Consider the following 144,179-nt stretch of genomic DNA (forward strand, 5'->3'; position numbering starts at 1 on the left):
CTACAGGGAATCATCTCTACTGTAGTCATGGGACACGGAGTGAGGAATTGTCAGGGGACTACAGGGAATCATCTCTACTGTAGCCATGGGACACGGAGTGAGGAATTGTCAGGGGACTACAGGAATCATCTCTACTGTAGTCATGGGACACGGAGTGAGGAATTGTCAGGGGACTACAGGGAATCATCTCTACTGTAGTCATGGGACACGGAGTGAGGAATTGTCAGGGGACTACAGGGAATCATCTCTACTGTAGTCATGGGACACGGAGTGAGGAATTGTCAGGGGACTACAGGGAATCATCTCTACTGTAGTCATGGGACACGGAGTGAGGAATTGTCAGGGGACTACAGGGAATCATCTCTACTGTAGTCATGGGACACGGAGTGAGGAATTGTCAGGGGACTACAGGGAATCATCTCTACTGTAGTCATGGGACACGGAGTGAGGACTATCATCTCAGGGGACTACAGGGAATCATCTCTACTGTAGTCATGGGACACAGAGTGAGGAATTGTCAGGGGACTACAGGGAATCATCTCTACTGTAGTCATGGGACACGGAGTGAGGAATTGTCAGGGGACTACAGGGAATCATCTCTACTGTAGTCATGGGACACGGAGTGAGGAATTGTCAGGGGACTACAGGGAATCATCTCTACTGTAGTCATGGGACACGGAGTGGAATTGTCAGGGAGGAATTGTCAGGGGACTACAGGGAATCATCTCTACTGTAGTCATGGGACACGGAGTGAGGAATTGTCCAGGGACTACAGGGAATCATCTCTACTGTAGTCATGGGACACGGAGTGAGGAATTGTCCAGGGACTACAGGAATCATCTCTACTGTAGTCATGGGACACGGAGTGAGGAATTGTCAGGGGACTACAGGGAATCATCTCTACTGTAGTCATGGGACACGGAGTGAGGAATTGTCCAGGGACTACAGGGAATCATCTCTACTGTAGCCATGGGACACGGAGTGAGGAATTGTCAGGGGACTACAGGGAATCATCTCTATTGTAGTCATGGGACACAGAGTGAGGAATTGTCAGGGGACTACAGGAATCATCTCTACTGTAGCCATGGGACACGGAGTGAGGAATTGTCAGGGGACTACAGGGAATCATCTCTACTGTAGTCATGGGACACGGAGTGAGGAATTGTCCAGGGACTACAGGGAATCATCTCTACTGTAGTCATGGGACACGGAGTGAGGAATTGTCAGGGGACTACAGGGAATCATCTCTACTGTAGTCATGGGACACGGAGTGAGGAATTGTCAGGGGACTACAGGGAATCATCTCTACTGTAGTCATGGGACACGGAGTGAGGAATTGTCAGGGGACTACAGGGAATCATCTCTACTGTAGTCATGGGACACGGAGTGAGGAATTGTCAGGGGACTACAGGGAATCATCTCTACTGTAGTCATGGGACACGGAGTGAGGAATTGTCAGGGGACTACAGGGAATCATCTCTACTGTAGTCATGGGACACGGAGTGAGGAATTGTCAGGGGACTACAGGGAATCATCTCTACTGTAGTCATGGGACACGGAGTGAGGAATTGTCCAGGGACTACAGGGAATCATCTCTACTGTAGCCATGGGACACGGAGTGAGGAATTGTCAGGGGACTACAGGGAATCATCTCTATTGTAGTCATGGGACACAGAGTGAGGAATTGTCAGGGGACTACAGGGAATCATCTCTACTGTAGCCATGGGACACGGAGTGAGGAATTGTCAGGGGACTACAGGGAATCATCTCTACTGTAGTCATGGGACACGGAGTGAGGAATTGTCCAGGGACTACAGGGAATCATCTCTACTGTAGTCATGGGACACGGAGTGAGGAATTGTCAGGGGACTACAGGGAATCATCTCTACTGTAGTCATGGGACACGGAGTGAGGAATTGTCAGGGGACTACAGGGAATCATCTCTACTGTAGTCATGGGACACGGAGTGAGGAATTGTCAGGGACTACAGGGAATCATCTCTACTGTAGTCATGGGACACGGAGTGAGGAATTGTCAGGGGACTACAGGGAATCATCTCTACTGTAGTCATGGGACACGGAGTGAGGAATTGTCAGGGGACTACAGGGAATCATCTCTACTGTAGTCATGGGACACGGAGTGAGGAATTGTCAGGGGACTACAGGGAATCATCTCTACTGTAGTCATGGGACACGGAGTGAGGAATTGTCCAGGGACTACAGGGAATCATCTCTACTGTAGTCATGGGACACGGAGTGAGGAATTGTCAGGGGACTACAGGGAATCATCTCTACTGTAGTCATGGGACACGGAGTGAGGAATTGTCAGGGGACTACAGGGAATCATCTCTACTGTAGCCATGGGACACGGAGTGAGGAATTCTTGGTAATGTACTATAGTCTCTGGGTCCAGTTCTGATGGAGCTCATCTCAGAGATAGCACAATGTTTCTGGGACTGGGCCCAGTTCTGATGGAGCTCAGCTCAGAGATAGCATGAAGTCTCTGGGACTGGGTGCAGTTTTGATGGAGCTCAGCTCAGAGATAACACATTGTCTCTGGGACTGGGCCCAGGTCCAGAACTCACAGAGAGGGAACCACCCTAGCCATCTGTGGGTCTTCACATCCACCTGGCACCTACCTCACCCCCCTACCCCATCCCCATTCACAGAGAGAGAGCGAGAGAGACACAGAGATGGAGAGAGAGTATACCTTACAAGGACTGGAGGTGAGGAATGTATGTGTATGTTTTCAGAGATTACATTTTTTGGTCAATATTTATGAATGTTTATGTGAATGAGAGTCTTTCTGTTAGAGTGAAGATCTCTCTCTCCCTCTCTCTCTCTTCTTCCCCTCCCCCCTCTCTTCTTCCCTCTCCCTCTCCTCTCTCTCTTCTTCCCTCTCCCCCTCCTCTCTCTCGGTTGTGGTCTGGCAGCCGGTGGTTCTGGGTGGTGTGGTCGGTGGGGAGGACAGGGGGAGGGCAGGAGGAGACCCTGCACCCCAACCCAGCATAGAGACCATCTGGACGGGGGAAACACATGCAGAGCACCTGTCCAGACCTGGAGCACTGACTCACACACAGGGCTTACACACACACACACACACACACACACACACACACACACACACACACACACACACACACACACACACACACACACACACACACACACACACACACACACACACACACACACACACACACACACACACACACACACACACACACACACACACACACACACACACACACACACACACACGCACGCACGCACACACACACACACACGGGGAGGGAGGGAGGGAGGGAGGGAGGGAGGGAGGGAGGGAGATGGAGGAGAGAAAGAAACAGAGGGGATGAGGTAGGAGGTAAGAGGAGAAATGGAAAGGGAGGGGAGGAGGTGGAAGGAGAGGGAGGGTGAAAACAGATGAATCATAGGGAATAGTTTTCAGATCAATAATACTAAAAAAAGACAGGAAGAGAGAGATGAACAGACATGGAGACAGATACTGAACGAATGAAGGGAGAGAGGAAAGAGAGAGATGAACAGACATGGAGACAGATACTGAACGAATGAAGGGAGAGAGGAAAGAGAGAGCGGGAGATTGACAGATAAATAATACCATGCACATTGAATATCCCCTAATAACATTGTGTTGTGTTCTGTGTCTATTCAAGTCAGCTCTGATTTGGTTGAGCAGAGATTTCTCTTTTCTACTGTTGTCATGTGTTCTACCTCTGACTGGAACTGGCATCAGCCTGCATGACACAAACCCCATCTGATAAATAAAAAAATGATTGATTCTGAGTCAAAGATGGAAACTGCAACGCAGGGAGTGTGAGTACAAGTGTGTGTGGGGGGTGATTTATCACACACTAAAGAAATGTGTTGAGATGAAAGAGAGCCAATGGGCAAGTGGAGTAACGGTAGCTAAGGGAGATAAATAGGCTACAAAGGTGCAATGCCTGTGCAAAGTACACACACACTACAGTCCATCAACACCAACCAACAGCATGACTGACTGTTTAACTGATTAACTGATTGTTTAGCTGATTTCTTCTTAACTCTGACCTCGTTGTCTGAACCATACCTTTTGAGTTTCTCTTTGAGAAGAGGAATCAATGAAGCAAGTATTTCCGACAGCATGGCAGTTATCCTGACATGACCCTGTTTCATCAGGTGTATGAGGGCGGGACTTCAGAACAGGTACGGTGAGACGTCCTCTCCAGAAGAACCGTGGTGGGTCTATTCCCATCGACTTCCTGTACAAGGCCCAGGGTCGTATTTATCAACAACTCCTACTCTGAGATGCTTTATAAACACAGGCCCTGGTCTGAGACTACATGACTTTGATCTGGTTGTGTGTATCTAGTAGACAGCTACTGTAGCCTGTTCAAAGGTTTTCTGCTCACGGCAAAAACACAATCACAAGCAGCCATTTACTGATACAGTGTGTACACATATACAAATATACTCTCCCTACAACACACACACACCAAAACAACCAGATCACACAGACATCATACACTCACACACACACTGTACATACACACTATGTAAACACATGCACACACACTTACACTCTCACGGTCTGTAAAATTGAAGCGTTACAGAATCCACATTGAAATGTAAAGGTAATTTCATGTGCAGTGTTTACCGTGAACGCAGTCTCTGCTAAAGCGGGATCATTGCCTTTAAATTTCAATCATGCTGTAAAACTGAATTTCCATGATGCGGATTGAATAGAAGCCTTACTTTCTTTCTTGCAAGCCCACACATACAAACAAGTACGCACGCACACACACGTGTTGTGGGCTCCCTCTCCCCCAATTAGGTGGAGTGTTGTGAAGCGTGGATGTCGTGGGATTCCGCTTTCTTCAACACTGTCAGGTTCCATCACTACTAGTGCTCATTAGTGTCAACCTCAGCTGTGCCACCACTCTTTACCCCGCCCTCTCTCTCTACCTCCTTTTACCAATCTCTATCCCCCTCTCTCAACCTCGATCTCTCTCTCTGTACCTCCCTTTACCAATATCTATCCCCCTCTCTCAACCTCGATCTCTCTCTCTACCTCCCTTTACCAATCTCTATCCCCCTCTCTCAACCTCGATCTCTCTCTCTGTACCTCCCTTTACCAATATCTATCCCCCTCTCTCAACCTCGACCTCTCTCTCTACCTCCCTTTACCAATCTCTATCCCCCTCTCTCAACCTCGATCTCTCTCTCTACCTCCCTTTACCAATCTCTATCCCCCTCTCTCAACCTCGATCTCTCTCTGTACCTCCCTTTACCAATCTCTATCCCCCTCTCTCAACCTCGATCTCTCTCTCTACCTCCCTTTACCAATCTCTATCCCCCTCTCTCAACCTCAATCTCTCTCTCTGTACCTCCCTTTACCAATCTCTATCCCCCTCTCTCAACCTCGATCTCTCTCTCTGTACCTCCCTTTACCAATATCTATCCCCCTCTCTCAACCTCGATCTCTCTCTCTACCTCCCTTTACCAATCTCTATCCCCCTCTCTCAACCTCGATCTCTCTCTCTACCTCCCTTTACCAATCTCTATCCCCCTCTCTCAACCTCAATCTCTCTCTCTGTACCTCCTCCCCTTACCAATCTCTATCCCCCTCTCTCAATCTCAATCTCTCTCTCTGTACCTCCCTTTACCAATCTCTATCCCCCTCTCTCAACCTCGATCTCTCTCTCTGTACCTCTCTTTACCAATCTCTATCCCCCTCTCTCAACCTCGATCTCTCTCTCTGTACCTCCCTCTTTCTATATCTCTTCACCTCCTTCTCTCCATCTCCTTCTATCCCTCTGTATCTCTCTCTATCCATTTTATCTCTCTATATGTATAAATATATACATTTCTTCCTCTCTCTCTATCCCTCTATCTCTCTCTATCCTTCTCTTTCCCTCTCATTTCTCCTCACTCTTGATCTGGCTCTATCTCAATTCAATTCAATTCAAGGGGCTTCAATTCAAGACATACAGAAGTTTCAAAACAATAAAGACATTACAAATGTCATATTATAACTTAACACAATGTAACTCCAAGTCAATCACACTTCTGTGAAATCAAACTGTCCACTTAGGAAGCAACACTGATTGACAATACATTTCAAATGCTGTTGTGCAAATGGAATAGACAACAGGTAGAAATTATAGGCATTTAGCAAGACACCCCCAATAAAGGAGTGATTCTGCAGGTGGGGACCACAGACCACTTCTCAGTTCCTATGCTTCCTGGCTGATGTTTTGGTCACTTTTGAATGCTGGCGGTGCTTTCACTCTAGTGGTAGCATGAGACGGAGTCTACAACCCACACAAGTGGCTCAGGTAGTGCAGCTCATCCAGGATGGCACATCAATGCGAGATGTGGCAAGAAGGTTTGCTGTGTCTGTCAGCGTAGTGTCCAGAGCATGGAGGCGCTACCAGGAGACAGGCCAGTACATCAGGAGACGTGGAGGAGGCCGTAGGAGGGCAATAACCCAGCAGCAGGACCGCTACCTCCGCCTTTGTGCAAGGAGGAGCACTGTCAGAGCCCTGCAAAATGACCTCCAGCAGATGTGCATGTGTCTGCTCAAACGGTCAGTTGTGCTTACAACCCAACACCGTGCAGGACGTTTGGCATTTGCCAGAGAACACCAAGTTTGGCAAATTCGCCACTGGCGCCCTGTGCTCTTCACAGATGAAAGTAGGGTCACACTGAGCACATGTGACAGACGTGACAGTCTGGAGACGCAGTGGTGAACGTTCTGCTGCCTGCAACATCCTCCAACATGACCGGTTTGGCGGTGGGTCAGTCATGGTGTGGGGTGGCATTTCATTGGGGGGCCGCACAGCCCTCCATGTGCTCGCCAGAGGTAGCCTGACTGCCATTAGGTACCGAGATGAGATCCTCAGACCCCTTGTGAGACCATATGCTGGTGCGGTTGGCCCTGGGTTCCTCCTAATGCAAGACAATGCTAGACCTCATGTGGCTGGAGTGTGTCAGCAGTTCCTGCAAGAGGAAGGCATTGATGCTATGGACTGGCCCGCCCGTTCCCCAGACCTTAATCCAATTGAGCACATCTGGGACATCATGTCTCACTCCATCCACCAACGCCACGTTGCACCACAGACTATCCAGGAGTTGGCGGATGCTTTAGTCCAGGTCTGGGAGGAGATCCCCCAGGATACCATCTGCCACCTCATCAGGAGCATGCCCAGGCATTGTAGGGAGGTCATACAGGCACGTGGAGGCCACACACACTACTGAGCCTCAGGACCAGCTTGCTTAGGGGACTCTTCTCCAGGTTCATCTCTCTGTAGGTGATGGCTTTGTTATGGAAGGTTTAGGAAAGAGCATATGTGGGGTGGCCAGTCCTCTTCTGGCTGTGCCGGGTGGAGATTATAACATGTTCATAAATGACCAGCATGGTCGAATAATAATAAGGCAGAACAGTTGAAACTGGAGCAGCAGCACAGCCAGGTGGACTGGGGACAGCAAGGAGTCATCATGTCAGGTAGTCCTGGGGCATGGTCCTAGGGCTCAGGTCCTCCGAGAGAGAGAAAGAAAGAGAGAAGGAGAGAATTAGAGAACGCACACTTAGATTCACACAGGACACCAAATAGGACAGGAGAAGTACTCCAGATATAACAAGCTAACCCTAGCCCCCCGACACATAAACTACTACAGCATAAATACTGGAGGCTGAGACAGGAGGGGTCAGGAGACACTGTGGCCCCATCCGAGGACACCCCCGGACAGGGCCAAACAGGAAGGATATAACCCCACCCACTTTGCCAAAGCACAACCCCCACACCACTAGAGGGATATCTTCAACCACCAACATACCATCCTGAGACAAGGCTGAGTATAGCCCACAAAGATCTCCGCCATGGCACAACCCAAGGGGGGGCGCCAACCCAGACAGGATGACCACATCAGTGAACCAACCCACTCAGGTGACGCACCCCTTCCAGGGACGGCATGAGAGAGCCCCAGCAAGCCAGTCACTCAGCCCTGTAATCGGGTTAGAGGCAGAGAATCCCAGTGGAAAGAGGGGAACCGGCCAGGCAGAGACAGCAAGGGCGGTTCGTTGCTCCAGAGCCTTTCCGTTCACCTTCCCACTCCTGGGCCAGGCTACACTCAATCATATGACCCACTGAAGAGATGAGTCTTCAGTAAAGACTTAAAGGTTGAGACCGAGTTTGTGTCTCTGACATGGGTAGGCAGACCGTTCCATAAAAATGGAGCTCTATAGGAGAAAGCCCTGCCTCCAGCTGTTTGCTTAGAAATTCTGGGGACAATCAGGAGGCCTGCGTCTTGTGACCGTAGCGTACATGTAGGTATGTACGGCAGGACCAAATCAGAGAGATAGGTAGTAGCAAGCCCATGTAATGCTTTGTAGGTTAGCAGTGAAACCTTGAAATAAGCTCTTGCCTTTGTTTTGGCTTGAGCTGCATCCCTGTCTCACCCCACGACCCTGTGTGAAGAAATGTGTGTGTTTCTTGCCAATTTTAACCGCACACTTGTTGTTTGTGTACATAGATTTTATAATGTCGTATGTTTTTCCCCCAACACCACTTACCATCAATTTGTATAGCAGACCCTCATGCCAAATTGAGTCTAAGGCTTTTTTGAAATCAACAAAGCATGAGAAGACTTTGCCTTTGTTTTGGTTTGTTTGGTCTGTTGTACGGAAATTTGGTAAAAAGCCAATTTGACATTTGCTCAGTACATTGTTTTCATTGAGGAAATGTACGAGTCTGCTGTTAATGATAATGCAGAGGATTTTCCCAAGGTTACTGTTGACGCATATTCCACGGTAGTTATTGGGGTCAAATTTGTCTCCACTTTTGTGGATTGGGGTGATCAGTCCTTGGTTCCAAATATTGGGGAAGATGCCAGACCTAAGGATGATGTTAAAGAGTTTTAGTATAGCCAATTGGAATTTGTTGTCTGTATATTTGATAATTTCATTAAGGATACCATCAACACCACAGGCCTTTTTGGGTTGGAGGGTTTTTATTTTGTCCTGTAACACGTTCAAGGTAATTGGAGAATCCAGTGGGTTCTGGTAGTCTTTAATAGTTGATTCTAAGATTTGTATTTGATCATGTATATGTTTTTGCTCTTTATTCTTTGTTATAGAGCCAAAAAGATTGGAGAAGTGGTTTATCCATACATCTCCATTTTGGATAGATACTTCTTCGTGTTGTTGTTTGTTAAGTGTTTTCCAATTTTCCCAGAAGTGGTTAGAGTCTATGGATTCTTCAATTACATTGAGCTGATTTCTGACGTGCTGTTCCTTCTTTTTCCGTAGTGTATTTCTGTATTGTTTTAGTGATCCACCATAGTGAAGGCGTAGACTCAGGTTTTCCGGGTCTCTGTGTTTTTGGTTGGACAGGTTTCTCAATTTCTTTCTTAGATTTTTGCATTCTTCATCAAACCATTTGTCATTGTTGTTCATTTTCTTCGATTTCTATTTGTTCTCTATCTCTCTCTCCCTCTCTATCCCTTTCAATTTCTCTCTATCCCGCTATCCCTCTCTCTATATCACTCTTTTATCTCTCTCTATCTATTCCCCTCTCGTTATCTCTCTCTATTCCTGTTTTTATCTCTCTCTATCTATCGCTCTTCTCTCTCTCTCTCCCTATCCCTCTTTTTATCTCTCTATACCCCTCTTTATTTCTCACTTTATCCCTCTTTCTATTTCTCTCTATATCACTCTTATTCCTCCTCTCTCTACCCTGGTATCCTTCTTTTTATCCCTCTTTTTATCTCTCGATCTCTCTTTTAATCTCTCGGATGTAGGGTTGAACTGAGGACCTCTCAACTCTGGATGTAGTGTTGAACTGAGGACCTCTCATCTCTAGATGTAGTGTTGAACTGAGGACCTCTCAACTCTGGATGTAGTGTTGAACTGAGGAGTGTTGAACTGAGGACCTCTCAACTCTGGGTGTAGTGTTGAACTGAGGACCTCTCAACTCTGAATGTAGTGTTGAACTGAGGACCTCTCAACTCTGGATGTAGCGGTGAACTGAGAAGTGTTGAACTGAGGACCTGTCAACTCTGGATGTAGTGTTGAACTGAGGACCTCTCATCTCTAGATGTAGTGTTGAACTGAGGACCTCTCAACTCTGGATGTAGTGTTGAACTGAGGACCTCTCAACTCTGGATGTAGTGTTAAACTGAGGACCTCTCATCTCTGGATGTAGTGTTGAACTGAGGACCTCTCAACTCTGAATGTAGTGTTGAACTGAGGACCTCTCATCTCTGGATGTAGCGTTGAACTGAGGAGTGTTGAACTGAGGACCTCTCATCTCTGGATGTAGCGTTGAACTGAGGAGTGTTGAACTGAGGACCTGTCAACTCTGGATGTAGTGTTGAACTGAGGACCTCACATCTCTCGATGTAGTGTTGAACTGAGGACCTCTCAACTCCGGATGTAGTGTTGAACTGAGGAGCTGTCGTCTCCGGATGCAGTGTTGAACTGAGGAGCTGTCGTCTCCAGATGCAGTGTTGAACTGAGGAGCTGTCGTCTCCGGATGTAGTGTTGAACTGAGGAGCTGTCGTCTCCGGATGTAGTGTTGAACTGAGGAGCTGTCGTCTCCAGATGTAGTGTTGAACTGAGGAGCTGTCGTCTCCGGATGCAGTGTTGAACTGAGGAGCTGTCGTCTCAAGATGCAGTGTTGAACTGAGGAGCTGTCGTCTCCAGATGCAGTGTTGAACTGAGGAGCTGTCGTCTCCGGATGCAGTGTTGAACTGAAGAGCTGTCGTCTCCGGATGTAGTGTTGAACTGAGGAGCTGTCGTCTCCGGATGTAGTGTTGAACTGAGGAGCTGTCGTCTCCAGATGTAGTGTTGAACTGAGGAGCTGTCGTCTCCGGATGCAGTGTTGAACTGAGGAGCTGTCGTCTCCAGATGCAGTGTTGAACTGAGGAGCTGTCGTCTCCAGATGCAGTGTTGAACTGAGGAGCTGTCGTCTCCAGATGTAGTGTTGAACTGAGGAGCTGTCGTCTCCAGATGCAGTGTTGAACTGAGGAGCTGTCGTCTCCAGATGCAGTGTTGAACTGAAGAGCTGTCGTCTCCGGATGTAGTGTTGAACTGAGGAGCTGTCGTCTCCGGATGTAGTGTTGAACTGAGGAGCTGTCGTCTCCGGATGCAGTGTTGAACTGAGGAGCTGTCGTCTCCGGATGCAGTGTTGAACTGAGGAGCTGTCGTCTCCGGATGCAGTGTTGAACTGAGGAGCTGTCGTCTCCGGATGTAGTGTTGAACTGAGGAGCTGTCGTCTCCAGATGCAGTGTTGAACTGAGGAGCTGTCGTCTCCAGATGCAGTGTTGAACTGAGGAGCTGTCGTCTCCAGATGCAGTGTTGAACTGAAGAGCTGTCGTCTCCGGATGTAGTGTTGAACTGAGGAGCTGTCGTCTCCAGATGCAGTGTTGAACTGAAGAGCTGTCGTCTCCGGATGTAGTGTTGAACTGAGGAGCTGTCGTCTCCAGATGCAGTGTTGAACTGAGGAGCTGTCGTCTCCAGATGCAGTGTTGAACTGAGGAGCTGTCGTCTCCGGATGTAGTGTTGAACTGAGGAGCTGTCGTCTCCAGATGTAGTGTTGAACTGAAGAGCTGTCGTCTCCGGATGTAGTGTTGAACTGAGGAGCTGTCGTCTCCAGATGCAGTGTTGAACTGAGGAGCTGTCGTCTCCGGATGCAGTGTTGAACTGAGGAGCTGTCGTCTCCAGATGCAGTGTTGAACTGAGGAGCTGTCGTCTCCAGATGCAGTGTTGAACTGAGGAGCTGTCGTCTCCGGATGCAGTGTTGAACTGAGGAGCTGTCGTCTCCAGATGCAGTGTTGAACTGAGGAGCTGTCGTCTCCAGATGCAGTGTTGAACTGAGGAGCTGTCGTCTCCAGATGCAGTGTTGAACTGAGGAGCTGTCGTCTCCGGATGCAGTGTTGAACTGAGGAGCTGTCGTCTCCAGATGTAGTGTTGAACTGAGGAGCTGTCGTCTCCGGGTGCAGTGTTGAACTGAGGAGCTGTCATCTCCAGATGTAGTGTTGAACTGAGGAGCTGTCGTCTCCAGATGCAGTGTTGAACTGAGGAGCTGTCGTCTCCAGATGTAGTGTTGAACTGAGGAGCTGTCATCTCCAGATGCAGTGTTGAACTGAGGAGCTGTCGTCTCCAGATGCAGTGTTGAACTGAGGAGCTGTCGTCTCCAGATGCAGTGTTGAACTGAGGAGCTGTCGTCTCCAGATGCAGTGTTGAACTGAGGAGCTGTCGTCTCCGGATGCAGTGTTGAACTGAGGAGCTGTCGTCTCCAGATGCAGTGTTGAACTGAGGAGCTGTCGTCTCCGGATGCAGTGTTGAACTGAGGAGCTGTCGTCTCCGGATGCAGTGTTGAACTGAGGAGCTGTAGTCTCCAGATGCAGTGTTGAACTGAGGAGCTGTCGTCTCCAGATGCAGTGTTGAACTGAGGAGCTGTCGTCTCCAGATGCAGTGTTGAACTGAGGAGCTGTCGTCTCCAGATGCAGTGTTGAACTGAGGAGCTGTCGTCTCCGGGTGCAGTGTTGAACTGAGGAGCTGTCGTCTCCAGATGCAGTGTTGAACTGAGGAGCTGTCGTCTCCGGATGTAGTGTTGAACTGAGGAGCTGTCGTCTCCAGATGTAGTGTTGAACTGAGGAGCTGTCGTCTCCAGATGTAGTGTTGAACTGAAGAGCTGTCGTCTCCGGATGTAGTGTTGAACTGAGGAGCTGTCGTCTCCGGATGTAGTGTTGAACTGAGGAGCTGTCGTCTCCGGATGCAGTGTTGAACTGAGGAGCTGTCGTCTCCAGATGCAGTGTTGAACTGAGGAGCTGTCGTCTCCGGATGTAGTGTTGAACTGAGGAGCTGTCGTCTCCAGATGTAGTGTTGAACTGAGGAGCTGTCGTCTCCAGATGTAGTGTTGAACTGAGGAGCTGTCGTCTCCGGATGTAGTGTTGAACTGAAGAGCTGTCGTCTCCGGATGTAGTGTTGAACTGAAGAGCTGTCGTCTCCGGATGTAGTGTTGAACTGAGGAGCTGTCGTCTCCGGATGTAGTGTTGAACTGAAGAGCTGTCGTCTCCGGATGTAGTGTTGAACTGAGGAGCTGTCGTCTCCGGATGTAGTGTTGAACTGAGGAGCTGTCGAGAATGTCCCCTCTTTCACCATGGTGATGATGTTCCGCTCCCCAATTCCCTTATTCCGCTGACTGAGAATGTATGGAGCCTCTCTCTCTCTCTCGTTCTCTCTTCCATTATCTCTCTCTTTCATTCTCTCTCATTTCCTCTCTCTCTTGTTCTCTCTTCCATTACCCCTCTCTTTCCTTCGCTCTCTCATTCATTCTTTCTCGCTTTCATTTCCTCTCTCATTCCCTCTCTCCCCTCACTTTAGTATCAAAGACATGATAATTAGCCTCAACAGAGGATTTAACTCATTCTATTATACTTCTCATTAATTAATAGATTGTATAATAATGACAGAGAAAAATTGCAATGCACCTTGTGACCGCGTGTGTATGTGATGCGTGCACGTGTGTGTGTACTAGTGCTACACAGTAGACTGACATTTCTGTACTTTTTCTCATACTGCCACATGAAAACCAGTATGGTACTAGTATTGTGTTACATTCATTTATTCTATCAAATCTGTGTCATGCTTGGAAATCAACTAAATGTATAGAACTTATTAGAAAACCTATTATTTTCACCAATTTCATCATGAGACGTGAACAGAATGCATCAGTGATTCATATTTGCTGCAACTTTCTGAAGAGGCAACGCCCCTGTCTGTGTGTGTGGTGCACATTGTTCTGGTCTCCCACTTTGTGTAGCCGTTAGCGATGCTAATGATAACAGTCTTCGGGTAGATGAAAATGCTTCCCCTATAACCTTCTCAATAAAATCAGAATCATGATTGTTTGCATCAATCTAGTGGCCATTTCTTTAGCATACTCCTTCACATGTGCGCTACAAAAACACAGCTAACCAAACAACAGTGCTAAGTGCCTGCACACTGGAATTAAAAGTGTAGCAACACAAACAAATCAACATTTTCAGAACTCAAATGTGGTCACCTGATGTGGTTTAAGCATTATTGTGGAACAGACAATTTTTGTTGTTTTTCTATGAAGAATTTTGAGAGCAAATACCTGGAAAATGTTGGTATTGTCTATCGTGATACTAAACCTAGTATCGGTATCGGAATCAAAATGTGGATATCGTGACAACACTAGTGTGTGTACATTCTTGCATTCAACCACACGTGTGTGAATGCTTCTTAGTGCACTCAGAACTTTAAACCAAATTCTGAAACATTTCCACTTATCCCCTCTACCCCTTCCTTTCCCTCTCAATTTATTTGTCTCTTCTTCCCTCCACTTCCTTTCCTCTTCTCCCCTCTCCCTCTTTTTCCCCTTCCTTTCCTCTTCTCCCCTCTCCCTCTTTTTCCCCTTCCTTTCCTCTTCTCCCCTCTCCCTCTTTTTCCCCTGCCTTTCCTCCCCTCTCCCTCTTTTTCCCCTTCCTTTCCTCCCCTCTCCCTCTTTTCCCCCTTCCTTTCCTCCCCTCTCCCTCTCTTTCCCCTTCCTTTCCTCTTCTCCCCTCTCCCTCTTTTTCCCCTTCCTTTCCTCTTCTCCCCTCTCCCTCTTTTTCCCCTTCCTTTCCTCTTCTCCCCTCTCCCTCTTTTTCCCCTTCCTTTCCTCCCCTCTCCCTCTCCCTCTTTTTCCCCTTCCTTTCCTCTTCTCCCCTCTCCCTCTTTTTCCCCTTCTCCACTCTCCCTCTTTTCCCCCTTCCTTTCCTCTTCTCCCCTCTCCCTCTTTTTCCCCTTCCTTTCCTCCCCTCTCCCTCTTTTCCCCCTTCCTTTCCTCTTCTCCCCTCTCCCTCTCACTCTTTTCCCCCTTCCTTTCCTCTTCTCCCCTCTCCCTCACTCTTTTCCCCCTTCCTTTCCTCTTCTCCCCTCTCCCTCTTTTTCCCCTTCTTTTCCTCTTCTCCCCTCTCCCTCTCCCTCTTTTTCCCCTTCCTTACCTCTTCTCCCCTCTCCCTCTCCCTCTTTTTCCCCTTCCTTACCTCTTCTCCCCTCTCCCTCTTTTTCCCCTTCCTTACCTCTTCTCCCCTCTCCCTCTCCCTCTTTTTCCCCTTCTCCCCTCTCCCTCTCCCTCTTTTTCCCCTTCCTTACCTCTTCTCCCCTCTCCCTCTCCCTCTTTCCCCTTCTCCCCTCTCCCTCCCTCTTTTTCCCCTTCCTTACCTCTTCTCCCTACCCTCCCCTCTTTTCTCTTTGCAGCATGCCCTTTTCATATCATTTGTAGACAACTAATGAGAACATTTCTGTCATGCGACTCAATCATAGGCACAGCTTCCGTCCCACGGTACCAGTTCCAGGTATCTAAGAGTTCCCACACACGTTACCCCAGATGAAGAACAACAAATAAAGAGAGAAACAAATAAAATCACATTTAATTCAGTCAGATGGTGGTGGAGAAGAGGGGGGGGGGGGCATATATAAGATGGGAAGACTTAAAAGGCGACACGGCAGGAACAGACCTGGGCTGGATTCACTAAAGTGAACATGCCAACCCAACCACCTTCGGCTCACAGAGGAGACTTGAATTCCATTGGTTTGGGAGTAATAAATAGGATTTAATGACGTGCTTCAGAACTTTGGCGACCACTAAGAATTGTTTTAACCTCCAACTTCGGGCTGGATCAAATAAAAATAAAATAAAAGTTTATTTGTCACGTGCACCAAATGCAACAGGTGTAGTAGATCTTACAGTGATATGCTTACTTACAGGCTCTAACCAATAGTGTGAAAAAAGGTGCGTGTGTGTGTGTGTGTGAGTGTAGGTAAAGAAATAAAACAACAGTAAAAATACATTTGAAATTAAGAGTTGCAAGGCTATATACAGACACCGGTTAGTCAGGCTGATTGAGGTAGTATGTACATGTAGGTATGGTTAAAGTGACTATGCATATATGATGAACAGAGAGTAGCAGTAGCATAAAGGAGGGGTTGGTGGGTGGTGGGACACAATGCAGATAGCCCAGTTAGCCAATGTTTAGGAGTCTTATGGCTCGGGGGAAAAAACTGTTGAGAAGCCTTTTTGTCCTAGACTTGCCACTCTGGTACCGCTTGCCATGCGGAAGTAGAGAGAACAGTCTATGACTGGGGTCTTTGACAATTTTTAGGGCCTACCTCTGACACCGCCTGGTGTACAGGTCCTGGATGGCTTTGCCCCAGTGATGTACTGGGCCGTACGCATTACCCTCTGAGGTACCTTGTGGTCGGAGGTCGAGCAGTTGCCGTATCAGGCAGTGATGTAACCGGTCAGGATGCTCTCAATGTTGCAGCTGTAGAACCTTTTGAGGATCTCAGGACCCATGCCAATTCTTTTTAGTTACCTGAGGGGGAATAGGCTTTGTCGTGCCCTCTTCAAGACTGCCTCTTCTCTCTACTACCGCATGGCAAGCGGTACCGGAGTGCCAAGTCTAGGACAAAAAGGCTTCTCAACAGTTTTTACCCCCGAGCCATAAGACTCCTGAACAGGTAACCAAATGGCTACCAGGACTATTTGCATTGTGTGCCCCCCCAACCCTTCTTTTACACTGCTGCTACTCTCTGTTTATCTTATATACACAGTCACTTCAACTATACATTCATGTACATACTACCTCAATTGGGCCAACCAACCAGTGCTCCCGCACATTGGCTAACCGGGCTGTCTGCATTGTGTCCCACCACCCACCAACCCCTCTTTTACACTACCTACATGTACATACTACCTCAATAAGCCTGATTAACGGGTGTCTGTTTGTATATAGCCTTGCTACTCTTATTTTCAAATGTCTTTTTACTGTTGTTTAATTTCTTTACTTACCTAGACACACACACACACACACACACACACACACCCTTTTTCTTCGCATTATTGGTTAGAGCCTGTAAGTAACCATTTCACTGTAAGGTCTACTACACCTGTTGCATTTGGTGCACGTGACAAATAAACGTTGATTTGAAGTCTAAATAGGTTAAAGAGATCTATGGAAATGGGAATCCTCCAGCTACCCCACCATCATTTGCTGTGCACTCCTGGTGACTTATCTCCCAGAAACAAAGATGGATGTATCAGAAGGTTTTTTTAAACCTGTTCTTTGTCCCAGCTGCTACTTCTCAGAAGGAAATTATTTTCTGGGCTGAGGGAGATTGACAGACAACAGAAGAGAAATAACATCCTTATTTAGCTTCAACATATCGGACATGATTTCTTGTTTTAAAGCCGGCGCTTTTCCATCATTAAGCTGCTTCCTGTGAAAGCATAAAGCTCCATCTTCACTGACCCAGGCAGTGAATGCTGCCACTTCAATCCATAATTACTCCCCACGCTTGTCCCCTCGTTTCAAACAATCGCACAATTACATGCATCTACATAACGCCTGTTCACCAAAGCCCACAATGTCGCTTTCTCAAACACCTCTAAAGCCTTGTTAACATTGGCAGTTTCAAAATTGCATCTGCGATTCATATCTGTTATTTTTCCTGAAGTACGAACAGACAAAAATCATATGGAATCAGATCTTTCTAGCCACATTTCAAATCACCTTCATAGGTGGTTTGAAGTAAGCTACAAATCTGATTCCTGGCCATGCGACTTGTGTCTGAACGGTCAAATCTGATTTATTTGCCGTGAAATGGTTTTTAGACTGTTATTTGGCATATCTTGTGGCTTGCTAGCTACTCTGATGACATGACCAGAACATGTGGTAGCTAACTAGCTTGTTAATTGTTTACAAACAAATTAGTGAAAGCTAAACCGTTACCGAGCCAGCTAGTTCAGGGTTTCCCAAACTCGGTCCTGGTCCCCCCCTGGGTGCACGTTTTGGGTTTTGCCCCTAGCACTACACAGATGATTCAAATAATCAAAGCTTGAGGATGAGTCGGTTATTTGAATCAGCTGTGTAGTGCTAGGGGCAAAAAACTAGATGTGTACCCAGGGGGGGGCCCAGGACCGAGTTTGGAAAACCCTGAGCTAGTTGACTGCTGTGGCTAACCAAAAATGACTTTGGAAGTTGGATCACCTATCCTTTGAGGGTTTAAAATTGTCCTTACACTATGATTTTGAACATTCAAAGCAACTGGGACACGTCCATGGCAGTCATTGTTGTCCCCTTGGCTTGCTACAGAACTTCTGAGTGATAAGAACCACGAGCATCACCACCAATCATCCTACACCACTGAACACACAACTGTCATTACTATGACAACTAGAGTATCCATGTCAGCAAATGACTGTTGTCTGAAAACACACAAATTCGATTTGGGGTGCTTTCATAAATTCTACTCCGATTTCAGTGCACTCTCGTCTGTGTGCCAGAGCACAGAAAAACTGATGAATTCACAAAAGCTCAACACCCGTCAAATGTGGCCGGTGTCAGTAAACATAGGCAAAAAAGAGTAATTCAATTGTTGCCAGCAGCAGAGTTGCAGGATAATATGAAAATAGCCTAACCATATCTGCTAGGGCGAGTTAAACGGGCAGAGTGAGGTGTTCTCTCATTTGTTTCTGGAAGTAGCTAGCAAGCTAGCCAACGTTAGCCAGTTAGCTTGGGTGCGTGACTGCCGTTGTGAGGCTAGAACATTCTGATCAACCCTACTCACCGGCCAGAGCGTCCAGGGTGCGCTCTGAATGCTCCGAGAGTGAAACGCTCTGAATTTATGAACTGGACAATCTGACAAGGCTCTGAATTTATGAACGCCCAGAGCACACTGAGTGCACTCTGGCACTACAGATTAAATTTAAGAACACACCCATGGTCACTTGTAACTTCATGTTTGGACAGTCAGTATTGCAAAACTGATTTGTATTAACGCTACACAAACCATCATTTCAATAGATAGTTCCTCACAAATCAACACACTCACAGTGAGTAAGCGGATATTGAACAGTACTATATACCTTTTAGTTCCACCAACAACTGGATTCAACTCTAGCATCGTTAAGACATTCAGCAACCAGTGTTTCTATGTCTATCTGGGATGAAGACAATGTGAGAGAGAGAGAGAGAGAGAGAGAGAGAGAGAGAGAGAGAGAGAGAGAGAGAGAGAGAGAGAGAGAGAGAGAGAGAGAGAGAGAGAGAGAGAGAGAGAGAGAGAGAGAGAGAGAGAGAGAGAGAGAGAGAGAGAGAGAGAGAGAGAGAGAGAGAGAGAGAGAGAGCGAGGCTTGGCAGATCATCATGTTCCTCCTCCCTGGGCATTAGCCTTGTTTTATGAGCCAGTCACAGCACATGATTCGCTCCAGCGTCGACAGCTGGAGCACAGGAGGGCGAAGAGGGGGGTTTTGTTCACTGATTTATGATGAATGTGTTTAATAAGGAACCAGCTAGCTATCTTGAACAGGACAGATCTATAGAAAGGTGTGTTACCACTGTATAATCATTTTGCTTTGGATCTTTCTAACTGCTTTGAGTGCATCATTAGTAGCAGCCTGCTGGTGTGATCTCATGATCTTTCCTGGATTTCTCCTTGATGAAGGAAATGTGTAATGTTCTCAAGCTCTGCATGTCTTCTGGAACCTGTACTGAGTAGCAGTGTGCACATAGACCGCAGTCACATAGAGGTAGCAGTCTTGAGTAAAGCTGCACATGACATTACGCAACAGAATATTCCCTATATCTCTCTCTTTCAAAGTTACTCTCACATCACACTTTCAAATGGTGGCCAGCAACGATAAGTAGGCTTTGAGGGCCTGGCTACAGTAAAACTAGTCTCTCTCTCTTTCTTGTGGAGTTGTGATAGAGGTAATCTCTAAGAGAGGAAGAGAGGAATGGAAGAGTGTGGTGGAGGCAGATCAATCTATCACAGAGCGTCTGGTTGATGGAGGTTCCATCCCGCCAGCAGGCTCTAATGAAGCTGTCTGGAAGGGGATCCTACCCTGACACCTTTACCCAGCATGTAACATAATTCTGCCAAGTTAGGCCTGTGGCTGTATTGTGACCATGTTGACAGGGTTCTGCAGTAAGATCCTTTTATTGGTGAAGGATTCATGCCTCACACACACTCAAACCCATCACACATATCCACAGTCATGCCATTAATCAGTGTTGTCAGTATTTAACATGGCGCAATCTTCAGTCTAAATGAATAGCATGTTTAACCCGGACAGCTTGTCTTGTTTCTCTGATGATAGGAAGTTCCTGGTCTGTTTCCTGCCACTGCTGCCAGCCAGAGGGGACAACAGCTCTATACAGCTGCCCTGCCCTGTGCTCTCCTGATGCCCACCCTGGCCGCTACTCTGCCCGCTCGCGTCTGACCAGTGTCAACATGCCTTGCGTCCCTCCGTCTAACGTTAGCTGACACAGTCTCCCCAGGCTCGTTGCGAGCCGCGCTCCGATCAGCGGCGGCATCTCGTTTGTAGTGGAATTACAAACCGGCAGACACATTGACCTATTCTTTTAGCTTTAGCATCAATGTCAGGCCTCGTTGAGGCGCCACGAGCCGCCTTCGAACACCGCCAGATAACCCGGCATGGCCGTCACTGCCAAACATCAAAGAGATAAATATAAACAGCTCTGCTAGCTAACACTGCCCTGTAAGGAGGAGAACGTTAACCCTTTGAGCAGAGCACCAGTGGGACAACATCAAACATGGCCAGGGGGGAAGGCTTTAGTTTAGCGTGTTGCTAGGAAAACATTAGTGAGCCCAGCACTAGCTACTCTCTATCACTGCCTGCCTACAGTGGTTGCTATAGAGACAGTTGAAGAGCTGAGGAACGTAGAAAAGAGAGAGATGGTCACTGGTGACGGCTGGTTGGTTAATAAGGATAATTGTTTCACTTTAATACTTGGTGTTATTGATAAAAATTGGACGTAATGGAGTGCGTGTTGTCTTCTCTCCGTCTGTCATTTTACCCTGGCCTTTTTAAGGAATGCATTTGCAGCACTTATTGTCAAACAGTGACCAGGGTTGCAAAGTTTGGTTAACTTTCCCAAAATACCCCAGTTTTCCAGAAATTACGGTTGGAATATTCCCAGAATTAAGAGGGAATAAGCAGAAAATCTGCAATCCTCCAACCAGGATTTCTCCCAAAAAATGACACTTTGGAACCCTGGTCTGGCAAGAGCCGAAGGATTACAGTACACAGAAGAGTTCATGGTGGTTTCACTGAGTAGGTTACAGAATCACAGCAGTCGCCTTGTATCAATATATCCCAGTGTTCAGGATCCCCATTGTTCCTGGTGTTTTCTCTCGTTCTACGCCTGCTTTATTGTCAAGAGTATGTTGTAGGCGTTAGCCTGAGGGCAACACACACACTCCTCACTCCGTCTCTCTGACTCTCCTCACTGACAGGGCTCCAAATCTCTCCTCTGTATATTCTCTTTCTTTCTCTGGAATTGAATCCCGGCCTAGGGCTATCATGGAAGTAGCGTTGTCGGTATATGAGAGTTTATAGTCATCCATGTCAACAGGAAGTGGTGTGTGACACACTTTGACCTGTCCAAATCTCAGGTACGCAATATTACTGTATTAGTCCCAGGTCCAGCAAGCAATGTCTGTCTATGGAGACTGATGGTGTTCTCATCTTCTTAATAAACGGTGTGCATGGTGGGACTCAGACTCTCTCCTGCCATTTAGATGTAATATGATCTCCCCCTCAGAGAGAGAGAGGAGGAATGGGGGAGGTGAAAGTCTGAGTGTTAAAGGAGATTACTGCCTTATTGCTCTGAGACTCTCCTCTCTGGCATGCCTGACCCCACACACACACACACACACACACACACACACACACACACACACACACACACACACACACACACACACACACACATTCACTGAGAAGGTAACAATAAATCAGTCCAGATTGAGCGCAAGTGGCAGAGACAGAATAACAGGCCAAGGTTGAGCAAGAAAGGAAGAGAGAGGAAAATATATTGGGAGACAAAGAAATATAGGATGATGACAAACAAGATAACAAAACAAGATCTCATAGTTTCCCTTGGAAATCCGACAGTATTATGGATGAACGTCTTATTAATGCATTAATTCTGCATGGTTACAGGGTATAAACAGAAACAACTAAAACGTTAACAGTTTAAGCATTAAAGGGGCAATCAGCAGATGTTACATCCATTTTACTTAGAAATGTATCCTGTTTTAGGGAAGACCCAGATGTAGAAAGTGTGGAAGTAACACAAGTTTATTACTAGAACAGGGGGCAGGTCAAGGGCAGGCAGAGGTCAGTAATCCTGTTCAGAGTCCAAAAGGTACAGAGCAGCAGGCAGGCTCAGGGTCAGGGCAGGCAGAGGTCAATGATCCAGTGTGGTGGGACAAGGTACAGGATGGCAGGCAGGCTCAGGGTCAGGGCAGGCGGAGGTCAATGATCCAGTGTGGTGGGACAAGGTACAGGATGGCAGGCAGGCTCAGGGTCAGGGCATGCAGAGGTCAATGATCCAGTGTGGTGGGACAAGGTACAGGATGGCAGGCAGGCTCAGGGTCAGGGCATGCAGAGGTCAATGATCCAGTGTGGTGGGACAAGGTACAGGATGGCAGGCAGGCTCAGGGTCAGGGCATGCAGAGGTCAATGATCCAGTATGGTGGGACAAGGTACAGGATGGCAGGCAGGCTCAGGGCCAGGGCAGGCGGAGGTCAATGATCCAGTGTGGTGGGACAAGTTACAGGATGGCAGGCAGGCTCAGGGTCAGGGCATGCAGAGGTCAATGATCCAGTATGGTGGGACAAGGTACAGGATGGCAGGCAGGCTCAGGGTCAGGGCATGCAGAGGTCAATGATCCAGTGTGGTGGGACAAGGTACAGGATGGCAGGCAGGCTCAGGGTCAGGGCATGCAGAGGTCAATGATCCAGTGTGGTGGGACAAGGTACAGGATGGCAGGCAGGCTCAGGGTCAGGGCAGGCGGAGGTCAATGATCCAGTGTGGTGGGACAAGTTACAGGATGGCAGGCAGGCTCAGGGTCAGGGCATGCAGAGGTCAATGATCCAGTGTGGTGGGACAAGTTACAGGATGGCAGGCAGGCTCAGGGTCAGGGCATGCAGAGGTCAATGATCCAGTGTGGTGGGACAAGGTACAGGATGGCAGGCAGGCTCAGGGTCAGGGCAGGCGGAGGTCAATGATCCAGTGTGGTGGGACAAGTTACAGGATGGCAGGCAGGCTCAGGGTCAGGGCATGCAGAGGTCAATGATCCAGTGTGGTGGGACAAGGTACAGGATGGCAGGCAGGCTCAGGGTCAGGGCAGGCAGAATGGTCAAAATCGGGAAAGCTAGAAAACAGGAACTATAGAAAAAAGATAAGACCAAGGGGAAAAACACTTGTAGGCTTGACGGACAAAACAAACTGGCAACAGACAAACAGAGAACACAGGTATAAATACACTTGGGGATAATGGGAAAGATGGGCAACACCTGGAGGGCGGTGGAGACAATCACAAAGACAGGTGAAACAGATCAGAGGGTGAAAAAATTATATGTAGCCATTGATTCTTGAAAAATATAACTTATAAATGCCTTATAAATCAGAACCCAAAATATATGCTTGTTTTTGCTCCTATGATTGTAACAAAGAAAATGTAAACAAAGACCATACAGGCTCAAAACAGGGTAAAATTATCATTTTGATATCATAGATGGTCAGTCCTTGTATCCATAGCTGTCTATGAATTTGAGAGGTTACATTTCTCCAATCCCATCCCTCAGCTTTCTAACAAACCTGGGGCGTTATTGTTATTGTTTCTACTGCTGATTGTCGCTTTAAAGGGATACTTCAGGATTTTGGCAATGAAGACCTTTATCTACTACCCCAGAGTCATATGAACATTTATGTCTCTGTGTGCTGGAAAAGTAGCTGAAGCGCTTCATTGCCAAAATCCCGAAGTAAATCCCAAAGTATCCCTTTAAGGTTAGGTTTATGGTTTTGGGAAGGCTTAAAACAAAATAATAAAATAACAACTCATTATTACCACCAAGTATCATCAAGTATTCTCGGCTCTCTAGAGCATTGTGAACTGTGGTGGGGCAGTGGTCTGAGCAACATGCTTCGGCTCTGAGCATCACGAGTCCCTGCCCAGTGCTGTGCAATTGTATTTTATTGTTTTTGTGAGTGCCGAGAAAGGCATATATCGATGTTCTCAGGACCTTTTCAAACGCCCAAAATCGAAGTCTATTTCTAGTGATCAGGCTGAGAAAACAAACAACAGGAAGAAAAGCTGAGAAAACCAGAGCTGACAGACAGTGGATTGATAAAGCCAGAGCGGTTTGTGTTCCTGCTCCATTGTGCTATGCGTGGGATCAGTGCGAGGTGGAGTTAGGAGAGGTGAGGAGGCGAGTGGGCACGGGGGTTTGTAGGAGGGGGAGCTCTGAGCAGTCTGGTGGTAGGAGGGGTGGGGGGGGGGCTCTGAGCAGTCTGGCGGTAGGAGGGGTGGGGGCAAAAGTGAAAGACCTTTTCCTGGACCACTGAGGACATTCACCAGAAACCTCAATCAGAGAAAGAGAGAGAGAGCAAGAGAGAGGAACAGAGAAAGAAAGAGAAATAGACAGGAACAGAGAGAAGAGGGAGAGCGGGAGAAAGAGAAAGTTGCAATCAGTTGTGCAACTGACTAGGTATCCCCTTTCCATCGCCCCTGTGAGAGAGAGCAAGCGCGAGAGAGAGGGCGTGGAGAGCGAGAGAGAGCGCTGCTATCCTCCCACACAATTGCTGTACCAACACTTGTATGCCATCCAGACAGTTACTGTAAGATAGTATATTCTGAATACTGTAGTTTCCAGTCCAATACATGTTCATTCTAACTCTTAGATAGATATAGTTCAGTGTTCATCGTCATTGTGTACTGGTGAAGTGGGCTTTCTGCCATAACAGCTGACATGCAGAAGACAGACTGTAAAGAGTTATCTTGTGCCATAACAGAGGACCCTGCAGTAACCAGAAGACAGACAGTGAAGCGTTATCTTTGCCCTTGGTGTCACGTCTACTCCCGCTCCTCCCCTCCGGCATTCTATGTGGCCGGTATGCTAACTACCTGTCCTGGCATCCATCATTACGCACACCTGGCATCCATCATTACGCACACCTGGCATCCATCAATACACACACCTGGCATCCATCATTACGCACACCTGGCATCCATCATTACGCACACCTGGCATCCATCATTACGCACACCTGGCATCCATCATTACGCACACCTGGCATCCATCATTACGCACACCTGGCATCCATCATTACGCACACCTGGCATCCATCATTACGCACACCTGGCATCCATCATTACGCACACCTGGCATCCATCATTACGCACACCTGGCATCCATCATTACGCACACCTGGCATCCATCATTACGCACACCTGGCATCCATCATTACGCACACCTGGCATCCATCATTACGCACACCTGGCATCCATCATTATGCATACTTGCAGATCATCATGATACTCACCTGGACTCCATTACCTTCCTGATTACCTCCCCTATATCTGTCACTCCCTTGGCTTCCTTCCTCAGTCAGTATTGTTACTGTGTTCATGTGTAAACGCCACTGTTATGTTGTCTCATTTCATGTTTGTTGTTTTATTAAACGTTTCACCTGCACTTGCCTCGCGACTCACAGCGTCTCCGTTACAGAATACTGACTCAAGCAATGGAAGTAGCATGAAAACCGAATATAAGACTCTTTCTCTGTCTCTTGATAACTCTTTATCAATTAAATCAATTTAGCCTCAAATAAATAATGAAACATGTTCAATTTGGTTTAAATAATGCAAAAACAAAGTGTTGGAGAAGAAAGTAATATGTGCCATGTAAAAATGTGCCATGTAAAAAAGCTAACGTTTAAGTTCCTTGCTCAGAACATGAGAACATAAGAAAGTTGGTGGTTCCTTTTAACATGAGACTTCAATATTCCAAGGTAAGAGGTTTTAGGTTGTAGTTAATATAGTATTTATAGGACTATTTCTCTCTATACCATTTGTATTTCATATACCTTTGACTATTGGATGTTCTTATAGGCACTTTAGTATTGCCAGTGTAACAGTATAGCTTTCGTCCCCCTCCTCGAGTGACGTTTGAAACAGTATTAGCGCACACCCAGCTAACTAGCTAGCCATTTCACATTGGTTACACCAGCCATTAGGCTGATAGGCTTGAAGTCAAAAACAAAGCTGTGCTTGCGAAGAGCTGCTGGCAAAACGCACTAAAGTGCTGTTTGAATGAATGATTACGGGCCTGCTGCTGCTCAGTCAGACTGCTCTATCAAATCAGACGTAATTATAACAGAAATACAAGCCTTTGGTCATTAATATGATCGAATCCGGAAACTATCATTTCGAAAACAAAACGTTTATTATTTCAGTGAAATACGGAACCGTTCGGTATTTCATCTCACGGGTGGCATCCCAAGTCTAAATATTCCTGTTACATTGTACAACCTTCAATGTATGTCATAATTATGTAAAATTAAGGGAAATTAGTTCGCAATGAGCCAGGCAACCAAAACTGTTGCACATACCCTGACTCTGCGTGCAATGAACGCAAGAGATGTGACACAATTTCACCTGGTTAATATTGCCTGCTAAACTGGATTAGTAGTTATAACTAGTGATTATGATTGATTGTTTTTTATAAGAAATTTAGCTAGCTAGCAATTTACCTTGGCTTCTACTGCATTCGTGTAACAGGCAGGCTACTCATGGAGTGTAATGGTTAGAGCGTTGGACTAGTTAACTGTGCGGTTGCAAGATTGAAACCCCTGAGCTGACAAGGTGAAAATCTGTTGTCCTGCCCCTGAACAAGGCAGTTAACCCACAGTTCCTAGGCAGTCATTGAAAATAAGAATGTGTTCTTAACTGACTTGCCTAGTTAAATAAAAAGGTATAAAATGTTTTTTAATTTAAAAAATAATAATAATCGGAAAACGGCGCCCAAAAATACAGATTTCTGATGGTTATGAAAACTTGAAATCGGCCCCAATTAATCGTCCATTCGATTAATCGGTCGATTTCTACTCTAGAGAGTTGAAAACAGCAGGTCTGGGACAGGTAGGATGTCCGGTGAACAGGTCAGGTTTCCATAGCCGCAGGCAGAAGATTTGAAACTGGAGCAGCAGCAAGGCCAGGTGGACTGGGGACAGCAAGGAGTCATCAGGCTAGGTAGTCCTGAGGCATGGTCCTAGGGCTCAGGTCCTCCAAGAGAAAGAAAGAATTCGAGAGAGCATACTTAAATTCACACAGGACTCCAGATAAGACAGGAGAAATACACCAGATATAACAGACTGACCCTAGCCCCCGACACAAACTACTGCAGCATAAATACTGGAGGCTGAGACAGGAGGGGTCGAGAGACACTGTGGTCCGATGATACCCCCGGACAGGGCCAAACAGGCAGAATATAACCCCACCCACTTTGCCAAAGCACAGTCTCCACTACAGAGGACTCAATGAGATTACCACGACGTACCGTTACCCTCTCCCGTTGGTGCCGGCAGCCATCGAACAGTTCGGCGGGGCCCAGTACTTTACCAGACTGGACCTGCGGAGTGCTTGCAATCTCATCCGCATCCGGGAGAGGGATGAGTCAAAGACTGCGTTTAGCACAATGGCTGGTCACTACGAGTACTTGGCAATGGCATTTGGCTTAGCCAATGCTCCATCAGTGTTCCAGTTGATGAGTTGTTCAGGGACATGCTTGGTCGTGACATCTTGATCTACTCGGCTACCCTGGAGGATCACATCACTCACGTTCAAGCAGTCCTGGAATGACATCCTGGCTAACCACCTGTTCATCAAGGCTGAGAAGTGCCAATTGCATCAGAGGGCTGTTTCCTTCTTAGGCTACCAAATCAGCCCGCAGGGAGTGAGGGTTGACGACAAGAAGGTAGATGCGGTCAGTTCATGACCAGTCCCAACCACCATAGAAGGGTTACAAAGGTTTTTGGGGTTTGCCAACTTCTACCACCGTTTCATCAGGAACTCAGTCACTGCTCCTCTCACTTTTCTCCTTAAGGGATGCACCCGTAGGTTGGTGTGGAGCCCGGCAGCCGATGAGGCCTTCTGTCTACTCAAGGGACGTTTCACCTCTGCCCCGTTGCGCAAACATCCAGACCCCACGATATTGTGTGTGTGTGTGTGTGTGTGTGTGTGTGTGTGTGTGTGTGTTTCTGGACCTCCCCCTGCCAAACAACACACAAGTTGTGCGGAAGTACCATGGAGAGTGGAGAGGTGTGTGTTGTGGTCGAGGAGACGGGAAGACAAGGAGGAGGAGAGGAGCACTAGGGTGGATTACAAGAAGGAAACATTAACGGCACATTATTAACTAAATATTGATGAAGTCATATCAAGAGATTCTTGTTCCATTATTCAGAGTTATAGGGGGGATGAGTGGAGGTGGGGAAGGGGGATGATTGGAAGGGGGAAAGGGGGATGATTGGAAGGGGGAAAGGGGGATGAGTGGAAGGGGAAAGGGGGATGAGTGGAGGGGGAAAGGGGGATGAGTGGAAGGGGGAAAGGGGATGAGTGGAGGGGGAAAGGGGGATGAGTGGAGGGGAAAGGGGGATGAGTGGAAGGGGGGGATGAGTGGAAGGGGGAAAGGGGGATGAGTGGAAGGGGGAAAGGGGGATGAGTGGAAGGGGGAAAGGGGATGAGTGGAAGGGGGAAAGGGGATGAGTGGAAGGGGATGAGTGGAGGGGGAAAGGGGGATGAGTGGAAGGGGATGAGTGGAGGGGGAAAGGGGGATGAGTGGAGGGGGAAAGGGGGATAAGTGGAAGGGGGAAAGGGGATGAGTGGAAAAGGGGGATAAGTGGAAGGGGGAAAGGGGGATGAGTGGAAAAGGGGATAAGTGGAAGGGGGTGAGTGGAAGGGGGTGAGTGGAAGAGGGGAAGAGTGGAGGGGAAAGGGGGATAAGTGGAAGGGGGAAAGGGGGATGAGTGGAAGAGGGGGAGGAGGAAGGGGGGGAAAGGGGGATAAGTGGAAGGGGGAAAGGGGGATAAGTGGAAGGGGGAAAGGGGGATAAGTGGAAGGGGGGAAGGGGATAAGTGGAAGGGGGAAAGGGGGATGAGTGGAAGAGGGGGAGGAGTGAAGGGGGGAAAGGGGGATAAGTGGCAGGGGATGAGTGGAAGGGGGAAAGGGTGGTGAGGGAAGAGGGGAAGAGTGGAGGGGGAAAGGGGGATGAGTGGAAGGGGGAAAGAGGGATGAGGGAAGGGGAAAGAGGGATGAGTGGAAGGGGGAAAGGGGGATGAGTGGAAGGGGAAAGAGGGATGAGTGGAAGGGGGAAAGGGGGATGAGTGGAAGAGGGGAGGAGGAAGGGGGAAAGGGGGATAAGTGGAAGGGGGAAAGGGGGATAAGTGGAAGGGGGAAAGGGGGATGAGTGGAAGAGGGGAGGAGAAGGGGGAAAGGGGGATAAGTGGAAGGGGAAAGGGGGATGAGGGAAGAGGGGAGGATGAAGGGGGAAAGGGGATAAGTGGAAGGGGGATGAGTGGAAGGGGGTGAGTGGAAGGGGGAGTGGAAGAGGGAAGAGTGGAGGGGGAAAGGGGGATAAGTGGAAGGGGGAAAGGGGATGAGTGGAAGAGGGGAGGAGTGAAGGGGGGAAAGGGGGATAAGTGGAAGGGGGAAAGGGGATGAGTGGAAGAGGGGGAGGAGTGAAGGGGGGGGAAAGGGGGATAAGTGGCAGGGGGATGAGTGGAAGGGGGAAAGGGTGGTGAGTGGAAGAGGGAAGAGTGGAGGGGGAAAGGGGGATGAGTGGAAGGGGAAAGGGGATGAGTGGAAGGGGGAAAGGGGGATGAGTGGAAGGGGAAAGGGGGATGAGTGGAAGGGGGAAAGGGGGATGAGTGGAAGGGGGAAAGAGGGATGAGTGGAAGGGGGAAAGGGGATGAGTGGAAGGGGAAAGGGGATGAGGGAAGAGGGGGAGGAGTGAAGGGGGGAAAGGGGATAAGTGGAAGGGGAAAGGGGGATATGGAAGGGGGAAAGGGGGATGAGTGGAAGAGGGGAGGAGTGAAGGGGGAAAGGGGGATAAGTGGAAGGGGGAAAGGGGATGAGTGGAAGAGGGGAGGAGTGAAGGGGGGAAAGGGGGATAAGTGGAAGGGGGAAAGGGGATAAGTGGAAGGGGGAAAGGGGGATGAGGGAAGAGGGGAGGAGTGAAGGGGGGAAAGGGGGATAAGTGGAAGGGGGGAAAGGGGATGAGTGGAAGGGGGAAAGGGGGATGAGTGGAAGGGGGAAAGAGGGATGAGTGGAAGGGGGAAAGAGGGATGAGTGGAAGGGGGAAAGGGGGATGAGTGGAAGGGGGAAAGGGGGATGAGTGGAAGGGGGAAAGAGGGATGAGTGGAAGGGGAAAGGGGGATGAGTGGAAGGGGGAAAGGGGGATGAGTGGAAGGGGGAAAGGGGGATGAGTGGAAGGGGGAAAGGGGATGAGTGGAAGGGGGAAAGAGGGATGAGTAGAAGGGGGAAAGAGGGATGAGTGGAAGGGGGAAAGAGGGATGAGTGGAAGGGGGAAAGAGGGATGAGTGGAAGGGGGAAAGAGGGATGAGTGGAAGGCGGAAAGGGGATGAGTGGAAGGGGAAAGGGGGATGAGTGGAGGGGGAAAGGGGGATGAGTGGAAGAGGGGGAGGAGTGAAGGGGGGAAAGGGGGATAAGTGGAAGGGGGAAAGGGGATAAGTGGAAGGGGGATGAGTGGAAGGGGGAAAGGGGGTGAGGGAAGAGGGGAAAGAGGGATGAGTGGAAGGGGGAAAGGGGATGAGTGGAAGGGGGAAAGGGGGATGAGTGGAAGGGGGAAAGGGGGATGAGTGGAAGGGGAAAGGGGGATGAGGGAAGGGGGAAAGAGGGATGAGTGGAAGGGGGAAAGGGGGATGAGTGGAAGGGGGGATGAGTGGAAGGCGAAAGGGGGATGAGTGGAAGGAAAGGGGGATGAGTGGAAGGCGGAAAGGGGGGATGAGTGGAAGGAAAGGGGGATAAAGAGGGGAGGAGTAAGGGGGAAAGGGGGGAAAGGGGGATAAGTGGAAGGGGGAAAGGGGGATGAGTGGAAGAGGGGAGGAGAAGGGGGGGGAAAGGGGGATAAGTGGAAGGGGGGAAAGGGGGATGAGTGGAAGGGGGAAAGGGGGAAGAGTGGAAGAGGGGGAGGAGTGAAGGGGGAAAGGGGGATGAGTGGAAGGGGGAAAGAGGGATGAGTGGAAGGGGAAAGAGGGATGAGTGGAAGGGGGAAAGGGGGATGAGTGGAAGGGGGAAAGGGGGATGAGTGAAAGGGGGAAAGAGGGATGAGTGGAAGGGGGAAAGGGGATGAGTGGAAGGGGAAAGGGGGATGAGTGGAAGGGGGAAAGGGGGATGAGTGGAAGGGGGAAAGGGGATGAGTGGAAGGGGGAAAGAGGGATGAGTAGAAGGGGGAAAGAGGGATGAGTGGAAGGGGGAAAGAGGGATGAGTGGAAGGGGGAAAGGGGGATGAGGGAAGAGGGGAGGAGTGAAGGGGGGAAAGGGGGATAAGTGGAAGGGGAAAGGGGGATAAGTGGAAGGGGGAAAGGGGATGAGTGGAAGAGGGGGGAGGAGGGGGAAAGGGGGATAAGGGAAGGGGGAAAGGGGGATGAGAAGAGGGGGGAGGAGTGAAGGGGGGAAAGGGGGATAAGTGGAAGGGGGAAAGGGGGATAAGTGGAAGGGGGAAAGGGGATGAGTGGAAGAGGGGAGGAGGAAGGGGGGAAAGGGGGATAAGTGGAAGGGGGAAAGGGGGATGATGGAAGGGGGAAAGGGGGATGAGTGGAAGGGGAAAGAGGATGAGTGGAAGGGGAAAAGGGGGATGAGTGGAAGGGGGAAAGGGGGATGAGTGGAAGGGGGAAAGGGGGATGAGTGGAAGGGGGAAAGAGGGATGAGTGGAAGGGGGAAAGGGGATGAGTGGAAGGGGGAAAGGGGGATGAGTGGAAGGGGAAAGGGGATGAGTGGAAGGGGGAAAGGGATGAGTGGAAGGGGGAAAGAGGGATGAGTAGAAGGGGGAAAGAGGGATGAGTGGAAGGGGGAAAGAGGGATGAGGGAAGGAAAGAGGGATGAGTGGAAGGGGGAAAGAGGGATGAGTGGAAGGGGGAAAGGGGGATGAGTGGAAGGGGGAAAGGGGGATGAGTGGAGGGGGAAAGGGGGATGAGTGGAAGAGGGGGAGTGAAGGGGGGAAAGGGGGATAAGTGGAAGGGGGAAAGGGGGATAAGTGGAAGGGGGATGAGTGGAAGGGGGAAAGGGGGGTGAGGGAAGAGGGGAAAGAGGGATGAGGAAGGGGAAAGAGGGATGAGGGAAGGGGAAAGGGGGATGAGTGGAAGGGGGAAAGGGGGATGAGTGGAAGGGGGAAAGGGGGATGAGTGGAAGGGGGAAAGAGGGATGAGTGGAAGGGGGAAAGGGGGATGAGTGGAAGGCAGAAAGGGGATGAGTGGAAGGAGGAAAGGGGGATGAGTGGAAGGGGAAAGGGGGATGAGTGGAAGGGGGAAAGGGGGATAAGTGGAAGAGGGGAGGAGTGAAGGGGGGAAAGGGGGATAAGGGAAGGGGGAAAGGGGATAAGTGGAAGGGGGAAAGGGGATGAGTGGAAGAGGGGGAGGAAAGGGGGGAAAGGGGGATAAGTGGAAGGGGGAAAGGGGATGAGTGGAAGGGGGAAAGGGGGAAGAGTGGAAGAGGGGAGGATGAAGGGGGGAAAGGGGGATGAATGGAAGGGGGAAAGAGGGATGAGTGGAAGGGGGAAAGAGGGATGAGTGGAAGGGGGAAGGGGGATGAGTGGAAGGGGGAAAGGGGGATGAGTGAAAGGGGGAAAGAGGGATGAGTGGAAGGGGGAAAGAGGGATGAGTGGAAGGGGGAAAGGGGGATGAGTGGAAGGGGGGGGGATGAGGGAAGGGGGAAAGGGGATGAGTGGAAGGGGGAAAGAGGGATGAGTAGAAGGGGGAAAGAGGGATGAGTGGAAGGGGGAAAGGGGATGAGTGGAAGGAAAGGGGGATGAGTGGAAGGGGGAAAGGGGGATGAGTGGAGGGGGAAAGGGGGATGAGTGGAAGAGGGGAGGAGTGAAGGGGGGAAAGGGGGATAAGTGGAAGGGGGAAAGGGGGATAAGTGGAAGGGGGAAAGGGGGATATGGAAGGGGGGAAGGGGGATAAGTGGAAGGGGGAAAGGGGGATGAGTGGAAGAGGGGGAGGAGGATGAAGGGGGGGAAAGGGGGATAAGTGGCAGGGGGATGAGTGGAAGGGGGAAAGGGTGGTGAGTGGAAGAGGGGAAGAGTGGAGGGGGGAAAGGGGGATGAGTGGAAGGGGGAAAGGGGATGAGTGGAAGGGGGAAAGGGGGATGAGTGGAAGGGGGAAAGGGGGATGAGGGAAGGGGGAAAGTGGGATGAGTGGAAGGGGGAAAGGGGGATGAGTGGAAGGGGGAAAGGGGGATGAGTGGAAGGGGGAAAGGGGGATGAGTGGAAGAGGGGAGGAGTGAAGGGGGGGAAAGGGGGATAAGTGGAAGGGGGAAAGGGGGATAAGTGGAAGGGGGAAAGGGGGATGAGTGGAAGAGGGGAGGAGTGAAGGGGGGAAAGGGGGATAAGTGGAAGGGGGAAAGGGGGATAAGTGGAAGGGGGAAAGGGGGATGAGGGAAGAGGGGGAGGAGTGAAGGGGGGAAAGGGGGATAAGTGGAAGGGGGGAGAGGGGGGATGAGTGGAAGGGGGAAAGGGGGATGAGTGGAAGGGGGGAAAGGGGGATGAGGGAAGGGGGAAAGGGGATGAGGGAAGGGGGAAAGGGGATGAGTGGAAGGGGAAAGAGGGATGAGTGGAAGGGGAAAGAGGGATGAGTGGAAGGGGGAAAGGGGGATGAGGGAAGGGGGAAAGAGGGATGAGTGGAAGGGGGAAAGGGGGATGAGTGGAAGGGGGAAAGGGGGATGAGTGGAAGGGGGAAAGGGGATGAGTGGAAGGGGGAAAGGGGATGAGTGGAAGGGGGAAAGAGGGATGAGTAGAAGGGGGAAAGAGGGATGAGTGGAAGGGGGAAAGAGGGATGAGTGGAAGGCGGAAAGGGGGATGAGTGGAAGGGGGAAAGGGGGATGAGTGGAGGGGGAAAGGGGGATGAGTGGAAGAGGGGGAGGAGTGAAGGGGGGGAAAGGGGGATAAGTGGAAGGGGGAAAGGGGGATAAGTGGAAGGGGGATGAGTGGAAGGGGGAAAGGGGGGTGAGGGAAGAGGGGAAAGAGGGATGAGTGGAAGGGGGAAAGGGGGATGAGTGGAAGGGGGAAAGGGGGATGAGTGGAAGGGGGAAAGGGGGATGAGGGAAGGGGGAAAGGGGGATGAGTGGAAGGGGGAAAGGGGGATGAGTGGAAGGCGGAAAGGGGGATGAGTGGAAGGGGGAAAGGGGGATGAGTGGAAGGGGGAAAGGGGGATAAGTGGAAGGGGGAAAGGGGGATGAGTGGAAGAGGGGGAGGAGTGAAGGGGGGGAAAGGGGGATAAGTGGAAGGGGGAAAGGGGGATGAGTGGAAAAGGGGATAAGTGGAAGGGGGTGAGTGGAAGGGGGGTGAGGGAAGAGGGGAAGAGTGGAGGGGGAAAGGGGGATAAGTGGAAGGGGGAAAGGGGATGAGTGGAAGAGGGGAGGAGTGAAGGGGGGGAAAGGGGGATAAGTGGAAGGGGGAAAGGGGGATGAGGGAAGAGGGGGAGGGGTGAAGGGGGGAAAGGGGGATATGGGAAGGGGGGAAAGGGGGATGAGTGGAAGGGGGAAAGGGGGAAGAGGGAAGAGGGGAGGAGTGAAGGGGGGAAAGGGGGATGAATGGAAGGGGGAAAGAGGGATGAGTGGAAGGGGGAAAGAGGGATGAGTGGAAGGGGGAAAGAGGGATGAGGGAAGGGGGAAAGGGGGATGAGTGGAAGGGGGAAAGGGGGATGAGGAAAGGGGGAAAGAGGGATGAGGGAAGGGGGAAAGGGGATGAGTGGAAGGGGGAAAGGGGGATGAGTGGAAGGGGGAAAGGGGATGAGTGGAAGGGGGAAAGGGGATGAGTGGAAGGGGGAAAGAGGGATGAGTAGAAGGGGAAAGAGGGATGAGTAGAAGGGGGAAAGAGGGATGAGTGGAAGGGGGAAAGAGGGATGAGTGGAAGGCGGAAAGGGGGATGAGTGGAAGGGGGAAAGGGGGATGAGTGGAGGGGGAAAGGGGGATGCGTGGAAGAGGGGGAGGAGGGAAGGGGGGGAAAGGGGGATAAGGGGAAGGGGGAAAGGGGGATAAGTGGAAGGGGGAAAGGGGGGTGAGGGAAGAGGGGAAAGAGGGATGAGTGGAAGGGGGAAAGGGGGATGAGTGGAAGGGGGAAAGAGGGATGAGTGGAAGGGGGAAAGAGGGATGAGTGGAAGGCGGAAAGGGGGATGAGGGAAGGGGGAAAGAGGGATGAGTGGAAGGCGGAAAGGGGGATGAGTGGAAGGGGGAAAGGGGGATAAGTGGAGGGGGAAAGGGGGATGAGTGGAAGAGGGGGAGGAGTGAAGGGGGGGAAAGGGGGATAAGTGGAAGGGGGGATAAGTGGAAGGGGGATGAGTGGAAGGGGGAAAGGGGGGTGAGTGGAAGAGGGGAAGAGTGGAGGGGGAAAAGGGGGATGAGTGGAAGGGGGAAAGGGGATAAGTGGAAGAGGGGGAGGAGTGGAAGGGGGATGATTGGAGGGGGTAAAGGGGGATGAGTGGAAGGGGGAAAGGGAAAGCTGGAGGTGAGTGGAGAAAGGCTTGACTGACAGTGTGCTAACATTACATACATCTGGGCTACACAAACCTACACACTGACACACACACACACACACCTAAATAATACAATGTGAATCTAAAGCACACCCACACACATATAGCAACCATTATATAAACACAAAACAGGCATACAGTAACTTACAGTATGTATCATCATACAAGCTCACGCACACATATACATACACATACACACACATACACACACACACTAAAACGCATTGAGGTGGAGCTTTTTCCAAACCAGTGATGAGGATATGATAACATTTCTACATCATTTTTACCATAACAGAAAGATGTGTACAGCTCTCTGCACCTCTAAATATAATTGTTATATCTTTGCCACTCTCTCTCTCTCTTGTTTCACCACCTATCTTTCTCCTCCTTCCCTCCTTCTTGTCTTGCCTAGTTCCTGTCCTTCTGGCTGGGTAAAGCTCAGCGGTGGCCCTGTGCTCTAGTGACTCACTCTGTGTGTGTTCATTGCTCTGGAATGGGGAAACAAATTGGTTTGTTTTCACTTCTCTGCTCCGTACCCTGTGCGATTTTCTAGGCAACTGTCAGAACGCGGCTATGTAACCTTAAGCAGGCTTCCCTGCGTGAGTGAGTGTGTTTGTGTGTGAGGACAATTTCCATCAGAACAGCAGGTTAGAGTCCACAGTAGCCTTCAGATCTAAGACAGCCAGATGCATACTGCAGCACCTTATATCTGGCCTGTTGATGGGCTGTTCTTGATCATCTGAAAGATCATAAGAGCACCTGTATTAGAATGCTTCTGCTCCACTTCTCACAGCCACGGAGGAAACCTGGGTCTGCCCTCATTCGCAACCTCCCCTAGTGCACACACAATCACACATGCACACTGCCAGGAAAAGAGAGGAACTATACCACCACCTACAAACACAACCCTCCCCCCACACACATTTCTCTCCCACCCCTCCCTGTTCATCTGTGTCAGCTATGTAAAAAGCAGCGGTGATATGAGAACGTTCCCTGGAGACTGAGTTTGTCATCATACATGAAACAGCACCCCAGGTCTGACTAAACACTTCTCAGTGGTAAAAAATGAAGAGCTGTTAAATATAGATCCTGTCCCCCTCCATCACATATGGAAAGCAGAGACCGCTTCAGCACTGTGGAGAGCGCCAGTGTGAGGGGTGAGAGCGGGTACAGCACAGCCCAACTGCCGCTGGGGTGTGTGTGTGTGTGTGTGTGTGTGTGGACAGCCCGCCAGGTGTCCTCTCAGTATGTGTTCAACAGTAAACACAGAGGCTGATGACGATGATGTCAAACCCACACCTGACCTTATCTCCTCTAACAATCTCTCTCTCCATCTCTCATTCTCTCCATCTTATCTGATTCTCCATCTCTCTCCCTCACCCATCTCTACAACATTCCCTCCATCCCCTTTTAGCATCACTCACTGTCTCTACCTATTCTCTCTTTACAAACTGTTCCTCCATCCATATTCTCCACTTTACCACTCCATCCCTCCACCTCTGTCCTTTCCCCCCTCACCCTCTCATGCCTTCTTTGTCTCTCATCCTCCATCTTGCTCTTTCCATCCCACTTCTCCATTCTCTCCTCTCCCCTCCTCTCCCCAAACCCTCCTCTCCTCTCCCCATACCCTCCCCTCTTCTCCTCTCCCCAAACCCTCCTCTCCTTTACCCAGTGGTGTAAAGGGTACCCAATTGTCATACTTGAGTAAAAGTATAGATACCTCAATAGAAAGTTACTCAAGTAAAAGTGAAAGTCACCCAGTAAAATACTACTTGAGTAAAAGTTTTAAAGTATTTGGATTTAAATATACTTAAGTATCAAAAGTAAATGTAATTGCTAAAAAATGCTTAGGTATATAAAGTAAAAGTAAAAATAACTTAAATGGGCAGATAAATCTCTTTTCTCCTTCCTAAAATAGTCAGATAAATCTCTTTTCTCCTTCCTAAAGGGCAGATGTATCTCTTTTCATGAGACCAGAGAGAGGGCAAGAGACAGAGGGGTGGAGCCCAGAGAGATAGAATTTGAGACAGACAAATATAGAAATATGGATAGATACTATTCTGTACAGTTATGTGAAGATAAGGACAGTACATAAGGACACAGTGCATAAGGACATTACATATGGACAGTACACAAGGGCACAGTACATAAGGAAATGGTGTATAAGGACATTACAAAATTACACCATGCATAAGGACACCGTGCATAAGGATAGTAGATAAGAACGCAATGCATAAGGACAGTACATAAGGGCATAAGTACATAACGACAGTGCATAAGGACAGTACATAACAACACAGTGCATAAGGACAGTACATAAGGACAAAGCGCATAATGACAGTACATAATGACACAGTACATAAGAACAGTACATAATGGCAGTACATAAGGACACAGTGCATAAGAACAGTATATAAGGACACTGTGTATAAATCAAATCAAATTTTATTTGTCACATACACATGGTTAGCAGATGTTAATGCGAGTGTAGCGAAATGCTTGTGCTTCGAGTTCCGACAATGCAGTGATAACCAACAAGTAATCTAACTAACAATTCCAAAACTACTGTCTTATACACAGTGTAAGGGGATAAAGAATATGTACATAAGTATATATGAATGAGTGATGGTACAGGGCAGCATACAGTAGATGGTATAGAGTACAGTATATACATATGAGATGAGTATGTAGACAAAGTAAACAAAGTGGCATAGTTAAAGTGGCTAGTGATACATGTATTACATAAGGATGCAGTCGATGTTATAGAGTACAGTATATACGTATGCATATGAGATGAATAATGTAGGGTAAGTAACATTATATAAGGTAGCATTGTTTAAAGTGGCTAGTGATATATTTACATCATTTCCCACCAATGATTAAAATGGTGGAGTTGGGTCAGTGTCAATGACAGTGTGTTGGCAGCAGCCACTCAATGTTAGTGGTGGCTGTTTAACAGTCTGATGGCCTTGAGATAGAAGCTGTTTTTCAGTCTCTCGGTCCCAGCTTTGATGCACCTGTACTGACCTCGCCTTCTGGATGATAGCGGGGTGAACAGGCAGTGGCTCGGGTGGTTGATGTCCTTGATGATCTTTATGGCCTTCCTGTAACATTGGGTGGTGTAGGTGTCCTGGAGGGCAGGTAGTTTGCCCCCGGAGATGCGTTGTGCAGACCTCACTACCCTCTGGAGAGCCTTACGGTTGAGGGCGGAGCAGTTGCCGTACCAGGCGGTGATACAGCCCGCCAGGATGCTCTCGATTGTGCATCTGTAGAAGTTTGTGAGTGCTTTTGGTGACAAGCAGAATTTCTTCAGCCTCCTGAGGTTGAAGAGGCGCTGCTGCGCCTTCTTCACGACGCTGTCAGTGTGAGTGGACCAATTCAGTTTGTCTGTGATGTGTATGCCGAGGAACTTAAAACTTGCTACCCTCTCCACTACTGTTCCATCGATGTGGATAGGGAGGTGTTCCCTCTGCTGTTTCCTGAAGTCCACAATCATCTCCTTAGTTTTGTTGACGTTGAGTGTGAGGTTATTTTCCTGACACCACACTCCGAGGGCCCTCACCTCCTCCCTGTAGGCAGTCTCGTCGTTGTTGGTAATCAAGCCTACCACTGTTGTGTCGTCCGCAATCTTGATGATTGAGTTGGAGGCGTGCGTGGCCACGCAGTCGTGGGTGAACAGGGAGTACAGGAGAGGGCTCAGAACGCACCCTTGTGGGGCCCCCGTGTTGAGGATCAGCGGGGAGGAGATGTTGTTGCCTACCCTCACCACCTGGGGGCGGCCCGTCAGGAAGTCCAGTACCCAGTTGCTGGGAGCAAGACATCCTGGTCCGTGACTGGGCTGGGTTTCTTCTTGTAGTCCGTGATTGACTGTAGACCCTGCCACATGCCTCTTGTGTCTGAGCCGTTGAATTGAGATTCTACTTTGTCTCTGTACTGACGCTTAGCTTGTTTAATAGCCTTGCGGAGGGAATAGCTGCACTGTTTGTATTCGGTCATGTTACCAGACACCTTGCCCTGATTAAAAGCAGTGGTTCGCGCTTTCAGTTTCACGCGAATGCTGCCATCAATCCACGGTTTCTGGTTAGGGAATGTTTTTATCGTTGCTATGGGAACACCGAATCAGCGTATTCGTCAATATTTTTATCTGACGCAATACGAAACATGTCCCAGTCCACGTGATGGAAGCTTGTCTTGGAGTGTGGAGTCAGCTTGGTCGGACCAGCGTTGGACAGACCTCAGCATGGGAGCCTCTTGTTTAAGTTTCTGTCTGTAGGCAGGGATCAACAAAATGGAGTCGTGTTCAGCTTTTCCGAAAGGGGGGCGGGGCAGGGCCTTATATGCGTCGCGGAAGTTAGAGTAACAATGATCCAAGGTTTTACCACCCCTGGTTGCGCAATCGATATGCTGATAAAATTTAGGGAGTCTTGTTTTCAGATTAGCTTTGTTAAAATCCCCAGCTACAATGAATGCAGCCTCCGGATAAATGGTTTCCAGTTTGCAAAGAGTTAAATAAAGTTTGTTCAGAGCCATCGATGTGTCTGCTTGGGGGGGATATATACGGCTGTGATTATAATCGAAGAGAATTCTCTTGGTAGATAATGCGGTCTACATTTGATTGTGAGGAATTCTAAATCAGGTGAACAGAAGGATTTGAGTTCCTGTATGTTTATTTCATCACACCATGTCTCGTTAGTCATGAGGCATACGCCGCCGCCACTCTTCTTACCAGAAAGATGTTTGTTTCTGTCGGCGCGATGCGTGGAGAACCCCGTTGGCTGCACCGCCCCGGATAGCGTCTTCCCAGTGAGCCATGTTTCCGTGAAGCAGAGGACGTTACAGTCTCTGACGTCCCTCTGGAATGCTACCCTTGCTCGGATTTCATCAACCTTGTTGTCAAGAGACTGGACATTGGCAAGAAGAATGCTAGGGAGTGGTGCGCGATGTGCCCGTGAATGGAGTCTGACCAGAAGACCGCTACGTTTCCCTCTTTTACGAAGTCGTTTTTTTTGGGGGTCGCTGCATGGAATCAATTCAGTTGACCTGTTTGTAAGGCAGAACACAGGATCCGCGTCGCGGAAAACATATTCTTGGTCGTACTGATGGTGAGTTGACGCTGATCTTATATTCAGTAGTTCTTCTCGACTGTATGTAATGAAACCTAAGATGACCTGGGGTACTAATGTAAGAAATAACACGTAAAAAAAACAAAAAACTGCATAGTTTCCTAGGAACGCGAAGCGAGGCGGCCATCTCTGTCGGCGCCGGAAGTGAGTCAGTGGACAGTACATAAGAACACAATGCATAAGGACAGTACATAAGGGCACAGTACATAATGACACAGCAGTACATAATGACACAGCAGCACATAATGACAGTGTATAAGGACAGTACATAACAACACAGTACATAAGGACACAGCACATAAGAACAGTACATAATGACAGTGCATAAGGACAGTACACAAGGACACAGTGCATAAGGACAGTACACAAGGACACAGTGCATAAGGACACAGTGCATAAGGACAGTACATAGGACACAGTGCATAAGGACAGTACATATGACACAGTACATAATGATACAGTACATAAGGACAATATATAAGGACACAGTGCATAAGGACAGTACATAAGGACACAGTGCATAAGGACACAGTACACAAGGACACAGTACACAAGGACACAGTACACAAGGACACAGTACGTTCTGAGACCGTGCCTCTATGCTTGGATCATAACACTCTCCGTCTTCAAGGTCAAAGCTCCACACTAGGGTGGCAGCCAGCTGTCTGGCCAATCAACTGGGCGGGCGGGTAGGGTAAGATGGGTTCTCTCCCATCTTCAGGGCTTATAGGAGAGAGGGTAAGGTGGGTTCAAAGTCCACAGAAAGCATAAGGCTGAGGGGGTGGGGTAAGGGATTAGAGGGATAGGGTTGAAGGGGTGGAGTAAGGAGTAGAGGGATAGGTTTGGGGGGGGGAGTAGAGGATAGTGGTGAGAGATGGATAGTGGTGAGGGAGATGGGGTAAGGGGTAGAGGGATAGGTGTGAGGGGGTGGGGTAAGGGGAAGAGGGATAGGGTGGGGTAAGGGGAAGACGGATAGGGTTGAAGGGGGTGGGGTAAGGCAAAGAGAGATAGGGGTGAGTGGGTGGAGGAAGAGAGGATATTATTGGGAGAAGGAGAGGGTGATGGCGGAGGCAAAGAGGAGGTGAGCCAATCATCTTGCTCACTTGACCCCTTCAATTACCAGGGTGACGGTTAATTATCATGGAGGTAAACTCCAGTAATTACTGCGTTGAGTCTCGGACAAAAGGCCACACATACACACATACACACTTGCAGCTCAAACACACGTTGCTATGGATACATACAAACTGGAAGACACAGAGAGAAAGAGAAATAGGAGAAGATAAAGAGAAGGGAGGAAGAAAGAATATGGAAAAGAGCGAGAAAGCAAACCAGAGGATACAAAGGTGAAATGTCATGGTAACAACCTACATCAGCCTACAGTAGCAGTGTGGTAACAACCTACATCAGCCTACAGTAGCAGTGTGGTGGTAACAACCTACATCAGCCTACAGTAGCAGTGTGGTGGTAACAACCTACATCAGCCTACAGTAGTAGTGTGGTAACAACATACATCAGCCTACAGTAGCAGTGTGGTGGTAACAACCTACATCAGCCTACAGTAGTAGTGTGGTAACAACCTACATCAGCCTACAGTAGCAGTGTGGTGTAACAACCTACATCAGCCTACAGTAGCAGTGTGGTAACAACCTACATCAGCCTACAGTAGCAGTGTGGTAACAACCTACATCAGCCTACAGTAGCAGTGTGGTAACAACCTACATCAGCCTACAATAGCAGTGAGGTGTAACAACCTACATCAGCAGTGTGGTGGTAACAACCTACATCAGTCTACAGTAGTAGTGTGGTAACAACCTACATCAGTCTACAGTAGCATTGTGGTGTAACAACCTACATCAGTCTACAGTAGCAGTGTGGTGTAACAACCTACATCAGCCTACAGTAGCAGTGTGGTAACAATCTACATCAGCCTACAGTAGCAGTGTGATGGTAACAACCTACATCAGCCTACAGTAGCAGTGTGAAGGTTACAACCTACATCAGCCTACAGCAGCAGTGTGAAGGTAACAATCTACATCAGCCTACAGTAGCAGTGTGGTAACAACCTACATCAGCCTACAGTAGCGGTGTGAAAGTAACAACCTACATCAGCCTACAGTAGCAGTGTGAAGGTAACAATCTACATCAGCCTACAGTAGCAGTGTGATGGTAACAACCTACATCAGCCTACAGTAGCAGTGTGAAGGTTACAACCTACATCAGCCTACAGTAGCAGTGTGGTAACAACCTACATCAGCCTACAGTAGCAGTGTGGTAACAACCTACATCAGCCTACAGTAGCAGTGTGGTAACAACCTACATCAGCCTACAGTAGCAGTGTGAAGGTAACAACCTACATCTGCCTACAGTAGCAGTGTGAAGGTAACAACCTACATCTGCCTACAGTAGCAGTGTGAAGGTAACAACCTACATCAGCCTACAGTAGCAGTGTGGTAACAACCTACATCAGCCTACAGTAGCAGTGTGGTAACAACCTACATCAGCCTACAGTAGCAGTGTGGTAACAACCTACATCAGCCTACAGTAGCAGTGTGGTAACAACCTACATCAGCCTACAGTAGCAATGTGAAGGTAACAACCTACATAAGCCTACAGTAGCAGTGTGAAGGTAACAACCTACATCAGCCTGCAGTAGCAGTGTGATGGTAACAACCTACATCAGCCTACAGTAGCAGTGTGGTGCTAACAGCCTACATCAGCCTACAGTAGCAGTGTGGTAACAACCTACATCAGCCTACAGTAGCAGTGTGGTAACAACCTACATCAGCCTACGGTAGCAGTGTGAAGGTTACAACCTACATCAGCATACAGTAGCAGTGTGGTGCTAACAGCCTACATCAGTCTACAGTAGCAGTGTGATGGTAACAATCTACATCAGCCTACAGTAGCAGTGTGGTGCTAACAGCCTACATCAGTCTACAGTAGCAATGTGAAGGTTACAACCTCCATCAGCCTACAGTAGCAGTGTGAAGGTAACAATCTACATCAGCCTACAGTAGCAGTGTGAAGGTAACAACCTACATCAGCCTACAGTAGCAGTGTGATGGTAACAACCTACATCAGCCTACAGTAGCAGTGTGGTGCTAACAGCCTACATCAGCCTACAGTAGCAGTGTGGTAACAACCTACATCAGCCTACAGTAGCAGTGTGGTGGTAACAACCTACATCAGCCTACAGTAGCAGTGTGGTGGTAACAACCTACATCAGCCTACAGTAGCAGTGTGGTGGTAACAACCTACATCAGCCTACAGTAGCAGTGTGGTGGTAACAACCTACATCAGCCTACAGTAGCAGTGTGGTGGTAACAACCTACATCAGCCTACAGTAGTAGTGTGATGGTAACAATCTACATCAGCCTACAGTAGCATTGTGATGGTAACAACCTACATCAGCCTACAGTAGCAGTGTGAAGGTAACAATCTACATCAGCCTACGGTAGCAGTGTGATGGTAACAATCTACATCAGCCTACAGTAGCAGTGTGAAGGTAACAACCTACATCAGCCTACAGTAGCAGTGTGGTAACAACCTACATCAGCCTACAGTAGCAGTGTGGTAACAACCTACATCAGCCTACAGTAGCAGTGTGAAGGTTACAACCTACATCAGCCTACCGTAGCAGTGTGGTGCTAACAGCCTACATCAGTCTACAGTAGCAGTGTGATGGTAACAATCTACATCAGCCTACAGTAGCAGTGTGGTGATAACAGCCTACATCAGTCTACAGTAGCAGTGTGAAGGTTACAACCTACATCAGCCTACAGCAGCAGTGTGAAGGTAACAATCTACATCAGCCTACAGTAGCAGTGTGGTAACAACCTACATCAGCCTACAGTAGCGGTGTGAAAGTAACAACCTACATCAGCCTACAGTAGCAGTGTGAAGGTAACAATCTACATCAGCCTACAGTAGCAGTGTGATGGTAACAACCTACATCAGCCTACAGTAGCAGTGTGAAGGTTACAACCTACATCAGCCTACAGTAGCAGTGTGGTAACAACCTACATCAGCCTACAGTAGCAGTGTGGTAACAACCTACATCAGCCTACAGTAGCAGTGTGGTAACAACCTACATCAGCCTACAGTAGCAGTGTGGTAACAACCTACATCAGCCTACAGTAGCAGTGTGAAGGTAACAACCTACATCTGCCTACAGTAGCAGTGTGAAGGTAACAACCTACATCAGCCTACAGTAGCAGTGTGGTAACAACCTACATCAGCCTACAGTAGCAGTGTGGTAATAACCTACATCAGCCTACAGTAGCAGTGTGGTAACAACCTACATCAGCCTACAGTAGCAGTGTGGTAACAACCTACATCAGCCTACAGTAGCAGTGTGGTAACAACCTACATCAGCCTACAGTAGCAGTGTGGTAACAACCTACATCAGCCTACAGTAGCAATGTGAAGGTAACAACCTACATAAGCCTACAGTAGCAGTGTGAAGGTAACAACCTACATCAGCCTGCAGTAGCAGTGTGATGGTAACAACCTACATCAGCCTACAGTAGCAGTGTGGTGCTAACAGCCTACATCAGCCTACAGTAGCAGTGTGGTAACAACCTACATCAGCCTACAGTAGCAGTGTGGTAACAACCTACATCAGCCTACAGTAGCAATGTGGTAACAACCTACATCAGCCTACAGTAGCAATGTGAAGGTAACAACCTACATAAGCCTACAGTAGCAGTGTGAAGGTAACAACCTACATCAGCCTGCAGTAGCAGTGTGATGGTAACAACCTACATCAGCCTACAGTAGCAGTGTGGTGCTAACAGCCTACATCAGCCTACAGTAGCAGTGTGGTAACAACCTACATCAGCCTACAGTAGCAGTGTGGTAACAACCTACATCAGCCTACAGTAGCAGTGTGGTAACAACCTACATCAGCCTACAGTAGCAGTGTGGTAACAACCTACATCAGCCTACAGTAGCAATGTGAAGGTAACAACCTACATAAGCCTACAGTAGCAGTGTGAAGGTAACAACCTACATCAGCCTGCAGTAGCAGTGTGATGGTAACAACCTACATCAGCCTACAGTAGCAGTGTGGTGCTAACAGCCTACATCAGCCTACAGTAGCAGTGTGGTAACAGCCTACATCAGTCTACATTTACATTTAAGTCATTTAGCAGACGCTCTTATCCAGAGCGACTTACAAATTGGTGCATACACCTTATGACAACCAGTGGAACAGCCACTTGCATCTAAATCTTGTTGGGGGTGAGAAGGGGGGTGAGAAGGATTACTTACCCTTACTTACCCTATCCTAGGTATTCCTTGAAGAGGTGGGGTTTCAGGTGTCTCCGGAAGGTGGTGATTGACTCCGCTGTCCTGGCGTCGTGAGGGAGTTTGTTCCACCATTGGGGGCCAGAGCAGCGAACAGTTTTGACTGGGCTGAGCGGGAACTGTACTTCCTCAGTGGTAGGGAGGCGAGCAGGCCAGAGGTGGATGAACGCAGTGCCCTTGTTTGGGTGTAGGGCCTGATCAGAGCCTGGAGGTACTGAGGTGCCGTTCCCCTCACAGCTCCGTGGCGAGCACCATGGTCTTGTAGCGGATGCGAGCTTCAACTGGAAGCCAGTGGAGAGAGCGGAGGAGCGGGGTGACGTGAGAGAACTTGGGAAGGTTGAACACCAGACGGGCTGCGGCGTTCTGGATGAGTTGTAGGGGTTTAATGGCACAGGCAGGGAGCCCAGCCAACAGCGAGTTGCAGTAATCAAGACGGGAGATGACAAGTGCCTGGATTAGGACCTGCGCCGCTTCCTGTGTGAGGCAGGGTCGTACTCTGCGGATGTTGTAGAGCATGAACCTACAGGAACGGGACACCGCCTTGATGTTAGTTGAGAACGTCAGGGTGTTGTCCAGGATCACGCCAAGGTTCTTAGCGCTCTGGGAGGAGGACACAATGGAGTTGTCAACCGTGATGGCGAGATCATGGAATGGGCAGTCCTTCCCCAGGAGGAAGAGGAGCTCAGTCTTGCTGAGGTTCAGCTTGAGGTGGTGATCCGTCATCCACACTGATATGTCTGCCAGACATGCAGAGATGCGATTCGCCACCTGGTCATCAGAAGGGGGAAAGGAGAAGATTAATTGTGTGTCGTCTGCATAGCAATGATAGGAGAGACCATGTGAGGTTATGACAGAGCCAAGTGACTTGGTGTATAGCGAGAATAAGAGAGGGCCTAGAACAGAGCCCTGGGGACACCAGTGGTGAGAGCGCGTGGTGAGGAGACAGATTCTCGCCACGCCACCTGGTAGGAGCGACCTGTCAGGTAGGACGCAATCCAAGCGTGGGCCGCGCCGGAGATGCCCAACTCGGAGAGGGTGGAGAGGAGGATCTGATGGTTCACAGTATCGAAGGCAGCCGATAGGTCTAGAAGGATGAGAGCAGAGGAGAGAGAGTTAGCTTTAGCAGTGCGGAGCGCCTCCGTGATACAGAGAAGAGCAGTCTCAGTTGAATGACTAGTCTTGAAACCTGACTGATTTGGATCAAGAAGGTCATTCTGAGAGAGATAGCGGTAGAGCTGGCCAAGGACGGCACGCTCAAGAGTTTTGGAGAGAAAAGAGAGAAGGGATACTGGTCTGTAGTTGTTGACATCGGAGGGATCGAGTGTAGGTTTTTTCAGAAGGGATGCAACTCTCGCTCTCTTGAAGACGGGAGGGACGTAGCCAGCGGTCAGGGATGAGTTGATGAGCGAGGTGAGGTAAGGGAGAAGGTCTCCGGAAATGGTCTGGAGAAGAGAGGAGGGGATAGGGTCAAGCGGGCAGGTTGTTGGGCGGCCGGCCGTCACAAGACGCGAGATTTCATCTGGAGAGAGAGGGAGAGAGAGGTCAGAGCATAGGGTAGGGCAGTGTGAGCAGAACCAGCGGTGTCGTTTGACTTAGCAAACGAGGATCGGATGTCATCGACCTTCTTTTCAAAATGGTTGACGAAGTCATCTGCAGAGAGGGGAGGAGGGAGGGGGGATTCAGGAGGGAGGAGAAGGTGGCAAAGAGCTTCCTAGGGTTAGAGGCAGATGCTTGGAATTTAGAATGGTAGAAAGTGGCTTTAGCAGCAGAGACAGAGGAGGAAAATGTAGAGAGGAGGGAGTGAAAGGATGCCAGGTCCGCAGGGAGGCGAGTTTTCCTCCATTTCCGCTCGGCTGCCCGGAGCCCTGTTCTGTGAGCTCGCAATGAGTCGTCGAGCCACGGAGCGGGAGGGGAGGACCGAGCCGGCCTGGAGGATAGGGGACATAGAGAGTCAAAGGATGCAGTAAGGGAGGAGAGGAGGGTTGAGGAGGCAGAATCAGGAGATAGGTTGGAGAAAGTTGGAGCAGAGGGAAGAGATGATAGGATGGAAGAGGAGAGAGTAGCGGGGGAGAGAGAGCGAAGGTTGGGACGGCGCGATACCATCCGAGTAGGGGCAGTGTGGGAAGTGTTGGATGAGAGCGAGAGGGAAAAGGATACAAGGTAGTGGTCGGAGACTTGGAGGGGAGTTGCAATGAGGTTAGTGGAAGAACAGCATCTAGTAAAGATGAGGTCAAGCGTATTGCCTGCCTTGTGAGTAGGGGGGGAAGGTGAGAGGGTGAGGTCAAAAGAGGAGAGGAGTGGAAAGAAGGAGGCAGAGAGGAATGAGTCAAAGGTAGACGTGGGGAGGTTAAAGTCGCCCAGAACTGTGAGTGAGTTTATTAGCAAGTGCATCGGTAATGTGTAAGAATGGTGCTCATCAGCATTTAACACCATAGTACCGTCCAAACTCGTCAGACCCTGGGTCTCGACCTCGCTCTGTGCAACTGGGTCCTGGACTTTCTGACGGGCTTGCCCCCAGGTGGTGAGGGTAGGCAACAACATCTCCACCCCGCTGATCCTCAACACTGGGGCCCCACAAGGGTGCGTTTTCAGCCCTCTCCTGTACTCCCTGTTCACCCATGACTGCGTGGCCATGCACACCAACTCAATCATCAAGTTTGCAGACGACACAACAGTGGTAGGCTTGATTACCAAAAATGACGAGACGGCCTACAGAGAGGAGTTGAGGGATCTCGGAGTGTGGTGTCAGGAAAATAACCTCACTCTCAACGTCACCAAAACAAAGGAGATGATTGTGGACTTCAGCAGAGGGAGTACCCCCCTATCCACATCGACAGGACAGTAGTGGAGAAGGTGGAAAGATTTAAGTTCCTCGGCATACACATCACGGACAAACTGAAATGGTCGACCTACAAAGACAGCGTGGTGAAGAAGGCAACAGCACCTCTTTAAATTCAGGAGGCTGAAGAAATGTGGCTTGTCATCAAAAACATTCAAACTTCTACAGATGCACAATCGAGAGCATCCTGTCGGGCTGTATCACCGCCTGGTATGGCAACTGCTCTGCCCACAACCGCAAGACTATCCAGAGGGTAGTGAGGTCTGCACAACACATCACCGAGGGCAAACTACCTGCCCTCCAGGACACCTATAGCACCCGATGTCACAGGATGGCCAAAAAGATCATCAAGGACAACAACCAACCGAGCCACTGCCTGTTCACCCCGCTATCATCCAGAAGGCGAGGTCAGTACAGGTGCATCAAAGCTGGGACTGAGAGACTGAAAAACAGCTTCTATCTCAAGGCCATCAGACTGATAAACAGCCATCACTAAAATTGAGTAGCTGCTGCCAACATACTGACTCAATCTCTAGTCACTTGAATAATTAAAAATTGGATGTAATAAATGTATCACCAGACACTTTAAACAATGCCACTTTATATAATGTTTACATACCCTACATTACTCATCTCATATGTATATACTGTACTCTATGCCATCTACTGCATCTTGCCTATGCCGCACAGCCATCACTTATCATTATATTTGTATGTACATATTCCTTATTCATTCCTTTACACTTGTGTGTGTATAAAGTCGTAGGTGGGAAATTGTTTGATTACTTGTTAGATATTACTGCACGGTCGGAACTAGAAGCACAAGCGTTTTGCTACACTCGCATTAGCATCTGCTAACCATGTGTATGTGACCAATAAAATTAGATTTGATTTGTAACAGCTTGACTGTATAATCAATAGCTATGATTTGCATGTATATATTATGATGAGAATGTGTAGACAAGGTAACTATGAAATGTAAAGAACACACACGCATACAATTTAACACTTCTCATTACCTCGCTCTCTCTCTCGTTAGTTGGCAGTAGGTGTTGCGTGGCCCTCCACAGCACAGAGCCCAGTAGCTGATGGGATAGGACAGAACAGACTACAGTAACTCCACTACATGTTGCCATGAGCAATCAGGAAGACATGTCACAATGGTGAAATGAGCAACCAGGTGGACTTGTCTGGAAGATTACAAAAGCAACTAGAAAGACTTGTCTGGAAGTTTCAAGAAGCAAAATTATTCAACAAGATACACCCTGGCATATTGACCCTACCCTGCATAGATCCTTACAGAGTAGACACCTAACACACACACACACACACACACACACACACACACACACACACACTTGAACTTTAGACAGATGGGTCTTGACACTAACCCATCTCCTTACCCCCATGCCAACACCCTTAAATACACACAATATGCTTGACACGTTGCATAAGCCATCACTGAGTGTATTAAGGTATGAGAAACAAAGCTTAGCTTCGTTCTTAGCTGTTAGGTTGTGGATGTTTTGCTAGTTGAAAGTGTTTAGGAGAAGGTTAGTTAGACTAAGCAACAAAAGATGCTGCAAAATAAGAAGTACCCATATACCATACTCTTGATCCAAACTTCCAGGTAAAACTAAGAATAGGCTGTGAAGAGCCTCATTTCATAATTCCTGACAAGACACTTTTCTAATACACTGGATATAGGGATGGCGCATGCCAGGGTATATTCTGCCACCTAGAGACTACATCACTTCTCTTCCAACTTGCCTCCATTCTCTCTCTCCTTAGCAAAGAGCGCCACCCAATGTTCACTCTTCAAACTGAGTGATGTGCGGTGGAACTGAGGACGATTCAGTCAGTACAGAACTGAGGCTGGGACGAGTCAGTCAGTACAGAACTGTCATTTCGGTAACTTACTCTTATATTATGAGTATATTTACTAAGAGTTTGCGCCAGTACCAATGCACATACCGTTTCCACGCCTCTGTAAGGTGTTATTGTGGTGTTCTGGATTATATGATCATTTTGAGCAGAACCACTGTACTGCACTAAAGCACTGATAGGTAGTGCTCTTTCACACACAGGGCCTGTAATCAATATGCTATTTCTACCAAGACTCATAGATCCATGGATATAATCACATTCACAACTGGAGTAGAGCTATTGCTACTGTGGATGGTTACGCAAAAAAATGCAGACCATTACAAGTGTGCTCGGACTAAAATAACAGCACGATTAGTCTGGGTTGACTGTACAGCTGGGTTCACTAAAAAGGAATCTCCAGTCTTTCACTGTTGATCATGATTATTTTATAGTCTTTAAATAGAAGCCTCATAACCTGTGTCTACAAGGAGGGACTCTCCCTCTGGCCTCTCCTCTCCCAGACAGTCAGTAGTGGGCTGGAGCAGGATGCTCCTCAGCAGCTGTTGTGCAACTGGGGTTTTCTCCCTGACGTCAGCATAGGATCCCCGATACTCACTGCAGCGCTGCAGTGTCAACAGGGAGGACAGGTGGAGGAATGGGGGGATAAACCAAGGAGAGTTGGAGAGGAGGTGGGAGGAGGAATGGAGGAGGGATATTCCAAAGAGGGGAGAGAGACACATGAGGGAGCGGTTGAGATGGGGGAGGAGGCATACACCATGGAGAGCTGCTGAGCAAGGAGAATTATGAAGAAGAGTAGAGAAAGAGGTCCAGTTGCCAGGACCACAAATAGAAATTCCATCTAGACTCCATTGCCTTAGAGCACACAAAAAACTATACATACCGTGGCCTAATATCCAGCGCCACAGGTAACGTCCACAAAGCTGTGAATGATCTGAGACACGGCAAGAAGGGCCTTCTATGCCATCAAAAGGAACATATGTTTCAACATACCAATTAGGATCTGGCTAAAAATACTGGGGCTCTGTTCATAAAACAAACAGACCCCCAGGACAGCAACACAATTAGACCCAACCAAATCATGAGAAAACAAAAAGATAATTACTTGACACATTGGAAAGAATTAACAAAAAAACAGAGCAATCTAGAATGCTATTTGGCCCTAAACAGAGACTACACAGTGGCAGAATACCTGACCACTGTGACTGACCCAAAATTAAGGAAAGCTTTGACTATGTACAGAATCAGTGAGCATAGCCTTGCTATTGAGAAAGGTTGCCATAGCCTGTCTTCTCTTGAGAGCCATGTCAGCCTATGTGCTACTGCACACAAAATGAAGTGGAAACTGAGCAGCACTTCCTAACTTCGTGCCAAGTGTATGACCATATTAGAGACATATATTTCCCTCAGATTACACCAGACCCACAAAGAATTTGAAAACAAACCCAATTTTGATAAACTCCCATATCTATTGGGTGAAATACCATAGAGTGCCATCAGAGCATCAAGATGTGATGGCACGACCTGTTTCCACAAGAAAAGGGCAACCAGTGAAGAACAAACATCATTATAAATACAACCCATATTTAAGTTTATTTAATTTCCCTTTCGTACTTTACTATTTGCACTTCATTACAACACTGTATATAGACATAATGACAATTGAAATGTCTTTATACTTCTGGAACCTTTGTGAGTGTAATGTTTACTGTTCACTTTTGTTTGTTTTCAATTTCCCTTGCTTTGGCAGTGTTAACATATGTTTCCCATGCCAATAAAGTCCTTTGAATTGAATTGAGAGAGAGAGAATGGCACGAGGGAGGACTGTGTGAGAGAGAGGAGTGAGTGACTTTTTCCCCAAAAACCTTTCATCAACCCCCCTTAGAGGTGAGAGAACAGCAGGGGAGAAGCAGTGATGGTGCCTCGTCATCCTCCCCCTCATCACCGCCTCCTCGCTGAAGAGAAAATAGTAGAATCCCCCCCCATCTACAGACTCATACAACACTCCTTCCATGGTCTCCAACTGCTCTTAAACGCTAGTAAAACCAAATGTATGCTTTCAACCGTTCGCTGCCCGCACCCGCCCGCCCGACTAGCATCACTGCCCTGGACGGTTCTGACCTAGAAAACAACAAATACCTAGGTGTCTGGCTAGACTGTGAACTCTCCTTCCAGACTCATATTAAACATCTCCAATCCAAAATCAAATCTAGAAATCGGCTTTATATTTCACAACAAAGCCTCCTTCACTCACACCGCCAAACTTGCCCGAGTTAAACTGACTATCCTACCGATCCTCGACTTTGGCGATGTCATCTACAAAATAGCTTCCAGTACTCTACTCAGCAAAGTGGATGCAGTCATTCACAGTGCCATCCATTTTGTTACCAAAGCCCCTTCTACCACGCACCACTGTGACCTGTATGCTCTCGTCGCCTGGCCCTCGCTACATATTCATCGCCAGACCCACTGGCTCCAGGTCATCTATAAGTCTATGCTAGGTAACACTCCGCCTTATCTCAGCTCAATGGTCACGACACCTACCCGTAGCACCGCTCCAGCAGGTATATCTCACTGGTCATCCCCAAAGCCAACACCTCCTTTGGCCACCTTTCCTTCCAGGACTCTGCTGCCAGTGATTGGAACGAATTGCAACATCACTGAAGCTGGAGACTTATATTTCCCACACTAACTTTAAACATCAGCTATCTGAGCAGCTAACCGATCGCTGCAGCTGTACATAGTCCATCTGTAAATAGTCCACCCAATCTACCTTCCTCGTCCCCATTTTGTTTTTATTTACTTTTCTGCTCTTTTGCACACCAGTATCTCTACTTGCACATCATCTGCTGATTTTTCACTCCAGTGTTAATCTGCTAAATTGTAATTACTTCGCTACTATGGCCTATTTATTGCCTACCTCCTCACGCCATTTGCACACACTGTATATAGACTTTCTTTTTTCTATTGTGTCATTGACTGTATGCTTCTTTATTCCATGTGTAACTCTGTGTTGTTGTTTGTGTCGCACTGCTTTGCTTTATCTTGGCCAGGCCACAGTTGTAAATGAGAACTTGTTCTCAACTAGTCTACCTGGTTAAATAAAGGTGAAGAAAAATACAAAAACAAAACATCTTGCAGTCTCTCTCCTCTCTCCCCTGCTCTCTCACACACACTCTTTCTCTCTAACACAAAACAATGATGTGTCACTCTCAGGCAATGGGGCATTCCTATCTCCAGTATCTATTGACTCCTGCCAGACAACCAGGGCTAAGGCATGACCTCAGGGGTTTTCAGTTTCAATCTGACCATGATCAAAATTAACCACTGTGTTTAGGTTCCCCATTTTCTGATTTAGTTGCTTGTTGCTTTTGCATGAAATCTTACACTCACAAAATATAAAGTTGATTAATTTCTCTGAAGCCAAGATCTATTTGTAATTGTAATAGTATGGTTCAAAATGTGTAGACTATTGAGAGGGTTAAGGGGTTTGCTGTGAGTGGAGTGCAGTTTGGGACTGTAGTTTCCTTAAATGTTTGTTACAAATACTGGTTGCGTCGCCCAGCTTAGATATTGTAGTCATCAACCAATGGTTGCATGCCACGTCCCCGACGGTGCCATCGGGCACCAGGTTGTTATAACATACCGTATGATGTAGTTAGGTGATGCGGAAAATACTAATCCAGGTGTTATAAGATCTGACATGACTCAGCAACTGTCTGACACCCAGTATCAGGACAGGACAGGACAGGCAGCATTCCATTCCATGTACTGACACCTGTAGGTCAGGTGATACAAAAAGGAAGATGTGGATCACTGACATAAAAATGGATTGGTCAAAATGAGAATGACATTATAAAATGGACCAATGGGGAAAAGTAGGTGGAAGGTGGGTATACTCTAGCCTGACAGCGAACCGAATGACACAAACATGAATGAGATGCCAAGTGTAGACACAAGCGTAACATTTTTGTATTCAGTGGAAAACAAAAATCCACAATCGAAGTTGGAAATGCCAAGCCTTCTGGAGCAACCTAAAAGTATTGTGATGGCTCACTTTCCGTAAGTATATAGAAATACCTTTCCTTAGAGCGTTGGACGTTCAAATCCCCGAGATGACAAGGTACAAATCTGTCGTTCTGCCGATGAACAGATATTTAACCCAGATTTTGTTCTGAACTGACTTGCCTAGTTAAATAAAGATAAAAATAAATAAACAGAAAACCAGAAAAGAAATGACAATATGGGTCGACACTACTTATTTTCTAAAATTAAAAATTGTTGTGTCATAACCGGATTATAGCTCCCATCCAAACGTTGTGATGAAAAGTTACTTCAACCAGTGAATGCTAGCGATGGCTAGTTATGCTATATTTGCTACCAGTCTGTCTTAATGAGTGTTAGCATGCTAATAGCATGCCCTGCACACAAGGGGTACGCAGTAGGTTGATAACGATGAGCCAAATATGTTGTATGAGACATTTCAAAGAACATTCCCAACTAATGAGAAAACAGCATTTCTTTTTAAGAGAATGAATGTGATTGAACAGGGCAAACTTGGGCATATTTTTACTTCTGTTCTCCATTGACCACAGAAACCTCATGCTGGATGTGCTACAGCATCTGATATGATAAAGATTGTCGTTATGACCAATCCTATTGTATTCCATGTATTTATGAAAAATGTTCTACTAGATCAAATGTGTGTATGGTGGCACCTGCTACAGCTTGAGTAATGACAGCACTGGTGTTATCTTGAAAGTGGAAAAGATCTGAGTGACACAGCAGTTTAAAGGTACTACAGCCATCTTAGTAGCACTTTACATTACAGCACGGCATAAAGTGGTGGTGACATGGTTACTCACCATCAAAATAATGCTATTGTGAGTTACAAAACATTGTTACTATACTATTAGCATGTTATTACTGTAATGTCAAGTGCTACCAAGATGGCTGTGAAGCAACACATGTAAAGTGCTTCAGATAATTCATTTTAAACTATTACCACTCAGTACAGTTCTTTTTTAAAGACAGTATAAATTAACGACTTGTTACATTTATAACTGTTCTTTACGAAGGAAAAAATAGAAACCTACTCAACCAGGAGGGGGGCTACTCAGTGTTTGTGAGTTCCATTTGTAATAATGATGGATTTGTTTCTCCTTCATGTTTCTCTACAGTAAGAAGAGGCCCCTGTCTAAGGGGAGTGATGTGAACTCTCCCAGCAACACAGACAGTTCTTCTGATAGATGCCCTCCTGAGGAGGATGTGGCTGCTATATCAACTAGATCCCAGAGTGAGGAGAATGAGAACCACCAATGGTATGACCCATTTGTGCCCCTCACATTGGGAACAGACCATATTGGCAGCTGTGAATTCAGTTGATGAATTCTGTAAGCAGGAAGTCAACCTACTGGGTGTGTTGATGTCATGTTGCTGAATCTACCTGGTTATAACTCAAGTCTTCGTTTACCTTGGCAAATCTGACCATAATTCTATCCTTCTGATTCCTGCTTAAAAGCTCATGCATAGTCACTTTAATATCTCTACCTACCTGTACATATGACCTCAATTACCCCCACACATTGACACACATTCCCCACGTATATAGCAACGCTATTATTTACTGCTGCTGGGGGGTATTTTCTTAAAACTGCATTGTTGGTTAAGGGCTTGTAAGTAAGCATTTCACTGTAAGGTCTACACCTGTTTTATTCTGTGCATGTGACACCTTGAATTAAATTGCAAGAAACCCCGTTTTAAAAACAAAATAAAAACAGTTAAACTATTTGTTAAGTTTAAATAGTTTTCAACAACTAATAGGTTTGTGACATTGATGGTGAATAACATCATTATATTTCTCTGCAGTAAGAAGAGGTACCTATCACTGTGTGAGGGAGGGGATCCTGATGATGTGAACCCTTCCAACAACACAAAGGGAGGGCCTCCTGAGGAGGATATGAATGCTAATTCAACCAGTAAGGGGATTGAGATCCCACAGAGGTATGACCTACATTTTCACAATATGCTTATTGGCATCAGGAGACAGAAAGCAATATATTTTGAAATCTTGAAGCTGACATGCAAAATTTTTGACACTGTACCAAAAGTGGACTAATATTAAACATACTAATTGTGGAGGACATGGTCGTTCTATTGTTATACATTTGACGTGTAAATCCAGAGTCCATAGTTATTTTCTGAATCTTTACTAGAAGATTTTACCATCTTTAGCTCTCTTTGACCCCTCACTAACAGGTTACAAATTGCAAAACTAATTTAGCTATTTTCATTCCCCTTACAGAGGAAGTCCCAGTCCTGCGAACATCAACTTTCCAGACCAGTCAATGGACCTCCCAAATCAAGTTGAAAACAAATTACGTGATACATTTTACCTTCTACAAACAAAATATTGCATTTATCTTAAAATTACATGGGCATTCTTAAAGTCAACTGGTGACGTGTTTGTTGCAATTCCGGAACCTAACAATATAGAGAATAAGGAAAACAAACCTCCAATAATTAGTCATACCAAAGAGTTACTTCTTGAGGCAGTGAAAAAAATGTTGGAAAACGAAGTGCAATTACAAAATATACAATTTTCTATGTATTCGCTCAACTCTCCTTCGCAAATTATAGATCATAAAATAACAGATTTAGCAGAACTGAACAAGTATGGCATAACAACGATTTTTACGGACTGTCTGACGGAAAACCAAAACATCCCAAAGCATTTTGAAAACATGTCTGAATTTCTTGATAAATACTACTCATTACAAACAAAAGGTTGCAAGCAAAAATTTGATACGCAACATGCATGGGCATTTATAGAGTCACCTTGTGGTGGAAAACCGGTTTTTGTTGACTTATTTAAATTAGAAGATTGCAAAAAGATGGGTAAGGGAGAACATACCGAAAAGTTACTTCTTCAGGAAGTAAAAAAAATATTGAAAAACAATGAGAAATTGCGAAATACCAAATTGTTTTTCTATACCCTCAATTCACCTTGTTTGCAAAATTCCGGTCATGATTCATGCATGAATTTACTGATTAAGGATTCAGCAGAACTGTACAAATCTTATGGTATAAAAACTATTGTTGGATACAGCAAATGGTACGGTTTGACTGGAAAGTTGACAACCTTTATAGATCCATATATCAGCTCATTTAATCACTTTAATTTGATAATCAGTAGTCCTAATTATGAAAACTATCGTGACAAATTTACCATTTTTAACACTGAGTATAACAATAAGAAAAGCCATGACTCTAAATCAAATTTTGAAGACAGAGAACTTACCAGGAAACTCTATATTTGGAGTAAACAATTTCTGCCCAACATTTCAGAAGTACCTTTCAAATTGAAAACTTTTAAAGACATCCATAAGTGCGTGACAAAGAAATTTAGGTCAATTAGCAATTACCATAAAAAAGATTTGAAAACCGATAAGAAAAGTCTTGACCTAGATTTTTTCATACCCCATTTTGGAACTCTTAATCAATTCCAAAAAGATGGAGAGTATCTAGCTGAAAAATTTGACTTGATAAAACACATTGGTAATGACTTAGATCAATCTAAAGTAAATTTCATAAAATGGTGGACTAAAACAATTGAGGACGAATATACTACTTTTCTTCGAGAAGACATTAATAGACGACTTAGTGAAGATGAACACAGAATCACAGTCCTCGGTCACATCAAGATTAACACTGCAGAATATTTACAGTTTTGTCACTTACCACCAAACAGTTTATACAAACTTTTAAATTAATACATGCAGCGTATTCATTTGAGGTTGTGAGCTATAGATTATTTAATTATATGAATAAATCAAATTGTATTGGTCACGTCTTATTTACCAAGTCAGTTAAGAACAAATTGTTATTTTCAATGACATACACATTGTTAGCAGATGTTAATGCAAGTAGTGAAATGCTTGTGCTTCTAGTAATCTAACATTCACAACTGCCTGTAAAGGGGTGAATAGAATATGTACATATGTCTCCACTTCCCCTGTGTGTTTTGCTGTACTGTAAACATATGCTTTAATACTAAGAAAAAAATCATTGATCGTTTGTTTCCTCATTTTATGCCGTATGTGGATTTTATTGTATAGAATGCCATTTCTATCACTTGTATTGATTTATAAATAAAACTGGTCCGCCCTCGCATGCTGTCAATTAATTTCTGGGCCACATCCTGACTGATGTCAGTCCATTGTTGCATAATCAATGCTTGGAGTTTGTCAGAATTTGTGGGGTTTTATTTGTCCACAAGTTCTCAATGGAATTAAGGTCGGGGGAGTTTCGTGGCCATGGACCAAAAATATCAAGGATTCCAAACACCCTCCTTTTGAAGCTTTCAGTCTGTTATTCCAACTCAAATCAGCATGACACAGTGATCTCCAGCCTTGTCAACACTCACACCTGTGTTCACGAAAGAATCACTGACATGTCAGCTGGTCCTTTTGTGGCAGGGCTGAAATGCAGTGGAAAAGCTTTAAGGGGATTCAGTTCATTTGCATGGCAAAGAGGGACTTTGCAATTCATCTGATCACTCTTCGGAACATTCTGGAATATATGCAAATTGCCATCATACGAACGGAGGCAGCAGACTTTGAAAATTAATATTTGTGTTATTCTCAAATGTTGGCCACGACTGTAGAAAGGAGCAGTCAAGCTTCAGTAACTGTCAAGGGAAGTTCTAGAAATAGTTTGCTAAAAAGCTGTTTCTTTTTGACAATTGTAAAGAAACTATTACACTTCGGCATGTACTTCATTGTTACCAAGAAATTATTTGAAAATCTATTGAAATAAAACAGCTGCATTGGGCCTAGAATAGAATTTCACTGAATTACAAGTTAGTAGTTGGCAATAAGGTAATACATAATTGAAAACGCATAATAAAGATGTATTTTCTTTATTAGTAGTGTTGTTATTGGTATATGACTGTCATTCAGTCCATGTTAAATACCATTATCTCAGCACAGAAACATCATGTCCTTTATAACAGTGGAGTATTGATAATTGGCACAAAATATATTAATGTAGAATATTCTCTCACAATGAGAGTTTCTGTACACAATAACACTGATACCAAACACACAGCAATAAATAAACAAATATTACAAAATAATATGAACACTGGTTAAAATAATGTCAAGTAGTGTTGCCATGACAGCAAGAATGTGTTTACAGTGTGTGCCATCTTTTCTTCGGTGCAAACTGTAGCAAAACAGAAAAGAAAAAAGGAATTGCCATGTTGCCGTGGATAAGGTAACCAGCCTGATAGTAAGGGAAGAACAGACCGGTTGGGACAACATGACTTCAGTTTGGTACTTACCAAACACACAATGTCAGAGGAATTCCCCTTCTCTACTGAGCAATGTCCTGCAGGACTGGGACAAGGAAGTGTTATTGTTATTTGGCTATCACTGACCAATTAAAATGCCTCTCGTTGAGATAGAAGAGAGAAATTCAGAAGAGATTAAAATCACAAGTAGCACTCTTCACAGCATAAGGCCTTACAGAGGGGCTGAGGTGCCTCTTAAGGAAATGCAATATGGTGTCTAATAAGATTTCAGATTAAATTACAAAGAAAGAAAAAAATACATCTAGTTTTAAAAAGCGGGAAAAAACAAACCTGTATTCTAGAACAGAGTGAGTGATAAGGCAAGCAAACTCATACAGCCAGAGAATGACTATGTACATACAGTGTGTACATGGAAGTACCCCTTGCAGTCACTTCAGTAGTTTTAAAACTGTTGTGTGGGTTATGTCCCCCCCTACTGGTTCAAATCAGTGTCACAATTCAGACAACGACAACACACAAATGCAGTAGTCTCATGCATTCAATTACAGAGCACTCCAAATAAACCCTGCCGAAAGCAAGGTCATGTCACATACAAAACAACCCCTTAGCACACACCCAATCCACAATCAACCCCTTAGCACACACCCAATCCACAATCAACCCCTTAGCACACACCCAATCCACAATCAACCCCTTAGCACACACCCAATCCACAATTAACCCCTTAGGTTCCAACCCAAGACACACACTAGATTTGAGAGAAGCACATGGTGGAAACTCAATGTACCCTACAAGGAAGCTAGGTGGAGTTCTTATCACAACGTTTTTAGCTAAATCCATGCAATCCTTTGCAACCTACCGGAGTACCAGCAGTACCTAGGGAGATTGACAAGAAGTGTCTGAAGGTAGATTTCAGACAAGGCAATAGTTTCTAAGGGGAAATGATTAGGTGCCTTGACAGAGTCTAAGTACCCTGCCTGCCCAACCAGTACGCTATAGATGGATGAATGTCTGTCTTTCTGAAGTAAAACACTAGCAGAGCACATCACTTTAACAGTTTTAGGCCATATTGGGAGACAGCATTACTTATCCAACTAAGATGTAATAACTGGTCCACAGCATCCTATCTAATAGGGTTAGACAGTTTTCACCATGTTTGAGGAGGCTACAGTCAGAGATGACACATTAAGAGGATATGCTAGCAGAGCTGCTTTCCTTATGATTCAGAGAAACAATGATATGATTCAGACCCTAGAATAACACAGATCTGGGCATGTATACATAGAGCGTCTCAGAGTCTAGGGCAGATCTCAGATCAGTTTGGCCTTTCAGATCACTACACCACCCTGACACAGCCAGCTCTGATAATATAAACACATTGAAACAAGACAGGGATCCATAGTGGTGATCCATAATGTAGCCTGGTATCAACAGAGCATTAACATTAGCTTGGTGACCACGAAGCCACTTTTACATCCTATAAGCTAGTCAATTTAGAGTAAACAAAAATAACCCTACGCACAAGTCTAACAAAGTGAAATTAACTGTTGGTTGTCTGTACTGTTTAGCTATGCTATGAGCTGCAGTGCAAGACCTTGTGGATGGTTATGTTATAAGTGGTCAGAGAACTCTGTCATTGTGTCTCTATGCAGTTGGGAAAACAGAGAGGGGAAGAACAGAAGCTTGGTCATGTTCCAAAAACACACACATGCACATCGTACACACACACAGTCAGACAGAAAAGTTAATGATGCCTGAAGCTGTGTGTCTTTCCCTTGGACCGTTCTGAGCTGAACGGAGTGAGAGGGTAGAGCTGTCCAGAGGGAGAGGAGAGAAAGAGAGAACAGAGGGAGGAGAGGAGAGAAAGAACAAACAGACCTCTTCATCTCTCTGTGGGCGCTTGACCAAGTGGTCATCAGTCTACTGCTCCATTACAGTAGAGTGAATGATATGGGTAACCATGGCATCGGCTTAACACTGTTAGAGACAAGTGCTCCCAGAATGTCCTCTGCCTTCCAGAGATCACATGACCCCGTCTATGTAGTCAGACAGAGACCTGCTCTGTGGACTACTGCTACAACCAATGGTGAGACTGTAGTCTCTGTAATGGGGACATGTTGAGTAGAGGCCAGTTAGGCCAGGACAACAACACTGATCCTTTGGCGCCCATCCCTCTCTACTATCTTCCCTCCCTTATCTCTCCTTAACACATGCCTAGTCCACTAGTCTACCTTTCCATTCATGGCAGCCCCCAGCTACCCTCCAATAGAGTTACCATACTCTGACTGGAATGTAAGTTCATAGAGAATGCATCTCCAATAAACTAGTGGGGATCTCCTGCTAAGCAGCAAAGCCCTAGCATAGTGAGGGAGGTGGAGAGCCGTGATGGATGCTCTAGCATAGTGAGGGAGATGGAGAGCCATGGTAGATGTTCTAGCATAGTGAGGGAGGTGGAGAGCCGTGATGGATGCTCTAGCATAGTGAGGGAGGTGGAGAGCCGTGATGGATGCTCTAGCATAGTGAGGGAGGTGGAGAGCCGTGATGGATGCTCTAGCATAGTGAGGGAGATGGAGAGCCGTGATGGATGCTCTAGCATAGTGAGGGAGGTGGAGAGCCATGGTAGATGTTCTAGCATAGTGAGGGAGGTGGAGAGCCATGGTAGATGTTCTAGCATAGTGAGGGAGGTGGAGAGCCATGGTAGATGTTCTAGCATAGTGAGGGAGGTGGAGAGCCATGGTAGATGCCCCATGCTCCCAAGGGGGCCAAGAGGATTATGTCAAGTCAATCCAGTGTGGGGCCTTGGATGGCCTGGCAGGGCCCCAACACAGAGGGTTATTAACTGTACAGGAGGAAGGAAGCAACTATTTTTCAGTCCAGAAAACAGGCCATCACTGAAACACACACACACTGAGGTTAATGACTATAAAACCTAGAATGTAAGCAGCAGGCTAAATAAAACAAGTGTTGTTGAAATGAAGCTGGCCATCTACAGTAGAACTAAACCTGCTGGCCATCTTCAGTAGAACTAAACCTGCTGGCCATCTACAGTAGAACTAAACCTGTTGGCCATCTACAGTAGAACTAAACCTGCTGGCCATCTACAGTAGAACTAAACCCGCTGGCCATCTACAGTAGAACAAAACCTGTGATTTGACATGAAGCTGGCCATCTACAGTAGAACTAAACCTGCTGGCCATCTACAGTAGAACTAAACCTGTTGGCCATCTACAGTAGAACTAAACCTGTTGGCCATCTACAGTAGAACTAAACCTGCTGGCCATCTACAGTAGAACTAAACCCGCTGGCCATCTACAGTAGAACAAAACCTGTGATTTGACATGAAGCTGGCCATCTACAGTAGAACTAAACCTGCTGGCCATCTACAGTAAAACTAAACCTGCTGGCCATCTACAGGAGAACTAAACCTGCGAGTTGCGCTTAACCAGCGAGGGTGACACTCCAGAGGTCTCTGTGTGTGTGTGTGTGTGTGTGTGTGTGAGGACTGGAGACAGAGAGGGCCTGTTACATGGCTGTAGTGGTGTGCAGTAGGGTGGAGATGGGGTCAGTAGATACAGATATCATGGTGACTCAGCGTTGTTGCTGGCTGTAGCTGTGGTGGTTGTCTTCTTCTTTGGTGTCTTTTTCACCGTCTTAGTCGTAGTCTGACAGGAGGAAGAGAGGGAAGAGAGATGGGGAAAGTGAGTTGACACCAGAGGAAATGAGAGAAGTAGAATCTAAAAAGGAGAGAGAGAGAAAGAGAGAGAGAGAGAGAGAGAGGTTCAGGAAATAACAGACAGGGGCTTATTGTGTCCTACGTGGGTAGACTTCTCAGTCAAACGAGTCGTTTCACAACCTACACACTGCATTCCTGAATTAGTCCATGGCGTGCACACACACACAAATCTTCTGGTACAGTGTACATAACTCATTACTGATGCTCCAGACAGCAGTCCCATATTATTGAGCCGTATATAACCCTGTGTAGACTGTTACATAATGTGTACATCAACATGCTTCTATCACAGCATCTCTTCCATGGGCGCACATCTGATGTAGACTGCTTTAAACACCACAGGCATGTCTGTACTGGAGAAGATGAGGCGGTCTGTGCTGGGGTAGATGAGGTTGCCCTTACAGACTGATGTAAGGTCAGTTTAGCATCTCCCTCTATGGATAAGATAAGGACTGAGGGAGGGTAAGCTGATGCTGGAATGGTGTACAGCACAGCTTCTACACAGCTGCTGGAGAAGGCGAGAGTGAGGAGCGGATATTCATATGAGATAATATATTACAGTATTTCTATTGGAGGAGGATTATACAGTCAAACTGTGGGTGTGTGACTTGCACCCATCCACCCTGCATATTTAGACACAGTAGTAGTTAGAGGGGGATGAGACTGCATTACCTTCCTCTTCTACCGTGAGTTAGTGTTGTTACTCCTAGACAGAGTGGTGTGTGAGCTTCTCCTTTTTTGATGTAAATATTATACACATTCACACAATACTGGCACACACACTCTGTGCACTTAAAATGATATATATTCTGACTCACCTCCTTAGCGTAGAAGTAGCAGTCACTCTCCTATCAGAAAGCATTAGCCCTAGTCCAACTCCATTGTGTGTGTATGTGTTTAAATATACTTGTGAAGACCAAAAGTCCCCACAGGAATAATGAACAAACAAAACATTTGAGCAACTGGGGACATTTTCTAAGTCCCCACAAGGTCAAATGCTATTTCTAGGGAGTTTAGGGTTAAGGTTAGAATTAGGTTTAGGAGCTAGGTTTAGGGTAGGTTTAGGTTTTGGGGCTAAGGTTGGGTTATGGTATTTTATTGGTCACGTACACATGGTCAGCAGACGTTATTGTGAGTGTAGCAAAATGCTTGTGCTTCTAGTTCCGACAATGTAGCAATATCTAACAATTCCACAACAAATACCTAATACAACCATCTAAGTAAAGGAATAAGAACGTATAAATATATGGATGAGTAATGTCAGAGCGGCATCGGCTACGATGCAACTGATAGTATAGAATACACTATATACATATGAGATGAGTAATACAAGATATGTAAACATTGTTAAAGTGGCATTAAAGTGACTAGTGTTCTGTATATAGGCAGCAGCCTCTGCTAGTGATGGCTGTTTAACAGTCCGATGTACTGTTAAACAGTCCTTCTGCATTCAGTTTGTCCGTGACGTGTACGTTGAGGAACTTAGAAACTTTCCACCTTCTCCACTGCTGTCCCGTCAATGTGGATAGGATGGTGCTCCCTCTGCTGTTTCCTGAAGTCCACAATCATCTCCTTTGTTTTGTTTTGTTGACGTTGAGTGAGGTTATTTTCCTGACACCACACTCCTAGAGCCCTCCCCTCCCCCTGTTGGCTGTCTCGTCATTGTTGGTAATCAAGCCTAGTACTTTTGTGTCGTCTGCAAACATGATAATTGAGTTGGAGGCGTGCATGGTCATGCAGTCATGGGTAAACAGGGAGTATAGGAAGGAGCGGAGCACGCAACCTTGTGGGGTCCCAGTGTTGAGGATCAGCAAAGAGGAGATGTTGTTTCCTTCCTTCACCACCTGGGGGTGGCCCGTCAGGAAGTCCAGGACCCAGTTGTACAGGGCGGGGTTGAGACCCAGGCCCTCAAGCTTGATGATGAGCTTGGAGGTTACTATGGTGCAGAATACTGAGCTGTAGTCAATGAACAGCATGTTTACATAGGTATTCCTCTTGTACAGGTGGGATAGGGCAATGTGCAGTATGATGGCGATTGCATCGTCTGTGGACCTATTGGGGCGGTAAGCAAGTTGAAGTGGGTCTAGGGTGACAGGTGGAGGTGACATGATCCTTGACTCTCAAAGCATCTCATGATGACGGAGGTGAGTGCTACAGGGCGAAGGTAATTTAATTCAGTTACCATAACTTTCTTGGGTACAGGAACAATGGTGGACATTTTGAAGCATGTGGGGACAACAGACTGGGACAGGGAGAGATTGAATTTGTCCATAAACACTCCAGCCAGCTGGTCTGAGTATGCTCTGAGGACCCGGCTAGGGATGCCATCTGGGCAGGCAGCCTTGCGAGGGTTAACACGTTTAAATGTCTTACTCAAGTCGGCCAGAGGAGAACTTGGTAGCTGGTCGCGTTGGTGGTACTGCGTTATCCTGAAAGTGGGTAAAGAATGTTTTTTGCTTGTCTGGCAGCAAGACGTCTGTGTCCGCGACGTGGCTATTTTCCTTTTGTAGTCAGTGATTGTCTGTAAACCCTGCCACATACTCCTCATGTCTGAGCCATTGAATTGCGACTCCACTTTGTCTCGATATTGACATTTTGCCTGCGATTGCCTTACGGAGGAAACGACTACTCTGTTTTCTTCCCCCGTCACCTTGCCATGGTTAAATGGGGTGGTTCGTGCTTTCAGTTTCACACGAATGCTACCATCTATCCACGGTTTCTGGTTAAGGTAGGTTTTAATAGTCACAGTGGGTACAACATTTCCTATACACTTCCTAATAAACTCAGTCACCCTATCAGTGTATGTTGTTCTCAGAGGCTACCCGGAACATATCTCAGTCAACATGAGCAAAACAATCTTGAAGCGTGGATTCCGATTGGTCAGACCAGCATTGAATAGTCCTTAGCATGAGTGTTTGAGTTTCTGCCTATAGGAAGGGAGGAGCAAAATGGAATCGTGGTCAGATTTTCTGAAAGTAGGGTGGGGGAGGGCCTTGTACGCATCCCAGAAGTTTGAGTAACAATGATCCCGTATTTTTTCCAGTGCGAGTGCTACAGTCAATATGCTCATAGAATTTAGGTAACCTTTTCCTCAAATTTGCTTTGTTAAAACCCTCACTTACAATAAATGCAGCCTCAGGATATATGGTGTCAGTTTGCATAAAGTCCTTGAAGGCAGTCGTGGTATCGACTATATACATGGCTGTGACAATTACCAAAGATAATTCTCTTGGGAGATATACATAATTCTCTTGGGAGAATACAGTCGGCATTTGATTGTGAGGAATTCTAGGTCAGGTAAACAAAAAGGACTTCTGTTCCTGTATGTTGTTACAATTACACCATGACTCATTAATCATGAAACATACACCCCCTGCCCTTCTCCTTCCAGGAGAGATGTTTATTCCTGTTGGGCGCAATACACTGAGAATCCAGGTGGCTGTACCGATTCCAAAAGCATATCCCAAGAGAGACAAGTTTCCGTGAAACAGAGTTTGATACAATCCCTGACGTCTCTCTGAAAAGCAATCCTTGCCCTGACCTCGTCAACTTTGTTATCTAGGGACTGTGCATTAGTGAGTAATATACTCGGAAGCGGTGGGTGGTGTGTGCACCTCCTAAGTCTGACGAGACTCCGACTCCCTCTTCTCCAGCGGCATTGTTTTGTGTCGGCCTCTGGGATCAGTTCAAATGCCCTAGGGGGTGCGAAGGAAGGGTCCGCTTCGGGAAAGTCATATTCCTGGTCAAAGTGCTGGTAAGTTGACGTCGCTCTGATATCCAATAGTTTTTCCCAGCTGTATGTAATAACACTTAAGATTTTCTGGGCTAACAATGTAATAAATACATTAAAAAAACAAAATACTGCAAAGTTTCCTTAGGACTAGAAGCAAGGTAGCCCTCTCTGTCTGCGCCATTTACATAGGGTTAGGGAAAATAGAGTTCAGTCCCATTCAAAATCCTGTGTCCCTACAAGGTTAGTTATACAAGACTGTGTATGTGTGCCCGTACCTCGGTCTTGGCGGTGGAGGGTTTCTTGTTTGCCTTGACGCTGGCCGTGCGTTTCACAGGGACCTTTTCCACAATGTCCTCATCAGAATGCTCTGTGGTGATGCTCCTGGTGTCTGATTGGTCCGAGCTGTGCTGCGATGATTCATCGAGATGAGGAGCCGCAGATGAGGAACGAGCTGTGGGATTGGAATGAGAGGGATTGTGGGCTGTCATAATGAAAAGGGATTGTGGGCTGTCATAAGGAAAAGGGATTGTGGGCTGTCATAATGAAAAGGGATTGTGGGCAGTCATAAGGAAAAGGGATTGTGGGCTGTCATAAGGAAAAGGGATTGTGGGCTGTCATAAGGAAAAGGGATTGTGGGCAGTCATAAGGAAAAGGGATTGTGGGCAGTCATAATGAAAAGGGATTGTGGGCAGTCATAAGGAAAAGGGATTGTGGGCAGTCATAAGGAAAAGGGATTGTGGGCAGTCATAAGGAAAAGGGATTGTGGGCAGTCATAAGGAAAAGGGATTGTGGGCAGTCATAATGAAAAGGGATTGTGGGCAGTCGTAAGGAAAAGGGATTGTGGGCTGTCGTAATGAAAAGGGATTGTGGGCTGTCGTAAGGAAAAGGGATTGTGGGCTGTCGTAAGGAAAAGGGATTGTGGGCTGTCGTAAGGAAAAGGGATTGTGGGCTGTCGTAAGGAAAATGGATTGTGGGCTGTCGTAAGGAAAATGGATTGTGGGCTGTCGTAAGGAAAATGGATTGTGGGCTGTCGTAAGGAAAATGGATTGTGGGCTGTCGTAAGGAAAATGGATTGTGGGCTGTCGTAAGGAAAATGGATTGTGGGCTGTCGTAAGGAAAATGGATTGTGGGCTGTCGTAAGGAAAATGGATTGTGGGCTGTCGTAAGGAAAATGGATTGTGGGCTGTCATAAGGAGAAGAGGGATTGTGGGCTGTCATAAGGAGAGGGATTGTGGGCTGTCATAAGGAGAGGGATTGTGGGCTGTCATAAGGAGAGGGATTGTGGGCTGTCATAAAATGGAGAGGGATTGTGGGCAGTCATAAGGAGAAGAGGGATTGTGGGCTGTCATAAGGAGAGGGATTGTGGGCTGTCATAAGGAGAGGGATTGTGGGCTGTCATAAGGAGAGGGATTGTGGGCTGTCATAAGGAGAGGGATTGTGGGCTGTCATAAGGAGAGGGATTGTGGGCTGTCATAAGGAGAGGGATTGTGGGCTGTCATAAGGAGAGGGATTGTGGGCTGTCATAAGGAGAGGGATTGTGGGCTGTCATAAGGAGAGGGATTGTGGGCTGTCATAAGGAAAGCGATTGTGGGCTGTCATAAGGAAAGCGATTGTGGGCTGTCATAAGGAAAGGGATTGTGGGCTGTCATAATGAGTGAAATCACATTCCCACTAGTGGGTCAGGTTTCTAGGTTCTCCTATCAGACACATGCGGAAACTCAAATGCTTCCTCGCATCCCATCTCCTTACCCTCTTTCTCAGAACCTATTGGATGAGAAGGTCAAAGGGGAGTGAACTCTGATCTTCTCATCCAATGGTTCTGAGGAGGTGAGGAGAGAGGACGTGAGGAATAAAGGAAATGCAACAGATTCTCTCAGGGTTGTTGAACAAGAGTGAAGGAGCAGGCACCAGTCCTACAGCTACTAACAGGAGTCTGCTCTTTAACCACATGACTGTCTCCCTTGTTTTATTTCCTGTTCCGTCTCTTTTTCAGACTGACTATCAGTCTGTCTCTCTGCTACACCAGTTTTCCCCTTTCGTGGCTTTCATCCCACAGTGCCCCTTAACTCAATTTATTCCCTTTCTCCATCCTTTCTCTACTTTCCTCCCTCAGTTTTTCCCCCTGTAGTCAGACTGCCAACCTCACAGAGACAGAAATACTGAGCTATTTAGTCAGACAAAGACCCCCCCTACTCCTCCCCACTGACATCACATGATCCCCCCCACCTCTGGAAAGTTTCCTCCCTGGCACCCTACAGTGCTTTAAAGCACATGACCCCTCTCTCCCCCATCCTGTACCAATAAGAGCTATTAGACAATGGGCACATAGTACACAGACAAGTCAGCATACCGTAATGCCATGACTAAAATGGCTGTCCTGTTTTCTTCCATTGTGACCACTGATCTGACAGGGGAGAGCAGTTCTCTTGAATATTTGTAGTAACTTAAGTAAATACCTGCAGTCAGCTGATGCAATACGTTAGGAGATAAAGCAGAATGCGTTGTTCATTTCGCTGGTCACATTATGAAGCTTACTGTTACCCTTATAAATGGTTTTCTGCTGTGTTTGAGAAGTCAAAGAGCTAAGGATTAGTTCTGTACAGCAGCCATTTTTTACCCGTGCGTGGTACCTACTCTGCCGTGTGGTCTTGGCGCGGGGCAGCGTGTTGGCTCCAGTAGCCATGTCATCCAAGGCATCTCTCCTCATGCGGGGGTCAGAGGAGTGCAGGCCCATCTCCTCCCCATCGTTGATCAGAGTCAGGTCCTGCATGCTGAAACTACGCAGCTTGTCCGACAGCACACCCTGGCCCTGCACACAACACACACACCCCTGAAACACTAGGAGGTATAGATGTACGCATATACAGACCAGGGCTTCCGTTAGCTGGTAATGGCCGGCTTTTGGGGCGGCAGGAATCCTCGAGCTGACAAGGTAAAAATCTGTTGTTCTGCCCCTGAACAAGGCAGTTCACCCACTACAGTAACCCACTGTAGGCCGTCATTGTAAATAATCATTCTTAACTGACTTGCCTAGTTCAATATAAAAGGTTCTATTAAAAATACAAAAAAAATATTTTAATTTGGTCTCCAATTATTTTTTAATATTAATGAGAAAAATACAAATTGGCGCCAGCTAATCGTCCGGGAGAAGAAAAGAATCCCATTGCAAAATAACACATTTTAGCCGATTGATTGATGGAAATACATCTGACTGGTCCTGCTTGTCTATTCGGTTGATTTGCATCATTTTGTGGCATTAAATTGCTGCGTGTGTATTTTTCTAATTCATCATCACATGCGCACAGTATACAGATACAGAGCCTTTATTTGAGAGGAAAATCTGTCCAGCTCCTCAAACAGCTTGTTTGTTGCTGCTGGAGTGAAAAGTGCTTTTATAATCCCAATCATTGCACAACATTTCTAAATTCAATCTCGTGTTAATGGCCATGATTAAAAAGAGCTAGTAAGTAATAGTAATCCACAGGCTCTAGAAGTAACAGCAGCAGCAGCAGTACTATTGTTTTATTTCTCAACTGGTAATTGAAGCACGCTTCCCATTCGCCATTCAAGTGCAATGACAATGGTAGGCAGGCTTCAGCGCACACACACTACTTAGCAATGAGCTGGAGGCAGTATGCATTTTGAAAACATACACATAGTTATTTGAAAACTGAACATTTTACTTTATACTATGAGGCATGTCTTACCTTGCTTCAAAGTAGAATATCCTAAATTATTTTATGAAGACTTCCATATACCATTGAAACCAGAAGACTCACTCTCATGTTCCATTGGTTTTCAAATCAACTTTCTTTGTCCAGTAGCCAAACTTGTATCCTAGTCATATTAGTAACCCACATTTCTAACAGCTATTTTCATCTCTGTCACATGAAACCGCACTGTGTTTTCCCACTAATTGCATTATGGAATGAACATTTGCGTGGAGCCTACTGCCTTGGCCGCATTGCTGCGATTATAATGCAAAGAAATAATAGTTTATCAACATTTTAAGCTAAACATTCTGATCGGTTGCATCAGCCTCATAGCTTTCTTAAATATATTTTTATGAAGCCTAGACATACTGGTTGTATGACTTTGGGATCCATCATCCCACAACTGTCCCAGAGTGTTTGGAACAGGCTATGTCTTTCTCACACAGATTGACAAGATGAGTAACAGAATAGGTCAACGTTTCTACTATGGAGGATCGTAGATTGACATAGGCTAGTGATTGTGATGTTTGTTACTCGGCTGAGGAAAAGTCAAATGGACAGTTATTCTAACATCTTCAAAGTGCGCATTGGAATTTGGTAAGAAGATCCTCGAGTTGCATGTTCTGTTAAGATGAATTACCATACTACAAATGTGACTTCTGCCATTTTGAGTACCATGGGTGGACGCCCTAATCAGGCTACGCACCCAATCCAATGGGTTTGGTCAATTTCTGAAATGTCCTGTAAATGTAAATGCTGCTGGTCAAATGTCTTGTGCCACATTCTCCTAATGTAAACCCTGACCCAGACAGATGCCCTGCAGCATCACGTGATCATAAGAGCACACACCTACAGAACACACACTTCAAGACACTAGGGTTGGATGACTGGATGACACTTGCTCTCATCAACCTGTCCAAACATTGTTGACATAGGATTGTATCATGAATTTATTTATTTTTACCAGGCGATGGGGGGAGCGCATCGTTGCGTTGCCTGGAAACGCGGTAAACATCTGTAATTAAGCCTGTGTCATGCAAAAACCACCCGAGTAGAGTAATCATCTTACCAATATTGTATTTTCTTGTGTGCAAATAAATAAATATAAACCAATCATATGGCGATAAGTGATACCAATAACTTTGAATGGTGATTTGGAACCAAACACTAAGCCTTCAGACAATTTCATGATCGAGTGCACATGTTCACCATAGAAGACATGACTGGGCAGACTTCTTGGGAGAGCTAAGCAAACAGTTACACTCAGTGCGTAACAGCGGGCCACCGCAGAGCTCACATCCTACCTACTCTAAAATGTCAACGGAGGAGATTATGACCCAGTGGATCTCAGTGGAAGAGGCGTCACTGAAGTAGCTGGTTCGAATTCTGGCTACATCATATCCGGACGTGATTGGGAGTCCCATAGGTCGGCGCACAATTGTCCCAGCTTTGTCCAGGTTTGGCCGGGGTAGGCCGTCATTGTAAATAAGGATTTGTTCTTAATTGACTTGCCTAGAGTTAAATGTTTTATTTAATTTAAAAAACACTGGTATTGTGGAGGGCGAATGAGGGTCGCTTTCCGCTCTTGGCCAACGTCGCCCGCAAATACCTCTGCATCTGTGCAAAAAGCCTTCAGTAAGCAATATTGTTAACCCACTCCGTGACAGAAAAGGTGAACATGCTCGTTTTCCTTGGCAGAAACCTTTAAGTAAGTTCATATATAACGAAAATAAAAATAGCGGTTCTAAATTGCACTTTAATTTTCAAAGCCTGAATTCACAGATGAGTCTTATTCTAAATAAATGTATCCTCGGCTAAAATATTCTGTTGTGTTCCTTAAACGTATTTGACCTGTAATTTATTCTGGTTCATTTTGTCCTTATTTTGTTTATTTTGTAGCCTATCCAAGTGTAGGTTATTATTTTTGTTCCTGCTTATCGAAAGCGCTGCTATGGGGGTTTATGTAATGCCGTTACACAATTCAGGGATATGAATAAACACTGTCACAATAATACATCTGTTTAGAAAAGTAACGTTTACTCCAAATTGTACTGACAGTAGCCTAGTTTAAGCCTATATTATTGTCCATTTGGTTAGCAAGGATTTTCCAGCAGCACACAATTTGTTTATCCTAAAGATTTGTTCAGGTGGAGGCCAGAACGTATAAGGTTTGTTTAAACTTCCCATTTGATTATGCCATCTTGAAATTGTTGGTTCTCTCGCTCGCTCTCATTATTACCATATGTTTAAATTTGGGCTATTCACAAGCAGAGTACGACCCTGCCTCACACAGGAAGCGGCGCAGGTCCTAATCCAGGCACTTGTCATCTCCCGTCTGGATTACTGCAACTCGCTGTTGGCTGGGCTCCCTGCCTGTGCCATTAAACCCCTACAACTCATCCAGAACGCCGCAGCCCGTCTGGTGTTCAACCTTCCCAAGTTCTCTCACGTCACCCCGCTCCTCCGCTCTCTCCACTGGCTTCCAGTTGAAGCTCGCATCCGCTACAAGACCATGGTGCTTGCCTACGGAGCTGTGAGGGGAACGGCACCTCAGTACCTCCAGGCTCTGATCAGGCCCTACACCCAAACAAGGGCACTGCGTTCATCCACCTCTGGCCTGCTCGCCTCCCTACCACTGAGGAAGTACAGTTCCCGCTCAGCCCAGTCAAAACTGTTCGCTGCTCTGGCCCCCCAATGGTGGAACAAACTCCCTCACGACGCCAGGACAGCGGAGTCAATCACCACCTTCCGGAGACACCTGAAACCCCACCTCTTTAAGGTATACCTAGGATAGGATAAGTAATCCTTCCACCCCCCCTTTTAAGATTTAGATGCACTATTGTAAAGTGACTGTTCCACTGGATGTCATAAGGTGAATGCACCAATTGGTAAGTCGCTCTGGATAAGAGCGTCTGCTAAATGACTTAAATGTAAATGTAAGCATAAATCTTTCTGATAGAACTCTGATACTGGCCTCCTAGATTCCTTTGAAAGCTGATCTTGAAAAATTAGCTTATGTCAACAAGTCACATTGTATTAAAATGGTGATTGGGACAAAAGGGGAAATGAAGATTTTAAAACATGCCAGACAGTGTCCTCTGCAGATGGCCCATGATCATCTGACATTGAAGAGGTGAGCGAGAGAAATGTTATCTAACATTTTGCAGCAGCTTTTGGCACTCTCCACTCCATCTACAATCCACATTGTAGGCCTACTCTTGCAATATGTTAATAGTAGGTAGGGATGAAACGGTTACCGGTTTCACGATAAACCACGGTAAAATTCCAGACAGTTAGAATTACCGTTTCAAATTTGTATTATCATTAAAACCGTGTTTGATTACTGGTAAATAATGTCCAGCAACAACCAAAGTTGGCAACAGTCTGACACAGGCGCAGCATGCAACGTGGGTTTTGTTTTGTGTGAACACATGGCGGAAGGCAGTGGCAGCGCTCGGGAGATTTTTCAGCCTTCTAAGAGGACCAAATCTAAAGTGTGGTCATATTTTGGGTTTTACAAGAGTCCAGAGGGAAACTTAATCAAAGATGGTCACCCTGTCTGCAGAACATGCAACAAAAATACAAATAAATTTGCTGCGAAAGGGGGAAACACTTCAAATCTCGAGTCATCTTCGTGACCACCACCCACTACTTTATAGCGAATGCAAGGTAAGTTAACTTTTAGCTCAATGCATGATGTGGGAACTTCGGAATGGGGGAAAATGTCATGGTTTGTCTGTCTAACTTGCTATCAGCTTGTGAATAATGTGAACTGAAGCTTTCAGTGTTACCTACTCTTGTAAAAACTCTACAAGTTGTTCTGCTGATGTATGTCTCTGCAGACTCTATTCTCCCATTGCACACGATAACACGTTACGTAGTTTAGTCAGCCAACCAACATATATTTTGTTCATTTAAAATCCGGCAGTTGTCGACTTGGTTGTAAAAGTGTTCCAACAAGAGAAACACTAGACTCCTATAAAAGACTCTTGTATTTATGTCAATTGTTGAGCTCTTTACAATTACTATCTTCTTAAGACTCATTTGTATTTATGTCAATTGGGCATGGGGTCATTACATATACACAAATGCATCACAGCAAATAGACTACGTGTATAATAATAATTATAAAGTAACACCAATAATAATACAGTTGTGACACAGACACTCCAGTAAGCATTTAAAAGGCAGGCTGCTTATGCACCCACATCAAAACATGCTCAAGACCTCACTGCAACCCTTTCATATTACATTGCAAAGGACATGGTGCCATTTCAATATATATATATAATAATATATGCCATTTAGCTGACGCTTTTATCCAAAGCGACTTACAGTCATGTGTGCATACATTCTACGTATGGGTGGTCCCGGGAATCGAACCCACTACCCTGGCGTTACAAGCGCCATGCTCTACCAACTGAGCCACAGAAGGACCACAAATTGTTGAGAGGCCTGGCTTTCTAAGGCTGATGAAGGTTGCGGTGCCTCACTACAACGTGCCATCAAACATTTTCCAAGACTGAAATCCCAAACCTGTACAACCAGGTTCAAGCTGATGTTGGATAAAGTTTGGCTCAAGGCAAATGGTTTGCTGCCACTACTGACCTCTGGACCAGTGAAAGCTGGGGGTGGTTCAACCCTACGTCAGCTTCACTATCCATTACCTCACCCCACACTGGCAACTGGAATCAAACTGCCTGGAAACACAGTTCTTCCCAGAAGATCACTCAGCTCACAACAGTGTTTTTTGAGAATATGCTGGAAGAGTGGGGGATCAACAAGAAAGACCTGGTCTGCATAACCACAGACAACATGACCAGGGTTTTTGAAGAGTTCCCAGATCTGTGGCTTGGGTGCTTTGTCCATGATTTGAACCTGGCCATCTCAAAAGGATCTGAAAATTCAGAGAGGTGACACAGCAGTCAAGGCCTGCCGTCATCTGGTCCAAGGCTTCTCATGGAGCTGGAAGGAGAGAACTGAGAGAAAAGCAAGCTGCCCTCAACATACCACAGAAGGCTCTGATCCATGATGTTGCGACCCGATGGGGGATCTACAGTCGTAGCAAAACATTTTGAAAATGACACGAATATGAATTTTCACAGGTTGCTGCTTCAGCGTCTTTAGGTATTTTTGTCGGATGTTACTATGGAATACTGAAGTATAATTACAAGCATTTCATAAGTGTTGAAGGCTTTTATTGACAATTACATGAAGTTGATGCAAAGAGTCAATATTTGCAGTGTTAACCCTTCTTTTTCAAGACCTCTGCAAATCGCCCTGGCATGCTGTCAATTAACTTCCTGACTGATGGCAGCCCATTCTTGCATAATCAGTGCTTGGAGTTTGTCAGAATTTGTGGGTTTTTGTTTGTCCACCCGCCTCTTGAGGATTGACCACAAGTTCTCAATGGAATTAAGGTCTGGGGAGACTCCTGGCCATGGACCCAAAATATTGATGTTTTGTTTCCCGAGCCACTCAGTTATCAATTTTGCCTTATGGCAAGGTGCTCCATTATGCTGTAAAAGGCATTGTTCATCACCAAACTGTTCCTGAGTGGTTGGGAGAAGTTGCTCTCAGAGGATGTACCATTCTTTATTCATGGCTGTGTTCTTAGGCAAATTGTGAGTGAGCCCACTCCCTTGGCTGAGAAGCAACCCCACACATGAATGGTCTCAGGATGCTTTACTTTTGGCATGACTCAGGACCGATGGTAGCGCTCACCTTGTCTTCTCCGGACAAGCTTTTTTCCGGATGCCCCAAACAATCGGAAAGGGGATTCATCAGAGGAAAGGACTTTACCCCAGTCCTCAGCAGTCCAATCAATGTACCTTTTGCAGAATATCAGCCTGTCCCTGATGTTATTCCTGGAGAGAAGTGGCTTCTTTGCTGCCCTTCTTGACACCAGGCCATCCTCCAAAAGTCTTCGCCTCACTGTGCTTGCAGATGCACTCACACCTGCCTGCTGCCATTCCTGAGCAAGCTCTGTACTGGTGGTGCCCCGATCCCGCAGCTGAATCAACTTTAGGAGACGGTCCTGGCGCTTGCTGAAGTTTCTTGGGCGCCCTGAAGCCTTCTTCACAACAATTGAACCGCTCTACTTGATGAGCCGATAAATGGTTGATTTAGGTGCAATCTTACTGGCAGCAATATCCTTGCCTGTGAAGCCTTTTTTGTGCAAAGCAATGATGACGGCACGCGTTTCCTTGCAGGTAACCATGATTGACAGAGGAAGAACAATGATTCCAAGCACCACCCTCCTTTTGAAGCTTTCAGTCTGTTATTCGAACTCAATCAGCATGACAGAGTGATCTCCAGCCTTGTCCTCGTCAACACTCACACCTGTGTTAACGAAAGAATCACTGACATGTCAGCTGGTCCTTTTGTGACAGGGCTGAAATGCAGTGGAAATGTTTTTTGGGGATTCAGTTCATTTGCATGGCAAAGAGGGACTTTGCAATTAATTGCAATTCATCTGATCACTCTTCATAACATTCTGGAGTATATGCAATTTCCATCATACAAACTGAGGCAGCAGATGTTGTGAAAATTAATATTTGTGCCATTCTCAAAACATTTGGCCACGACTGCACAGACTTGAGCGTTTCCTCAGCCAACAGCAGCCAGCCTGTGCGATCCTGGCCGGAGAAAGAGGAATATGGCATCTGATGCCCAAGGATGCCGACATAAGTGTCATGGAGCAACTGTGCCAGCAAGTGCCATGCACTTGCCTCAGAGACACGAGTAACACTGGCAGTCATCAAGCCTGTCCTAGACCACATCACCCGTGATGTTCTGGTGGGAAGGATATGGATCCATCCCTGACCAAGGAAATGAAAAGGGTAATGAGAGAAGGCCTTAACAACAGATGCAAAGAGAGTCATGCACATGGCTTGTTTCATTGACCCCCGCTGCAAAATGAGCTTTTTAGATGAGGCAGCAAAAGTTAACACTGACAGCTGTGTCCAGGAGGCCTTGAAGCAGGCAGGTGCACCACCAACACCCCCACAGTGACATCGGAGGGGAAAGGCCTGGCTGGGTTGCTGAGAAACATTACCTCAACAAGGCAGCAGAGAGGTGAAGAGGGTCAGATTCCAACCACCCCAGAATACAGAGTGAAAGAAGAGATCAAGGTCTACCTGTCTCTGCCACCCATTCCAGCAGAAGAGGATCCATTGGTGTGGTGGAGGGGCCCTGCATCAGAGCTGCCTCACCTTGCCAGGAAGATTTTGTGGATCCCAGCAACCAGTGTGCCATCAGAGAGAGTGTTCAGTGCCAGCGGGCACATTGTCTCCTAGCAGATCACTACTTAAACCGGGCAAAGTAAATATGTGGACATTTTTACATTTCAATCTCAAGTGAACAAAGATGCAAACATACAGGATGTTAGGCCAGCAGCACTGGATGTATTTATGAAGGAGAGAACGGACATACAATCAGTGCTGTTCATTGGACCATAGTTTACATATGGTTGTATTGTTCTTACATGCACATGGGATGTGTTTACATATGGTTGTATTGTTCTTACATGCACATTGGATGCGTTTACATATGGTTGTGTGGTTCTTACATGCACATGGGATGTGTTTACATATGGTTGTATTGTTCTTACATGCACATTGGATGTGTTTACATATGGTTGTATTGTTCTTACATGCACATGGGATGTGTTTACATATGGTTGTATTGTTCTTACATGCACATTGGATGTGTTTACATATGGTTGTATTGTTCTTACATGCACATGGGATGTGTTTACATATGGTTGTATTGTTCTTACATGCACATTGGATGTGTTTACATATGGTTGTATTGTTCTTACATGCACATGGGATGTGTTTACATATGGTTGTATTGTTCTTACATGCACATGGGATGTGTTTACATATGGTTGTATTGTTCTTACATGCACATTGGATGTGTTTACATATGGTTGTATTGTTCTTACATGCACATGGGATGTGTTTACATATGGTTGTATTGTTCTTACATGCACATTGGATGTGTTTACATATGGTTGTATTGTTCTTACATGCACATGGGATGTGTTTACATATGGTTGTATTGTTCTTACATGCACATTGGATGTGTTTACATATGGTTGTATTGTTCTTACATGCACATGGGATGTGTTTACATATGGTTGTATTGTTCTTACATGCACATGGGATGTGTTTACATATGGTTGTATTGTTCTTACATGCACATTGGATGTGTTTACATATGGTTGTATTGTTCTTACATGCACATGGGATGTGTTTACATATGGTTGTATTGTTCTTACATGCACATTGGATGTGTTTACATATGGTTGTATTGTTCTTACATGCACATTGGATGTGTTTACATATGGTTGTATTGTTCTTACATGCACATGGGATGTGTTTACATATGGTTGTATTGTTCTTACATGCACATTGGATGTGTTTACATATGGTTGTATTGTTCTTACATGCACATGGGATGTGTTTACATATGGTTGTATTGTTCTTACATGCACATTGGATGTGTTTACATATTGTTGTATTGTTCTTTTACATGCACATTGTTCTTACATGCATGGATGTTTTACATATGGTTGTATTGTTCTTACATCCACATGGGATGTGTTTACATATGGTTGTATTGTTCTTACATGCACATTGGATGTGTTTACATATGGTTGTATTGTTCTTACATGCACATTGGATGTGTTTACATATGGTTGTATTGTTCTTACATGCACATTGGATGTGTTTACATATGGTTGTATTGTTCTTACATGCACATTGGATGTGTTTACATATGGTTGTATTGTTCTTACATGCACATTGGATGTGTTTACATATGGTTGTATTGTTCTTACATGCACATGGGATGTGTTTACATATGGTTGTATTGTTCTTACATGCACATTGTGTTTACATATGGTGTATTGTTCTTATATGCACATTTGATGTGTTTACATATGGTTGTATTGTTCTTTACATGCAATTGGATGTGTTTACATATGGTTGTATTGTTCTTACATGCACATGGGATGTGTTTATTTATGGTTGTATTGTTCTTACATGCACATGGGATGTGTTTACATATGGTTGTATTGTTCTTACATGCACATTGGATGTGTTTACATAAACTTGGTGAAATTTTTCTTACATGCACATTTGGATGTGTTTACATATGGTTGTATTGTTCTTACATGCACATGGGATGTGTTTACATATGGTTGTATTGTTCTTACATGCACATTGGATGTGTTTACATATGGTTGTATTGTTCTTACATGCACATGGGATGTGTTTACATATGGTTGTATTGTTCTTAAACATTGGATGTGTTTACATATGGTTGTATTGTTCTTACATGCACATTGGATGTGTTTACATATGGTTGTATTGTTCTTACATGCACATGGGATGTGTTTACAAAATTGTATTGTTCTTACAATTGGATGTGTTTACATATGGTTGTATTGTTCTTACATGCACATGTGTGTTGTACATATGGTTGTGTGGTTCTTACATGCACATGGGATGTGTTTACATATGGTTGTATTGTTCTTACATGCACATTGGATGTGTTTACATATGGTTGTATTGTTCTTACATGCACATGGGATGTGTTTACATATGGTTGTATTGTTCTTACATGCACATTGGATGTGTTTACATATGGTTGTATTGTTCTTACATGCACATGGGATGTGTTTACATATGGTTGTATTGTTCTTACATCCACATTGGATGTGTTTACATATGGTTGTATTGTTCTTACATCCACATGGGATGTGTTTACATATGGTTGTATTGTTCTTACATCCACATGGGATGTGTTTACATATGGTTGTATTGTTCTGACATCCACATGGGATGTGTTTACATATGGTTGTATTGTTCTTACATCCACATTGGATGTGTTTACATATGGTTGTATTGTTCTGACATCCACATTGGATGTGTTTACATATGGTTGTATTGTTCTTACATGCACATGGGATGTGTTTACATATGGTTGTATTGTTCTTACATGCACATGGGATGTGTTTACATATGGTTGTATTGTTCTTACATCCACATTGGATGTGTTTACATATGGTTGTATTGTTCTTACATGCACATTGGATGTGTTTACATATGGTTGTATTGTTCTTACATGCACATGGGATGTGTTTACATATGGTTGTATTGTTCTTACATGCACATTGGATGTGTTTACATATGGTTGTATTGTTCTTACATGCACATGGGATGTGTTTACATATGGTTGTATTGTTCTTACATGCACATTGGATGCGTTTACATATGGTTGTGTGGTTCTTACATGCACATGGGATGTGTTTACATATGGTTGTATTGTTCTTACATGCACATGGGATGTGTTTACATATGGTTGTATTGTTCTTACATGCACATGGGATGTGTTTACATATGGTTGTATTGTTCTTACATGCACATGGGATGTGTTTACATATGGTTGTATTGTTCTTACATGCACATTGGATGTGTTTACATATGGTTGTATTGTTCTTACATGCACATTGGATGTGTTTACATATGGTTGTATTGTTCTTACATGCACATTGGATGTGTTTACATATGGTTGTATTGTTCTTACATGCACATGGGATGTGTTTACATATGGTTGTATTGTTCTTACATGCACATTGGATGTGTTTACATATGGTTGTATTGTTCTTACATGCACATGGGATGTGTTTACATATGGTTGTATTGTTCTTACATGCACATTGGATGTGTTTACATATGGTTGTATTGTTCTTACATGCACATGGGATGTGTTTACATATGGTTGTATTGTTCTTACATGCACATTGGATGTGTTTACATATGGTTGTATTGTTCTTACATGCACATGGGATGTGTTTACATATGGTTGTATTGTTCTTACATGCACATGGGATGTGTTTACATATGGTTGTATTGTTCTTACATGCACATGGGATGTGTTTACATATGGTTGTATTGTTCTTACATGCACATGGGATGTGTTTACATATGGTTGTATTGTTCTTACATCCACATTGGATGTGTTTACATATGGTTGTATTGTTCTTACATGCACATGGGATGTGTTTACATATGGTTGTATTGTTCTTACATGCACATTGCTTTACTTGTGTTGCTTTTATATGCACATTTGATTTGCTTACTTAAGGTTGAGTTCATTTAAACCTGAAACTAGGGAAAACATTTACCTCTCATGGCCACGTGGTGCCATCTTTAATGTTAATGTTATTATTTTAATGTTTATGCACACAAAAGGTGCATAGTGCTGCTCATTTTATTTGTTGGTTTTCAATATAAAACTTGGTGAAATGATTTCAGTGTGTCAGTACTTTTAACAGCACATTTGAACAATACCGCGATAATACTGATAACCGTGATCATTTGGGACACTGTAATCGTGGTATGAAATGTTAATACCGTTTCATCTCTAATAGTAGGCCAAGTCTACCTACATATTTATTGAAAAAGGCTAAGGAAAACCGTGATAGGCAAGTAATTCGGCATGTTGCCCAGCTGTGCGCTGCCAGTCTTGTTCAAATAGGTTAAGCTATCTGTAAAAAATAAATATATAAAAACTATCGTCTGTCACATTATGACGTCATTGCCATCGATGTCTGTCAAACATAATTGATTTCCGATTACATCGTAAAATCGCTTAACCCTACAAGACAGAGTTATTTATTGGCAAGAGCTCTCAAACTATACAATAGACACTATCACTAACATTGATATACAGACGTATTGGTATGACCAGGGCTGTTACTGTGACCATATTACAGCCACACTGGCAGGCAAGGTAACTAAGCTTCTCAAACTGCCCTCTTATGCAGTTGGTCATTAGTAGCTTAACAAACTTACTAACACCCTGGTACTCAGCATTCTATTGGCCGGTACTCAGCACCTCTAATCACTCTTGACATCAATGCAAATGCATCCGAACAACACACAGCATGGTATATGCCCATGGGACGCAATATATCTTCGCACTACCACAAGGAAACACCATATGCAGACAGACACACACATTACCCTGCAGAGAATACACATCTCAAACATGATGACACATACACACACCTCTGGCCAGGGCCTTGCTTACCTTGCTAGCTGCGGTGACAGCAGCAGTAGCAGCCAAGTTCAGACCTCTCTTTCCAAACCTCATCATAGTCTCATAACTACGGTCTTTAGCCTGGGTGATGTACTGATCGATCTCCTACAGGACAGAAGAGGGTGGAGACAGAGAAACATACTGTATGAGTCAATGGATCTAAAGTTGAATTTGCAAGCTGACGGAGAGCTGGATCTTACTGTGACCTCTAACCTTCTCCTTGTTGGACAGGGTTAGACGTTGCCGATATATCGTGCATCCCTAAAGGTAAGTATATCGGAATCAGACGATATTAACTAAAAATGCCAGTATCAGCCCGACGTCTAGTTTAACGCCAATGTGCAAAACCGATGTCAAAGGTGACGTGCGTACCTATATAACGCAGGTAGATGACGAGCCTACCTATATAACGCAGGTAGATGACGAGCCTACCTATATAACGCAGGTAGATGACGAGCCTACCTATATAACGCAGGTAGATGACGAGCCTACCTATATAACGCAGGTAGATGACGAGCCTACCTATATAACGCAGGTAGATGTCGAGCCTACCTATATAACGCAGGTAGATGTCGTGCCTACCTATATAACGCAGGTAGATGACGAGCCTACCTATATAACGCAGGTAGATGACGAGCCTACCTATATATATATATATAACGCAGGTAGATGACGAGCCTACCTATATAACGCAGGTAGATGACGAGCCTACCTATATAACGCAGGTAGATGTCGTGCCTACCTATATAACGCAGGTAGATGACGAGCCTACCTATATAACGCAGGTAGATGACGAGCCTACCTATATAACGCAGGTAGATGACGAGCCTACCTATATATATATATAACGCAGGTAGATGACGAGCCTACCTATATAACGCAGGTAGATGACGAGCCTACCTATATAACGCAGGTAGATGTCGTGCCTACCTATATAACGCAGGTAGATGACGAGCCTACCTATATATATAACGCAGGTAGATGTCGTACCTACCTATATAACGCAGGTAGATGACGAGCCTACCTATATAACGCAGGTAGATGTCGTGCCTACCTATATAACGCAGGTAGATGACGAGCCTACCTATATATATAACGCAGGTAGATGTCGTACCTACCTATATAACGCAGGTAGATGACGAGCCTACCTATATAACGCAGGTAGATGTCGTGCCTACCTATATAACGCAGGTAGATGACGAGCCTACCTATATAACGCAGGTAGATGACGAGCCTACCTATATAACGCAGGTAGATGACGAGCCTACCTATATATATATAACGCAGGTAGATGTCGTGCCTACCTATATAACGCAGGTAGATGACGAGCCTACCTATATAACGCAGGTAGATGTCGTGCCTACCTATATAACGCAGGTAGATGACGAGCCTACCTATATAACGCAGGTAGATGACGAGCCTACCTATATAACGCAGGTAGATGTCGTGCCTACCTATATAACGCAGGTAGATGACGAGCCTACCTATATATAACGCAGGTAGATGACGAGCCTACCTATATATAACGCAGGTAGATGACGAGCCTACCTATATAACGCAGGTAGATGTCGTGCATACCTATATAACGCAGGTAGATGTCGTGCATACCTATATAACGCAGGTAGATGACGTGCATACCTATATAACGCAGGTAGATGACGTGCATACCTATACAACGCAGGTAGATGACGTGCATAACTATATAACGCAGGTAGATGACGTGCATACCTATATAACGCAGGTAGATGTCGTGCATACCTATATAACGCAGGTAGATGACGTGCATACCTATATAACGCAGGTAGATGACGTGCATAACTATATAACGCAGGGAGATGTCGTGCATACCTATATAACGCAGGTAGATGACGTGCATAACTATATAACGCAGGTAGATGTCGTAATGACGCCATGAAAAATACAGCGCTACACAGCATTCCTAACCTAGTCCACAATGTCTGCTGTGTGGATCTATTTTGAAGTTTCAAAGGAAGATAAGAAAAGGGCCATATGCAACATTTATGCTGCTGTTATTTCCCGAGAGTGAGAAAGTGAAACCTTTCAATACCACAAACCTAATTGCTCATTTGAAAGTGCATCACCCCCAGACGTTCAGCGACTACTTAGAACAAAAGCAGAAAAACTAAGAGCACACTTCCAACAAAAAAACAAGTTTATGTCGAGTTGTCATTTGAAAGAGTATGACTCAGAAGCTAAATCCATTAAATGCCAAGACAATGGAATTCATTGCCCTCGACAATCAACCGTTCTCTGTCGTGGATGATGTTGGCTTTCGCCGACTGGTGGAGCACCTCGAGCCCCAGTACACACTACCAAGTAGGCATTATTTTTCAGATGTTGCCCTGCCAGAGTTACACAGTATTGTTTAAATTCACATCCATGAGCTCAGGGATGCAAACTAGTGAGGGCCCAAAAAGTGTACTTTCTTGTTGCAAAAATCCCTCCTTGGCTGAAATGCAGGTTAACTAATTAAAGAAAATAATATGATCTAAATGATCAGTCTCTGTGTGTAAAATAAAATGTTGTTCATGTGAACTTAACTCACAGCTAAACAAATGTAAAGAAAGCAAATCCAATGTTATTTGTTGCCTAGACTTTACTGCAAATGACACTCAAGCCCTGAGAAAAAAGCAATACACTAATATTGCAGTTAGCCATGACAGCCTTTATAATAGAACACTTCTGACCACACACACACATCTAAATATTGCACTTGGGTAAAAAACATGTCAAGTAGAAATAGAATGAAACAAACAGGCATTCTATTTTTGCTCTATTATAATGGCCACTATAGTAGACATCGATCAAGTGCACAGGCTGTGTGTGCAAAAATAACATACACAGATTTAAAAAATGTAATAATCCCCCCCCTTACTCACACACGTGTTATTGTGAAGTTCAACACAACAAAAGCAATATCTTTGGGCTACACTGCATTGTACACTTTCTGCCTGTGGACATGTGTTCTACAATGTGCCAGCAGAGCATGCTGCCCTTTGTTGTCATAATTGAGCTCTTTCAGGCAGAGAGTACACCTTGCATTACCCTTTTTATCCACTGTATAGAAGTGAGAAAGCGGGAACATGTGTGCTGTTCCTTTCACCTCTAGTGGCATCCAGCTTAAGCCAGGCCCAGCTCCAGCTACACTTGTTGAATAACAAGCAACTCATTTTCACATAGTTCTCGCATTCTGAAAACTAACCACATACTGTAAAGGGAAAAAAATTGTCCACAGATAGTAGTTAGTTCATTAGCTAGTTAACATGCCACACAGATTGCTAGGGTCCAGTAAGCAACTAACACGTTATAACTTGAGAAACGGCAAGGAGTCGTATAACGTTACCAGTTAATATTATAGCGAATTGGTTAGGTTACTAACGTTAGCTGTCTGACTTTATTAGCCAGCCAATTTCCCCACTTTGATCAGAAATGTTGGCTAATGTTGCCGAACATTTCTCTGGCTGGCAAACAGATCATTCGATCCAGCTAGCAAGACACTTAACAATGCTAACGATACTTGTTCCACCACACTTTTTCCCTCACCTCAAACTTTCCAAATGCCAGTTGTTTTTGGTTACAGCTCATGAAGTACACTTCATCACCTTCTCAACCTCGTCTCCGTGGTCAGACTTCTCACCTACCTCTTAGTTATTGTTCAGGGGACGTGCTGCTGTAAGTTAGCTGGTAAACTGCCTTTCAATTCTCCCTCATCTTTCCAGAGCGAGCGCTGATGCTGTAGCTAGCCAATTTCTTCTCCTTCAGTTGCGTGCTGCATTCTGTTGTTATGTGAACTATTGGCTGAGCCTTGGATACAGCCAGTATTGCTCCAAACGCACATCACTAGTTCGCATACAGCCAGTAGTGATCCAAATCCCCCACCCAAACTTTCCTCATCGGCTCTACACAAATCACGTAGGTCACCGTTATTCGATTCAAAACTGTGAATTTTGGCAAAAGGTGACTGGTTTGCATCCCTGATGAGCTATTAGCTTCACGACTGACATTTGGACCAGCGATATCAGCCCTATGAGCATGCCGAGCCTGACAGCACAGTGGGTCGACGAGGATTTCGTACTGAGGAAAGCTGTATTGCATGTTCAAGAATGTGCTGGTTTTCATACCACTGCTGCCATTTCAATGGCATTTGAGAACATGTTTGAAACATGAACACACTAGCTAGCTCCATTCGAACAACTGACTGGAGAAATAAGCTCTTCAACTGTGTCTGTAGCAGACATGATACCTTCTGTCATGGCATTGAAACTCCTGCCCAACAAAACTGCCGACACAGACCTTGGGGTTAAAACTTGCAAAAGTACTCGAGGATGTAAACAAGGGATTCCGTGGCATTCTCTCTGAGACTATTTACTGTGTCGCCACCATGCTCGGTACACGGACCGCTACTTCGATACATTTCAGGGTTTACGTGAAATGTTACAGACACAGCTGGACAAGATGGAAATGGACACAGTGACAGTGCGCACCGAGGAAGAGGCCACGGACAGAGAGCTGAAACTTCACTGCTTGACATGTATGATGAAACCCTGGTTGAGAATGAAACGACAGCAACGAAACAGCACAACAAGTAAGTGAAAGAAATAGGTTTTGATTATGTTTTACTGGTAATGGGGGACATGGATAAACGAAACAAAACATTTTGGTCAGTGTGTATTTCAACTATTTAACTGTACTAGAATGCTTAAAAGGCCGCTAAAAATTGTAAGAATCTATCGGTATCGTTTTTTTTGGCAAGGAAAATATCGGTATCGGCCCAAAATGTAATATCAGTGCAGCCCTAGTTACCTTCTCCTTATTGGACAGGGTTAGACGTTACCTTCTCCTTATTGGACAGGGTGGGGTGGACAAACTTGCGGTAGAGCACACTGGAGCCCTTAGTGTACGGAGACAGGAGCCAGATCACAAAGGCTATCTTCAGCTCAAAGTAGAAAGGAAACCTGCATGAACAACCACACCAAAAGGACTGTTAATAGACAGGAAAGAAGAATGGTTGTGGGCTACAATTTTACTGACACAATACTTATTTTCTCTTTCAGGCATTAAAGGGTTTACCAAGTGTTTGCTCTGGACAAATGTAGACAATCAAATCGAAGTTGATTTAAATATATCAAATCCTAGTGAGCACAACATATTAAATACTTTTAACAGCTTGCCAACCAAAATAGGTCATTTCAATGTACAGTACCAGTCAAAAGTTATCACATGTACTCATTCAAGGGGTTCTCTTTATTTTTACTCTTTTCTACATTGTAGAATAAGTGAAGACATGAAATAAAACTAATGAAATAACATATGGAATCATGTAGTAACCAAAGAAAAAAAAAGGTGTTAAACATATCAAAATATGAGATTCTTCAAAGTAGCCACCATTTGCCTTGACAGCTTTGCACACACTTGGCATTCGCTCAACCAGCTTCATGAGGTAGTCACCTGTAATGCATCTCAATTAACATGTGTGCCTTGTTAAAAGTACATTTGTGGAATTTATTTCCTTAATATGTGAGCCAATTAATTGTGTTGTGACAAGGTAGGGGTGGTATACAATAGATTATCCTATTTGGTAAAAGACAAAGTCCATATTATGGCAAGGACAGCTCAAATAAGCAAAGAGAAATGGCAGTCCATCATTACTTTAAGACATGAAGGTCAGTCAATCTGGAAAATGTCCAGAACTTTGAAAGTTTCTTCAAGTACAGTAGCAAAAACCTTCAAGCGCTATGATGAAACTGGCTCTCATGAGGACCGCCACTGGAAAGGAAGACCCAGAGTTACCTCTGCTGCAGAAGATAAGTTCATGAGAGTTACCAGCCTCAGAAGTTGCAGCCCTAATAAATGCTAAGTAACAGACACATCTCAACATCAACTGTTCAGAGGAGACTGCGTGAATCAGGCCTTCATGGTCGAATTGCTGCAAGGAAACCACTAAAGGACACCAATAATAAGAAGAGACTTGCTTGGGCCAAGAAACCCAAGCAATGGACATTAGACTGGTGGAAATCGGTCCTTTGGTCTGATGAGTCCAAATGTGAGATTTTCGATTCCAACTGCCATGTCTTTGTGAGATGCAGAGTAGCATTATCTCCACATGTGCGGTTTCCACCGTGAAGCATGGAGGAGCAGCTGTGAAGGTGTTTAGCTGGTGACACTGTCAGTAATGTATTTATAATTTAAGACACTTAACCAGCATGGCCATCCCATTTGGTTTGCGCTTAGTGGGATTATCATTTGTTTTTCAACAGGACAATGACCCAAAACACACCTCCAGGCTGTGTTAGGGCTATATGACCAAGGAGAGTGATGGAGTGATGCATCAGATGACCTGGCCTCCACAATCACCCTACCTCAACCAAATTGAGATGGTTTGGGATGAGTTGGAACACAGAGTGAAGGAAAAGCAGCCAACAAATGCTCAGGACATGTGGGAACTCCTTCAAGACTGTTGGAAAAGCATTCCTCATGAAGCTGGTTGAGAGAATGAAAAGCGTGTGCAAAGCTGTCATCAATGCAAAGGGTGGCTACTTTGAAAAATCTCAAATATAAAATCTATTTTGATTTGTTTAACACATGTTGGTTACTACATGATTCCGTGTGTTATTTCATAGTTTTGATGTTTTCACTATTATTCCACAACGTAGACAGTACAAAAAAAAAAGTAAAACCATGAATGAATAGGTGTCCAAACTTTTGACTGGTACTGTAAATATACACTACATGGCCAAAGGTTCGTCGAACGCCGACACGGCCGCCAGGTGTGTTTCCCCCGACACATTGATGCTGCTGGCTACCGGGTTAAGCAAGCAGTGTGTCAAGAAGCAGTGCGGCTTGGTTGGGTTGTGTTTCGGAGGATGCACAGCTCTCGACCTTTGCCTCTCCCGAATCCGTACGGGAGTTGCAGCGATGGGACAAGATTGTAACTACCATTTGGATACCATGAAATTGGGATATATATATATATATATATATATATAAGGTTCGTCGAACATCTCATTCTAAAATCGTGGGCATTAATATGGAGTTGGTCCCCCTTTTGCTGCTATAACAGCCTCCACTCTTCTAGGAAGGCTGTCCACTCGAGCATTAGGGAGGTTGGGCACTGACGTTGGGCAATTAGGCCGAGCTCACAGTCGGCGTTCCAATTCATCCCAAAGGTGTTTGATGGGGTTGCGGTCAGGGCTCTGTGCAGGCCAGTCAAGTTCTTCCACACCGCTCTCGACAAACCATTTATGTATGGACCTCGCTTTGTGCACAGGGCCATTGTCATGCTGAAACCGGAAAAGGCCTTCCCAAAACAGTTCCAACAAAGTTGGAAGCACAGAATCGTCTAGAATGTCATTGTATGCTGTAGCATTAAGATTTCCCTTCACTGGAACTAAGCGGCCCGAACCATGAAAAACAGCCCCAGACCATTTCTCCTCCTCCACCAACCTTTACAGTTGGCACTTTGCATGCGGATGGGTAGCATTGTCCTGGCATCCGCCAAACACAGATTCATCTGTCGGACTGCCAGATGGTGAAGTGTGATTCATCACTCCAGAGAATGCGTTTCCATTGCTCCAGAGTCCAGTGGTCGCGAGCTTTACGCCACTCCAGCCGACACTTGGCATTGCGCATGGTGATCTTAGGCTTGTGTGTGGCTGCTCAACCATGAAAACCCATTTCATGAAGTTCCCGACAAACAGATCTTGTACCGATGTTGCTTCCAGAGGCAGTTTGGAAATCAGTAGCAAGTGTTGCCATTTTTTACACGCTATGCACTTCAGCACTCGGCAGTCCCGTTCTGTGAACTTGTGTGGCCTACCACTTCGCAGCTGAGCCGGTGTTGCTCCTAGACGTTTCCATTTCACAATAACATCACTTAAAGTTGAGCGGGGCAGCTCTAGCAGGGCCGAAATTTGTCAAACTGATTTATAAAATGTGGCATCTGATGACAGTGCCACGTTGAAAGTCACTGAGTACTGCCAATGTTTGTCTATGGAGATTGCATGGCCGTGTGCTCGAATTTATACACCAGTCAGCAACTGGTGTGGCTGAAATAGCCGAAACCACTCATTTGAAGGGCTGTCCACTTTTGGCCATATAGTGTAAATTGTTTTGCATATGCATGACCCTAGGGGCTATTGTTCTAAATGGCTGTAGGGCAGTGGTCAGAGATGACCCACGTGACTCACCAGGACATGAACAAGTCTGTGAGGGTCTCCACCGTCGTGAATAATGCAAACACTATCCAGTACATCATCCATTTCACCTGGACACACGATATAGATGGGAGAGAGCATCACATATAGACCAAAGCATAGCCTACAGTAAGCAGTCACTGCCAAACAAAGGACGGAGAGAGTATCAACACCTACTGCAATATAAATAGTGAGATGTGGATGAATCCTAAAATGTCACACTGACAGAGTGAAAACATCTCATCTAAATATATCGGCATATGAAAAATATAAAGCACTAAACCCAGCGAGGGAATGCATTGAATAGGCTGAGAGGATGAGTCACATTTTAATGTCATACAGTGCATTCGGAAAGTATTCAGACCTTTTCCACATTTTGTTACGTTACAGTCTTATCGCTAAATGGATTAAATATTTATTTTTCCTCATCAATCGACACACAATATCCCATAATGCCAAAGACAAAACAGATTTTTAGAATGTTAAATTAAAATATATTTACATAAGTACTCAGACCCTTTACTCAGTACTTTGTTGAAGCACCTTTGGCAGTGATTACAGCCTCGGGCCTTCTTGGGTATGACGCGACAAGGTTTGCACACCAGTATTTGGAGGTTCTCTAATATTTCTCTGCAAATCCTTTCAAGCTCTGTCAGGTTGGATGGGGAGCGTAGCTGCACAGCTATTTTCAAGTGTCTCCAGAGATGTTCGATCAGGTTCAAGTCTGGGCTCTGGCTGGGCCACTCAAGGACATTCAGAGACTTGTCCCAAAGCCACTCCTGCATGGTCTTTGCTGTGAGCTTAGGATCGTTGTCCTGTTGGAAGGTGAACCTTCACCCCAGTCTGAGGTACTGAGCACCCTGGACCAAGTTTTCATCAAGGATCTCTCTGTACTTTGCTTCGTTCATCTTTCCATCGATCCTGACTAGGGTTGCACATTTTGGGGAATATTCAGAGGTGGAAACTTTCCGTGGGAATATATGCAAATTAATATTAATACCATTTAAATGTAGATGTTTTTTGCATTGGATATATTTACCATATCATATGGACACAGAAACATAAACCTTTCCCTTGTCATAAGTAGACAATTGCAAAGGATTAAATCCTTCAAATATACATTTTTAAAACAATTTAGTTACGAATTGAACTGTAATTAAATGAGTTGACTCTTCACATGGGATGATTTCACTGAACAACAAAAGGGAATATTGAATGATGCATCGCATCTCCCAAAAACGTTTTCAAAATACATCTGTAAAATGATAGTCGAGAAACTAAAGCTTTGGTTGTCTTCCTCTCAGGCTTCCATGTCTTTCCCTGGACCTCCTCAATGTCCACCTCTTGAAAGTTAGACTCTGAAGCCTCATCTTCACTGTCACTTTCCAACCTTGTTGAGGATGGCTCGTTGTCAGGCTCAAATAAATAGACTCAAATTTGCCCGGATGGCCACCAATTTTTTAACCCTTGCATTGGTCAGCCTGTTGTTAGCTTTGGTGTGTGTGTTCCCAAACAAGGACCAGTTGCGCTCTGAGGCAGCTGATGTTGGATTTGGAGGATGACGGAGGCAACAGGGGAAAGAGCCTCAGATCCACAAAGTCCCTTCCACCAGGTGGCTGATGAGATATGTTGACACGACTGCCATATTGCATCTCCATCCCAAAGCTCTTGCTTGGAAGTGTACTTTGCCAGACTGCCAAGAACCTTGCCCTCATCCAGGCCAAGGTGGTGAGACACAGTAGTGATGACACCATAGGCCTGTTTATCTCTGCACCAGACAGGATGCTCTTGCCAGCATACTTGGGGTCCAACATGTATGCTGGGATGTGTATGGGCTTCAGGCTTTTTGATGTATTTCAGAACTGCAGTTCCCTCTACTTGGAGCAACAGTGAAGTGGGCAGGGCAGTACGGATTTCTTCTCTTACATCTGCAAGCAGTCTGAACATCAGACAGGATGGCATTGTCTCCCTCAATCCATGCAATGGCTACTGCTATAGGTTTCAGGAGTTTCAGGCTACTTACCACTCGCTCCCAAAATACATAATCCAGGAGGATGACAGCACCACCCCAACGGTTGTTGCTGGGCAGCTTTAATGTGGTGCTCTTATTCTTCCCACTTCGCTTGGTGAGGTTGATTGCTGCAATAACTTGATGGCCCTTCACATACCTAACCATTTCATTGGCTCTCTTGTAGAGTGTATCCATTGTTCTCAGTGCCATGATGTCCTTGAAGAGCAGATTCTATGCATGAGCAGCACAGCCAATGGGTGTGATGTGAGGGTGGGACTCCTCCACTTTAGTCCAAGCAGCCTTCATGTTCGCAGCATTGTCTGTTAGCAGTGCAAATACCTTCTGTAGTCCAAGGTCATTGATGACTGCCTTCAGCTCATCTGCAATGTTGAGACCGGTGTGTCTGTTGTCCCTGGAGTCTGTGCTCTTGTAAAATACTGGTTTAGGGGTGGCGATGATGTAGTTAATTATTCCTTGCCCACAAACATTCGACCACCCATCAGAGATGATAGCAATACAGTCTGCTTTCTCTATGATTTGCTTGACCTTCACTTGAACTCTTTTGAACTCTGCAGCCAGCAAATTAGCAGATAAAGCATGTCTGGTTGGAGGGGTGTATGCTGGGTGAAGAACATTAAGACATCTCTTCCAATACACATTGCCTGTGAGCATCAGAGGAGAACCAGTTGCATACACAGTTCGAGCAAGACATTCATCAGCATTTCTCTGACTATGTTCCTCCATTGAGTTAAAAAACTTCTGATTCCAGGAGGACCATGATAGCTGCTGCTATCGATAAGGTGTCCGATTCATCATATTCACCTGGAATAGACTTTTCCTGTAAAGAACAGAAACAAATGAGTAAAAAGTAATAATACAATTCCATGTACAGATAAATAGTTAAGCAGTTAGACTAGTTAACAAAAAATCATGCATAAAATATATTCACCCCACCCAGTATTTTAATAAAAAACTTACCTTGGCTTAGACAGTGTAGTAGTGTTGGCTCAATAGCATCTCATCCGTGTGCAAGATATTGAGAGCTGTACATGTGATGGAAGAATGCACTGTGCATGCAGAAAGCATGTAGTCCTTGGCTCAGACAGTGTAGTAGTGTTGGCTCAATAGCATCTCATCCGTGTGCAAGATCTTGAGAGCTGTACATGTGATGGAAGAATGCACTGTGCATGCAGAGGGTTGAAATTCCATTGAATTGTGGATAGTTAAACCAAAATATGCCACAAGACCTAGAATTGCCTTATGTGTATCCCACAAAAAAAGATTCACTGTTTTATAAGCTAACGTTTTTTGATGAATTTAAGCAAAATTCCCCAAAGTCCCGGGCTTAACTTCCCATGGAAAATTTCCGGAAAGTTTCCTACCCTTTGCAACCCTAATCCTGAGGAGTGGCTTCCGTCTGGCCACTACCATAAAGGCCTGATTGGTGGAGTGCTGCAGAGATGGTTGTCCTCCCATCTCCACAGAAGAACTCTGGAGCTCTGTCAGATTGACCATTGGGTTCTTGGTCACCTCCCAAACCAAGGCCCTCCTCCCCTGATTGTACAGTTTGGCCGGGCGGCCAGCTCTAGGAAGAGTCTTGGTGGTTCCAAACTTCTTCCATTTATGAATGATGGAGGCCACTGTGTTCTTGGGGACCTTCAATGCTGCAGACATTTTTTGGTACCCTTCACCAGATCTGTGCCTCGTCACAATCCTGTCTCGGAGCTCTACAGACTATTCCTTTGATCTCATTGCTTGGTTTCTGCTCTGACATGCACTTTCAACTGTTGGACCTTATATAGACAGGTGAGCCTTTCCAAATCATGTCCAATCAATTGAATTTACCACAGATGGACACCATTCAAGTTGTCGAAACATCTCAAGGATGATCAATGGAAACAAGATGCACCTAAGCTCAATTTCGAGTCTCATAGCAAAGGGTCAAAATACTTGTGTTTTTTATACATTTGCAAACATGACAAAAACCTGATTTCGCTTTGTCATTATGGGGTATTATGTGTAGATTGATGAGGAAATGTTTTTATTTCATCTATTTTAGAATAAGGCTGTAACGTAACAAAATGTGGTTAAAGTCAAGGGATTTAAATACTTTCCAAATGCATTGTAGGTACACAGCACAGGTCAAATGTGTGATGTTATATAAATAGGTATTTCTACTGTTAAATCATTACAGAAAAGAGAAAAGAATAGCAAGGGAAAAACAAGAGATGGGAGGGGGGGAAAAAATGTCCTCTGCATCTCTTCTCCCTCTCGATCTATCCCTTCCTCTCTCTATCTGCATGTGCCCCAGCTCAAATATTGAGGGGGGGTTCCATAGCAACCAGAGGGAGGAGAAGGCTCAGGAGACGAGAGAGCTTGGCGGAGCTAGGCAGAGGGCCAGAACACAGAGTTCCACTCCTCCTCCTCTACCACCCCTCCTCCTCTTTCTCATGCCTCTGCTCCCTAACAGGAATGAGGTAAACTGGGAGGCTCCCATTTTAAACAGATACTGTTTAACTGCTCTCTCATCCTCAGAAACAATGGAAACTGGCTGCAGCGCATTGGAGAGGGTGAAAGCCATTTTAAAACCATCATAACTTTGTCCATTGTATTATCTCAGTATGAATATATGAAATAACTACAAGAGACTTAAAATATTTAGCCCATCACTGAAGATGTAAAGACATACTAATACACTGCAACAATAGAGTTACAGTATTCAAGTATAAAACTCACATATTCCTTCACATTCTTTGTCTTGACGGCCTTGTATGAGGAGTAGGCCGGGTAGAGGGTCCCGAAGGCCAGGCTGAAGAAAGAGGAAAGTCAGAGAGGAATGGGTCAGAGGTTAGGGGTTAAGGTACAGTAAACAACATCACCCGGGCAACATGACCTCAGGGTAGTAACACTGACCAAATGTTTCCCTCCGTTTCAATATGTATCCAGTAAAATGTGGCCTAACACCTGATTCCAGTCTAAAACCCATGATCTCAGAGTCTACATAAATAGGTTGCTTTGAGGGAAAGTAGGCCATATTCTGGGCAGTTCTCAAAATATCATTCTAGGTTAGCCTAGTTAGGGCACCTGACCCGCTCTATTGCAATAACAGATGGTTACATTTAGACAAAGGGCAGTGGTTTGTTGAAACAAATAATCAGTTCAGGAAGCAGAAGATTGAAAAAGAATGGAAAACGCTTCTGCTACTGATAGATGGACCAAACACACAAGGATAACGGCAGGTCATCACATCGTATGTGAATCTGGCTGCAACACACATGGTAATAAAAGCCACAGTCACACACACATCACACTCTGTCCTGTCAGCCCGGCTGCATGGCAATTACTGCTGATGTGACAGGAAACTGAATGCTGAGGGAGGGGAGAGCTGGGAGGACCACGCCTGCTACCTTTCTGCCCATCTGCCACACAACCATGTGAAGGCTATGGCCATTTCTACCACTCTAGGTTCATGTATTCCTCCTTTCTGTCCACATTTTCTCACCTCTCGGGCTTGGAAATATTTCCCGCTATGGGTTTCCCTTGTTCCATCTGTGAGTTTCTCATGTGCACAGAGCCTGTGCGTCTGTCTGGGTCTTTATATGTCTGTGATTTGCCCAGTCATGCTGCCAGGGCTGCTTTGCTCTACTCTGCGCTGTAGCTGTCCAGTAAGAGGAGACGTGTGGCAGGCCAGAGGCAAGGTTCAGACTCCCACAGCAGGCACCCAATGTCTGTCTCACTCCCAGACTCCTCTCTGCTCTGTCCCATATCTCAACTCCATGCTGTCCAATGACCTCAAGGGGAGACAGAAGAAATGGCTACCAAGCACTGAGCAGGCTCAGATTCCCAACTCTTCTGTGATTAGACCTATCGACTGTAATTATATGCGCAGATTAAGTGGAAATGTATAGCCATCTGTTGTTGGGCACTTTGGCTTGTAGTGTCCAATTCAGTTTTTACAAGCCCAGCAACACAGAGTTTATGCTAACATATATACCGAGTGAGAATGAGAATGACAGTGACTTTCATACTAGTACACAAAGATAAAGACAGGGTTGGCCAATCCCTGGGGATAAGCATCATCTTGTTTACAGAACCATTCAATCATGTTTGTTTGGTCTCTAACACATGATTACCTGCCACACAATGAGCCTTAAACCCTCTACACTAAAGTAACGGTTGGCTCAGATGTTATTGGTTACGTAATCCAATGCGAAAGCAGCTACATCAATGACATCTATTCAGCACAACCTGTGCATTTAAAAAATAGAAGGCAGGCTCCGCTCTTTACATCTGAGATTTAGGTAACTATAAACCTATTAAAGTTGTGGCTCTCATTTTATGCCAAGATGACAATTGCTACTGATGACATGATGAAAACAAAACATTGTTTGACAGAAACTGCCCACACAAATCCTACCACCTGAATACAACACTGACTAACAAACACAAAGAGCTGATAACAGCTAGATATATCCTGGGGGTTTGTAGGGTAATGACTGTGTATGACTCAACTGTATAAACAGCTGTTGACTAATCTAGCTTTCAGGGTACAGGTAGGCCTATCCTAGCTGGCTCATTACAACATCAAATTACATCTGTGCCTCCCTCTTGGGTCTCACCCTTTATCGACACGTTTCATAAATAAAATCATGAGAATCAGGTAAGATCTTGACGTTATCGGTCCAGGTGACACGCAGTGGGAATGGAAGAGCTTCAATGATGTCTCTGGATGTCATGTCATGCTAGCAATGCAGTTTCTGCCATGTGTTTTGATGATCATCACGCAAACCTTACTATCCACCGTGCGTGATCAGCAATATTCAAGACTAGAGCACTTTGTTTTACTGATTTACAATAACAACCACTATATGAATTGACAAATTGGCTTCAGTGGATGGCATAAGCAAGCGTGTTAGCTAGCTAATTAATTCCACCTTCACTTGGCTAGCAGCGTTATCATTTGAGCTAACTACCTAGCTAGCCAACGTTCTCTCTGGTAACGGTGTTGCTCTTTGCCTACAAAACTGTCTTTGTGAAACACCAGTGGTCAACATACCCATTTCAGCAACATGGGCTATAAACCAACAACGACAATTCAATTGCAAGCAAATTAGCAGGTTCGCTGTCATTCTGGCTATCGAGATAACTGGCTGTGCACGACCTGGACACAAGCCATGGCAGCAGTAGTTAGTATAGCAGTAGAGCGAATACAACAAACTGACGCTGCCGAGTCCATACTCACACTACCATCCTGGAGATAATCCACGACACCATCTTGATTGTAGTGAGTTTTTCCTTATTCTCGGAAATCTAACTACCTAGCTACCCCCCATTACTCTGCCAACGACCGTGTTGTTGTGATGCGAGTGCCTGCTGCTGTTCAGATGTGCTATATGTTACTGACAGGTAGCTAGGCTACTGTGTGGTGATGTGCAGCTCGCGAACGATTCGTTCTTTTTTGAACGACTCTTTTTACTGACTTGAGTCATAATTCTATTTCCCGAGTGACTCGTTCATTTTAGTCGTTTATTTGACCTGCTGGTCTCAATGAATTCTAGCAGGGTTAATACACGCACCGATCAACTGTCTATCACACAGCAGACAGCATAGAACATTAAAATACGTGTTTAGAACTGATAATTGACCCATAGTGCAATAATGAATGCAATTTATTTGTTATGTGCAATAATGAATGCAATTAATTTGTTATGATGTAGAACCAAAACATACTCTGCTCATCAAACTCCAATTTCAGAACGAATATATGTGCATGCAAAGAGCAAACAACAAGCTGCACAAGAACTCACTACTGTAATGGTCCAGGTTACAAAGTGGCTCAGTGACTCGTGTTTGCATCTCAATGTGAAAAAAAACTGTTTGCATGTTCTTCACAAAGAGGGCAACAGATGCTACTGAGCCAGATGTCTATGTGTCAGGGGAGAAGCTCCAGGTGGTATCCGATTTTAAGTACCTTGGCATCGTACTTGATTCCAACCTCTCTTTTAAAAAGCATGTGAAAAAGGTCATTCAAATAACTAAATTCAATCTAGCTAATTTCCGATTTATACGAAATTGTTTGACTACAGAGGTAGCAAAACTGTACTTCAAATCTATGATACTCCCCCACTTAACATACTGCTTGACTAGTTGGGCCCAAGCTTGCTGTACAACATTAAAACCTATTCAGTCTGTCTACAAACAGGCTCTCAAAGTGCTTGATAGGAAGCCCAATAGCCATCATCATTGTCACATCCTTAGAAAACATGAGCTCTTGAGTTGGGAAAATCTTGTGCAATACACTGACGCATGTCTTGTATTCAAGATCCTAAATGGTCTGGCTCCCCCCTCCACTCAATATTTTTGTTAAACAGAAAACCCAGACATATGGCAGCAGATCCACAAGGTCTGCCATGAGAGGTGACTGTATAGTTCCCCTAAGGAAAAGCACCTTTAGTAAATCTGCATTCTCTGTGAGAGCTTCCCATGTCTGGAATACACTGCCATCAGACACACATAACTGCACCACATATCACACTTTCACAAAATGCTTGAAGACATGGCTAAAGGTCAATCAGATTTGTGAACATGGTCCCTAGCTGTGTGTTGCCGCTTTCCATGTTGTCTGTAGCTTGTGAGGTATGGAAACACTTTGTTGCTTTTATGAATTTTGTCTTGCTGCTTTTTGTTCTATGTTGCTTTGTTGCTATGTCTATGTTGTGCTATGGTGCTATTGTCTATATTGTAATTGTTTTCAATAACCTGCCCAGGGACTGCGGTTGAAAATTAGCCGGCTGGCTAAAACCGGCACTTTTACTGAAACGTTGATTAATGTGCACTGCCCCTGTAAAAATAGAATAAACTAAACTAAACTAAATCGTTTGGGGTGCTGCAGTTCACGAACGATATTGTGATTATAATCAAGGCAGTCAAGCAATGCATTCTGCCAAGAGTCGTCCTGTTGCGGCCACAACTAGACCTCGTTTCAAATGTACCAAGAAAACATATTGTGTGTCTAGCAATCAACAAATGTACATTGTTTAAAGAACGCTTTTCAAAGTCTCAGTCGCATGACAGCTGCAATAAGCCGTTGGGTGAAACGAGACTGCTTGGCGAATCATGACTATTTCAAGTTTTCAGTTCATTGTTCGCCGGGTAGGCGGTCCTGCGTGCTCTGGGCATTACTGACTCAAATGAACGAAATGAGTCGAAAGATTCGTTCTTTTGACTGAACGAGTCGAAATGATCAGTCATTAAAAAGAGCCGGACTTCCCATTACTGCTATTGTGATTTTGAATCTGCTGTATTCAAATCACTGTAATTTCTCTTAACGGGGCACGTCCACCCTGTTTTGTCTACCCCGCAGAGAAGGCAACTGGTTACTGCCATAATTAAATTGGTCCTATAACTAGGATTGGAATTAATTAGTGTAGCTATGCAGACAAGACCAAAAGGCTATGTACAGTCAGATGCTCCGATGTCCCAGACAGTGCTTGATACTGTGTGTAAGATGTATATAAACCCTGGATTGCTGAAGCTTTGTATTGGCCACAGAGGCTTTAAAGCCATGGTTCGGCCATATTGGCAGTCACCAGAAGGAGAAGTCCTCCATAGAGCCTAACAGTGGAGGTGTCATAATACCTATAAAAACCTAGCGTCAAACAGGGAAATGGTTCCAATCGTTTTTCCAGTATTCATTTTTCCCATGGGGGATTTTAGAAACACTTAAAATAAGGTCTGTGTTTCGTGTAGGCTTACGCTGGTGTGATGTTTTGATGACCATGTAAATCACTCTCAGACAAGGTGACTATTAATATTCAAATCTATTTACTCTCAGATTTTGAAAATGCTAATTAGCATCAAAGTAGGTATCATGCAAAACAACAAATCCCTGCAAGCTCCTGAAAACCATCTCTTGCTGACACCTTTGCAAACAGGTATTGTGTCAATTTAAAATTTGCACAAGATTCACAGAATTGTCAATTTGAAGAAATGTAGCCAATTTATTACTACATTAGGTAACATTAGATAGTTAATCCAGAGCACAGGCAGCTGGTGGCACCTTAATTGGGGATGACAGGATCATAGTAATGCCTGGAATGCCATTATTTGAATGGTATCCAACACATCAAACAAATGTTTTCCATGTTTGATACCATTCCATTTAATCCATTCCAGCCATTATTATGAGCCATCCTCCCCTCAATTGCTTCCTGTGATCCAGAGATTCTTACATTTATCTTGATTCAGAAGTCTCGTCATGTGTCATAGCCACATTAACGTTTCCTTTTTGGGGAGGCTAAATACAGACACATATACTGAAGAAAATCACCTTGTCCTTGAGGGATTCACACGTTTATCAAAACGTCACACCAGGGTAAGCCGACACAAAACACAGCCCTTAACATGTTTCTAAAATCCCCTATGGGAAAAACGATTGGAAACATTTCTTGTTTGACAAAATTACATTTTTTTTTTTTTTTGCTGTGGTGAAGACAGTAACATCTCAAATTATACTTTAAGGAAAATGTTTACATTTTTGAATTTTAAATGTTTGTTTAGCTCACATAATTTTAAAGTATGCATTAAGCCGTCTAATATACACGGAACACAAATATAAACGCAACATGTAAAGTGTTGGTCCCATGTTTTGTGAGCTTCAATTTTAAAAAATGAGCCATTTTCTATACTCAAAAGGCGTATTTCTCTAAAATGTTGTGCACAAATTTGTTTCCATCACTTTTTAGTGAGCGTTTCTCCTTTGCCAAAATAATCCATCCACCTAACAGGTGTGGCATATCAAGGAGCTGATTAAACAGCCTGATCATTACACAGGTGCACCTTTAGCTGGGGACAATAAAAGGCCACTTTAAAATGTGCAGTTTTGTCACACAACACAATGCCACAGATTAATCAAGTTGAGGGCATGCTGACTGCAGGAATGTCCACCAGAGCTGTTGCCAGATAATTACATTTGAATTTCTCTACCATAAGCTGCCTCCAATTTGGCAGTATGTCCAACTGGTCTCGTAACCACGCCAGCCCAGGACCTCTGCATCCGGCTTCTTCACCTGAGGGATCGTCTGAAGTGGGGTGCTGAGGGGTATTTGTCTGTATACATTTAAAAAAAAAAAAAATGTTTTAATAAAAAACTGATTGGCTGGGCCAATCTCCCCAGTGGGTGGGCCTATGCTCTCCAAGGCCCACGCATAGCTGCACCCCTGCCCAGTCAGGAGAAATCCATAGATTAGGGCCTAATGAATTTTACATTTGACTGATTTCTTATATAAACTGTAACTCGGTCAAATCTTTGAAATTGTTGCATGTTGCATTTATATTCTTGTTCAGTATAAATGTGGCCAAATCAAATGTAGCCAATATACACTGCTCAAAAAAATAAAAGGGATCACTAAAATAACACATCCTAGATCTGAATGAAATATTCTTATTAAATACTTTTTTCTTTACATAGTTGAATGTGCTGACAAAAATCACACAAATTATCAATGGAAATCAAATTTATCAACCCATGGAGGTCTGGATTTGGAGTCACACTCAAAATTAAAGTGGAAAACCACACTACAGGCTGATCCAACTTTGATGTAAGTCAAAATGAGGCTCAGTAGTGTGTGTGGCCTCCACATGCCTGTATGACATCCCTATAACGCCTGGGCATGCTCCTGATGAGGTGGCGGATGGTTTCCTGAGGGATCTCCTCCCAGACCTGGACTAAAGCATCCACCAACGCCACGTTGCACCACAGACTGTCCAGGAGTTGGCGGATGGAGCGAGACATGTCCCAGATGTGCTCAATTGGATTCAAGTCTGGGGAACAGGCAGGCCAGTCCATAGCATCAATGCCTTCCTCTTGCAGGAACTGCAGACACACTCCAGCCACATGAGGTCTAGTATTGTCTTGCATTAGGAGGAACCCAGGGCCAACCGCACCAGCATATGGTCTCACAAGGGGTCTGAGGATCTCATCTCGGTACCTAATGGCAGTCAGGCTACCTCTGGCGAGCACATGGAGGGCTGTGCGGCCCGCCAAAGAAATGCCACCCCACACCATGACTGACCCACCGCCAAACCGGTCATGCTGGAGGATGTTGCAGGCATCAGAATGTTCTCCACGGCGTCTCCAGACTCTGTCACGTCTGTCACATGTGCTCAGTGTGAACCTGCTTTCATCTGTGAAGAGCACAGGGTGCCAGTAGCGAATTTGCCAATCTTGGTGTTCTCTGGCAAATGCCAAACGTCCTGCACGGTGTTGGGCTGTAAGCACAACCCCCACCTGTAATCTGTTTCTGACCTTTTGAGCAGACACATGCACATTTGTGGCCTGCTGGAGGTAATTTTGCAGGGCTCCGGCAGTGCTCCTCCTTGCACAAAGGCGGAGGTAGCGGTCCTGCTGCTGGGTTGTTGCCCTCCTACGGCCTCCTCCACGTCTCCTGATGTACTGGCCTGTCTCCTGGTAGCGCTTCCATGCTCTGGACACTACGCTGACAGACACATCAAAATTTCTTGCCACAGCTCGCATTGATGTTCCATCCTGGATGAGCTGCACTACCTGAGCCACTTGTGTGGATTGTTGACTCCGTCTCATGCTACCACTAGTGAAAGTGAGTGAAAGCATCGCCAGCATTCAAAAGTGACCAAAACATCAGCCAGGAAGCATACGAACTGAGAAGTGGTCTGTGGTTACCACCTGCAGAACCACTCCTTTATTGGGGGTGTCTTGCTAATTGCCTATAATTTCCACCGGTTGTCTATTCCATTTGCACAACAGCATGTGAAATGTGTCAATCAGTGTTGCTTCCTAAGTGGACAGTTTGATTTCACAGAAGTGTGATTGACTTAGAGTTACATTGTGTTGTTTAAGTGTTCCCTTTATTTTTTTGAGCAGTGTATTTCAATAGCTTCCAAAAACATTTTCACAACAGTGGCGTGCCAGATTGGAGGGGGCGCTGTTTTGAAGCCAGCGTGCCTATCAGTCATCTAGTGCAAATACAAATGATTGGCAGGCACAAGGCAGCAGCCACAGCTTCTGTCTCTTCATTCCCTCCTAATAATATAGCAAGGTAATATGTATTTTGTTCTTTAGGGGATTGAGTTCAACATTTAATAAATCTCTGGACAAGATAGCTGTCATTGTAACTGATTCTGTTAAATCATATTCTATGTGATAGAAAACAGCTGTTCAGGGTATGGTCAATTAATTAGGACCACATTATTTGCATGTGAAAATACTAGATTTTCCATTATGCAGTGTCTTGTTCTCTGGGAATAGAGACTTCAGTGGGAGGGTACAAGAGCCTCTGCCTGCCCCGTTTCTGCCATCCACTTTCGAAAATCCAATTTATGCTTGATCCAAAAATGTGGTCGGAGGCTCCATATGGAGAGTGACACAATTGCACATCGCTGTGCGCCTCCCAAATTTTCAAACAATGTGGATGGCTCTGTATAGTTCCACTTTGACATGATTGGTTGACAGCAGGTGGGGGCGGGAGATCCTGTATAAAACGCAAACTCACTTCCTTGACAATAGCTCTGCGCTGCTCCACGAAGCATGAATGCCCTGACTTCTGCAGAGGCTGTATCACCGTAAATGCTGCACAGCCAATGCAGTGGTCAGATTGACCATGCAGCCCCTTTAATTCAGAATCAGGCAGGTGATAGCGAGGAGGCATAAACTTGGCCTATGAGCAAAATACTGTCTTTTTGGTTAAATGTTGTGGTCTTGTGCTCAGTGGGTGGGGTAAATCATGTTGACTTATATGGATGTATTGTTAACAAACTGCTATTATTGACATGGCGAGTGGGACATTCCCTTGGCTATAGGCTTATAGCCTCCCACCCTTTCCTATCGAAGGCCCTGATGAAGGCTATTACACCGAAACATAATAATAAACTTATCAGATCAATGCAGAAACAGTTCTCCTTTTGTTATATTCCTGGATAGTGGAAGGAATATTTTTAGATTTAAGTCCCTCAGTCAAGCACCTGATTCCCTTTTTGTTTAAGCTGGTCTGAAGCGCATTTGGGTACACTTTTCCCCCTATTGATCCATAAGCATTACGATGTGATGACGTGTTCACAGTTGGTGTTCAGCAATAAATGACAACTAACAGTTGTATGAATCAGCTGAAATTAAGACACCAATCAATTGTATTTTTTGTCAACTTTATTTTGAAAAATCAAAACAGACTGCTAATATCATTAATATATATATATATATTGATACACTTAACGGCCAGTTGTTTCTGTTCAGTTGGAATCGTGATTCTTGTACAACGTTTTGAAGTCTGCAGTTAATCTATTCAAACCTTGGACAACAAGTGACCAAACCAATGGAGACGTTTCTCTAAGCAACTCTGTCAAGCAGTCAAAGACTATTTGAATTACCCCCCCCAAAAAAACCTAAGTCCTTGCTTTTAATTGAAAAGAAAGACAACAAATAATACAACCTCTTGGTCTAGTTTCCTTCAATGCTTGTTTCTTTCAAATGTCCCAATTCCACCACTGAAGGTGGAAGGAAAACAGATTTTTTTAAATTATCTACAAAAAACAGGTGAACGGTTATCGCAAAAAAATAACAGCCCAGTGCTCACATTTAGTCAGATGCTACACAGAAGCTGAACCCCCTCCAACGGCACGTCAGCTCACATCACATGCTCCCCTTCTCTTCCACACACACAAACAGGACCCGCTCTGACCTTTAAATACAGAGTTGATCAGAAGTAAATTGGAAAACAACTAAGTCGTGTAGAGCGTGTCATAACAGCAATGACTATAGACCCCCCCCAACAAAAATAACAGTTGTGTGAGCACATCACTGCCCCCCTTCTGCACACTGACACCTACTCTATTCTGTCACTACAGATTGTGTGTGGAGGGCTCTAAGAGCGTGCTAGCTTGGGTTCGTGGGCCCTCAGTGTCCCCACAGCGTCCTTTACAGCATGGTAGATGATGTTCTTCACCTAGAGAACAGACATCCCATCAAAATTACAACAATACGTTACTGATTGTTTAGTTGATTGATAATCAATTCAAACCTTAATTCCTTCTCACAGCAATGACCTATACATTTGTGGCGGCATAGTAAGTGCTCGACTTTTAAGCAGAGTCCTGGTCAAAAGTAGTGCACTACATAGGCTACCATTCGGGAGGCAGACGAAGTGTACCTGCAGCTTGTCCTCGTGGTTGGAGTGTGTGGTGGACAGGTGTCTAAACTCCTGGGTCAGTCTGAAACAGTGCTTCACATGCTCAGGAGACACAAAGTCCTCCGCCACCTTGATACAGCTGTACAGGTTATGGACCTGGGGGGACAGCCAGGAGACAAGAGGGTAGCGTGTGAAAAATGTTTTTTTGAAAGAGTGTGAGGTGTCGTGACAGAGAGAACGTGTGTGTGTGTATATATGAGAGAAGCAAGAGTATAAATACTATACAGCAAAAGGAAAACCACAAGTGTACCCTCTGTCCCTATGTAACCATTAAACAACCCAAAACGTCTATCAAACCTCCTGTTACGTCCAGTGTTTCCCCTAGCACCCACCTGGTGGGGAGCCCCGGCAGGAATGAAGACTGCGTCTCCCAGGAACTGTACGATGGCCCAGCCCTGCACACCATACTCCTCATACAGCCTCCTGCGCAGCACCCCGTCCAGGTACCAGCTCTGGTCGTGGATAGGGTCATGGTCCGGCGGATTCTCCTGGCCCTGCTCCTCACCCACCTGACACAGTCAGAGGGGGGGGACACTAATGGTAAAGCATATTGACACTAATGGTAAAGGATATTATAAACTGGGTGGTTCGAGCCCTGAGTGGTGATTGGTTGACAGCAGTCATATCAGACCGTATACCACAGGTATGACAAAACATATTTACTGCTCTAATTACATTGGTAACCCATTTATAATAGCAATAAGGCACCTTGGGGGTTTGGAATATATGCCAATATACCACAACTAAAGGCTGTGGCTAAGAACAACCCTTAGCCGTGGTATATTGGCCATATATCACATCTCCTCGGGCCTTATTGCTTCAGTAACATGCTATATCAGAGAGACATTGTGTCCCAAATGGCACCCTATTTCCTATATCAGGGCTCTCCAACCATTCTGTAGGTCCACACTAACCCTGTTCCTGGAGAGCTAGCCTCCTGTAGGTTTATATTCCAACCCTGTTCCTGGAGAGCTAGCCTCCTGTAGGTTTATATTCCAACTCTGTTCCTGGAGAGCTAGCCTCCTGTAGGTTTATATTCCAACAAAAAAAGGCCAAGCAACCATTTTAGTTTCTTCCCTGAAAATTTCCCAGATATAATGCATTGCCTGAAAATGAATGTGCAGATATACATTACAATGAATGTGGTGATTGTGAACCCTGACCTTGCGGAGAAGCTCGCGGATCTTCTCGGCGTCCTTGGCAGAGTAGATGTGCCAGAGTGCCCCGGGCTTCTCCTTGGCCTCATACACCCTCCTCTTGGTCATCTCATCCACATCACCCTCCTCGATGGTGGTCATCACCTCTGCAGGACCAAACAGACAGACAGGGATGAGCAAACATGGGCAGTCTCGGAGTGAGCATGAACTCTTAGGGAAGGATGGAGGAAAGAAGAAACTAAACATCACACATTGACATCCTGAGGTTGTGGGCACAGGAGAGAAAACACTACACGTTCTAACTTGGAGAAGTGCTGCTTCACTATGTCAGAATCATGAGGCGCCATCTCAAAGGGACACTATTCCCCCGAATAGTACCCCATTTTGACCATAACAGTATGTGGCCCTGGTCAAAAGTAGTGCAGCAGATGGGAAATAGGGTGTCATTCAAAATGCAGTCAGGTTAAGTGCTGAGTCATCATCCAGAATCAGATGGACACTGAGCTGGCAGGGGAACTGTACCTTCCTTGCTAAGCCATTTGAGACAGAGTTGCTTATATATTACTAATCAAGAAAACATTCAGATGGCTAATGAGGAACGGGACTAAAACATTACACTAGTGGAACTACATGTATTATTCACTTTCTGGCCACTTGGACAAATGACCCCCAGAGCCATAGGACAAGTTGCCTGCATGTGGGCGAGGGAGAGATGGGCAGGACTAAATGCGGGCACAACTAAATGTGGGTGCAGACAGGACTAAATGCGTGCGAGTTTATTTGCTCAGACTTTCCTCCAGGCTAGGCATCTCTAGATGCCCATCTCCAACAGTCAAAGCCAGAACACCCGTCACCCCAGACAACAGAAGATGCAAAACATGAAAAATCTACTAGCGTCTACCAGCGTAAAACATTAACAATAATAAGTTGTGTTTAAAGGCCTTAAACAGAGTTTGACTCTGGCTATCCGAGGGTTAATGAAGGTCTACACAGGGTAGAAGACCACAGAAAGACCCAACTCAGACCACAGATAAACCACAAAGGCTTTTAAATTGATGCACCCCTGTAGTGTTCTGGCCCCGACCCCATGTGGGAAAGGACATGGGATGGGGGAGTAGAGGAGGGGAGAAAAGGGGGGTGTTAGTCCAGAAGGCCATGCTAAAGAGGTGATAATGATATAAAATTGCACAGACCTTTACATCCAGCGATATCCATCTCTGTGAACAACAAATGTTCACACAATCAACATGTGAGACCCATGGGAGGGTCTTTCTACCAGAATCCTGTCCTTTGATGCATGGGGGGGGGGGCAACAAATGTGGCCTTGTCAGAGGCCTCCAGTGATATAGTCCAGGGTCCATATCCACAAAGCATCTCAGAGTACGAGTGCCGATTTAGGATCAGTTTTGCCTTTTAGATCATAATGAATGAGATGATATAGATCAGCACACCGGAGATGCTTTGTGGATACTGGCACAGGGTGGGAAACCTGGGAGAGGCCACAGGAGTGCCTGACGACAGGCTAAAATGGAACATTTACACCATTGTTCTGTCTCAATGCTGAGGAATGGCTTCATTTTCTTAGTTCAATGGGACAGTATTTGATCTTGGTCAACCTATCGACATTCCTTTAGAATATTTGGGATCTTCTCAAACCCAATTATACAGGTTCTACAGGTTTTAATATTATTCCAAATATTTTCGGCCCTTTTTTATACATTATTATTTATTTGTTTACACTCGCTTTAATGTAAGGTGTTTAAATCTGTCATAATGATACTCCTGAAAAACAATGCAACAAACCCAAAGATAGTGCGGAATTAGATGGAATAAAAACATGACTGTCCAAGGACAAAGATCCCAGGACAACCATTAACGTACCACACAGAAAAGTCTCAATCATTAATGAGTGTTGCTGGATGAAGGTGCTGATGTCTGTGTGAGTAGCAGTGTGATATAGCGGTTTGATATAGAAATGCACTTAGTAAGAAATGGACACTTGTGCTAAATTGCTAGCCATGCTAACACTTACATTGTATAGCGCAATGTACATCAATGCTGTAATGTGTCTGCTCTGCTGTGTGGGTTGGTCCTACTCACCCTTGACGTGGTCTCCCTCTCCCTCAGGGATGCCCACGTACACCATAACGTTGACGGCATCAGACACGTCCAGATGCAGGTTGGTGGTGCCAACACTCCGGTCTTCTGTCTCCATCAGACCTGAGAGGGAGGAAGACAGGACAAAGCCGGATGATAGTGGCGAGAAAGAGATGGGAGGGGGTTGTGATAAATGGAAAGAAGGAGAGACCAAAATCAGAGATGCTGCCATTGGAGCTACTGCTAACTAGCCATCTATTGACCAGCTATGGGATCCCAGTGTTAGTCTGTCGGGTTTCTCTCACCATAAGCATTATACATCTTAGGCCCCAGGTCTGGCCTGACAAAGAAGTTGGGCAGGCGGGAGGCCAGATTCAGACGGCCGTCTCTCTTAGTGTACTCTGGGAGGGGGAGGTTGTCCATTAGGTCATCAAACCGTGTGGGCATCATGTCTCTGAAGTCTTCTCCAGGAGGCCAGTCCTTCAGCTTCAAAACCATGGGCTGACCATCACTACCCTTCAGACGCTCTGGAAAGAGAGAGAAATGAGTGAGTGAATGAGTCAGTGAATAAATGGATGAACGAATGAATGATCCTGTTACTTACTGGAGATGATCTGGAAGCCGTCCCAGAAGTCTCGAACCTTGACGTCAGAGATGATGGCACAGTTCCGACAGTTGACCAGGTCAACATCCTGGTCCCCAAACTCCTCGCTGAAGGCCTCAGGCCGCCACAGAGCCCCCTTCAGACGCTTATGGATACCAGACACCAGCACCGGCTAGAGAGGGGGGAAAGGGTTCAAACAATCAGCTTCTCTCACACTGCACATCCCCCTCTTCCAAACCTCTCCCCAACTAATCTATTACATGGCGTAACAATGTACATATTGCCGAAGTGCGCCTCCTTTGCTCCTTGAAATAAAATAACTCCATACCCACAAACCTCTCTCTCATTTGCGTACATCCCTGTTAGTGACAATTTCTCATTTTGCCAAGATAATTCATCCACCTAACAGGTGTGGCATATCAAGAAAATGATTAAACAGCATGATCATTACAGGTGCACCTTGTGCTGGGGACAATAAAAAAACACATTAAAATGTGCAGTTGTCACAGAACACAATGCCACAGATGTCTCAAGTTTTGAAGATGCGTCCAATTGGCATGCAGACTGCAGGAATGTCCACCAGAGCTGTTGCCAGAGAACCTAAATTGTTCATTTCTCTCCCATAATCTGCCTCCAACATCATTTTAGAGAATTTGGAACCTTCACAGGGAAGCTCATCTGTATGCTCGTTGTCTGTTAAGTTCATGTTTTAAGTATCCCAATATTTGTTATTACGGGGCTATCACTCAGTCAAGAGTGCGCATGCGCAGGAAGTCTAGTCATTGATGGACCTAGCCTTGAGTGTAATAGCGACCTTTGAGGGTGTTCATACGGTATAGTAAACTTTGTTTAACTGGAACCTTGTCGCTGTGTCATTTCGAGTTAACATTGTTCACAAGGTTCTTGGCCAGACGACGGTTCGGCATCGTAACCGACTTCAGAGGGCAAATGGTCCACATCGATGGCCACTGGCATGCTGGAGAAGTGTGGTCTTCCCGGTTTTAATGGTACCAAGCAGATGGCATGTATGGGGACTTGTATGGCGTTGTGTGGGTGAGAGGTTTGCTGATTTCAACGCTGTGAACAGAGCAGGGTTATGATATGGACAGCCAACACAAATGCATTTTATCGATGGCAATTTGAATGAACAGAGATACCGTGATGAGATCGTGAGGCCCTTCATCCGCCACCATTACCTCATGTTTCAGCATGATAATGCACGGCCCCATGTCGCAAGGATCTGTACACAATACCTGGAAGCTGACAATGTCCCATAAATCACCATACATCAATTGAGCATGTACGACAGCGTGTTCCAGTTCCCACCAATATCCAGAAATTTTGCACAGCCATTGAAGTGGGACAGCATTCCACAGGCCACAAATCAACAGCCTGATCAACTTTGCGAAAGGAGATGTGTCACGCTGCATGAGGTAGTATGACACACCACCACATATTACTCACACCACCAATACTACTACCACCAAATATTACTCACACCACCAATACTACTTCCACCATCAATACAACTACCACCACCACATAATACTCACACAACTACTACCACATAGTACTCACACCATCACCACCAATACTACATATTACTCACACCACCATGATCAATACTACTACCACCATCAATACTACTACCACCACATACTCACACCACCAATACTACATACAGTGGGGCAAAAAAGTATTTAGTCAGCCATCAATTATGCAAGTTCTCCCACGTAAAAAGATGAGGGCTGTAATTTTCATCATAGGTACACTTCAACTATGACAGACAAAATGAGAAGAAAAAAATCCAGAATCACATTGTAGGATTTTTAATGCATTTATTTGCAAATTATGGTGGAAAATAAGTATTTGGTCACCTACAAACAAGCAAGATTTCTGGCTCTCATAGACCTGTAACTTCTTTAATAGGCTCCTCTGTCCTTCACTCGTTACCTGTATTAATGGCACCTGTTTGAACTTGTTATCAGTATAAAAGACACCTGTCCACAACCGCAAACAGTCACACTCCACTATGGCCAAGACCAAAGAGCTGTCAAAGGAAACCAGAAACAAAATTGTAGACCTGCACCAGGCTGGGAAGACAATCTGCAATAGGTAAGCAGCTTGGTTTGAAGAAATCAACTGTGGGAACAATTATTAGGAAATGGAAGACATACAAGACCACTGATAATCTCCCTCGATCTGGGGTCCACGCAAGATCTCACCCCGTGGGGTCAAAATGATCACAAGAACGGTGAGCAAAAATTCCAGAACCACACAGGGGGACCTAGTGAATGACCTGCAGAGAGCTGGGACCAAAGTAACAAAGCCTACCATCAGCAAGGGCATTGAAGATTAAACGTGGCTGGGTCTTTCAGCATGACAATGATCCCAAACACACCGCCTGGGCAACGAAGGAGTGGCTTTTGTAAGAAGCATTTCAAGGTCCTGGAGTGGCCTAGCCAGTCTCCAGATCTCAACCCCATAGAAAATCTTTGGAGGGAGTTGAAATTCCGTGTTGCCCAGCAACAGCCCCAAAACATCACTGCTCTAGAGGAGATCTGCATGGAGGAATGGGCCAAAATACCAGCAAGTGTGTGAAAACCTTGTGAAGGCTTACAGAAAACGTTTACCTCTGTCATTGCCAACAAAGGGTATATAACAAAGTATTGAGATAAACTTTTGTTATTGACCAAATACTTATTTTCCACCATCATTTGCAAATAAATTCATTTAAAAAATCCTACAATGTGATTTTCTGGATTTTTTCTCATTTTTTCTGTCACAGTTGAAGTGTACCCATGATGAAAATTACAGGCCTCTCATCTTTTTAAGTGGGAGAACTTGCACAATTGGTGGCTGACGAAATACTTTTTTGCCCCACTGTAATATATATATATATCCAAAAATGTCATATCGGTGCATCACTACTACACATTCCAACCCCCCAGAAAGGTCTCTCTCACCTGGCCCTGTTTCCAACACTCTCTGAAGATCTTCCAGTTGTTGGTGTTGGAGGGGTCCTGCAGGCAGAGCAGGCGTCCGTCACAGAGCCAGGAGTGGGAGGTGTGGGGGTCTAGCACGCTGAGGCCCATAACCCCGTCCCTACGGCCAACCCCGCCTAGCTCACTGCCGCCCTCCCCCAAACGACGGCCCTCCGCCTTCTTGGTCTCCACCACCGAGGCGATGATATGGTCCAGGAAGTTAGGCAGGCTGCCCTTCAACTTGTCCCCCTGATGGAGGAGGAGGGGTTAGACATACTGCACAATATAGTGCACAATATAGGGCATAGGGTACCATTTGGGACACAAACTAGAACTCTGTGTAGATTCTATGAATTTTGGAATGGCCCTTTAATATGAGCATTCTGAATGATCTTAGTTACTGTGGTAAGCTGACAGACACTCACAGCTACTGAGGTGGAGAAGACAGATGGGAAGGTTACTCCAGAGTCTCCGGGGCCCTGGGGGAGCCTCCCAGGTCCAGAGTTGAGCAGGTCTCGGAGGCTGGAGCCCTCTGGTTTGGGCTGGCTGTTGCTGGAGCCCAGCAGCAGGCTGTTGAACAGTTTAGGACTGGAGGAGGAAGACGAAGGCTTGGACAGGGCGCTGAACGAGTCCAGGCCAAAGGGAGAGCGTGTGTCCCGGCCCATCACAGAGCGCATCGACCCAGAATCTGGAGGGGTGGACAGGAGACAAGGTTAGAAGATGGTTAGATACCTCACAAATCATCTCATATTATATACATGTACAATAAATGTCGAGAGTACAGTCCAGAATATGACGTAGAACAGAGTACAGAGAGATAAGATGGAGTCACCTTTTGTGTCCTCCACCTTGGCTTTCTGAGTGGCAAGGTCTGCCAACCAGTGCAAGGCGGTGGAGTTTCCATCACCCGTGGAGGGGCGAGGGTCTTTGGGGGTGGGGGTCTGGGCAGGGTTTGGGGTGGCGCTGGTATGGTTGGCCCCATTAGTTTCAACCCCCCCTCCTCCCCCTTCTGACGTTGTGGTGGAAGTAGGCTCTGTTTTGACCACTGTCATCTCCGCCCCCTCTGGCTTAGGAGTGGTTGAACCCGCTGGACCCCCGCCACCTGTGATTGGTCCACTACCACTGCTCCCTGTACTGGAAGAGACCGCAGACTGCTGCGACATCAAAAAATGAAATATTAGCATTATACTGTATACTAATAATGCCCCATGACAACCAACACGTAAAACAAGTGAGAACTATGTACAGTGCTTTTGGAAAGTATTCAGACCCCTCGACTTTTCACACGTTTTGCTACAGCCTTATTCTAAAATGGATGAAATTGTCTGAGGTCCTGTGCGCTCTGGAGCAGGTTTTAATCAAGGATCTATGGACTTTGCTCCATTCATATTTCCCTCATTCCTGACTAGTCTCCCAGTCCCTGCCGCTGAAAAACATCCCCACAGCATGATGCTGCCACCACCATGATTCACCGTAGGGATGGTGCCATGTTTCCTCCAGACGTGACACTTAGCATTCAGGCCAAAGATTTCAATCTTGGTTTCATCAGACCAGAGACTCTTGTTTCTCATGATCGGAGGGTCCTTTAGGTGCCTTTTGGTAAACTCCAAGGGGGGTGTCATGTTCCTTTTACTGAGGAGTTGCTTCCGTCTGGCCATTCTTCTCTGATCGTTGAGTTTGGCAAGGCTGCCAGCTCTAGGAAGAGTCTTGGTGGTTCCAAACCTCTTCCATTTATGATGGAGGCCACTGTGTTCTTGGGGACCTTCAATGCTGCAGACATTTTTTGGTACCCTTCACCAGATCTGTGCCTCGTCACAATCCTGTCTCAGAGCTCTACAGACAGAGAGCTCTATGGAAACAGGATGCACCTGAGCTCAATTTCAAGTCTCAGAGCAAATGGTCTGAATACTTATGTAAATAAAGTATATTTTGTGTGGTATTTTTTTTATAACTTTGCAAAAAATTCTAAAAACCTGTTTTCACTTTGTCATTATGGGAAATTGGGTGTAGATTGGTGAGGAAAACATGTAATTAAATCCATTTTAGAATAAGTCTAAAGTAACAAAATATGGAAAAAGTAAAGGGGTCTGAATACTTTCCGAATGCGCTGTATAGATGTATAAATGTTAAACATATTCTGTCCCTTGGTAAAACATTAGAAAAAACAAAGATGCAGCACCTGTGAGATGCCATTGGGGGCGCTAGGGCGCACTAGGGGCCTGTGGTGCCGGCTGGTGCAGGGGCAGTTTGCCTTGATGCCCCATTTGCCCCTGGCTGAGTGCACCATATCCCCTATGTTATAGAGAGCTATGGGAGAGAGAACGGAGAGAAGTCAACATGGGATGAATTAATGAGAAGGATACAACACATGTTGAATGTCAAGTTCGGGCTGGGAGTTTTTCCAGACAATGTGACATATGGGCCCGTATCCACAAAGCATATTAGAGAAGGAATGCTGATCTAGGATCAGGTCCTCCCTGTCCATAATCTGATTCATAAAAGGGAAAAAAAACTGATTCTAGATCAGTAGTCTTATTCTAAAAAACATTTATGGACCCGAAGCAGGAAAGACTCCAGGCCCTAGTTCAAAGCTCCTATAGTTATGATGATGTTACCAGTTCCAGGTATGATCTGTGTGGGCATGAGGTTCTGAGGCTCGTGTCTCTGGCCCTTTACACACTTCAACCAGGAGAACACCTCGTCATCAGGCCCCTCATCCACTTCTGAGAGACAAAACATGTGATGGAAGATTAATTTACACACACACACTCCCTTCAGCTCAATCTTCACTTCTTCAAAAACATAATCACTGAAAGAAAGAGCAGTCCAGGCCAATCACTGTACGTAGTCGAACTGGACAATGCCATGCCCCAGTCCGTCCCTGTGTGTGGAGTCACCATAGAGATCCCACAATGCAAAATGTTATAAAGACTCCAGGATGTAATTATGACTCTCACCCTCCATAGGGCGGTTCCTGCGTTGCCGGTAGCAGTCCAGGCACACCCCGAAGCCACACTTCCTGCAGACCCAGTGGATGTTGAAGACGGTGGTCTCACATACGTCACACATCTCCCTGACACCGCGCACCGCACGCTTCCACGCCACTTTCTCTGTAGAAGAAGAGACAGACAGACACAAGGTAAGCACAAGTCACCTCACTGAAACCAATGCAAAACAGCAGGGGTTTATTTATTAATGCACACTGTAGCAAAACATTTGCAACAGAAAACGAGAGTTTCAATTGCACAAATTCAGGTAGGTCCCTCCCCGTTTGCTTCCTAGTGAATCCACTGCAGCAGTGTGCCTGCCCAGTCATGTCAACAGTCACAGAGATCTTGGTTTGAACAATAAAGAAGTGATGGGGATAAAATAATGAGACAAACACACACCGACATTAAAAATACATGGCTACACAAACTGAACAAGTGTCAGACTACTCACGGTGTGGCTCAACCATCATCATGGCCTCCTTCTCAGACATGACGAGCTGACAGAACTGGTCTCCCACATTGGCCAGGATGTACTTGGAGGTGTCCAGGTCCAGGCCCTCCTGTACGGACGGCGAGGGAAGCCACAGTCCCATGGCCATGGCATCGCTCTGCTGGGGGCTCAGGAAGCCCTCCACACGCAGAATGCCCTTACGTGTGAATGCCAGCCTGGGTAGGGGGAAAAGGTTTAAAGTTCGATGAGTGCAGACGAGTGTGTAGAAAACGTTTGAGATGACGGTGGTTGATGAAATGACTGATATACCTTATTGTAGCATTACATGGAAGAGGATACACCTCACAACCCATCTCTCACACACACGTACCTGCGGAAGTGGAAGAAGCGGCAGGCCACGTTGGGGTCGTCGTCGTCAGGCTCCTGCTCCCGGTACTTCCTGTAGCGCTCCATGCGACACTCGCGACACTTGTGGAGGTGGGGCGCCACGTTGATACAGGAACCGTCCTGCAGGAATGACTCTCCTGACTGCTTCAGACGACGCACCTTAGTCACGTCCTTCAACACTGACTGGCCCACTGGACGACACAAAGGACCAAAGAGTACCTTACATCATGAAGGGCTACAAAACCATGCAATGACAACCTATTCATGAGTGCAGGAAGGGGTAGTCCAAACAACAACTTTACCATCAATCTTGTTAAAAGGTAGACTCAGCGATATGACGTAGATGCAGAAAGTAAACATCATAGTGGGTCAATTTCCACAACAACTAAGAACGTTGAAGCGGGAGGCTCAACTCCTCTGCCGTTTTGGTTCCCTGGCTACCACTCTAAACGGCGTGAAGCGATCCCGCGCACAGATACTGTGTGAGACTGTGTGTCAGTGAAGTCTTATCTCGCTCATCTCAATATCTGCGGTGCTGCTCGTGGCAACATCATTTCAGTCTACCTATTAATGTTTCATGATCCTGACCAAAATGGAATGATATTGATGACTGACATGTTACGCGCATGATGGAGAATCTCATTTACATACTGCTAATATCCTGAGGCTCCAGGTCTTACCTTTGAAGGGCTTGTTGCGTGGCCGGCTCTTGGCCACCCCGGGCCCTTTACCCTTCTGCAGCAGCATGGCTCCCTCCTTGACAGGCCCCACGAGGCCCCCAGGTGCATGGCCCCTCTCCAGACCCTCCTCTGTCTCACTTAGGTCCGACAGGTCACTGTTGTCGCTGGAGTCAGAGTCACGTTTAGATGCCTGACCTCGCTCCTCCAGGGCAAACTTTTGGGCCTGGCCCTGGTCAAAAGGCATGGGTACATTCTCACCACTCCCTCCAGCAACTGCACTCCCAAACATGGGGAAGCCTGAGGTGGAGCTGGGTCGGTCATCCAGAGAACCACCCTCAGCTGAGGAGCCCTGATCTCCTGTGGAGGAACTCTCCTTGGGCTTGGAGGAGGTGACTGACTGGGGCCTCTGGGTGAAGCCAGGGGCTGGGGAGGAAGAACTGGAGGCAGCGGCAGCTGAGAGGGAGACGAAGGGGGAAGACAGAATGCCCTTGGGCAGCTCGACCATGGTGAACAGGTTGGATTTGCTCTCCGAAGCTGAAGACGGGCCCAGGGTCTCAGGCTCCAGAGGGGCTGGTTTGCCACTAAAGGGACTGTGGGAGAGCTTCTCCCCATAGGCCAGGAAGGGGTTGGAGGGCTCCTTGGAGCCCTGGAGGAACAGGTTCTGGTGGCTGTCTGTCTTGGTGCCGAAGCCGCCCACCGCGACACCGTTAGTGCCACTCCTGTTGTTAGCACCACCCAGAGCTGGGGTGTCCATCGCCCCCATGACCAGACCAGAACACCTCATCCCCCCAGAGCCACTGCTGAAGGAAGGTGAGAGTTTGTCCCCTGCAAAATTCTTGTTGAGCACTCCGTTGCCTGCCGATTGGGTCTCAGGCACTTTGGACTGCTCTTTGAGAGAAGCTGTAGCTGAGCTAAACAGGCCAGCTGATGCCGGGGACAGAACAGAGGGCTTGAACAGGCTAGGAGGCTTCTTACTCAAGCTCTCGGACACTGCTGTGAAGTAGTTGGTGTCCTTAGACTGGCTCTGACCTGGAGTCTGGTTCTGGTTAGGACCACCAGGGTTCTGACCAGTCTTCTGACCCGTCATACACTGGAAGAATAAGTTCTGGTCTTGCTGCTTCGGTTGGGCCTTGTTGTTCTTGGTGCCTCCAAAGGCAAATCCAAAGGGTCTAGAGGAGTCCTGGGAGGCTGACGGTGTGTTGGAGGAAGCGCTGGTCTTGGAGCTCACCTCTCCGAACACGGAAGCCCCAGCAGGCTTGGACTGGGGAAGCCGGAACCCAGCCGCAGCCAGGATTGGAGTCTTAGATCCCTGAAGAGCAGGAGGAAGAAATACAGGATATTAGTGACAGAACAATGATGGTTAGTAATTACTATGAAAGGTATAAGACCAAGGTCATGTAAAGTGTTACTAACTCACCTCCGACTGGTTGATTGTTCCTTTCCAGACAGGGGGTTTGGGGCTGAAGCCAAGGGAGGCAGAGAGAGCCACGCTGGGGGCACTGGCTTGAGATGGGGATGAGATGGTCACCGGGCCTGGGGAGACTAGGGCAGCCATCTTGGGGTTGGTAGACTGGGATGGCTCTTCTCTCTCTAGGGTGGGTCCTGCTGGGGAGGGCTTTGGGGCCAAAGCTCCAGGGACCAGGCTGGGCATCTGGCCCAGAGAGGGGAAGGAAGTGTTGGAGAAGGGGGAGGGGGCTTGTTTGAGGGGGGGTGGAGTGGGGGTGACTGTGGTGGTGGAGTCAGCAGACCCCTGTCTGTCTTGTGTGGAGAGGGCACGTCCGTTCTCCTTGGTGTAGCGAGGCAGAGTGTTTGATTGGTCCATCTGGGTGGAAGTGCTGTTCGGGAGGCGTAAACCTGTGTGACTTCAGAGGAACTGCTGTTCACTCTGCGTCCTCCTCCTGCTAACTCTGCTCCCCATGTCACCATCCCCTCTTCAGAGGCCTTGGTGGAGCCACTCCCGTTCTGTCCGTCTGCGGCTCCCTCTCCCGCGGCTCCCTCTCCCGAACCCTTAAAGCGCTTCAGGGTCATGTCCTCCTCGCCCTCAGAGGCTGTCCTCCGTCTACGGCCACTCTCGCCCTTCCCTCCGTCGCTCTCCTTCCTCCGTCGAGCATTCTTCCCTTTCTGACCGAGGAGAGATCAATGTAAAGGGATTAGATAAGGGTGTGCAGAACAATTACCCAAGTCAACCAAAAAATGTCATCCTTTAAAACAAAAATGGGACTGTATCCTTCATCCAACTTACCTCATCAAAGTGATCTTCAGCCAGCATCACATGTATTACCCGGGGGTCCACCACCTGAGTCTCCTCTCCCTAGAAAACCACATCTGGCACATTAACAGCACGTAGCTAACTACTATCAACACATCTGTTACATTAACAGCACGTAGCTAACTACTATCAACACATCTGTTACATTAACAGCACGTAGCTAACTACTATCAACACATCTGTTACATTAACAGCACGTAGCTAACTACTATCAACACATCTGTTACATTAACAGCACATAGCTAACTACTATCAACACATCTGTTACATTAACAACACATCCAAAGAGGGAATAGTAAAAGCAAATCCAGGCAGTGTGTGTGTGTGTACCTGGTCCATGGTGATCTCCATGATGTGTGATTTGGGGTCGTGCCGAGAGACCAAGCCCAGGGCCCAGTGCTCCTCAAACTCACACTGGTACACCTGAACCTTCCGGCCCTGGACGGTGTAGGAGCCTGGAGACACACCAGCAAGACAAGGGTTAAAGACTCCTACACCTAGAGCAGTGTGCCAGGAGGATATTATGGTGGGACTGAAAAGTGGGAAGAGAGAACAGTACTGAGGAGTAGAGGCTAGCAAAGCCCAGTATTGAAGAGTAGATGCTAGCAAAGCCCAGTATTGAAGAGTAGAGGCTAGCAAAGCCCAGTATTGAAGAGTAGAGGCTAGCAAAGCCCAGTATTGAAGAGTAGAGGCTAGCAAAGCCCAGTATTGAAGAGTAGAGGCTAGCAAAGCCCAGTATTGAAGAGTAGAGGCTAGCCAAGCCCAGTATTGAAGAGTAGAGGCTAGCAAAGCCCAGTATTGAAGAGTAGAGGCTAGCAAAGCCCAGTATTGAAGAGTAGAGGCTAGCCAAGCCCAGTATTGAAGAGTAGAGGCTAGCCAAGCCCAGTATTGAAGAGTAGAGGCTAGCAAAGCCCAGTATTGAAGAGTAGAGGATAGCCAAGCCCAGTATTGAAGAGTAGAGGCTAGCCAAGTCCAGTATTGAAGAGTAGAGGCTAGCAAAGAAACATATTGAGGAGTGCAGTGTAGGAGAACATGGGTGAGCATGAAAGCAGGAGGAAAGTCAAAGTGCACCATACACAGGTCATTGTACAATAGGTTTCTAGTCATTCCATAGTCTAATAGACTCACCCTTCCTGAGGATCTCCTGCAGCTCAAAGTCACTGTGCCAGCTGGAAACTGCAGCCTGCAGAGAAGGCTGCTCCAGTAGGAGAGAGTGCCTCACGTCTTTCGCTGTCTACAAAGGGAAAGACCATGACACACAGTGATAACGCACTCAGTGTATAATACACATCAGATGAAAGTTGACACACACGACTTTGAGCAATGTAAGCCCACCTCAAATCTCTGGAGTGAATTCCCGTCAGGGAGGAAGTCCAGGGTTCTGCTCCCAAAGAACTCCACTGGGACCAGGGAACCAAGACCCACACGGTCCACTAGACACCGGAACGCCTAGCAGGGGAAGAGGAACATTGCTAGGACAGGAGCCACTACATTTGAAGGGTGAGATATTATATAACATTCCCATCTGGTTTAAATGGGGGAGTGGCTGGAGAATGAGTGTTTGATATCGCTAATGATATTATCATCTGGCAAACCATTAAAGGGTCCATGTTGAACTGTACGATAGAAAAGAGCAGCAGGTTGGTGTGTGTGTTGTCTTCTTCTTGTGTAAATCTAACAGGACCTAAAGACATCCCCTGCTAGGACCATTGCACCAGCTGGTCTGGCCTCACTTCAAGGTGCAGGTGTGCCTTAGGGAGCCAGCAAGGTTTGGTGAGAGGAGAGAGCATACATATTACATACACCCTCTGTGAACTAACCATGACCCAATACCCTCCTCCACCAGGGGCATTCACCGGAATATGTCCAATAGAAACAGTAGTTTTGGTGTTTCATCTCTGGTTATTTGGACAGATTACAATTTCGCAGGCGTTAACATATTTCGGAAGGAGAGAGGACATTCGGCCCATAAAAGTGCAGAGACACATGAACTCCTCATTCTCTTAACATGTTTGGGCCCAGAATTGAACTTCGACCAGCTGACCCATTATGTGAGTCTTTATTTCTGGGTTAACTGGGAATTAGGGTTTACCAAATCCTGTTCGGGCGATAACATGATGAGCTAAGCAACCGATCTGGCCCTGGACCAGTTACCATCAGCATGATCTGGGGTGTATTCACGAGAGAACACAGTAGCAAAAATAATGCACAAAGAAAACAATAGTTCCTCTTACCCTGCACATCCTATTCATTCCTGACTGATTCTCTCAGTTTACACCCATAATCTTTCCAGGAGAGATTAGGTCAATCCTAACCCAGTGAGGTTGCTACTCACCAGAGCTGGCCAGGCTGTCCCAGAGGTTACTCCAGCTGCAGGGTGGTTCTGTTTGGGCTGACTGCAGTTAGCCCAGACAATGGCACTCTCTACCAGTACAGCTCTCACCTCCTCCCCATACACCTGTACCCAGGAGCGCCTGCGCCACGCACAGTCCTCAAACTCCACAAACACCTACAGGATGGGGGAGAAAATGGAGGGGGAAAATGGTGGGAGAGTGGTGCGTTTCTGTTAGACTAGCTATATTAACTTAGGCTAGGTTCAGAGACCATTTTCAAAATAGTAGAGGTAAGACAAACACAGTATTTGGTTGATGGGAAAACAGAAGCCAAAGGCAGGCAGGCTTCAGACAGACAGCAGGACGGGCCTTGGTAGAGTCATAGTCAGCAGAGCCCAGGCAGCACTGGCTCACAAACACAGCCCATCTACTCCTCCAAGTCTAAGCAAGGCCAACTCTATCAGGAAGACAGGTCAGTCATTACAAATAGGCTTGTCAATTCCAAAGCAGTCTCCCTTTCTCATTAACCTCTCATGTCAATTAGTAGTCTAGAGCAACTTTATTGATGAGGATTACAATGTAACAATGGATTGCATTTATATGGGTTAATGCTTTACTCAAGGGGCAATATATAGTTGTAAGCAAAATATATAGTTGTAAGCAAAAGCCCATTTTAAATGTGTAACTTGCTGACTCACTCTGCATACAAAGCCAAATAGTACAGTCTATTGGATTTTAATTGTGTGGATCTGTGAGAGGATCAACAACTGCTGTGCCTTGAAGAGTGCCCTCCTACCAAGACCTGAGAAGCTGCAGAGAATACTTGTGTTAATTATGATGATCGATACAAACAGAGGCTAGTCCATGCAAAAACAAAAACACATTTACAGCCAGTTACATCAACCAGCCCACCCCAAAGACAGTAGACACATAACAGAAACAAGAGCAAGAGCTGGGGCTGAGTGGAGAGCATTGAGGTGTCGGTAGCAACCATCTGCACCTTTTTTCTAAGAATGGTCCTGGAGACTTCCTTGAAAATCGCATAATCTGGATTAACTACTCCATGCAACACCAGTCCCTTTCTAAAATCTGGATTTTGGCAATTGCTTTGGTGCATGCCTGCTTTGTCATCAAATCATGCTAGATAATGCATGTATCAACAAATTACACCGGCTAAACTACTGTTCGGCCTAACGTTAGTTACATATCCCCAAACAATATCTAGCCGACATTCGGTTATATAAAGCATGCAGACCTATTAGACTGACATTAACATTTTAATGAGGCTATGGCACATGATTTTAATTCTGGATACTATGCTAAAGTTGGTTAGCTAGATAACAAATTGGGAACAAAATATGTCAAAGGCCCAAAATCATCGGGATAAATTATGGAGGCCGCTGCTAATCAGGCAAGCGAAACACAGCGGCCCCCATTGACTATATTTTAGTAGCTAAAATTATTTGGCTAGATAATACCAGCAGAGCCCAGACAACCGGCGACATTTGTTTTATTCTGCTTAAATCAGTTATTAGCTTGTTAGGTAACGTCAGCTGCCTTTATTCACATGTAAACACTGACCGTCAGCCCCGCAGCTGCTGTTGTTGTCGCCTCTCCTCCGCTCACCTCTACCCCTGGACTGGCCAAACCTATGACGCTGACAGCCCGGACGGTCCCCCGGAGCCAGTCGCGAGTCCAAGTGGACTGCTCCGCTTCGGGTCCGGCTGCGGACCTTCCATCGCTGAGGAGCAGTAGAAGTCGCTTCCCAATCAGTTCAAGAGAGTCCCCCATATTTAACTAGCCACCATGAATTGAAATATAAACTTCATTCGCTGTATTTCTGCTGAGAACTCCGATACACTTAGCTAGCTAGTCAGGTTATATCCGCCTATGTGACAGATTTAAGCCTCAACTACCGCAACTTTGCTGCATGCGCGGCCGATCAAGTCACGCCACAAATAGAGAAGTACCGAGATGTTATTGTCCTCAAAGCCACTGTCCCGCTCTATCCGCCATTGAGGCTCTCAACAATCAAACGCACTCCTCGTACAAGGCTCCACTGCGGCGATAGCAAGCGTGTGAATTGCGACAGCGACTCATGCTGGTTCATATCAGGCACTACACACATAACCTGTTTCATCTGGAATAATGCCAAGTAAAAATGCTGAGTTCACACCGCCAGCCCAATATGTTTTTTTCAATAATTGTATTTTGACAAATCAGATCAGCTCTAAAAAAGAGCCGATGCCTAAAATCTGATGTGATTCCAATTAGTGGAAAAAAAATATCCGAAGTTTGCTGTCTTTATAAACGCAGCCAACGTGTCTGGATATCTGGTGAGAATTTTTTTTATTTAGCCTAAAACGTAAATCCAAAGATTTTATTTATTTTTTCCTGACCAAAATGATTTCTGTCTGGACACAACAGAGATGGGGTATACTCTGTAGAAAGCAGACACACGGTGTTTAGAAGCAGTCATGTTTTACCTTTTGCTCTCCTTAATCCACAAACTGTAAATCTGACAATCTGTTTCACAGTCTACCACATGCATTTTAGTGTGGGGTTTTACCAGTTGGCCTATTTCCCCTAGAGACTGAAAAGATTTGGCATGGGTCCTCAGATCCTCAAAAAGTTCTACAGCTGCACCATCGAGAGCACTGGTTGCATCATTGCCTGGTATGGCAACTGCTCGGCTTCCGAGCAAGGTACTACAGAGGGTAGTGCGTACGGCCCAGTACTGGGGCCAAGCTTCCTGCCACCCAGGACCTCTATGCCAGGCGATGTCAGAGGAAAGCCCTAAAAATGGCCAAGGACCCCAGCCACTTCTCATAGACCCCCCCCCCTTGTCTGCTTCTGCAGTCTCTGTTTATTATGCATGCATAGTCACTTTACCTCTACCTACAGTATATGTACATATTACCTTGACTAACCGGTGCCCCTGCACTGGAACCCACTGTTTATAGCCTCCTGTTATTTTATTGCTGCGCCTTAATTATTTGTTTTATATATATATATTTATATATATAAGAAAAAAAGTATATATACTGAAAACTGTTGTTCACAAATGCTCTCCATCCAACCTCACTGAGCTCGAGCTGTTTTGCTAGGAGGAATGAGAAAAAATGTCAGTCTCTCGATGTGCAAAACTGATAGAGACATACCCCAAGCGACTTACAGCTGTAATCGCAGCAAAAGGTGGCGATACAAAGTATTAACTTAAGGGGGCTGAATAATTTTGCACGCCCAATTTTTCAGTTTTTGATTTGTTAAAAAAGTTTGAAATATCCAATAAATGTCGTTCCACTTTATGATTGTGTCCCACTTGTTGTTGATTCACAAAAAAATACAGTTTTATATCTTTATGTTTGAAGCATGAAATGTGGCAAAAGGTCGCAAAGTTCAAGGGGGCCGAATACTTTCGCAAGGCACTGTATATATATATATATATATATATATATATATATATATATATATACTTTTTTTTTCTTCTTAAAACTGCATTGTTGGTTTGTAAGTAAGCACTTCACTGTAAGGTGAACCTGTTGTATTCGGCGCATGTGACAAATCAAATTTGGTTTGATTTTTAGATTTGAAATAGTCATCTACAACAGGGGTTCCCAAACTTTTTCCGATCAGGCCCCCATCCTAGCATTGGGGAACGTCTCGCACCCTGTCTATTTCTATGGGTACAAGCACTGTCCATGACATGAACCATTGACACCCCTCTTGCTGGCAGATAGAACATTTTGCAGGTTTAAAGCTTATTTCATGCAGTTCTACACATTTTGACATGGTGTGCAGAGAACATTTAGCAGTTTTAAATCAAATTTGATTTGTCACATGCGCCGAATACAGCAGGTGTAAGTACAGTGAAATGTTTAACTTACAAGCCCTTAACCAACAATGCAGTTTTAAGAAAAATAAGTGTTCAGTAAAAAAATAGATATGTAAATTAAAGAGCAGCAGTAAAATAACAATAGCAAGTCTATATACAGGGGATACCGGTACAGAGTCAATGTGTGGTGGCAAAGGTTAGTAATATGTACATGTAGATAGAGGTAAAGTGACGGTGCATGGATAATTAAAGCTCCTTTTCTTGCAATTCTATACATTTTGCCATGTCTAATGTGTATTAATGTGATATTTAAGTGACAAATATTACAACAAAATCTTTGGGCTAAAAAACCTAGCTAAAAACTTTTGGTGAAATGGGCTAGTTGATCTGAACATTTATGACAAGTTATGAATAATACCTCTCTAAGATATGCAATGACCAGTGATGTAAAGTACTTAAGTAAAATACTTGAAAGTACTACTTGTGTTTTTTTGGAGTATCTGTACTTTACTATTTATAGTTTTTACAACTTTATACTTTTACTTCACTACATTTCTAAAGAAAATTATTTACGTTTTACTCCATACATTTTCCCTTACACCCAAAAGTACTTATTGCATTTTGAATAATTAAAATCAAATTTTATTTGTCACATGTGCTGACTACAGCAGGTGTAGACCTTACAGTGAAATGCTTACTTACAAGCCCTTAACCAGCAATGCTTTAAATAAAAATAAGTGTTAAGTAAAAAATAGAAAATAAAAGTAACAAATAATTAAACAGCAGCAGTAAAATAACAAGCGAGGCTATATACAGGGGGAACCGGTACAGAGCCAATGTGCAAGGGCACCAGTTAGTCTAGGTAATTGAGGTAATATGTACATGTAGAGTTAAAGTGACTAAGCATAGATTATAAACAGAGAGTAACAGCGTAAAAGAGGGTTCTGGATATGCAATGACCAGTGATGTAAAGCACTTAAGTAAAAATACTTGAAAGTACCACTTGCCGTGCGGTAGCGGAGAGAACAGTCTATGACTAGGGTGGCTGGAGTCTTGGACAATTTTTAGGGCCTTCCTCTGACACCGCCTGGTAAAGAGGTCCTGGATGGTAGGAAGCTTGGCCCCAGTAATGTACTGGGCCGTACGCACTAGCCTCTGTCGTGCCTTGCGGTCGGAGGCCGAGCATTTGCCATACCAGGCAATGATGCAACCAGTCAGGATGCTCTCGATGGTGCAGCTGTAGAACCTTTTGAGGATCTGAGGACCCATGCCAAATATTTTCACACAATTATCAAGAGAACTTCGCTGGTTATCCCTACTGCTTCTGATCTGGCAGACTCACTAAATACTTGCTTCGTTTGTAAATTATGTCTGAGGGTTGCAGCATGCCCCTGGCTATCCGTAAAAAAAAAACAAGAAACCGGTGCCATCTGGTTTGCTTAATATAAGGAATTTCAAATGATTTATACTTTTACTTTTGATACTTAAGTATATTTAAAACCAAAATATTTGACTTTTACTCAAGTAGGATTTTACTGGGTGACTCACTTTCACTTCGTTTTCTACTCACTCCACTCTATTCACTATTTCACTTCATTTTTCTTTTCACTTTCAGAGTAATTTTCTATTAAGGTGTCATTACTTTTACTCAAGTATGACAATTGGGTACTTTTTCTCACCACTGGCAATGACAAGAAGAAAACTGATTATGCACTACCCAATTTCAAAATTGTATCTTGTGCATTCTACTATTGCAACTTTCAAGAGTAAGTTGAAAGCCTGACTGAGTATCTTTAAAAAAAAACATTTCTTTGTTTTTTTGGGGGGGATGACCCCACGCCTACTCCTAAAAGATAATTCATGTGTCCCAGTGTCAACCACAAGGTGGTGCCATAACATTTAAAAACGCACTGCATGTCCAAACACCATGTAACAGGCACAGCACTCATCAGAGTTGTCAAGGATGGAGATAATAAAAGCAAGATATTACTGCATAATTAAATAGAACACTTGTTTGATAACTCATTATTGGACAATGCAGAGTGTTGGTGTACAAGGTTTTGAAAACTGAATCTGTGTTCAGCCAGCACTATCGTGGAATGTGTAACGCTAACAGTATTTGTATTTTTTTATGTTTTAATTTTATTTACCCCTTTTTCGTGACATCCAATTGTTAGTTACAATCATGTCCTATCGCTGCAACTCCTCTACGGACTCGGGAGAGGTGAAGGTCGAGAGCCATGCTTCCTCCGAAACACGACCCTGCCAAGCCGTACTGCTTCTTGACACACTGCTCGCTTAACCCGGAATCGAGCCGCACCAATGTGTTGGAGGAAACACCGTCCATCTGGCGATCAGGGTCAGCTTGCAGGTGCCTGGCCTGCCACAAGGAGTCACTAGAGCGCGATGGTACAGGGAAATCCCAGCCGGCCAAATCCCCCCCAACCCAGACGACGCTGGGCCAATTGTGCGTCACCTCATGGGTCTCCCGGTCACGGCCGGCTGTGACACAGCCTGGGATCGAACCCGGGTCTGTAGTGGCGCCTCAAGCACTGTCATGCAGTGCCTTAGACCGCTGTGCCACTCCATAGGCCCCATCTTTAATGCTTAAACTTAACAGATTGAATAGAGACTTTAGCGTCCTGTCCAGGGGGTGTACTTGTACATCAAGCTTCATTGTGGCTTGAATAAGGCCTACTGAATAGTGATACAAATGTATTTTCTTTCATTCATTTAATGTTAAGAGTGTAGTGCTTTGCCCTCTTGTATATCTGTTGATATAGCCTTAATTTACTGAATCAATGTCCATGTCGTTTAGTGATATTTATTAGTGACTCCATGTCTTTATTTGGTAGGTAAAGGCCTTAGCCAGACCAATAAAGAAGTGTCAATACTGTTAAAATTACACGACACAAAGAGATAGTGGATTACTGGAACTCCTATTAGACATAATTCAAGGGCATTCTTCAGTGTGACAGCAGTTTCGCATTTGGACAAGGCCTTTTCATAACTAACACATTAAGACTGTTCAGCTCTCTTGGCATTGGCAGAAATCAAAGGAAACAGACGTTTCTATTTACTGAAAACTCCTCCATTTGTATTTATTTCATCATGACTTACACAAGACACAACATACAGTATATACAAAATGTGTCCTACAAATTAAAAGAGTGAACAGATATAACTGCAAAAACAAAACCTGTATCCCTTTTTATTTGATAAAACTGTCCCTCCCTTGGCTAGGGTTTCTGACATGGGGTACTGGGCTATAGTTAGCCTTCAGTTGTGTCTTGTGAAAAGGGTATTTATAAATCTGTCTGTGTGGTTGTTGAATGATGGCTGTGCGCTGAGCTGAGCATCATGTAAGATTCCCATATAAATCAATGCCCCAGGTTCCACAAAGTAAGAGAGTATTATTTATGTGCAAGGACATACTCTACATAGCTGTGTCTCTCTTATGTCCATTGATAATGTCATTGTTCTCTTTTGCCATGTGGGTGCTTGTCATCGATCAACAACAGTGTTTCTTAATACAAGTCCTCAAGGAAAAGTATTAGAGGACTGGTTTGACTTTAGATTGACTTTAGTACTCTATACCAAGACCACATCAAAAAGTAAACTCCATTTAATACAAAACTGGCATTCTGCAGTGAAAGAGTCCCTTGCTTGCATTATTGTGGTCTGTTTGTGGTCCAGCAATGTGTATGAGTCCCAGTGTTAACTTGGAGATGGGCATGAGAGTCGCTCCAACTAGAAATTGTCCCTGTTCTAGGATCAGCTTACCGTTCCCAACCTAATCCTAACCTTCCTGGCCTGAACCTGAAAGGCTTTAGATCGGTGTCTAGGGGCAATTTCACCCTACTCTGTCAGGGGTCACTGGGGCTTCAGGCAGTTGTGTGCCGTGCACTCGGTCTGCTCCTCCATCTCAGGACAAGGGGCTCCAGCGTTAGCTGGCCACAGGAGGATGTAGCGGGTACGGTGGCGGACCCCTCCACTGGAGCAGGGCCCCAGACACAGACCCCAAGATGACCACAGAGACACCTCACAATCCAAAGGTGTCTCTGAGAGGTGGATAGAGAGAGAGAGAGAGAGAGAGAGAGAGAGAGAGAGAGAGAGAGAGAGAATGTAGTGAATTAATAGCACATAAATACACTGAATTGTGATAAACAGAGTGAGAGAAAGAGAGAGATTTGAAAGAGGCATGCACACGACTGTGTCCATGTCAACCTACCTGAGAAGCGTTGAGGGTGGATAGGGTGAGGCAGAATGTGATTGGACATGGGAGTTTGACGGGAGGATGAACGTCTCTGTCTGGTTAGCCGTATGGAGGCTATGGGCGGCAGCTCGGTGAGACGGGGGTAGTAGAAGGAGTTGGCTGGGTGCTTGGGCATCTGGGAAGTAATCTGGAGGGGGACAGCAGCACATAGAAAACTGTCAACAACAAACTCTAAAACACAAAATAAAATCAGATTATTACCGGTACTCATTAATAATTCAAAGCTGTGTGCTTGAACTGTGACATTTTGTTAGTGGGAAAAATAAATTAGGCCTTTCAAGTCTTTCATATTGGGGTAATGTTAGCAGCATACCTACATAAAAAGGGGTGGGCCGCTTCCCCGAAACAGGCTATGTTTGGTCTATTTAAAGCCTAGTCATTACAGAGGAAGGAGTAACCTCCATGGCCCTCTTTCCCCCTCAAGTGAAAGTGAAGAGGGGCAAAGTCATCTATCTCACCCGTGTGATGTTTTCCTGGGGGACAGTGGGGTAGTTGGGAGAGGAGAAAGTGAAGCCGCTGTCCGTTCCTGCATCAAAGGGTTGAAGGTCAAGGGTCACTTCCTGTTTCCACTTTCCGCCTTCACAGAGGTTGAGACTGTCCACCCCCACGAACCAATCAGGGCTGGGGATCACTTTCACCATCAGAGAGAGCTGTGTCCATAGAGGGAGGGAAGGAGTGGGAGAGTGGGAATGAGAGAGTTTAGTTCCAGTACACTATTCAGTTCCTGTTTGTGTAATATTGGCTGTGCTAATAAGACAGGGTTATAGCTGATGCTAACACACACATGGCTGGACAAAATTGGTCCTAGTTGGGTAAAAGCCTGAAGTGTGTCCGCTGTTTCCTGTATGAGGTTAAATGCCCGCTATTCAGGGCTCTAGGCAGGGCTGGGACAAGATTGGGTGGGGTGGACAGGCTTGGGTAGGGGAGGATGGATGGGCTTGGATGGGATAGTGTGGCACCTATATACCGCCTAGTATATAGGTCCTGGAAGGGCCTCCCGAGTGGCGCAGTGGTCAAAGGCTGTGCCACTAGAGATTCTGGGTTCGAGTCCAGGATCTGTCGCAGCCTGGCCGACACCGGGAGCCCCATGGGGCGGCGCACAATTGACCCAGTGTCGTCCGGGTTAGGGGAGGGTGTCGCCGGGAGGGATGTCCTTGACCCATCGCACACTAGCGAGTCCTGTTGCGGACACGGTCGCCAGGTGTACAATGTTTCCTCCAACACAGTGCGGCTGGCTTCCGGGTTAAGTGGGCAGTGTCAAGAAGCTGTGCGGATTGGCTGGGTTGTTTTTCGGGGGACGCACGTCTCTCGACCTTCACCTCTCCCGAGTCCGTATGGGAATTGCAGCGATGAGACAAGACTGAAAAGAGACAAGATACCATGAAAATGGGATGCAAATTATAAAATAGGTCCTGGATGTCAAGAAATGATGTACTGGACCGTACACACTACCCTCTGTAGCGCCGAGCAGTTGCCATACCAGGCGGATGCAACCAGTCAGGATTGTCATGACGTTGGCCTGGGGATAGGTTTATGACAGTCATAAATACCTCTTTCCCCTTTTTCCTCTCTCTACTCTGCTGATGTTACATTTGCAAACCCTTTGGTTAACATAGAGATTCTGGGAACATCAGAAGGTGGGGGGAAATTAACTATATTCTGGTAATCCGACCAATTGAACATATGCGGTGGTACTTAATGAATATGATGTCAGTTCGGTTGTCATCTGAGACATTCTCATCAATGATAAGATGACAAACTCTACAGTGGAAAGTCTACACATCAGAGTTATCGGATTCACGTGGAATTGTTCAATTTAAATGCTTGAATATTAAATTATTCGTGATGGGATGAAATGTGATTTTAGCTTCTAAAATGTGAGATTTGGGTTTTCATAAGATATAGGGCTCTCCTCATTCAGTGGCCCGCCCCTGTGAAGGAACATGGGCTATAAAACTTTTCAAACACACCCTCCTCTCCCTTCCTATATAAGCCCTTAACGACAATATAACCTCCTGTTCCGAGGACGTGAGGACGACGGTCCGATGTCAGAATGGTTCAGATAATAACTACAGAACGAAGCCAACATCAGCGTGAGCTTTGGTTGCGAATGGTATGAACTTTGAACTCGTATTCACTGCAGAAGTGATACCTCCTAGCCGTTGAGTTAGCAACAGCAGATGCAAACGAGGGTTAGGAAGGAACAGACAGAATATCCCGTCTACCACACAACGACGTTACTACAACATATTCAATCTACCAGCAATTTACTAGGTCTTTAAGAGTTTATTCGGAAGATAACAGCTCTATAAATATTATTAGTGATGCCCGACTCTCTAGTTAATTACATTTACATGATTAGCTCAATCAGCTAATATTAATTACGGATAAATTATTTTATAGAATAGCATGTCATATCACTTAATCCGGCATAACCAAAGACACGACAGGATGCTCTCAATGATGCACCTGTAGAACTTTTTAAGGGACCCATGCCAAATCTTTTCAGTCTCCTGAGGGGGATAAGGTGTTGTCGTGTTGATCAAATTTGATTTGAAGGCCAGAGACACTCACTGACACACACTGATACCTAATATTGACACTCCATCTAGGCATGATCTCCCCAGGGCCCACAGAATCCCAGGCCCCAGTCAAGAGAATTAAAAATCCCCAACCTCAACCCGCCCAAACCTGGCAGTACCAGAAGTTTAGGGGAAATATGCATGACTGTCCGATTTTCTCTGGAAGCACTAGTCTGTAGAAATGCAGTGGTTTCCTCATGCAAAGTAGATCGGATTGGTTCTGGCTTCAGTAGGCTTATACATAATTTGTGCCTACCAACACGCATAGATCAGCAACATTGTGTGTGTGTGTGTGTGTGTGTGTGTGTGTGTGTGTGTGTGTGTGTGTGTGTGTGTGTGTGTGTGTGTGTGTGTGTGTGTGTGTGTGTGTGTGTGTGTGTGTGTGTGTGTGTGTGTGTGTGTGTGTGTGTGTGTGTGTGTGTGTGTGTGTGTGTGTGTGTGTGTGTGTGTGTGTGTGTGTGTGTGTGTGTGTGTGTGTGTGTGTGTGTGTGTGTGTGTGTGTGTGTGTGCGTGCGTGCGTGCGTGCGTGCGTGCGTGCGTGCGTGCGTGCGTGCGTGCGTGTGTGTGCGTGTGTGCGTGCGTGTGTGCGTGCGTGCGTGCGTGCGTGCGTGTGTGTGCGTGTGTGTGTGTGTGTGTGTGTGCGTGTGTGTGTGCGTGCGTGTGTGTGTGTGTGTGTGCGTGTGTGTGTGTGTGCGTGTGTGCGTGTGTGTGTGTGTGTGTGCGTATGTATTAGCCTACGTGTGTTTCTCTTTGTGTATTTCCAGATGCGGACAATTTGATCTATCATTGTCAGTTCCACACAAAGGCTGACATCTCCATCCCCCTTCTCAGCCTTGTTGCCCGCTGATCTAAAAACAGATTGGCTAGACCAGCACAGACATCACAGTCAGACTCCAGCACAGATCAGAAAATGCCAGACAAGCGCTAGCCTTCAGTATGGGGCAGCCAGCACTGGAGGGAGATGCTTTTCATGGGGGTTGTTTTTGCTCCAGGCGAAGACAGGCAGTGGAATTACTAATAAACAAAATGTTGGGTCACCAGCACCTCACCTTCAGGAACTACCCACCCTCCACTCTCCCCCTCTCTCCACACTTCTCACCCATCTCTTCCCCCTCTCCACTTGTATCGTGCCCTCTCTCCACTTGTATCACGCCCTCTCTCCACTTGTATCATGCCCTCTCTCCACTTGTATCACGCCCTCTCTCCACTTGTATCACGCCCTCTCTCCACTTGTATCACGCCCTCTCTCCACTTGTATCACGCCCTCTCTCCACTTGTATCACGCCCTCTCTCCACTTGTATCACGCCCTCTCTCCACTTGTATCACGCCCTCTCTCCACTTGTATCACGCCCTCTCTCCACTTGTATCATGCCCTCTCTCCACACTTCTCACCCATCTCTTCCCCCTCTCCACTTGTATCATGCCCTCTCTCCACTTGTATCGCGCCCTCTCTCCACTTGTATCACGCCCTCTCTCCACTTGTATCACGCCCTCTCTCCACTTGTATCACGCCCTCTCTCCACTTGTTTCACGCCCTCTCTCCACTTGTTTCACACCCTCTCTCCACTTGTTTCACACCCTCTCTCCACTTGTATCGCGCCCTCTATCCACTTGTATCGCGCCCTCTCTCCACTTGTATCGCGCCCTCTCTCCACTTGTATCGCTCTCTCCCCACTTGTTTTGCACTCTCTCTCCACTTGTTTCACGCCCTCTCACCACTTGTATCGCGCCTTCTATCGTGCCTTCTCTCCACTTTTCTCGCGCCTTCTCTCCACTTGTCTCGCGCCTTCTCTCCACTTGTCTCACGCCTTCTTTCCACTTGTCTCACGCCTTCTCTCCACTTGTCTCACGCCTTCTCTCCACTTGTCTCACGCCTTCTCTCCACTTGTCTCGCGCCTTCTCTCCACTTGTCTCACGCCTTCTCTCCACTTGTCTCACGCCTTCTCTCCACTTGTCTCACGCCTTCTCTCCACTTGTCTCACGCCTTCTCTCCACTTGTCTCACGCCTTCTTTCCACTTGTCTCGCGCCTTCTTTCCACTTGTCTCGCGCCTTCTTTCCACTTGTCTCGCGCCTTCTTTCCACTTGTCTCACGCCTTCTCTCCACTTGTCTCGCGCCTTCTTTCCACTTGTCTCGCGCCTTCTTTCCACTTGTCTCGCGCCTTCTTTCCACTTGTCTCGCGCCTTCTCTCCACTTGTCTCGCGCCTTCTCTCCACTTGTCTCGCGCCTTCTCTCCACTTGTCTCGCGCCTTCTCTCCACTTGTCTCGCGCCTTCTTTCCACTTGTCTCGCGCCTTCTTTCCACTTGTCTCACGCCTTCTTTCCACTTGTCTCACGCCTTCTTTCCACTTGTCTCACGCCTTCTTTCCACTTGTCTCACGCCTTCTTTCCACTTGTCTCACGCCTTCTTTCCACTTGTCTCACGCCTTCTTTCCACTTGTCTCACGCCTTCTTTCCACTTGTCTCACGCCTTCTTTCCACTTGTCTCACGCCTTCTTTCCACTTGTCTCACGCCTTCTTTCCACTTGTCTCACGCCTTCTTTCCACTTGTCTCACGCCTTCTTTCCACTTGTCTCACGCCTTCTTTCCACTTGTCTCACGCCTTCTCTCCACTTGTCTCACGCCTTCTCCACTTGTCTCACGCCTTGTCTCGCGCCTTCTCTCCACTTGTCTCGCGCCTTCTTTCCACTTGTCTCGCGCCTTCTTTCCACTTGTCTCACGCCTTCTCTCCACTTGTCTCGCGCCTTCTCTCCACTTGTCTCACGCCTTCTCTCCACTTGTCTCGCGCCCTCTCTGCACTTGTCTCGCGCCTTCTCTCCACTTGTCTCACGCCTTCTCTCCACTTGTCTTGCGCCCTCTCTGCACTTGTCTCGCGCCTTCTCTCCACTTGTCTCGCGCCTTCTCTCCACTTGTCTCGTGCCTTCTTTCTACTTGTCTCGCGCCCTCTCTGCACTTGTCTCGCGCCCGCTCTCCACTTGTCTCACGCATGCTCTCCACTTGTCTCACGCATGCTCTCCACTTGTCTCACGCATGCTCTCCACTTGTCTCACGCATGCTCTCCACTTGTCTCACGCATGCTCTCCACTTGTCTCACGCATGCTCTCCACTTGTCTCACGCATGCTCTCCACTTGTCTCACGCATGCTCTCCACTTGTCTCCACTTCAGTCCTCAACTAAGTGTGAGGGCGAGGAAAAACATACATCCACCAGAAGCAGACAGCAGCTCCAGGCAGCCCAGAACCCACCTAGCCTGGCTAGCATCCCTCCCAGTCCAGAACCCACCTAGCCTGGCTAGCATCCCTCCTAGTCCCAGCCCAGAACCCACCTAGCCTGGCTAGCATCCCTCCCAGCCCCAGCCCAGAACCCACCTAGCCTGGCTAGCATCCCTCCCAGTCCCAGCCCAGAACCCACCTAGCCTGGCTAGCATCCCTCCCAGTCCCAGCCCAGAACCCACCTAGCCTGGCTAGCATCCCTCCCAGTCCCAGCCCAGAACCCACCTAGCCTGGCTAGCATCCCTCCCAGTCCCAGCCCAGAACCCACCTAGCCTGGCTTGCATCCCTCCCAGTCCCAGCACCAGCACCAGCCTCAGCCCAGAACCCACCTAGCCTGGCTAGCATCCCTCCCAGTCTCAGCCCCAGCCCCAGCCCAGAACCCACCTAGCCTGACTAGCATCCCTAATAGTCCCAGCCCCAGCCCAGAACCCACATAGCCTGGCTAGCATCCCTCCCAGTCCCAGCCCAGAACCCACCTAGCCTGGCTAGCATCCCTCCCAGTCCCAGCTCCAGCCTCAGCCAGCCTGGAACCCACCTATCCTGGATAGCATCCCTCCCAGTCCCAACCCCAGGCACCCTAGAACCCACCTATTCTGGATAGCATCCCTCCCAGTCCCAACCAGCCTAGAACCCACCTATTCTGGATAGCATCCCTCCCAGTCCCAACCAGCCTAGAACCCACCTATTCTGGATAGCATCCCTCCCAGTCCCAACCAGCCAAGAACCCACATATTCTGGATAGCATCCCTCCCAGTCCCAACCCCAGCCCGAGGCAGCCTAGAACCCACCTATTCTGGATAGCATCCCTCCCAGTCCCAGCCCCAGCCCGAGGCAGCCTAGAACCCACCTATTCTGGATAGCATCCCTCCCAGTCCCAACCCCAGGCAGCCTAGAACCCACCTATTCTGGATAGCATCCCTCCCAGTCCCAACCCCAGGCAGCCTAGAACCCACCTATTCTGGATAGCATCCCTCCCAGTCCCAGCCCCAGCCCGAGGCAGCCTAGAACCCACCTATTCTGGATAGCATCCCTCCCAGGCCCAACCACAGGCAGCCTAGAACCCACCTATTCTGGATAGCATCCCTCCCAGTCCCAACCAAAGGCAGCCTAGAACCCACCTATTCTGGATAACATCCCTCCCAGTCCCAACCCCAGGCAGCCTAGAACCCACCTATTCTGGATAGCATCCCTCCCAGTCCCAGTCTCATTCCTAGCTTCAGCCCAAGCCCCAGAATACCGCTCCAGTCCCAACCTAACATTGCAGCCTAAGCCTCAGCCCGGGCCTTAAGTTCATCAGTCTAGACAGCAGACATAGACCAGGCAGGACGGATGAGGGAGTTTGTGGCCACAGGGCTGGATGCTAAACTTAGCCTGATTGGAACACTGGAAAAGACGAGCGAAGTGTTTGGTCAGGAAGGGTGGATTGAGTCAAGGGGTTTGCCTTTGGTGGGGCCGGGTCATGAGTTGACTATGGATTGAGTTGAGGAGTGTTTGTTGCTAAGGTTTTGTGGTGGGAGCGGAGAGCAGAACAGAGTTGATAAAGTCATGGCGTGTCTGTATATTTAGAGAGAGAGAGGAACTGGACCTTGGAAAGGGTTGTGGAGAGGTTTATGGAAAGCAGTAACGTGTGTGTAAATGGTGGTGTGTGTGCGCGTGTGTGTGTGTGTGTGTGTGTGTGTGTGTGTGCCTGTGCGTGTGTATATCATGCCTACCAGTGGGCTCCGTGGTTGCAGCAGCAGTTCTGTGGAGCTGTGCCCGATGCCAGTAGAGATGCCTGCTGTTCTGTACATGGCACCGACCGCTCGTCTCTTCCTGGCATCCTTCGCCCCCTTCACCAGATCTACCGTCACCCCTACCTCAGCAAAGTTCTGTACCCCTATACTAGCCAGCGCCCCCTCCTGAAACAGCCGGTGCTGCTTATTATGGGTGATAGCTGTTGGGAGAGGACAGGGAGACAAGTTATTTTTTAATCCTGTGAAAATGCATCTCTCCTTCCTTAATGTCATCACCAATACCGTTACTAATACCAATACCTTTACTCACACCAATACCTTTACTCACACCAATACCTTTACTCACACCTCACACCAAGACCTTTACTCACACCAAGACCTTTACTCACACCAAGACCTTTACTCACACCAAGACCTTTACTCACACCAAGACCTTTACTCACACCAAGACCTTTACTCACACCAAGACCTTTACTCACACCAAGACCTTTACTAATACAAAGACCTTTACTCACACCAAGACCTTTACTCACACCAAAACCGTTACTAAAACTAAGACCTTTACTAATACTAAGACCTTTACTCACACCAAGACCTTTACTCACACCAAGACCTTTACTCACACCAAGACCTTTACTCACACCAAGACCTTTACTCACACCAAGACCTTTACTCACACCAAGACCTTTACTCACACCAAGACCTTTACTCACACCAAGACCTTTACTCACACCAAGACCTTTACTCACACCAAGACCTTTACTCACACCAAGACCTTTACTCACACCAAGACCTTTACACACACCAAGACCTTTACTCACACCAAGACCTTTACTCACACCAAGACCTTTACTCACACCAAGACCTTTACTCACACCAAGACCTTTACTCACACCAAGACCTACTCACACCAAGACCTTTACTCACACCAAGACCTTTACTCACACCAAGACCTTTACTCACACCAAGACCTTTACTCACACCAAGACCTTTCACACACACCAATACCTTTACTCACACCAATACCTTTACTCACACCAAGACCTTTACTCACACCAAGACCTTTACTCACACCAAGACCTTTACTCACACACAATACCTTTACTCACACCAAGACCTTTACTCACACCAAGACCTTTACTCACACCAAGACCTTTACTCACACCAAGACCTTTACTCACACCAAGACCTTTACTCACACCAAAACTCACACCAAGACCTTACTCAAAACCTTAAGACCTTTACTAATACTAAGACCTTTACTCACACCAAGACCTTTACTCACACCAAGACCTTTACTCACACCAAGACCTTTACTCACACCAAGACCTTTACTCACACCAAGACCTTTACTCACACCAAGACCTTTACTCACACCAAGACCTTTACTCACACCAAGACCTTTACTCACACCAAGACCTTTACTCACACCAAGACCTTTACTCACACCAAGACCTTTACTCACACCAAGACCTTTACTCACACCAAGACCTTTACTCACACCAAGACCTTTACTCACACCAAGACCTTTACTCACACCAAGACCTTTACTACACCAAGACCTTTACACACCAAGACCTTTACTCACACCAAGACCTTTACTCACACCAAGACCTTTACTCACACCAAGACCTTTACTCACACCAAGACCTTTACTCACACCCGTTACTAAAACTAAGACCTTTACTTACTCACACCAAGACCTTTAATACTAAGACCTTTACTCACAAGACCTTTACTCAAGACCTTTACTCACACCAAGACCTTTACTCACACCAAGACCTTTACTCACACCAATACCTTTACTCACACCAATACCTTTACTCACACCAAGACCTTTACTCACACCTCAAGACCTTTTACTCACACCAAGACCTTTACTCACACTAAAACTAAGACCTTTACTAATACTAAGACCTTTACTCACACCAAGACCTTTACTCACACCAAGACCTTTACTCACACCAAGACCTTTACTCACACCAAGACCTTTACTCACACCAATACCTTTACTCACACCAAGACCTTTACACACACCAAGACCTTTACTCACACCAAGACCTTTGCTCACACCAAGACCTTTACTAATACTAAGACCTTTACTCACACCAAGACCTTTACTCACACCTCACACCAAGACCTTTACTAATACTAAGACCTTTACTCACACCAAGACCTTTACTCACACCACACCAAGACCTTTACTAATACTAAGACCTTTACTCACACCAAGACCTTTACTCACACCAAGACCTTTACTCACACCAAGACCTTTACTCACACCAAGACCTTTACTCACACCAAGACCTTTACTCACACCAAGACCTTTACTCACACCAAGACCTTTACTCACACCAAGATCTTTACTCACAAGATCTTTACTCACACCTCACACCAAGACCTTTGCTCACACCAAGACCTTTACTCACACCAAGACCTTTACTCACACCAAGACCTTTACTCACACCAAGACCTTTACTCACACCAAGACCTTTACTCACACCAAGACCTTTACTCACACCAAGACCTTTACTCACACCAAGACCTTTACTCACACCAAGACCTTTACACACACCAAGACCTTTACTCACACCAAGACCTTTACTCACACCAAGACCTTTACTCACACCAATACCTTTACTCACACCAATACCTTTACTCACACCAATACCTTTACTAATACTAAGATCTTTACACCCCCCTTTCTGATATCTTACAGTCCCACTGTTTTCTTTACTTTGGGATGGATGGTTGCCTTTGTTCTCTCAATGCCCTTAAGAACTGATGTTATGTTCTTTGTCCCGTCACTTCCCATTATAAGCCACATGTGACCTGGCCCAGGATCAGTTGTTATTTGGCTTGCAGAGGGTCAGCAACCACAGTCTCAGTCTGTCTCATAACATCTCTGCCTTACCTCACCACACGCACACACGTAAACACACACTCCAGATGCACCCAAAAAACACACATGATCCTGTTTCTCCTCAACCGCCGTCACTTACACACTTAATTTAATTTCCATAGTAACAGGTTTCCTACAAGCATCAAGTCCCTGAAACCCAATAATAACATGTCACGTTTCAAATTATTCCTGCAAATAAATGATCCCCCTCCTCAACTCCCAGACCCCTAATGGGTCATGGTTTTCTTCTCCAGCTGTTACAAACTCCATTCATTGGCCCCTCTGACTAATGACTCTCTTGTATAACTTTCTTCCCTGGTCACAATGTCCCTGACCCCTGGTGGCCTCCAGTCTAAAGTCATCAGAGACGTGTCCATGTCCCCAGGGCCTACAGCATGTGCAAGGTTACTGTCTCTATATGCAGAAACAGGACATCCCCCTCTGGCAGGCTGACAGGGCATGGCTGGTAGTTCTGGAAGCCAGACAAACCAACAGCGGCCACAGACAGTGATGCAGAGATCAAGTCTGGCGCACACACATCTCTGGCACACGCATCTGCCATCCATCCACGCTGGTAAGGCAGGGCAGCAGAGCCAAGTAGATCCTGATCCCCCTTTCCCCCTCCCTGAGTGAGGTAAGATATCTGACCCCACCACACCCTAAAAAACATCTTAGCACTCATATGCCTCCAGGACGCCAGCAGCCCCCAGATGGAGAGAAAAGGAGAGAGGGACAGAAGGAGAGAGAGAGTTGGGGGAAGAGACAGAAGGAGAGACAGAAGGAGAGAGAGAGTAGGGGGAAGAGACAGAAGGAGAACGAAGAAGAGACAGATGGAGAGAAAAGGAGAGGGACAGAAGGAGAGAGAGAGTAGGGGGAAGAGACAGAAGGAGAGACAGAAGGAGAGAGAGAGTAGGGGGAAGAGACAGAAGGAGAACGAAGGAGAGACAGAAGGAGAGACAGAAGGAGAGAGAGAGTAGGGGGAAGAGACAGAAGGAGAATGAAGGAGAGACATATGGAGAGACAGAAGGAGAGAGAGAGTAGGGGGGAAGAGACAGAAGGAGTACGAAGGAGAGACAGATGGAAATAGAGAGTAGGGGGAAGAGACTGAAGGAGAGAGAGAAGGAGACAGATGGAGAGAGAGAGTAGGGAGAAGAGAGAAGGAGAAAGAAGGAGAGACAGAAGGAGAGAGAAGGAGAGACAGAAGGAGAGACAAGGAGAGAGAAGGAGAGAGAGGAGAGACAGAAGGAGAGAGAGAAGGAGAGAGAATGAGACAGAAGGAGAGAGAAGGAGAGACAGAAGGAGAGAGAGAAGGAGAGAGAAGGAGAGAGAGAAGGAGAGAGAGAAGGAGAGAGAGGAGAGAGAAGGAGAGAGAGGAGAGACAGAAGGAGAGAGAGAAGGAGAGACAGAAGGAGAGAGAGAAGGAGAGACAGAAGGAGAGAGAAGGAGAGAGAGAAGGAGAGACAGAAGGAGAGAGAAGGAGAGACAGAAGGAGAGAGAGAAGGAGAGAAAGAAGGAGAGAGAGAAGGAGAGACAGAAGGAGAGACAGAAGGAGAGACAGAAGGAGAGACAAGGAGAGAGAGAAGGGGAGAGAAAAGGAGAGAGAATGAGACAGAAGGAGAGACAGAAGGAGAGACAGAAGGAGAGCGAAGGAGAGACAGAAGGAGAGAGAGAAGGGGAGAGAAAAGGAGAGAGAATGAGACAGAAGGAGAGACAGAAGGAGAGAGAAGGAGAGAGAGAAGGAGAGAGAGAAGGAGAGACAGAAGGAGAGAGAGAAGGAGAGACAGAAGGAGAGACAAGGAGAGAGAAGGAGAGAGAGAAGGAGAGAGAATGAGACAGAAGAAGAGACAGAAGGAGAGAGAAGGAGAGACAGAAGGAGAGAGAAGGAGAGACAGAAGGAGAGACAGAAGGAGAGACAGAAGGAGAGAGAGAAGGAGAGACAGAAGGAGAGAGAGAAGGAGAGACAGAAGGAGAGACAAGGAGAGAGAGAAGGAGAGACAGAAGGAGAGACAGAAGGAGAGACAGAAGGAGAGACAGAAGGAGAGACAGAAGGAGAGACAGAAGGAAAGAGAGAGTAGGAGGGAGAGAGAAAGGTAGCCGCCCTGCTTCATCTGGTAGTGTTTTGGTTGACTGCCTCACCACTCTCTACCTCCCCTTCACTGCTTTCCTCATTAGTGTCTCTCTGTCTCTCCCCATGTGTGTGGGGCTGGAGGTTGGCTGGAGCAGGGGGACCGCAGGGCCAGGCTATGGGGGGAAATAGAGGCCTGAGACGGGTTAATTGGCCAGCTGTGAGCCCTCAAACGTCCAACACTTGATCAGGTGAGGAAAGGAGCAGGCCGAGCCAATATCCCTGACTGGCCTGCTTTCCCGGACTGGCCTGCTATCCCGGACTGGCCTGCTATCCCGGACTGGCCTGCTATCCCGGACTGGCCTGCTATCCCGGACTGGCCTGCTATCCCGGACTGGCCTGCTATCCCGGACTGGCCTGCTATCCCGGACTGGCCTGCTATCCCGGACTGGCCTGCTATCCCGGACTGGCCTGCTATCCCGGACTGGCCTGCTATCCCGGACTGGCCTGCTATCCCGGACTGGCCTGCTATCCCGGACTGGCCTGCTATCCCGGACTGGCCTGCTATCCCGGACTGGCCTGCTATCCCGGACTGGCCTGCTATCCCGGACTGGCCTGCTATCCCGGACTGGCCTGCTATCCCGGACTGGCCTGCTATCCCGGACTGGCCTGCTATCCCGGACTGGCCTGCTATCCCGGACTGGCCTGCT

General features: G+C 46.0%; 4 protein-coding genes and 1 long non-coding RNA gene across 13 annotated transcripts in view; 1 reads left to right on the plus strand and 4 right to left on the minus strand.

Annotated features, from left to right (window-relative positions):
* Window positions 1-22,164: 22,164 nt before the first annotated feature.
* LOC118363357 (receptor expression-enhancing protein 2-like) lies at window positions 22,165-99,149 on the minus strand. 6 transcript variants are annotated; one of them, XR_008087433.1, is made up of 9 exons: window positions 98,879-99,149; window positions 96,373-96,445; window positions 91,620-91,696; window positions 88,268-88,388; window positions 83,404-83,517; window positions 70,220-70,394; window positions 67,861-68,036; window positions 63,362-63,853; window positions 59,711-63,305 (listed from the first exon to the last, which is right to left on the minus strand). XR_008087433.1 is itself a non-coding variant. In XM_052488097.1 (8 exons), exons 1-8 carry the CDS (start codon window positions 98,908-98,910, stop codon window positions 23,174-23,176), a joined length of 867 nt encoding a protein of 288 aa, XP_052344057.1. In that variant the 5' UTR covers window positions 98,911-99,149; the 3' UTR covers window positions 22,165-23,173. The 6 variants fall into 6 exon arrangements, 4 of the variants coding, with proteins under 4 accessions (XP_052344057.1, XP_035599992.1, XP_035599994.1 ...); XR_008087434.1 differs by having other exon boundaries at window positions 59,711-60,031; window positions 60,150-63,853; XM_052488097.1 differs by lacking the exons at window positions 59,711-63,305; window positions 63,362-63,853 and adding an exon at window positions 22,165-23,272.
* Window positions 42,516-45,994, minus strand: LOC127913967 (uncharacterized). The gene is made up of 3 exons (XR_008087436.1): window positions 45,642-45,994; window positions 45,426-45,573; window positions 42,516-43,552 (listed from the first exon to the last, which is right to left on the minus strand). It is a non-coding gene; the product is annotated as an uncharacterized LOC127913967 (long non-coding RNA).
* On the plus strand, window positions 54,712-58,976 carry LOC118363355 (uncharacterized). 2 transcript variants are annotated; one of them, XM_035744098.2, is made up of 4 exons: window positions 54,712-54,868; window positions 55,987-56,223; window positions 56,675-56,809; window positions 57,111-58,976. In XM_035744098.2, the coding sequence occupies exons 3-4, from the start codon at window positions 56,766-56,768 to the stop codon at window positions 58,576-58,578; spliced, it is 1,512 nt and encodes a 503-aa protein (XP_035599991.1). In that variant the 5' UTR covers window positions 54,712-54,868; window positions 55,987-56,223; window positions 56,675-56,765; the 3' UTR covers window positions 58,579-58,976. The 2 variants fall into 2 exon arrangements, with proteins under 2 accessions (XP_035599991.1, XP_035599990.1); XM_035744097.2 differs by having other exon boundaries at window positions 55,987-56,127.
* Window positions 99,150-106,448: 7,299 nt separating the features above from the next.
* LOC118363359 (lysine-specific demethylase 3B-like) lies at window positions 106,449-120,167 on the minus strand. Of its 3 annotated transcripts, none has more exons than XM_035744104.2 (18): window positions 119,621-120,167; window positions 118,204-119,512; window positions 117,507-117,714; window positions 117,137-117,351; window positions 116,653-116,805; window positions 116,311-116,418; window positions 115,875-116,002; window positions 114,528-114,846; window positions 114,121-114,383; window positions 113,678-113,944; window positions 110,712-110,883; window positions 110,413-110,634; window positions 110,111-110,230; window positions 109,204-109,227; window positions 108,017-108,156; window positions 107,186-107,362; window positions 106,815-106,949; window positions 106,449-106,610 (listed from the first exon to the last, which is right to left on the minus strand). In XM_035744104.2, the coding sequence occupies exons 1-18, from the start codon at window positions 120,023-120,025 to the stop codon at window positions 106,530-106,532; spliced, it is 4,446 nt and encodes a 1,481-aa protein (XP_035599997.2). In that variant the 5' UTR covers window positions 120,026-120,167; the 3' UTR covers window positions 106,449-106,529. The 3 variants fall into 3 exon arrangements, with proteins under 3 accessions (XP_035599997.2, XP_035599999.2, XP_035599998.2); XM_035744106.2 differs by having other exon boundaries at window positions 114,528-114,849; XM_035744105.2 differs by lacking the exon at window positions 109,204-109,227 and having other exon boundaries at window positions 114,528-114,849.
* Window positions 120,168-129,673: 9,506 nt separating this feature from the next.
* The window catches only part of LOC118363098 (spondin-2-like), a 24,632-nt gene continuing 10,126 nt past the window's right edge, over window positions 129,674-144,179 (minus strand). The window contains exons 3-6 of the mRNA XM_035743809.2: window positions 138,482-138,702; window positions 131,375-131,566; window positions 130,872-131,043; window positions 129,674-130,701 (exon numbers count right to left, since the gene is read on the minus strand). Of these exons, the coding sequence (XP_035599702.1) occupies window positions 130,514-130,701; window positions 130,872-131,043; window positions 131,375-131,566; window positions 138,482-138,702 (773 nt within the window). The 3' untranslated portion in view covers window positions 129,674-130,513. The remainder of the gene's footprint in view (window positions 130,702-130,871; window positions 131,044-131,374; window positions 131,567-138,481; window positions 138,703-144,179) is intronic.

The sequence above is a fragment of the Oncorhynchus keta genome, chromosome 30 (genome assembly GCF_023373465.1).
Source record: "Oncorhynchus keta strain PuntledgeMale-10-30-2019 chromosome 30, Oket_V2, whole genome shotgun sequence".
Classification (NCBI taxonomy): domain Eukaryota; kingdom Metazoa; phylum Chordata; class Actinopteri; order Salmoniformes; family Salmonidae; genus Oncorhynchus; species Oncorhynchus keta.

What these genes read in the sequence shown, in the direction of transcription:
- LOC118363355 (XM_035744097.2), top strand. Translation starts at nt 54,738, where the DNA reads ATGAATGAGATGCCAAGTGTAGACACAAGCGTAACATTTTTGTATTCA. An exon ending in ATTGTGATGGCTCACTTTCC is followed by an intron (nt 54,869 to 55,986) that starts GTAAGTATATAG and finishes GTTTCTCTACAG; the next exon opens with TAAGAAGAGGCCCCTGTCTA. An exon ending in GAGAATGAGAACCACCAATG is followed by an intron (nt 56,128 to 56,674) that starts GTATGACCCATT and finishes ATTTCTCTGCAG; the next exon opens with TAAGAAGAGGTACCTATCAC.
- LOC118363357 (XM_035744099.2), bottom strand. Translation starts at nt 98,910, where the DNA reads ATGGTGTCGTGGATTATCTCCAGGATGGTAGT. An exon ending in ATTATCTCCAGGATGGTAGT is followed by an intron (nt 96,446 to 98,878) that starts GTGAGTATGGAC and finishes CTCTTTCTTCAG; the next exon opens with CCTGGCCTTCGGGACCCTCT. An exon ending in CAAAGAATGTGAAGGAATAT is followed by an intron (nt 91,697 to 96,372) that starts GTGAGTTTTATA and finishes TCGTGTGTCCAG; the next exon opens with GTGAAATGGATGATGTACTG.
- LOC118363359 (XM_035744106.2), bottom strand. Translation starts at nt 120,025, where the DNA reads ATGGACCAATCAAACACTCTGCCTCGCTACACCAAGGAGAACGGACGT. An exon ending in ACGCAACAAGCCCTTCAAAG is followed by an intron (nt 117,715 to 118,203) that starts GTAAGACCTGGA and finishes TGTGTCGTCCAG; the next exon opens with TGGGCCAGTCAGTGTTGAAG. An exon ending in ACAGATCATACCTGGAACTG is followed by an intron (nt 116,003 to 116,310) that starts GTAACATCATCA and finishes TCTCTCCCATAG; the next exon opens with CTCTCTATAACATAGGGGAT.